At 39.9% G+C, this 106815-nt stretch overlaps 3 protein-coding genes and 1 long non-coding RNA gene across 31 annotated transcripts; 3 read left to right on the forward strand and 1 right to left on the reverse strand.

The window, feature by feature from the left end:
- Window positions 1-1282: 1282 nt before the first annotated feature.
- On the forward strand, window positions 1283-49316 carry FAM117B (family with sequence similarity 117 member B). 7 transcript variants are annotated; one of them, XR_008748646.1, is made up of 11 exons: window positions 1283-2076; window positions 9734-9885; window positions 14630-14722; window positions 15223-15336; window positions 19302-19445; window positions 20466-20691; window positions 21543-21663; window positions 29973-35761; window positions 36381-36942; window positions 37619-38846; window positions 40979-49316. XR_008748646.1 is itself a non-coding variant. In XM_055813254.1 (8 exons), the coding sequence occupies exons 1-8, from the start codon at window positions 1485-1487 to the stop codon at window positions 24231-24233; spliced, it is 1761 nt and encodes a 586-aa protein (XP_055669229.1). In that variant the 5' UTR covers window positions 1283-1484; the 3' UTR covers window positions 24234-29818. The 7 variants fall into 7 exon arrangements, 2 of the variants coding, with proteins under 2 accessions (XP_055669229.1, XP_055669231.1); XR_008748644.1 differs by having other exon boundaries at window positions 29973-30780; window positions 30952-35761; window positions 36381-38846; XR_008748643.1 differs by having other exon boundaries at window positions 29973-30137; window positions 30457-35761; window positions 36381-38846.
- A 3748-nt stretch (window positions 49317-53064) lies between these two features.
- On the reverse strand, window positions 53065-62114 carry WDR12 (WD repeat domain 12). The gene is made up of 13 exons (XM_055813257.1): window positions 61963-62114; window positions 61784-61878; window positions 60521-60615; window positions 59751-59857; window positions 58789-58904; window positions 58223-58377; window positions 57430-57475; window positions 56523-56608; window positions 56185-56325; window positions 55975-56080; window positions 55077-55209; window positions 54214-54286; window positions 53065-53502 (listed from the first exon to the last, which is right to left on the reverse strand). The coding sequence occupies exons 1-13, from the start codon at window positions 62001-62003 to the stop codon at window positions 53425-53427; spliced, it is 1272 nt and encodes a 423-aa protein (XP_055669232.1). The 5' UTR covers window positions 62004-62114; the 3' UTR covers window positions 53065-53424.
- LOC129785102 (uncharacterized) lies at window positions 54293-57976 on the forward strand. Its single transcript, XR_008748647.1, has 2 exons — window positions 54293-54695; window positions 57651-57976. It is a non-coding gene; the product is annotated as an uncharacterized LOC129785102 (long non-coding RNA).
- A 40-nt stretch (window positions 62115-62154) lies between the features above and the next one.
- CARF (calcium responsive transcription factor) lies at window positions 62155-103658 on the forward strand. 22 transcript variants are annotated; one of them, XR_008748634.1, is made up of 21 exons: window positions 62156-62325; window positions 67074-67195; window positions 68745-68966; window positions 69954-70074; window positions 71543-71672; window positions 73246-73330; window positions 77707-77896; window positions 80836-80956; window positions 81888-82031; window positions 82455-82688; window positions 83078-83240; window positions 84240-84315; window positions 87923-88053; window positions 89094-89460; window positions 96035-96166; window positions 96828-96858; window positions 98219-98286; window positions 98843-98890; window positions 100082-100245; window positions 100364-100564; window positions 103404-103658. XR_008748634.1 is itself a non-coding variant. In XM_055813242.1 (20 exons), the coding sequence occupies exons 2-19, from the start codon at window positions 67085-67087 to the stop codon at window positions 98885-98887; spliced, it is 2454 nt and encodes an 817-aa protein (XP_055669217.1). In that variant the 5' UTR covers window positions 62155-62325; window positions 67074-67084; the 3' UTR covers window positions 98888-98915; window positions 100082-100243. The 22 variants fall into 22 exon arrangements, 13 of the variants coding, with proteins under 13 accessions (XP_055669217.1, XP_055669215.1, XP_055669216.1 ...); XM_055813242.1 differs by lacking the exons at window positions 100364-100564; window positions 103404-103658 and adding an exon at window positions 98426-98503 and having other exon boundaries at window positions 62155-62325; window positions 98838-98915; window positions 100082-100243; XM_055813240.1 differs by lacking the exons at window positions 100364-100564; window positions 103404-103658 and adding an exon at window positions 98426-98503 and having other exon boundaries at window positions 62155-62325; window positions 98838-98890; window positions 100082-100243.
- Window positions 103659-106815: the final 3157 nt, after the last annotated feature.

Genomic DNA, 106815 nt, shown 5'->3' on the forward strand with positions numbered 1-106815 from the left:
TGTGGTCCATATTACTAGTATTTACAGTACCTGTTAAGCAAGCCTAACGTCCTTCAAAAGACATTTAATTAATCCAGAATGCAAAAACTAACTTCATTACAACCTCATCACTGGAGACGCGTCCATCCCGCTCTCTTTTGCCAGTCTGATTTCTCATAAAAAGCTCTTGACTCTGACAAGGGCTTTACCTTCCAAGCCTTTAGGTGGGCCAGTGCCTAGGCACCTTGCGGAAGGGCCTGTGCACGTCGTCTGACTTTTGGGGTTTGTGAAACTGGCCAGCCACAAGGATGGAGCTCGGGGCTTTTGAAGGGAAGCTGGCTTCAATCAGAAACAGCAAAGGAGACTGGGGGAAGAGGAAAAAAAGCCCCAAAGCCAAGCACAGCCAAGCTGAAGGAAAGAATGCTATGTGATTTCTTGCCACACCATTTGTAGCACAGCAGCGGTATGCAATTGCAACATGCAAGTTGCAGTGCAGCACAGAGAAGACTTTGGGCAAGTTGTGCTGGCCCACAACAGGCACCTGCAATAAAGACAGAGACGATTCCTTCACGTCTTGAAGGTGCTGAAGCACGTTTACCTTGCACCTACGTAACCCATATGTGAACTAAGGCCAGTTTTGTGCCGTGCTCACTGCTCTGGTGTGTGAACCAGGCTAAGCGGGTGTCGGCGCTCCAGCGGGCTATTTGAAGGATCGCGGCGGGGACGCTGCTAACCCAGGGGAGCGCAATGACAATCCTGGCGGTTACAGGGACACGGTGAGATCTGCCTGGATATTGCCCACGTCGCCGGCGCCACAGCGGCAGCGCCCAGCTGGTGGCCAGGCGATTGGGTGTCGCGCTGCTGAGCCCCCAGCCCCTCGCACCGTGCAGCCAGAGCTACGGGCGACCGGGGCGGGGGACCCGCTGCTCGCGCCCGGCCGTTCCGCGGGGCCAGGCCCCGGGAGCGGGGCGCCGCCATCCCGGCCGCGCTCCCCACGTGACGGGGGCAGCTCGCCAAGGCCCGGCGCTGCCGCAGGATGCCGAGGGGCGCTCTCCCGGCCCCCCGGCCACCGTCCCCCGCCCGCCTGACCGCCCGGGGCCCTGCGGGACCGGGGCCCCACAGCACGTGCGGCACCGCAGCGGCAGGGGCCGCGTGTTGCTTTAAGCGCCGCTCCCCCCCTCCCCGCGCAGGCTCGGCCAGTCCGGAGCGCGCTGCGCAGCCAATGGGCGCGCCGTATCTGCGCGAGCCGAGCGGCGGCGCGCCCAATGGGAGGGCGCGGGGGGCGGGGCGGGCGGCCGGGGCACTATTGTTGATGAGGCGCACGGAGGCTGCGGAGGCAGCGCGGGCAGCCCCGGGCCGGGGACGGCGGCCAGGGGGGGACGGGGCCGCCACCGGTGCTGCCGCCGCCGCCGCCGCCTGAGGCGTTGGATCCCCGCGAGGACCCGCCCGCGCCGCGCCTCCCCCGCCACCGACGGCCCTCCGCCAGCCCCGGCTCCCAACGGACAATGTCCCACCAGCGCGTGAGGCGCAGCGGCTCCCCGACCCCCGCCACCTCCCTCGGGGGAGGGGGCGCGGCGGCGGCGGCGGGGGGCGGCGGCGCGGGAGCGAGCAGCCGCCTGCAGCCCATGCGGGCCACGGTGCCCTTCCAGCTCAAGCAGCAGCAGCAGCAGCAGCAACATGGCAGCCCCACGAGGAGCGGCGGCGGCGGCGCGGGCGCCCTGGGCGGGGGGCTCCCACGCGCGGCGCCCGCCTCGCGCAGCGTCAGCCCCACGCGCGCGGCGCCCACCGGCAACGGCGCGCGCGGCGGCCCCGCCACGGCCACGCAGACGCCGGGGGGAGGGGGCAGCGCCGCCGCCGCCTCCTCCTCGCGGGGCAGCCCCACGCGTGCCGGCGGGGCGCGCGGCAGCCCCCCGCGCTCCCACCACCTGCCGCCGCCGCCGCCCCCGCCGCCGCCGGGCTGCGGACCCTCGCCCTGCTCCTCTCCGCTGCCGGAGGGCAGCGCCGCGGCGGCGGGCAGGGTCCGGCACCGGCGGCACTCGCCGGAGCAAGGCCGGAGCTCCCCGGAGAGGAAGAGCCCCAGCTCCCCCGTCTGCAAAGGTGAGCGCTCCCGGCGGCCCGCCCCGCCGCGCACCTGCCGCCAGCCCGGCCCTCACGGGGGCGCGGGGCAGCGGCGAAGGGCGCCCGCCGCCCGGGGGGCTGCGTGAGGCGGCGCGCCCAGCGCTCTGCGGGGCGGGGGGCGGCGGGGAGCCCGGCGCCGTGCCTCCGAGCGCGCCGTGCTGCGGCGGGGCCCGGGGCCGTGCCCGGGCTTGTGCCCCTCCGGTCCCGCCCCGGCTGGCAGCGGCGCGGCGGGCTCGCCGCCGTTGTTGCCGCTGGGCGGCTGCCTGGCCTTGGGAGGGGACGGGGCAGCCCGGCGGGCCGCCTGGGTGCTGCGGCGCCCGGTGTGCCGGGGAGACAGCCCGCGGTGGAGCTGCGCTCCGGGCGCACCGTACGGGCGAGCGCTGAGCTTGCTGTCGGAGGGCTGCTGCAAAGCCTGCGCGTCTTCTCGCCTTTCCGTGCATCTCCTGCCGGGCGCTGCGGGGTGTTCATCCGGTGTCCGCAAGCTTGCGATTGGAAAACTAGCTGGTGCTGTTGGCATTGCGCGTAGACGTAGGAAAAAAGTACTCACTCTCTCCCTTAGTAGTTACGTTCAGCACGAACCCTGCAGAAGGATGTGTGAACTTGAGAGTGATGACGAGCTCACTCTGCAGTACAGTGCAGATAGAAAATAGTGCGGGAACGGCGTGCATTTTGTAGCAAACTGCGTTTTAATGTTTCTGAAGAATTGAAACGTACTTACTGAGAACGGTGAAATGTAAGCAATATGTAACATCTGGTTGAGGATAATAGATGCTTACATATGTAAGTCCTTTTTCTTCTTAGGGTAAAAGTTTACTCAGAAATGCATGAGTGAGGCTTTGTGTTAATATCCTCAAATCTGGAAAAATCTGTGACTTGAGATCCTGAAGCTTACGGTTACGTTTTTATGGAGTTGCACGTGGTAATCTAAAGAGTAAAGCTGACTAATATGCAGAAATCTAGGATCAACATGATTCCCTGTAACACTGCTCCTTCTCCTGATGTTGCTCCCTCATTCTAAAACAATGATTATAACCAGACTGCTGTGTCGGTTTTTGTTTTGTTGTTTGGTTGTCTTTGGGGTTTTTTTATTATCCTGGCTTTGAGGAACGGTGCCGCCAAATGAGACAGCCATAACCAATTGGTGCAGTACTGAAGGTAATGTCTGTGTGACTTAATTTTTATTTTCTTTGTGGGGTAGTGTTTTTTGGGTGTGGGTTTTCTGTTGGTTTGTTTTTTTTTTTTTTTTTTAATTCAGACATGCCCCTTCAAGATTACCATATGGTTGCTTGTCTGTAGTGTAAGAAAGCAGTGCCACAAAGGCGGTTAGGTTCTGAATTAGATTTTTCTGCTTTCTAGGTCAATGTGGTGTTTTTTTTAAGTTTTATTTTCCAAGGCTTTGGATTGAGGAATGTGCATATTCTTCATTTGAGAGTCCTGTTAGTCGGTCATCTGAAAGACTTTATACACATCACAAAATACTGTCTTTTTCCTGTGAACTTTATAGAAACTCTTGCCCAAGATGCAGACTCCTGGCCTGGAGAACGAGGAACAGGATGACTTAGCCTTGAGATCCAGGTTCAAAAGCTGTTTGTGTAGGCATGCATCAGACCACTTTAGATGGAGAAGTTGCACCGTCTTCTGATCATTGCACAGAAACTTGTTGAAACCATGCTAACTTCTTTACTGGATCTAAGAACTAGCATATAGAAAGAAACAAGTCATTTGATTACTGTTCTGTGTTAACTTCACTAGCGTTTTACAAGATGTGTGAAAACAGAAGAGTAGCATCCATTTAATTGCTTCCGTGTGTTCACATTTCTGAACAGTACTTGTATTGGCCCAAAATTAAAAATTAAACCTGTTCTATATTGCTTAACTTTGTGTGGTGTAGTCCAGTGCTTGATAGAGACTGAGTTAACTTCAATTTTTTTCTTCAACTAAATGAGAAAACTTAGTGGTAGCTGAGAACATGGAAGTGGAGCTTCATTTTTGCTAATGAGGCTCTGGTTGTGAAGCCATGCAGGCCACTTCAGAGTATCAGTCAGAATCTATGACAGAATAACTTGGATTTTCCTATTTTTGGCTGATGATAGCTTTTGTTCATTACTACAGCTGCAGCCTTGGTTTTTTTTGTAGATTCAAGTGAACCTCAAGGTTAGACAAATGATAGCTTCTGATCTTTGATACTGGTTCAGTAAGTTGTATGCTTTAGACACAGCTTCATGTTTTTCAGATTTTCTTTTCTGGGAAGCAGTTGAATAGCTTTGAACATAATCTTCATGATCCTGCTATCCTGCTTAACATTTGAGAACCTCAAGTTGTGAATTTACAAATGTGACTTAATAGATTCTTTGGGTTTGTTTTTTTTGTTTGGGGTTTGGTGGGTTTTTTTTGTGTACTTGTGTGGTTTTTTTGTTGTGTGGTATTTGTTGGTTTTTTTCATCCCGGTTTTCTGAACCGAATTGCAGCTAAGTCTTGGAAATGCTAACTGAATTTTCTGTGATGATGAGATAATTATGAACTGAAGAGTCTATGGCATAATTAATTTCTAAATTTCTGTGCTTTTCTTGCTGCTGCTCTCCTAAATATATGACTCAAGACCCTAGATCTTCCAGCTACCTAGTTTTCATCTTTTACTTTCCCCCTCTGCAGTCTCTAGCACTTGCTTCACAGACTTCAGCTTCTACTTGCCTGTTAATGGGCTCTCTCCTTCCCATCACTGTTGGTGGCCTCACTTCTACACTACGAGGTCTGTCCTGCAATCTCCAATTTTGGTTCAGTTTTCACATATGTCTCTTTACCTGTCTGCAAACCACCCCTGCTAGAGGACATTATTTTCACCTAGCAGTAGACTCAGGTAGAGAAATGTGTATGCTTTGCCTTTATTGTTATTTTTATTATGGTTTATCTACTGAGCAAAGATCGAATGTGATCTTGTTGTTCGTGTTTTTATATAAAACATCTTCTCAGAAGGGTTTCATCTGTTCAGCTCCAAAAATACTATAATGCACCAGGCTGTGTAAACAAGAAGGTTGGGACTAGAGCCATAGCAGTTGTTTTCTGACCCTTTCAGGTGCCTTCAGATTGTCAAGAGATTTCTCTACTGGATGCTGAACTTTCGGGTATATTCCAGTCAACTTTATTGGACATTTAAACTCACTGTGAAAACTGAGGAATAATTGATTTGTTTTATCTGGAACTACATTGCCCTTTAATAGGTTAGAATACTATATGGAAGAGTAATCTTAAAGCCTGCTTGTGTGAAAGGAAATGATGAATACTGTGGTAACAGTATATTGCAAAGTCTTGAAGAGTTCAGATGTGAACACCTCCTTGGGTTAGGGAGAAGGGATGGAACTCCATTACACTCTTAAATTTCACTGTAGAATTTATTTTAAGAATTTGGTGAGTGACACAATAATAGCTATGGACCTGTCAACATTAATTACCAAGGTTTTGCAGCAGTTATAAAAGGTACCGCTGCATGGTAAGAGAGCGCAGAAGGCTTTGTGTACCATTACGTGCCTGCATGGCTTACATAAGCTGTTTAACAAATGCTAGATGTAAAGAAAGTGAATTCATTATTGCAGCATCATAATTTAGGTTTCTTGTGGCCCACACTTCAGGGGAGTTTATTTGGATTAAAAATGTTTTCATTCACTAGGATGAAGTAAGTTGAGCGTCTTGGGCTTTCTGAGGTTGGTTTTGTAAAACAACATTAGTTCAGTCATTCTCCTACCAAGGGATTGCTTTGAATTACTAGAGGAAAAAAAAATACAAGTAGTTCTTTTACATTTATGTAAAGACAATAGCCAAGATTGCCTTCCAAAAGGAATATACGCACTTCTGTAGTGTGTCTGTTCTTACTGCTGTCTGAATGTGTGGAATACTTTCAATGAAACATGAAAAGTAGGTGAAGCCCCTGCGATCAGTTGTGTGTGTTTGTTTTTTTGGGAAGAGACAAGTATGCATGGGGGAGATCCCATGAATGTCCTTTCTGAGGAAGAGGCTGACTAAAATGGAACAAAAAGGTCAGCTGTTATGCCTAGGTGCCAGAGAAGCTAGTTAGGTCTCGCTCTTTCTCACTGTTTTGGATGTTCTACCTGTATAAAAAGCTTCGGTTAGAACTCTTACCAGGGAATTTTGTGAGGTCAGTGGTGTTCTGTACTCTTCCAGCGGCGCTTTCTGTTGCTTCTTAGTTTTGTTTTGTTTTCTCTTCTCATGGTGTCTATTAGAAGATGTTTGTTGGGAGTTTTTATTTGCTTTTCTGAAAGCTTTAATTTCGGATACATAGAAAGATATCACAGGACTGTAAAATCAATCTGCAAGTTACACTTCAGCAGCAATCCTTATTTTACAGTTCTAGCAGCAGTTCGGAACTTTTCCTGAAAAAGGAAAAGATGACTTTTCAAAGTGTTTTTTCTCTTCGGACTTTCTTATGTGTAAGACCTTCCGTGGTTTTTTCTTTCCTCCTTCCTTTTATATATAGGAATTTTTTCCTGTGAGGTATCAGATTCCAAGTTACGTGTTCTCTCTCACACTGTAATTTCCTTTTTCAGTTATAATTGTAGTTGTAGGACTTCTATGTTAAGACTCCCCACCACAAGCCACTGCTCTCTTTCCTACCTTTCGTTTAGCTGTTGGTAAGCATCTACGTTTGTACAATTTTGCTCTTCAGTCACGTTGTTAAGACTGCCTTAGCTTAAATTGCCTTTGGAGGTGCCTGGCCTCACAGTTGCAATAATGTGTGTGATACTACTTTACCCGTAGCAATTTCAGTTGGTTGGTTGGACTGCAATGGCTTGTGAAGACGTGGTAACTTACTTGTTTTCCCACATTATGGACTTCTGGACTTGGTTGGTTTATATTATGTGTGTACTGTTTATGTTTTGTTCTATTATTTTACTTTGTTTGGTGCCAGATTGCAGAAAGACTTTGATTCTAAATAGATTTAGACTAGTGGTGGATGGATAGGAGGGTTGATACTTATCACAAATATTGGTTTAAAGAGATAATCAGGCCAATTAAGACTAGATCTAATATTTAAGAAGCGTCTATTTGATGAAACAGCTCCATTGTTTTACATCAGCCACAGCTGTTGTAACTGTTATCTCTATGGAGGCAAATCTCTTGTTATGTAGGTCACATCAAGGAAAAATAGCAGCTGAACACTTGCTTCAAGTATTGTAGAGGAAAGTGCAATGAAAACATTGTGTATGTTCCCATTGAAATGTTTGGAAACTGTAACAGGAATTGTGTGGTAGACTTTGGTAATTTGTATTAAGACATGTTGTGAAGGTGGAAAAGTAAGTAAAACCATATCCAAACATCCTTGCGTCATCTAAATAAAAGTAATTTGAAAACAGAATTCTTTGAAGGAATTGTTAAATTGGAGGAAAATAGGAGTACTTATAGGCTTTGTGCCTTGAAATGAGCAGCTTCCCTTGAACTTAAATAGTAAACAAGCTCTTCAGTTTTCATTCTCTCTGTTTGCCCAGAAAATATTCTTTCCACTTTTTTTGTGGGGGATGGGAGAGGGCAAGAGTTTCTGCTGCTTCAGTTTTGAAGCCGTCTGCTACAGTGGCTTTGCAGATGATGTGACTGACTACATACACTTCCTGATTTTTTGTGTTTTTTTCCCCTGCATCCTTTCTGTTTCCCCTTGGTAAAAAGAGACACTTCTTCAAGAGGAAGACTAATAATTCAGAAGAAAAATAAGGAGAGTATGGCAGCTGTTTCTGAGACAAATGATGTGTTTGATACAACTTTGGAAGCAAGTGTAATTTTTAAGGAATGACACATTGCATTAGCATGCCGCATTCTCCCATGGTACAAACAAAAGGAATCGTTTTGAAATCTTCTGACATAAACAGACCCTTCAGTGTGCTGTATGGTGGTAGCAGTAATAGTCAGAGAATTTCTTTGTATGGGGGTCAGTCTTAGGTGCATGGTACTCCAAAATTGAACTTTGCTGCTACTCCCTGAGAGCAGATCAGCTGTGAGCTCAGTACTAAGATTTTTATCATTGTTGGTACTAGTAGAAATAATAAATCAGAAGAGGTTTCTGGACTGCTTTATGTGAATGTGGCTGATTATAATGCTGGTAATTATTTCCTTACAGTCTAAATATCTTCCACATTTTTAATGTGTACATTTCTAATGCAAAATTTACATGAGGCTCTTTAGTACAGAATGTCACTAGACTTACATTGAAAGACTGCTGTTCTGTCAGACTAAGATGTTGCCCACACCACTGACAACTCTACGTAATGGGTTTTATTAGTATTTATGTATTTTCAGTAGATTGGAATGGCTTAGAAATTGAATTCTGGACTACTGATGGCAGTGTTCTCTATTTTCTGACTAGCAGTCAGACACTAATCAGGCAGTACTTCTTTTGCTAATAAACTTAGGTACAATACAAATTGCTATGCTATTTATACTTTTAGTGCAGAATTCATCCTAAGGCACAGTCAGGGAGGACACATGACTGAGTTTTTCCAGTGTCCTTGTTGTAAAACTTCCATCTGATCTCTCTATCTCATTTGCTGTCTTCTAGCGGTTTGTTTTTGGCCTTTGTGTTCATTACAGGTAAGATTAATACAATTCTTTTAGGTATGATTCTGTGGGGAATAGATGAATTGATGGTGAGCTTAGATCATTGTGATCTCTGGATTTGCATTTTACATCTAGAAGAGCTAGTAACAAATAATGCGTGAGCGTATATGTATATCTAAACACTGGGTCTTTTCTGCTTGTCAGTCTCTTTAACAAACCTCAGCTACTATTTTGAGGAACCTTTCTTCACAGTGTTTACATTTATTAGCTTGCAGCATTGTCTTTTGCTGCCACTTAAAAGTATCAGTGACAGATGGCATCGGTGCAAATTTTTGGTTTTAACAATATTAATCTTCCTCTACTTGTTATATTTAACCTATTACAGTAAGGGTTCCTGTTAGTATCTAAATTCTTCTGAAAAGTGATACTAGTATAAAACACAGTGAGAATGAGGTGTTGCAGGAGGTGTAGCGTCAGGCAATTATGAATGTAGTTACCAAGTGGCATGTAAAGAGAGGAGATGTTTTGATTATGTTGTAAAATGTAAATCATTACCCTTTAGTGGACTTCTGGATCTGAGGGTTAAACATAACGCTTTATGAATCTGCTGTATATTGTATGCTGGGTGGTTAATAAAAGATGTTCATAGTGTCCCTTGAATTAAAGTAGGTGAAGGGTAAAGGGCTGGTGGGGTGAACTCTAAACTCAGCATTAAATTGAAGAAGTTCAGCACAGATTTTCTTTGTTAGCCTTTATGTATGAGGAAATATAGCTATTTTGATTTCTTCCAAGCCATCATCATATAAGAATCCAATGACTGTTGTACCTTTGAGGGAATAAACGGTAGTATGGGAGTACCAATGTGACATAAGAATGTGTTTAAGGAAACCATAAAAACACATTTCATTGCTTATCAAGACTGAGTAGAGCCTGCAAAAGGAAACCTAATTCCTATATTAAAAGTATTTTGTTATTTACTTAATAACATAGTAGTTCTGATTTGATATGATTTCTTGTAGACAGTTAAAATAATTAAGTTCTGTCTTGCTTTCTTTCTAATCACATGTTCTTATTCTAGCTGACAAATCAAGACCACCTTCATCAAGCCCTTCCAGTATTATTCGCCGGACTTCCTCATTGGATACGCTTGCTGCTCCGTACCTTGCTGGACAGTGGCCTCGTGATAATCATGGACAAGCTGCTCCGTGTATGAGAGACAAAGCCACACAGGTAGGATAGATTTTTGTCTTCAGAGTATTTAAATGTGAAGACAGGATTTAGATGTAAGAAGCTTTTCCCTTGAAAATGTTCACTTTGGCTTTCTTGCTTGCAAGTTCCTATTCACTTTCAAATTGCAGGAATCTGATCTTTGCTATTACCTTGGCTATGCATGAATTATTTGCATTCTTTAAGAAAAGGCTGTGAACTGTCATATCTGTTAAGAATTCTACTCTCTTCTTGCCTCAGAAAGGCACTAGCGTATTGCACATCTGTTTTCTCATTGTTCTTAGTGTGCAGTACACTAGATTGCACTGGTGTTAAGTACTATTTAGTTTAAATTTATACAAGGGAACTTGGTGATTCCTTATGTGTCTGTCTTAAAACTGAATAAAAAGGCTTCTGCAGTGCCTGTATAAAAGTTATTGTAGCCTTTTCTATGATAGGCTGTTCATCTTCTGATTGTAAAAGACCTTTAATGTTTATCTGGGATCTATGCACCAAGTATAGAATTACATACATTGAAGAGCTGCCTCATTGAACCATGAATGATGTTGAAATTTAGCTCAACTGGAAAGTATTAAAGTACATGATTTGCCAATAAACTGCAACAACTTGACAATATTTCACAGGCTTTTAATGGCTCAGTCCTATGAGACCTGTAAGGATAGAACCAACAAATATTGAATGAAACTGGCATTACAAGAGTTACACACCTACCGTGACAGTTGTTTTATTGTTTCCCTTAAAGGTTGCTGTTGTTGTTACATGGTATCCTACTATATGCAGACGGGATTCAAGATGGATTTTTCCATAAAATATTGCAGTGTTTCATTTCTCCTTCTGTGGATGCAGTCTGGCAGTGGATTTCTCTAACTTGTGGGGTGAAAGAAACTGACAAACATACCAGATTTTAAATGGCTATTCCCAGAGCATGGTTTCAACAACAGGTCTCCACCAATTCCAAAGAACATAAGCAAAATGCAGTTGGAAGAGCAAGTGACAGCGTGTGGGATGTAGTTGATGAGTTTGAGCCTGCCTTAGGTTTGGTAACAATAACAAAAATGGGGCCAGGTTGGTTTCAGTGTGCTGTCTGCTCAAATGTGTAAGGTGTTGAACAGATGCTGTCTGCAGCATTGGTTGTTACTGTATGGCCTTCTCAAGATCTGCAATGTTTTGTAGAAAGGGCCGTAATTCGAAGAGCAGATAAGTAGAAAAAGGGAGGTGTTTTCTAGGGGAATATGCTGGTGTGGATAAGGTGGAAATGGAGGAAAGGAGAGCTGATGAACAAGCAAAATGGTTAGAAGATGGGGTGAGAGAGGTAAATCATAGTAAGAGGAGGAGGATGAAGGCAGGTGTATGATATACAATGAATTGCAGTTTATGCTTAGCTATTAAAAAGCATTAAACAGCAGAACTAAACCAGTGTGGGTGCCTTAGCTATTTTCATATTTGATTTATTAAGGTAATAATTTTTCAAAATAATTATATTTTTATACTGCTGCCAAAGTATTTGCTATATTCAGTTCATCTCTTTCAGTTTAGTTTCGGCTTAATCTGAGTCATGATTGGGCTTTTGTAATTTCTGTATTCTTCAGATAGATTAGAAATCATCCTTTTTGGCTTACATTTTTCATTTCTTTTTCTTCCAATTCTGACACATCTAGCTGCTGTGGTAGTGGGGCTTTCATATATAAGTGGGAACATATTTGCAAAGGTTAATGTGAAGACTGCAAAGGGCACTGGATATTTCTGCAGACTAAGTATATTTAGTGGTGATTGATGGTAGTGTACTTACTGCTAGGGAAACAGAATGATCCGTTGTACTTCTTAATTTAAAATCTATCAAACCAGTAGAAAATTATGGCATGCAGCCATACATCTGTATGTCCAAAGCTGTGTTGATATGACACTGATGAGACACTGTAGATTTTAATCTTTCTGATGTGCTTGAGGGCAACCATTTGAGGTAGGGACAAGTTTAAAATGTGATTCGTGGAAGTTAAGTTTCTCAGGATAGTATAGGCTCTCCATTTGTATTGTTTAGTGTTGAAAATGGGGTGTTTGGATGAAGTGTGACTCACAAGTTCTGGCTCCAGTGTGTAATGTCAGACTTATCACAAAGTCTGACATGAAATGGATGTATTCAGATTTCAGAAGTTTAGTGACGAGGAATTGAATCAAGATCTTAAGAAGTAGAAGACTTTTCAAGCTGAGTAAGCAGGGTATCTTGATTCTGCAGGTTTATGACAGAGAGAGTAGCGTCATTCAGGAAGCAGACTGGGAGGAGACAGCAATCAGTGACACATTTTGGCTTGCAGGCCTTTACAGAGATGCCTGTAGGTCATAGCTGAGAACTGTGTAAGAGATCCCAGGTCATGCAGAGACTATGTATCACACTCCTACTTTGACTTATTATTTTGATGAAACCTGTCTGTAAAACCAGACTGAATTATGTACATGCAGAATGTTTGTTGCCTGATGAATAAGTGTATTATTGAGTGTCCTAGGGTCTGGCTGGAATTCGTATGTACAGATAATTTTATGAAGTGCTTCTAAAACAAGTGTTTGTAACCTTGTGTCTTTTTCCTTTTGAATTAAACCTTTTTGGCTTTGCCTGTCATAGTTTGAAATACAGCTGTGTCAAAATACAACTTAAAATGAGACAACTGCTTTGTAGTTTTTAATTCTTGAAGAATAATTGATGGCAACTGCAAAGTTTTTGCCTCTAAGACTTTTTTTTTTCTCTTAAGTGTTCTGCTATCTGTGATAAACTTAGCCTTAAACTCATTTCTCTTTGTAATTCTAGAACAGGCAGAAGGATGTTGTGAATAGTAGCTGCTAATAAGGAAGTACTAGTACTTTAAGAACCGAGAGAAGTAAAGTCCCTTTTTGTCTATTGGTGGTTGGGCCTGTGTTTCTTGAAGTATTATAAACAAAATACAGAGAATGAGTAGGAGGAGACCTGCTAAAATAGTATTACATTTCTGCCTTGATGTAAAGGTTTCCTGTAATTTAATATCTTATACCTACTGTTGCTCTAAAAAGATTTCTAACTCTTTGTGTTGAGGATGAGCATAAAAGTCAGTGTTTAATCCTTATAAATGAATCTGATATTAATTTATGAAATAAGTCTTGAATATAAATCAAATGTGAAGACTAATTAGAGTGTTAATTAGGTGTTCTGGTAGGCAAGCACAATGGCTGTGCTGAGGTGAGAAGTTAGAATTAGTGGCTAAAACATTGTTCCAGGAGCTAGAGGATAGGATGAGATTCCAGATTGACATTTGAGAATTGGCTAGACAAACATTGGTACTTGGGAATGGGGGTTATCATTTAATCTATTTTACAATGAAGGTAAGCGAGTGCTTTTCTGGAAACATAGATTCTAATGGGTTCTAATTTTGCTATGAAAAAGGAATTTCAAAGCAATCCGACTAACTTCATTATTCAGATTTGTCCTTGTTAGTTTTTGATTTGGAATGATGATAGTGGAGGTTGCATTTATATGAAAGTTATATCTGTAACTGAAGCAGATGGGAGTTACAACCTGTATGTTCAGAGTTACACCTCCATTTTCCCTGCAAAATGAGATTAAATAACAGCACATTATTGAAGGCTCTGTGAGTTTCTGTCTTCTGAGTACAGATGGCCTGAGTAAGGTCAGCTTGTGGCTTTGCAAGCTGTGGGTCTCAAACGTAAGAACTGTTGCACGCTGTAGATATGAAGGCTTTGAGGCAGTCACAGCTCCTGTCTGCAGGAGAGAGACATCAATGACTCCTAAGGATGAGTTAGCTACATCGCTGCTGCGTGCTGAGCACTGCATTGTGGCAACAACAAATTTAATGGAATTCACTGCCTCTGCGTGTAAGCTGCTTCCAGAAATCCTTTCCCTTGCTTCATTAGGTATGTTTCTTGTGACTGCTGAATGATGATGAATGTTTTTACTCTTCTTCTTAGATCCTTTACAGTTCGTTGCTTTTGAAGGCTGTTCTGGACCTGGTTAGGTGGGAATAAACTGTCCTTAAAGCATGCAGTATCATCACAGGCTTGCCTGTGCATTTTGTTACCTTGCATTAATACACTTTATTTCAATGATACTTTGGAATTCTCAAAACTTTTTCACCGCAGTATGCTTGCAGGTTTCTTTAATAAATGTTAATGACACTGTTGGTTTAGCGAAACTGGCTTAGTATTATCTGTGTTGCTTTCTGCTTGGCCTGAGACAACTGTGAAACTGAAGCCCGTTGAGGTGTTAATAAATAAATTACCTGATTTGCAATAGCTCTAGTGGTGCTTATATGCCTTACCTTCATTTCTCTCATTCTTCTGAGCAAGAACATGGTTTTGAAGCTGTACCGGGGCAGGCTTTCACAATGTTTACACCAAGCTACCCTTGCTAATGTGTCAGAAATAACAAGGGCAGCATCTATCCAGGAAATAAAATACGCCATCAAATTCAGCACCATCATACTGGCTCTTCAGAGCCCTGTAGCAGCTTGTGGTACATCTGACTGTTAATACTGCCTTATGCTCAGTAATTTGGAAGGGAAACTAGCACATTCCTGTACTAGGGTAGGCCTGGAAGTTAGGGCTTGTGCTTTTTTTTTTCTTAAATTACATAGTTTCACTCCACTTTTTCAGTTTTGAGTGAAAAAATCGTAATACTGTTCTCTGTTCTAATTTGTGTCAAAATATTCTGCCAGAAAGTAGGAATTACCTTTTTTTAATAATTCCTATAATCTTCTTGCTGCAGACAGAAAGTGCCTGGGCTGAAGAATATTTAGAAAAGAAGAGAAGCTCGCACAAACGTTCAGCATCGTGGGGGAGCAATGATCAACTAAAAGAGGTCAGAAATGCTGTTATTTAGAGATACCTTTGGATTAAATTTTCTACTGGTATGCACTGTTACTGTGAGTTTTCAGGAAGGCATGAATGTTGTACTGCTTTTTTTTTTGCCGCTATACGGATTGTGAGTTTGGTAAAAAACCACCAAAACGTTAATTTGGTATTCTTTTTCGTTTAGTAATGCAAGACTATTAAAATTTTTAATCTGAGTATGTGGGAAAGTGTCAAATGCAGGTGACATTCTTTATTAAAAGAGGAAATACAGCAGTGACCAAACTACTTTCTAACTTTACGTACGTCAGGTTCTTTCATTAAACCTTCAGAGCTTCAGCTGAACTGGTAGCTAATATATTAGGTTTGCAAGAACTTGAGTCTGATTTAGTGCTGGCAATAATTATGAGCATTGTGGTAGTAAAGAATTTTAACTAAGTGATGGAATAATGAAACTATGTGTATCTGAATACATCTGGTGAAATCTAATGTGAATTTTTCCTTCATTAGATTGCAAAATTGCGTCAACAATTACAGAGAAGCAAACACAGCAGTAGGCATCATCGCGATAAAGAAAGACAGTCTCCATTTCATGGTAACCATGCAGCCATTAACCACAGTCAGGTAAGGGCATATTGGGTAGCTAATACTATTTTTAACTCCTTTCAAGGTTGTGATTTCTCTTAAAGGGAACTTGGAAGTATGACATACAGCTAAATATGTTGTAGCTAGGGGTGATTTCTATGAAATAGATTAATTTCATTTGACTTCCTTGAGTGTATGGGGTTCCAGAGCTTTTTATTACTTGACTGGGTTGGCTTTGAACTCCCACTTTCAAAGAATTTTAGATAATTAATCTTTCCTTAAAACAAGACTCATAAAGTGCATTCTGCAGACTGTACAAAAGGATGACAGACAAGTTTAATCTAAAATCATACATTATCTTTTTCATTACACGTTTGCATGTAGAATATGGCGTAGAGCAAACTGGTGGTATAAAGATACACTCAAAATTGTACTTTTTGCTGATCATGTTTTATGTCTTTACAATAGCAGTTGTCTAATTCTGTGATGGACTGATTTAGAGAGCTTACCTGACAAAAAACTATTCAGTGGGATTTTTACCTACTCTATTAAAAGTATACTCTTGATGGCTTCGATCAGCCTTTGTAAGATCATTTTTTTCCCCATCATTTATCATGTGTTGAGACTTAAGTAGTAATCACTTCACAAATTGTAATGTTTAGGCTACCGCATGTTCTGTGTGCAGTTTGTCTCAAGACTGGTAATGAGGTCAGGTTCACAGATAATAATTTTAACTTGATAGCAGGTTGAAAAAAATTACAGGCTTTTAGAGACGCATCCTTTTTCAAGTCTGTTTTGTCTTAGTAACTTTGACTAAACTTCCCTATTGGTTTTCTTAGTTTTTCAGAAGGGTTTTTTTTGCCCCTACTGATACCTTGTGAACCCATATTTGATACTCACACAAGTTTTTAACAGTTGCAAAAAGAACAAATCCCTCACAATTGTCATGCAGATCAGTGTAGTTGAAAGAAACTGTGGAACTGTCAGTGTTGTGAATTAGGGAAGTACTTCAGCTGTGAAGCTTCTCTGCAAATCTAATCATATTCCCAATTACTCCTGAAATGCAGTTAGCATTGTTCTATTAAATACCGTACACTTCTACCAGTTAATGAAAACTGTTTCCTTTCTGTTGTTCCATCCTTCTGGAAATAATTTAGGCCAGGGAGGGAAGCTGTTGTGACATCAGCATGTGTCCTGCTCTACAGGTACTTACTCATTCTGATAAAGGATCAAATAAAAAGTGGAAGGGAGAACCATACGTACAGTCCTGAGCAGTGGAGTGCATTTGTAGATGGAAGTCAGGTGTCTGAGTGAGTCTTTTATACTTCAAGACAGGAAATAAGAAAGTAGAACAGCACTGTGAATTTCTCCTGTACTGTTGCTCTTAACTCTACTGTATACAAATCGGTAGCATCTTTTTGTCTCAGACCCTAACTTATCCCTGCTGTAGTTCATTTAATTAGAAGTCATGAATTTTCAGGACATAAGTGCTTCCTGAATTCAGTTTGAATTCTGTGCTACTGAAGTACTGTATTCAATCTCGAAAGAGAAGCTGTTTCATCCATCTCCTCTTCTGTATAGCAGAAGAACAGTTTGAATTTGAAACAGGCTGCCTAGTACAAATTCCTGCATTTTGATCTGCTTTACTGAAGTACGGGTGCACTGTAGTGTGCTGCTGATAGTGACTGCTGTAGCTCAGGACAAAACAGTCCAAAATGATGAAAGAAGAAAGGTAAATAAGAGGTTTTTGAGAAAGCCTATGAAAATTGGTGAGACATGTTTAAAAAAAAACAAACCAACAAAACAGGTCAAAATACTTGGTGCAGGTTTTCCAAATTTGTAGAACTTGTTTGAAGATTTGTTCTGTACTTGTGGGCACTTGAGGCATTCCAAACAAACAAAAAAATGCAATGTACTGAGGAACTTTAGGTGTAGGCCTTTCAGTATGCTGGAGAATTACATGCAGTCTAACAGGTTTGGCTTGGTATTCTACAACCTGTAGGTTTCTGAATGCTAAGGTATTGTCGCTTTTACATTAGATAATCTTTGTGGGTTTGAATTGTGACAATGAACAGTGATGCTCCTACTCTGAAAAGTATCCCCCCAAAACTATGTGTATAATTTAAAAATCATAATTGCTTCATGCTCATGAAACTTTGTTGCTTGTATGGAGGCCTTTTGCGTTCTGCCAAATTTTAGATTACATGAATAAAATATTGCGCAACAGATAATTAGGTTTTGGGCTTGTGAAATGGACTATAAAATATAAACTGAGGCAAAGCAGCTTTTCCAGCATTGTGTTACAAAACAAACCATTGTTTTTCTTGGTAAATTTTGTGCCATCTGTGTCGAGCTACTTGCAAAGGGGGAAAGTTACAGAAGGCTTCAAAAAGAGTAAGTGAAGGTTTAGATTAATGGCATTTAGAGGCTGCTTTCTAAGTTGGAGTGAAAATCTGTAACTGTAGGCATCAAGGACAAAGTTCCTAGGCTTTTTCATTCCTTTAGGGAACTGCTAAACTAGAATTTCTGGCAGCAGCTCAGTTCCTTCAAGATTTGTGGGAAGGACTGTGTAGAAACACTTGCAGTTAGTGACGGGAGTATTTAGAAATTTTTTTTACATTCCCAACTTGAAGGAAAATTGCAGTTGTTGACTCTAGAGGGTCACACATGGATTTCTGAGCTCAAGTTGTTGGATTCCTGACAAGACAGAGAAAATGTGTTAGGAAATTGCCTTGGTAGTCCCTTCACAAGAGACCAGGTAAACTCTGTTTAACATTTTGGAAGTGGCTTACTTTTGTTGTTAAAACTAAAAGAAGCAATTCCACTGGATTTATTTCCTCTTTTCTTCCCTACTAATTAACACATAAGCTTTGCCACAATTCTTCGGCTTTACCCAATTTTTTACAGTGGTTATTACCACCTAAGCCTCCAACTGATTATTTAGTTGTGCTTCTTCTATGATTTTTGTTTGAAGAAAGAAATCCGCACTATCTCTGTGGAATAAGTTTGTTAGCTCTTCTTTCTCTCTACTTGGAATCAGGAAATAGTTGGCGAGTAACTTGATCAAACCCTTGCTGCTAGCTGCTTCCCCCCCCACCCCCCAGAGCAACTGAGTGGTGTTTGTTTGCTTGTTTTTTCATTAGGCCGGGAATGTTCCATTCTACCTCTCTTTACAGGAAGAGGGGTTTGGAGAAAGGGCATGGTCTCCTCAGGTGATCTCAGGATGCTTCTGAGAATGTTGCATTTTGAATTAATTGCATGGTACTGAATCTGTAAACAGGAGCCAAACCAGTGGAATCTTCCTTTGTTCTCGTTGTTAATGTAATGGAGAAACTAGAATGGAGACCAGAGCTGTAGTCAGATGGAAGAATAAATGGATAAGGTCTTTCAAAATACACCGGATTTTTAAAAAGTTAATCTTAGTTCTGAAGCAACTATGTATTAAAATTTGGGATTTTATTCTTTCTGTGGAAGTCGTCCTAAATTTTTTGTCAACCTTGTATTCTGGCTTAATATAGTTACTATGCTGGTCTTCATTTCAAACAGTGCAATCTTAAGTTTATGGAATAGGTAACAGCAGACGTTCATTATTATTGTATTATAATGAAATTAGAAGTGGTAAATCCAAAGGGAGTGAAATTGGGCTACAGCTGACTTCAGAAGGAACGCGAGTATGTTCTAAAGGCTTCAAAATTACTTTTAAATGTTTACTGTTAAATTTTCACTTTTAAAGTGATGTCAGGCTGGAGGCGGACCATATCAAGGGAGGCTTTGAGACTAGATTGTTGAAAGCTTTCTCTGCTAGAAATTGTTTTGCAACAAAATTCAGGATGTCCATGTCTTTGCTTAAGGCATCCATTGTAACAAATCCCTATAGTTTCATTTAAATCCTTGATATTGAGGTGTAGGTGTGTTCTGTTTCAAGGTTCACTTTTGGGTAGAAATCAGTAACTGTGTTTTTTAAGTAAATCTACATTGGTTTCTCACTGTTTCTGGTTCTTCAGGCTCCCATCCCAAAGAGTGCTCTTGTTCCTGTGATACCTATTACCAAATCAACAGGATCACGATTCCGAAACAGTGTAGAAGGACTGAATCAGGAGATTGAGATAATAATTAAGGAGACGGGAGACAAAGAGGAGCAGCTTGTTGTATGTATCTGCCACCATGACTGCATTCTATAATAATTTTTTTTGCCTTTGCCTTGAGGTTTCTTAAGTCATAAGCTTTATTTTCCACAGTTCTTGAATTAAATTTGTCTGGAGTTAACTCTGCTTTCTTTAACAAAGGTAGTTGAAAAGTCTTTTGGAAAGCAAAAAGAAGGAAAGAGTTAAAGCTTGAATCTGAACCTTTTCCTCTGTGATTACTGTGATACAAAATAAGAACTCTCAGTAAAACAGGGGAAAAGACAAAAGGTCTGTTCTCAGAGTTTTTGTAGTAGCTTTTTCTTTTGGCCCATGCTGAACTGTTCCTATCTCAGCTGAAGCATAACGTGCCCGTTTTTAACTTTCATTTTATTTGTAGTTATTTTTAGAGATAAATTTAATAATAAAGTATCAGGCCACGAAGATGATTAAGGGACTGGAACATCTTTCATATGAGATGAGGCTGAGAGCTGGGACTGTTCAGCCTTGAGAAGAGAAAGCCCAGGGGGGATGTTACCAATGTGTATAAATATCTGATGTGCAGGAATGAAGAGGAGGGAGCTGGGCTCTTCGCAGTAGTGCCCAGTGACAGGGCAAGAGGCAGTGGGCATAAATTAAAAAACATTAAATTCAATGTGAACACAAGAAAAAATAAAAAAAAAAAAGTGTGAGGGTGCTCAAAACGAGAGCAAGTTGCCCAGAGACGTTCCGGGGTCATAGTTTGTGGAGATACTAAAACCTGGCTGGACAGAGTCCTGGACAGACTGCTCTAGCTGACTCTTGTTTAGCAGGGGTGTTGGACTAGATGATCTCCAGGGGTCCCTTCCGCGCTCAGCCGTTCTGTGAAGTCTTGAAAAATGTTCTTAGTTTCTGAACCTGACTTATTTTCTGTTGGAATCTTGTGTAACAAATAATTTTCGACTTCAGGCAGTTTTATGGAACCTGAAAAAACCCTCAGCATTTCTGGACTTAAAGAAATTCCTAGCTAGACAAGAGCGCCTATCTGATAGCTTTTATTTTTAACAGCCTCAAGATGTTCCAGATGGGCACCGTGCACCACCTCCGTTAGTTCAGCGTAGTAGTAGTACTCGCAGCATTGATACCCAAACACCTGGTGGAGCAGACAGGGGTAGTAACAACAGCAGCCGCTCCCAGTCAGTATCTCCAATCTCATTTCTTACCATCTCTAACGAAGGCAGTGAAGAAAGTCCGTGTTCTGCAGATGATCTTCTTGCCGATTCCAGAGATAAAGGTACCATGTAACTTTAAAACTTCAACAATGCTAAAATGTAAGTCACTGCTATGTGCATAAACACATAGTAAAAGAGGGGGTTTGTTTCCCACATCCACGAAGAGATATTAGAATGAAGTTTTTTCTTTTGTAAGTGATCTGTTTTTTTCCAAATTGCACCAGATACTGTGTGCACACATCTGCTGCTCTGTAACTGAAGCTGGATAGATGTGACTGAGGAATGTCCTTCCCAAACAACTTTGTCTTTAAATAATGGATTCATCAAGTACATTAAGCAAGCTGAAGAGCGAGAGTGTGCAGTGACAGGTGGAACAGCAAAGTAGGCTAGTTCTGTTGTTTGTGTCAGGTATTTTTTGTAATCTCAGGCAAAATGGGCAACCTTCCAGCATTATAAATGTGCCCATAAAAGTAAAACTGTTTGGGGCTTTTTAATCACTTTTTTTTTTTTTTTTTTAACCAGAGGTCTTCTGAGATACACTAGGAGAGTTTTATAATTTAACATAAGCCTGTTGTGGTTTTTAAGGAATGTGGCTTTTGCCCATTTTGTTTGGCTAGATGGGACAGCACAGGACTGTATGTTCAGGTCTACAGTTGAAAACTGAAAGTTTCTAGGAAAGAACAGAGATTGCAGAGAAGTCTGAAAAAGTGATATGAGGAGAAATAGAAAGGAGGAAAGGGACTGAGATAAGAAAGCTTATTTGCAGATGAAGACTTGGAGGCAAATTAAAACGTTTCTTAGTTTTATAATGTTGGTAACAAAGTGGGTTTCAATTTGGGGGCATTTAAAGATAGTTATTGGGGTTTTTTTATAGTGTGACACATTTAAGTAATGAAATAATCTTTTCCTACAGAGAATGGGAATAATTCCCCTTTGCCAAAATATGCTACCTCACCAAAACCCAACAACAGCTATATGTTCAAGCGTGAACCTCCAGAGGGCTGTGAAAAGGTGAAAGTCTTTGAGGAGAGCTTGTAAGTTTGTTTGGTTTTTTTTCCTACATAAGAAATAATATTCAATATTCAGACTTACCCACTGGTTTATTGATTTTTTTTTCATTATTATTATTTTTTTGTCGGATCAAAACTATTAATCCAGTTACTAAAACCATGCTAACAGCCTGATCTCTCTTATTTTGTGTGACATATACTGGATATATGCATGTACTTTATTGCTGGAATTTTGTGTTAAGATAAAAATTTTGAGACTTGGATTTTTTTCAAACCAGCATAACTTGAGAGGACTCTCTCTGACCTGGCAGGTAGTGTGGGAGGAACTCCATCAGGTACAGAGAGATGTAATAATTAGCTGATGCTCCTGTATTACAGCTTCTATGTCACAGCTTGATGGGTGCATCCAGTAATTTGGACTCTGAATACCATATTCTTTCCAGCTACATCTACGTAATTGTGCAGCTTGTAGTGACAGAGGAGTGAATTTGACCCTGGGTATTTGATGCTTTGGTTATTTTGAAAAAGCAGACTTTTGTAATTGGAAATAGTCTGTGGGTTTTGTTATCATTTTCAGTGGAGTTTTTGTACCCTTATGTCACTTGTATGCAATAATCTTAACCTGTAGTTAAAAATTCCATTTCATCGCACAAGGAGTATAATTTGGTTATAATCCTCTTATGCCTGTATTATCTCAACAATGCTATCTAGTATAAGTAGTAATTAAAAAAATTATAGGTACCTTTGTGTATTTTCCATCTCTGATCTCTGCAAATGGGTTTTTAAGAGATCTGTATGGCCCCTCCATAGCAATGTGGAAAGGGTTACGCTAACTTAAGTTACCTGTTTCTATTTTTGGAGTGTATAAGGTATGTTGCCAACAGACAGATAGTCTTCACTTGTTTCAAGAACATGTTCTGCTGTGATTTGACTTGCATTTCCATTTTTTTGGATGTCCTTGCTCCATAGCTGTAGGACTGTTCTGTTGTGGAGTGAAACAGGCTTCTACAGTTGTTTTTACCTACCTATGGCAGTTCTTAAGACACTGCAGTCTCATGCAAAAATCTTTCACGTCTGGTACTTGCTTTTCACATGTATGTGGAATACATGAGCATAACTTTAAAGCTCAACCTTTGTTTAATGTTACTTCTATTTGAAGTTCACAGTATTTTCATTTTGGAAAAAAATTCATAAATGGGGCTGAATTTTCTGGATAATTGGAGAATCGGCTAACGTGACAATGTACCCTATGTACCCAATGAACAGAATTGCTTTTCAGAGTAGAGTACCTCCTACAAGAGTATGCTGAGAGATTGGCTTCTTTGGCCTAGTAGAATGAAGGTAGAAGTGCATACGGCTGTCATGGAAGAGAGGGGGAGGTTATAGGCTAAAGGACAGTGCTGGCAACAAGTAAAAATGAGTGTAAACCTGTGATGGTTATTTTCCAGCAGAGAGGAACAGATTCCCATAGTTTTGTCCTAAAGTAGAGTTAGACTAACTTAGCAGATTTACATTGCAGGGTTAGAGATAAACGCAGAAGGCATTCCAGTGCTGTCCACAATTTCCACCTGTGTCTTTCATAAATCATGTCTCAGAGTTGGCTGAATTATATGCTGAAATGGCAAAACTTCAAGGCAAGATTTAAATGTGTTCCATGCTTCCTTCCCAGGTTACAGGTACTTGATCATTAATGCCACTTTGGAAATAATACATTTTACTCTTTGCATAGAGTTTTTAAGTAAGATGGGCTCATCTTTTGCAGAGATTCAGGCCACAGTCAGGCAAACATGCAAAGGAGGCAAAAGTTTGGAAAAGGGCATCCCCCTGCGATCATGAACAGCTCCAAGATAAGCAGTATTAGGAATGCTGCCCTGGCAGCTTGCTTTCACGAGGCTTGCTGTATGGGCGGTGGCGGGGGCAGAACTTTTTGGGTTGTGAAAGTTTCTGGAGAACACGATTGAGAATACTTGGTATATCCAACATATGAGAAAGAAATGGACAGAGTTTGTTATCTACAGCATGAAGGTAGTGGCTTCCTTCTGTGTGGAGACAGCCTGCCCTAAGGACGTGTATCTTGTAGAATACATAAACAAGCAGTTTAAACTATCTTGCTGTTTGCTGCATGGTGCGAGTCACTAAGGCATTACTGAGTAGCTGAAATACTTCAAGCTTAAACCTCAACCTGTCTCTAGTGGTGTGTTCAGCCATACATACCTGCCATTGCCAAAATTTTATTGCTCAATGTCATTTTGAAACTATTGTATTTTATTTCTAGGCCAAAACCATTGCACGAGATTCCAGCCTTCTACTGCCCTGACAAGAACAAAGTGAATTTCATTCCTAAAAGTGGCTCTGCTTTCTGTCTTGTCAGCATCCTCAAGCCGCTTCTCCCCACACAGGATCTCACACTTAAGGGCACTGCACACAGCCTGTCTGTCTCTTCTGGCGTGACGCCCAGTTTGTTACAGCCCATTACTATGGCATCATTGTCTGCAAACACAGATCAGGACAGGATCTCTCGTGGAACAAGTACAATAATACCACAGACCTCTATACTCCAGCAATCAGGACATATTGAGGAAGCTGAAGGATAGATTTAGCTTGTCTTGACGTTTTTCTGGGCAACTACTGGGAAGAAATTGGAACCAGTTGACTGGACCTTTCTGATCATGCTATTTGCATTGTTTTAACAATTTATGGCACTGTCATAATTGAACTGTTTGTATATTTGACAGTTTGGTAGCACATTGAGAAGTTCAGGAGGATGCAGCAGCTGATACTATGTTGCACTTTCTGCTTATGAAGACTCCGGGTGTGTTTCTCTCCGACTTTTTTTTTTTTAAACACTGGTGAAAACAAAAGCTGTCGTAATCCTTTGCCATTTAAAGGACCAGTTGTTGTGATGCTGTGTGTCCTTTGACTTTTTCCCATTAAAACAATAATCTCAAGACCAACCAGCTGATCCCATTACCATTGTAATCTACAAAGGGAGAGGCAATAAGATGGTTTTGCAAGATGTCTTTTGTATGAAAATGTGTATTTTGTAACAAAAACTTGCCTTTTCTGGTGCATAGCAGATGGTGTTTAGAAGACACTTTCTCCCCCCCCCCCCCCCCCCCCTTTTTTTTTTTTTTTGTAGGGAAGGTTCTTTTTTTACTTGGCTGTTTTACAGCTACTGGGACCAAAGGATTGCTGAAGTATTTCAGCAGTCTCAAATTATGTGACCTTGCTGAACAGCCTCAGCCCTAAACAAAATAAGAAAAGTTAATATGTTTGAAACTTTCAAAACAGAAGAGTATTCAAAAAACAGTGTTAGTATATGGTGTACTTTTTTTTTTTTATATTGGAAGCTTGTGCTTCGGGTAAGTCACATTTTTAAAACTACTTCCTTCACAGAATCCCAGCAATGTTGGTTTATTGAGTGGAAAGTTGCATTTTAAAGCAGTTGCCCCAGTATTATTCTATTTGTCCATCGGATTTTTGTGCAGGGGTGGGGAAAAAACACGTTACCCGTTTACTCTGTATTCTTTGTTTCAGAAAATATGCCACTTGCCTCTTATAGGGTTGCTTGGCTGCTTAATGGAGTTAGTCAGCCTGAATCATTAATCACTCTTGGCACAAATTTGCTCTGATGTGACTCATCACTGTATTATAGACTTTGGCCACGTAATACTGAAATACCTGTGCATGGTTTCCTCCCTTTTGTCATAGTGGTGTTTTGTGTGTCCGTTGAAGGTGATTGTTTGTCAGGCATGGTATCTGTTACACAGAAGTTTACAGCAGCAGATACATTCTCCCTTTTTGACTAGCAATGTAGGCTGATGTGTAAAACAGAGGATCTTTTTTGATACCTGCTCTGTCCTGATATGCAACAGTTCATGGTTCCTTTGAAATTACAATAAAAGATGAAAATGAGGGGGAAGGGCAATTGCAAGCAGAAACTGTTCAGGAACCTCAGTGAGGTTTCTTGTGTGTTCCTGGAGTGCACTAATTGGGTTTGAGTAAATACAATATAGATATGCAAAAAACTGTAGTGACCTGCAATACCAGTGTTGTATCAACTTATACAACAAGCTGACCTTGTACCTCTTACTGAGTTAAATTCAGTAATGTCAAAGTAACTGAAAACCATGGACAGTCTCTGGGTCTGAATATTGGGTTGTTAACACATGAGCACTTCTTGCTGGCTTGCATATACGTCGTTTCCATGGAGCAGTTGCATACTCAGGTCCCCTCATAACTGCACCTATTCAAAGATGATACTGCAAATATAACAACTTTGTTCAGTGCTTAATATGCTAAATTTGGTTGCAGACATTTCACTTGGGAGAAAAAAACCAACCCTGCATACCTGTGCAAATAATAGTCATGGTTTTGGTGCACATTTACTGTTCCTTTAAATCCTACATAAATAACTATGATAGCAATGTACTTTGCTCAACAAGTAAGTGTAAATCACACTAGCATGTGCCATTCCTGTGTTCATAGGATAACAAACCCTTTTTAAAACATTATGCAAAAAGTTCAGCAAATGAAAAATGTACCAGGAAGTATTAAAATATTAGACCTGTTAAATTAGCAAACAAGCAGAACTTGGTTTGCTATCTTTCTTTCCATCAAAATAGACAGGATTGTGCAGATGGGACTGAAGAACTCTGTTCTGAAGTAACAGCTCTGATTTATGCTGAAGAAGTTGTTGAGGGACAGGGTTTTGAAATAATGTGGCTTTGTGCATCAAATTTATAGAATTTGGCCAGTTGATAATTCTTTTCTAGGTTTGTGTATGTTAATTAGTTTCTTCTGAAACAGTTACAGTGCAATTTGAAGTCTAAAAATTACTGCTTTAGATAGGTTTTCAGGTGAGGGAAGTGCTTGTAAGTCTGTTTTCTGTTTCTGTAACAGTAGCATGTAAAGATCTTCTCCATCAATGCCAAACTGCCTAGTGCTTTATCAGGAGATCTTAACTGAATGGTTAAGAACCAAAGGGCTAAAGTTAACAAATAGCCTTTATTACAGCCTTGAGACTTAACTGACTTCACCAAAACTGCATTCTGATGTTTTTCATCACAGTGACTCTCCCGAATAGCAGTGGGCTTTCTTACCCTGGGACTTTTTGCACCTGTTGTTGTAGTACTTGAGCATCTCTTTGGTAGTTTACATTGTATGTTATTGGACAGTGTACTGTACAAATTAGTGAGCTGCTCTGATAAAAACCAAATGTATATTTGTGAGGTTTTTTGCTTTTTATAAAAACAAACTGCATTCAGGACAATATTCAGTCTTTTTTATATGCAGGACAACTCTACTATTGCTGTGGCAGCTTTCCTTTATTACAAATCCATGCTAAAGACTCAGAATTAAGAAAATATGACAGCTCTTGTTCAGAGACAAGCTTTTACATGCGTGCATACAAAAATTAGCCTTAAAATTTTAATGTGCTGTCTTGTGCCATAGCAGAGCTGTTATATATTTAAATCAGTTTCAAAATAGCTTTGAGAGTACATGAACCTTTTTAAAAATTCTTTTATGTATGGAGTGGGGTATTCTGTTTTTCTGGGAGTTGACCCATGCATTACTCAAGCACAGTTTTACTGAAAGACTTCATGTTCTTTTGGCATACTTTAAATCCTAACTATGCATAGACCTAGTCAGTTCCTTGATTGCCTACTTTGTAGCTGAAGAAAATGAAAGGTCTGTTTTTATGCACAACTTGACACACTTGATATTCTAGTTTTCTTGGTATTTTACACTTTTAGCCACACTTAAAAGTCTGGTAGCAGTGTTCAGTAATACTGACAGTTGATTATGAGATATAGTAAATGGTGTTCCTCCAGTTAAAAATTCTACATAAGTCACAAGGATGGAGGTGGTTGTTCTTGTGATGAAGGTCTGTGGTGGCAGCTATGACTGTTGGAATTCTTGTTTTTTAAAAACTGAAGGCGCAAGGGAAGAGGACTTCTTTGTTAATGTTTGACCTGCTTCAACTGTTCTTTCCTTGTTTGGTGCTGTAATCCTGTAGCAACAAATTTAAGTACTTGGAAAAGTAGCAGATAATGCTTGAGTACATATGTCTTGGAAAGAAATTCTTGATTGCACACATATAACCCAAATGAGGAAAAAAGGGAGTGAAAATTAAATATTGTATACTGTGGAAGTAAATGATTACTGTGTTTGATTCACGTAAAGCAATAGCAGCTTTTAAAAAGTATGTTTGGTCTCAGGGCTATTTTTTTTGGTTGGTTGTAAAATAAAATTTACTGGAATTCAGAATCTGAGATTGCTTTGGAAAACACTGAAGCTGAGCCTTTTGGGAAGAAAAAAAAAAAGTCATATCCATTAACCCTTCTTCTGCCTCAGGCCTAACTCCCTGTTGCATAGAATTCAGTGATACAGCAATAATCCATTGCTGAAGTATTATCTGTTCTCTCCTGGCCTACTCTGAAATGCTAGCTGTCTTCATAGTAACTCACTGTCCATGTTTCCTTGCTGAATGTTTTCTTGCTGAGTACCTGACAGCTTCCCTTTGAAACTGAAAGGGCAAAGGAAAATCCACAGAAAGTCACCAGAGACTTGTAGTTACAAAGATCAGTGCTGCAGGGTGACTGCTTGGATATCTTGATTTCCATTTGACTCATCATGCACAGGCATGCGTATAGTCTGCATAGGTCTGCTGCTTTTATCTTTATGGTCTGAGGCAGGACTGGTATTTGTAAGAATCTTTTTTTTTTTTTTTTTTGTTTTCTTTATGGACAGATTTGCAGATCTGTTCTCATCTGGAACTGATGCACACTTACACGTATCTCAAGAGCAAAGCTTGTGTGTCACTCTTGTTCTCATGAAACGAATATAAGCTGCAAAAAAGACCCTTGACATAAAAACATCCAAACACTTGAAAATGTCAGGACTATGTTTTCTCCGTGTAATTCCATTGTTTAAGTGTGTGCCCTTCATCAAATGTCATAGCCTAGAGATGTCGTTATGGCTTAGACCCAAACCAGGTTGGCATGTATTAAAAGAAAAATGTTTGCTCTTAGAAAAGGTAACAGAAGGTACGCCCTTGCTAACCTAGGGAGGTGAAAAGCACTGTGGAAAAATTGGTTACATGGTGATCAAAGAGTTCTTCTGAAATTGTTTTTCTAAAGCTTGTGAGATGTACCTGTGTGTTTTCTTGACAAGAGTTTGCGTTCAACTCTGAAAATGGTTTCTGCTTTTATTTGGTTTATATAAAGAATGACCTAGATGCATTGTTTCAAAACTGTTACTTTGCGTGTCAAGTGGGGAGAGAATGTTAATTATTCACAAGTGTTTTGTGAAATTCCAGTCCTGTACCCCAACTGAACTGCAACGGTCCCTTTCTGAATACTCCAAATGTAAATGAAGTCCTGTTACTGCTTGCTTGATTTCATTGCATGGTATCAGTAAATACTTAAGGTATGGTCTTTGTTTAGTAGTTCTTCATTGGGATTTGTATTTGACTGCAGAGACTTCTGTAGTATTGACGACAGGTCTTATCTGAATTGCAGAAGAGGACTTGGCCTGGTAACACTGCAAGTTAACATTTCTTACACAAATTCCTTTTGAAACAATTATCTTCGGAAAATACAGCTAAAAAAAATAAATCAAAAACCTTTCTGGACACCTCATCCACCCTAATTGTCAATGTACTGATAGATAAAGAAGAATATTGCTTGGATATATTCTAAATTATTTCATTTATTGAAACATGCAGCTTTTGAAGGTAGCAGCAGGGGTGTCCAAAACGGCCATGAGATTTGCCTTTGTATGAAATCAGCTGATACGTTTTTCTGTGTTACGCTACGATAACTTGTGGAGGTGTTCTTGCATATGTGGTACTGATAGGTTACTCGTTGCACGTAAGGTGATTTTTATTAGCAAGAAGAAGGGATATTCTGCAAAAAGGGCCTATTCTGAGGTGATGTACACTGGTGTACAACTGGAGCAGCTCAACTAATTTCAGTGGAATTCTTGATTTACACTAGTCTCTTTGCTATGTGTAGTTATGCCAGTACTATTTTGCACAATATTATTTTGGATTTTGAGTTCTGATTTGTGAACTGTTTCTACTGAAAACAGTGAAGACTTTACAAACTGCAATAGTGGAATGTTTTTGGGATATTTTTTTTTTCCCCCTGAAATAAAAAGTCATCACTTTGAGCTACGGGCTAGTCTTGGATTTATTTTTAGTAACGAGGTGTTTTGTGTGCTCTGACAGCTTAAAGATTTGCCTGAGGATTTACCCTGAGGGTAGTCGGCATTTTTACTTCAAATATAATATGCATTTTTAACCTTTATCCCTATCCTTATTCCTCCAGTGCGTCCTCTGAGAGTAGTCCTGAGAATCTGCCTTTCCCCATCTTCATCTGCAGTAGGTTTGATCAGTTCCTGAGCACTTTACAATTCTGCTGTTAGAGGAAGATGCCACAAGCCCTGGATTTTGGGAACAGAGAGATTCAGCATGTGTTCTCCTGGGAATGAAGGTATGGGAACAGGACTGAGAAAAATGACCTGGATTCCTGCTGGTAGGTTCATAACACTGTTCAGTAGAACGCAGCTGCCGAAGCCTACCTGGGAAGGTACTTAAACTGTTCATTGAAATAGTCTCATATTCTGCATGTTTCTGTTCGCTCAAAACAAGCCTCTTCATGAGCAGAATTCGGGTCCCGGGCTCCTTTATGTTAGAAATAATGAGCTAGTTATGTATTTTGGGGTTTCTTGTATTAAATTTGTCTAATTCATCTGAAAGGCTTGGAGCAGTTCCTCTTCTGGAAAATGATTGTCGGCTATATTTCTTTCCAGAATGAAGAGAGAGGTAGAAGATTTCCCTGAATTTTGAGGAATTGCAGGATTTCCTGTGTATACTCCTCAAAGCAAGGCTGGCTTGTGCTTTTCCATCGGTGGAAAGGGTTGGGCCAATAAATGCAACAGCAGCAGGAAGTTTCACAGCCGGAGTCCACGGGTAAATTCGTGCCCAACTCAGACTACTTGGTTGAAATGTAAAAGAGGAATTCACAGCTGCTGAAGCCTGGAACCAACGCAAGAGTCTTTTCTGTATTTGATATTTTCTCACATTTTGTTCTTTTTCAGCTGTTCAGTTGTCTGTGGATATTTGTCTGTGTCCAGGTGAGCAAGACCTGATTCTTTACTAAACAGGCTGTTGACCACATTCTCTGCTAAACCATTTTTTCACCACTAATTACAAACCTGGTATTTAGGGTTTCAGGTATGTAAGGATGACTTTACTGTAAATACATCTGGTGTTTAAATTCTTTTTGCATCTTGTACTACATACAGGGAAATGGCAAGACACGTTAAGAAGCTTACAAAGATAATCTACGAAGACAAGGAGAACTGTAAGAGTAACTGTGTGGTGAGCGGTGACAGTCTTCCAGTTCTTGATTCACTGTTCTCGTTGTGAGCAGTTATGTTCCTCAGTTAGATAGCTGCTCATTTTGTTTCCTTGGATTGTTGGAGAGTGATCCAGGCAGGAGACTGGTTAGGAGAATTTCTCAGGTATCTCTCTTTTTTTTTTTTTTTTGAGAGGTCTAACTGCATACAAAATTGGTATAGAAATTGTATGCCAAGGCTGCATGTGTTTTATCCTACCCCCTTGTCCTTTTGGTGCTCTGGTCAGCATTTGGAAGTTGTGTAAGATGATTGTTCCACCCAGACTTTGAAACTTTTCAGATACTACTATCCTAAAATATTCCTCCTGTATACAGCATTTACAGAAGCGCTGTTCAGCTGCCAGACATGTACTGCAAGCAAAGTAGAACACTTGGTTAAATCCTGCGCTTAGGAGCAGGGGTACCGAACTGCTGTGGTGAGGCTGTTGATGAAGACGCTGTTTGTTACATGGTAGATTGTGGCTGCCTTTCCTAACTGTAGATGTGTAGCTGACCAGTGTAAGCAATGTTTCACTGTAAACACTTAATTTCCTTGTTGATGAAGATGGCTGCTGGGGAGGTTTCCCTGTTCCCTAGCAGTGGGTGCTCCACTACACGTTTGTGAACAGTGAGCACTGCCAGAATTTATCAGGCTGTGTGGGTCAGATAGGCAGGAGTTGAGAATTGTTCTGTTTGCACTCCATCTTTCAGAACCTATGAAGTTAATTACGAGTTAGAGCAGAACTTGACCTATGATGTTGGTACTGGGCAAATAACAAAAAGGCTACGTCCTGGCCTAGCCTAGATCTTTTGCATGGCTTTTGCAAATCCAAGATTTTAATCGTGACTTAAAAATATTATTCTGTATACAGAATTCATATAAGCACTGCTCAGCTGCAAGACATATTCAGGTGCTGTGTAGGGTAGATGAAGAGCTGCAGCACAATTTGGTGTACAATTTGCAGGTACAATTACCTGTAATTGCTGCAGTTAATGCAGTTAACGTCAGCTGGGAAACTACAAACAAAGCTGAACAGGCAGGTAATTATGAGTGAGTTCTCTCTTGAGATGAGGTTTTTGTTTCCATTTTCTTTTTAAATAGAGCAGTTTGTTCTTTTTTTTTTAAAAAAAAAACAACCACAAAACACACACACACACACACACACACACACCCAAAACAAACAACAAACTCTAGAGCATTCTCAACCTTCTGTGAGTTGTAGATACTTAATCCCTTGTTAAGAGGTTGCTTAACAGCATGTTCCTGTGCTGTGTGTGGAACAATTCCTTTTCCTCACACAAAGAATGAACTTTTCCTAATGACTTTTGAAGGAATTTGTAAGCCATGTCTTCAGCCCATAAAGTTGACCTTCAGGTTTCTGGGAGATGTTTGCTAAGTCTGAACAAATTTCTTCAAATAAAACTGCAAGGGGATGTCCTTGCCCCAGGAGTAGGATGGATGGCAGCATCTCCTGCAGGTGTGTAGCAGCTGCCGTCCCAAATCACTAATATCCATCCACACCAGGAGCTAAATACAGGGAAAGCGGCAGGTCACTTAGTTCAGGAGTCACAATACAGGGTGATTCTGATCTTAAACTGCAACCTCTGGACAGCATCAAACAGCTATTCAAAAACCATAGTTTCACAAACATGTCTTCAGCTGCATTGCTTGTTTGAAGCAGTATCACCTGCCTGCCTGTTCTTCTCTTCCACAGCATCTTCAGTTATGCCATACCTCTCTTTTTAGAGCCACAGCCCCAGTTAAAGTCCCCTTTACAACCCAGTGCTGTTCAGTCAGAGCTGATGGGATCTGAAATGGAAGAGCAACTAGCATAAACTAAAAGAAAAGTTCAGACTGTGTCCTGCAGTGTAATTCTCTATGGCCGAAGGCTTACTGGAACCCACAGAGGGTTGATGCTATTTTTTTATGCTGCAAGAAGTTAATTAGAAGTTAAGGCAGAGCTTGACCAATGTCATCTTGTACTAGGCAAATTCATAAAAGAGCTACATCCTGACCTAATCTGAATATTTTTTGTGTGTATTTCTTTGGCAATATCAAGATTTTAACTGTGGGATTCCCAAGTGCCCTCATCTTGGCACACTGGACCTATATTTCTAACTGTGGTAGAAACTGTGTAGAACCTATACTCAATCTCACTACTGTTGCCGATAGAGGTCCTGTGAAATTGCAGATAGTCAGCAGAACAGTTCTAAAGCTTTCAAAGTGCAGGTAAAAACGAAGTCATGGCTTCTTCAGAGTTGGGAAGTGATAGCATCATCCTATCTACCTTTGTCCTAAATACGGTTTTGCTGTCTCAGAGGTGTGAGTCCGAAGCATGTGATTTCCTTGAAGATAGAACAATTTTTAAAAGTCCATTGTATGCCCTGGAGTGTTTTCCTGGAACTAGTATTTGCCTGCTAACCCCAGGGATTTTATTTTTAGAAGGCCATGGGATAAAAGTAATTAGCTAGATCTAGTCCCATCCCGTCGTCCTTTTTTTTTTTTTTTTTTTTCTTCTCCTCTCTGTGATGCATCAGAAAACAAATCTTTTCTGCATTGAACTTCACCAACTTAATAGGCTTTCAAACAGCTACCAAATGTCCCAAACCCAGGGTGTTAGAAACTGATTTTTCTTTTAAAGCTCATTGTAGGATCCTTCAGTGTTGTTCTCCTTGGAACTTAAATGTCCACCACCATGCCAGATGATGGGTGTATGTTTGGAGCAGGATTTTAAGCATTCCTTGTAATGGTAAAATGAAATCAGTCTGTTTTGAAGACAACTGCAACGAAATACCATTAATACTTGCTCGTTGGGTAACTCTGTAAACGTTAAGCAGTTCATCTGCTGAATATCTGGTGGCATCTGGATTCAAAAGGAGATCCAGGTCTGCGAAAAGACTGAACCACATTGATGCAGCTTCAGTCACAGCCGCAGTCATACTCTGAACAGCTAGAAAAAAAAAAGATCCAAGTAATGTTTTTTTTAAAACTAGTAAGATTTTTTCTTAAAAAAAAAAATTAAATTTACCTCAGGATGTTTCCATAGGCAAACAAATAACAACTGAAGCTTTTTCTTGTCTCTCAGCGAACCAGAAACGCTGGCCTGACTTGCATTGATTGGTACGTGCAATGAAGTGGGAGACTGTTGCGTTCAACCAGTGAAACAGTTCAAAGTATGTTACAGATCAGCTGGAATTGAGGACTTAGTGAAGTAGAAACTGTTGGTGTTTCTTACCGAAAAATATTTTGTAACCCAAGATAGAACACAGTCTGCTTAAACCTTTTCTCCGTCCCTCAGCATGAGTTCCATAACGTGAGACTGAGTACAGCCAGTGTCAAATACTGTGTTTATGTTCCTTTTTTCTTTTCTTACTGGCACGTTTTCTGGCACTAGTGGAACTTAGAGTATGCAAAGTATAGAACAAATTCTCTCCCTGTGCCAAGAGCGTAGTGCTGCTGTCTTAACATTGTGTCATCTAGCGCTTTCACTTGGAAGTGTAAAACGTGGTTGACCTCTGAAAGAGAGAAAAAATGGATTTGTCGTAACTTCTCAAGTATAGTGGGAGCCTAAAAGGACTGTAGGACTAGAGGTCACATGCTGGGTGGTTTGTTTTTTCTCTGTTGGAAATTCAGATGATATCACTTCTGCTGATTAACTTTTTGAGAAATAATGATTTGGAGATCAACTACTGTGAAATAGTTACTAGATCCAGTACAAGACACAGGCTATGTGGTGGTGACTCATTTGCTATAAATTGGTACTTATTCCAGTTGTTTGGATTTTGTTTTTCCTTTGAGCAGCTTAAGGAAATAATGCCCAAGTAGACAGTATTAACTGCATCAGGTATTACCCTTTTCTGATTTTTGTGTAGTGCTGGACGCTACATATTTCATGCTTAAAAACATGCTTTATGATATGTACAGTTATTGTAGGAATTGGAGATTCTTGCTTTTGGCTGAAGTACCGATACAGATTTAAGGAACGCTAGATCTATATTTGTCACGTGCAAGACAGTCTCACCTAAATCTTAAAATCTGGGGTTTTTTTAGTAGATTTACTGGAAAATGTGCAAGAACTCAGTTTATTCTATGCAATCCAAGCCTATTTCTGACTCTATTTTCTTTTATAGTAGCCTAAAAAAAGCAAACCGGTTGAGTATTTTAAAATGTATGTTTGAAGAATGTGAATTCAAATTACAAAATTCTGAACCCAACAGATTTTTGAGAAGTGTTTCAGAAGATGCAGCCCTCTTCCTGGAGAAGAGGGTGGTCCACACACAGTTGCTTCCTGCCTGCGTTAGTCAGTAGTGGAATCAAAAGATGCCGAGGGTGCAGAGAGGTCCGTGCTTCTGTTCCTTGCGATGCCTGTGTCTCAGGTTATATGGTGGCTGAGTAGCTTCCCCATCTAGCAGCTGTATTTATCTCTGAATATTTTGACGTTGTTCTCAACATGCGCTTATGGTCTGAATGGTGCAAGCATTTCTGTGCCATATTGTGATTGCTTGGTAATCTAGACTTGCCCCTAATAACATTACAGTCATTTTAAACTGAATTATTTTGCTAGGAGAGCATTGCTGCTGTTTACAATGGAAGTAAGACCTAGTCTTTCCTACTGAAAATATTATGGACCTATGATTTTTTGCAGATTGCTTAATTTTGACATTTTCAGCGCTGTGAAGATAAGAAGCTGGAGGAACTGGCTGTGCTTTCTGATCAGGTAATTGACTCCTGAGATGGCTGCCTACCTTGAAGACTTAAAAATGTATTTTCACTTTGCTGGATGATCTCTCCAATACTGAAAGCAAAGGATCAAGATTCCTGGAGTATTATTAGGATATATTGAGTAATTGGCTCCTTGTCCTGTTCTTTCCATTTTCTAGTTGCTAATACATTACAGAATTTTACTTCTCTTCTGTTAGTTCTCTAGTTGTCTGCTCTCCTGCAAAACTTAAATGTGTAAAGTAGGACAGTGGGATGTAATGTCTTCATGTGTAAACTTACTCAGATAACCGTAGTATAACCTACTTTCAGGAAGAAAAATTAATTTCTATAAGTAACAAAGTCTTCATTTGGTTGGTACTGGATTTCAGGTGGCATTTCTTAAATGAGTGCATGTTCTCATTTGGAAGTCCAGGACCTTTAGAAACTTTTTCATGCTTTGGAGTAACAAATTCTCCAAGTGGCGTAGAACTGGTTGTTGGCCACTGTACAGAGGACAGAGCAAAGTTTTTGCTCTCTGTAGCTGTATTGGAACATTTTAAGCCATAATTGGCTTGATTCATCCTAATGTGGGGTGTGGCTGTAAGGCATTGGCCAGCTGTTCTCCTCTTTTGCAGAAGACTGTCACACGTGTGCCTCCGACTGGGAAGCATTTGAAAATGTATCCTAGCATCTCAGGTTGTGCAACTGATGGTCTGGCGGGCTGAAACACTCCCTCTTCCCCTTGCAGCACATTGTGTGGAAATACTAATGATGTTAACATGTTTCAGTACACAGCATTTGGGTTTTTTGAACCATCTGAGCTACAGCTGAGGAATAATGATTTATATGATACTTATTGTTGCTGTCTAAGCTTATGGTATTAAGGCTGATGGCATGGAAAAGCTGCTCCATCTGCTTTCTCTTCTGAAGAATATTACTAAGAAATGTCAAAGAGTAATTTCAAGCACAGGTGTTAAAGGCATTTTTGTTGAATTTTCTTTTTTCTGGTCTTAAAAGCTGAGAATCATCAGGGTTGCTTATCTGCGCATTGTTTCTTCATTGAACTTCTGTCTTCTGAACTTCTGGAGTAACTCCAGAAATAAAAATAGGCCTGAGCTGAAAAAACACTGCCAGAAGAGCTGAAAATTAAAGCCAGGAGGCCAGAAGAAATTCCCAAACAAATGTGTATGCATGGGGGTGATCAGTCCCATCATTATTTGTTAAAGAATTAATTATATAAAAGTTAGATGACAAAGTATTTGCAGTAGTATTGTTTAAAGGTTACATTATCCTTGCAATAATTGGGTGTTACATTTTGGAAAGTTCCTTTAAAAAGGATAAGGAGAGATTTGACTTTGAGTCTCCATTGTTTGTAATATCCTCTTTCAGCATGAAAACATTTTCCGTTCCCATCAGTTTTGTCTTTTTATTTGGCAAACATGAATATTTTTCCTGAACTTCAAGTAGAATGAAAAATTGTTATTTTTGTTGGCTTGCAGACATTGTAGCTTCCCCTCCAGTAAAACTGGCAGATTTATTTTTAGAGATGTTGTACCAGTATATACCTTTATTTAGTTGTTTAGTGAAAACTAATTAAACAAGCCTACAGAAAAGGTTTAGTTTAGGGCTTGCTTGCAAGATTTGAGTGAGCTGTACGTGACAGAGAATGTAGTTCTCTGTATCTGCGAATATGCAGTAAGTTTTACTCAATGGTTACGCAGCTATCTGCTTAGTGCTCTTGGCTGTCTCCACCTCCCTCTACTCTAGCTCCAAAGGGACTACTTCTGACATTCCAAACTGCTGAGCAGCTTTCCGACAGCTGCCATTGAAATCAGAATGAAAACAAAACTCTTTTCTTTGCCTTCTTCCCAAGTGTGGGTCAGGTGAAGCCAGAACTGGTTTCCTGCATGTGCCAGCTGTGCACTGCTGCTCCGTCGCTGGTGTTGGTGGTCACCTCTGGTGCGCAGCAGTCCCCTTACGGAGACAGCCAACGACCGAGAGCTGGAGTTGCACTTTGAGAATGAACAATACCATAGGCTTTGCAGTTCTAAGACTTGGGGATGTGAGCCTCTCTGCATAGAGGGAACTGCTTGGCATGTCTGGTGAGATGATCTGGGATACTTAGTGATTTACCACATCACTGTGGTGTTGGACCTTAACCTGTAGTATTCGCACATCTAGAAAAACTATCTTAGGTGTCTTTCAGATGTTTAATAAGTTTTAACTTACCCGTTGCTGGTAATTAAGTTAACCAGGTGAAAGATTAAGCACCCTTTGTGTTTTCTGAAAATTTTTTTAAAGAAAATACATTATAATAAAGCTGCTGGTCCTTTACCTGTTTGGATATTTCCATCCACTTGGTCTGCATTACAATAGATACAACAGTCTGGGCACACGTACAAAGATCTCGCTTGATAGCTTCTCTGTGCTCTGCCTGCTTCAGCAGCTTGGCCCGCAGTAGCCTGCAGGACTTCAGCACTATAGAGGACCTGCTGCTGCCCTTCCTGCTCTGCCTTGCTGGTGTGAAACTGGCTGGCTCCATGGAGCAGCTCTTTGCTCTGCACCAAAAAGTTGTAACTGACCCATGTGGATGTGTAGCTGATCACACGTGATAGCATTTCTTCCTCTGCTAATCTGCTGTGCTGCGTGAGGATGAAATTCGCTCTGAGAGCAAGTTCCTTCCTGTGTGGCTGCGTGGGTCCTGGCACGAGGGGACAAAGAGGGTTTAGGTCACTGGGGATGTGCACGATTGGGATGGATCGATACTGTCCAGTGCGCATTGTCTGTTAAGGTGACTGTTAATTGCTGAGCTAGCGTGTCAAGTTTCTTGAAAGAAAATTGCTATGCATTCATGTGTCCTACCTGTCCCACTTTCTGTTGTGACAGAAGTTTCTTTGAGGAGGTTAAGCTGAATGGAATAAGAATTAATTGATCAGAGAGTGGTCGTGATGCAGGTTGCACTGAAATTTTAGTTGCTCTACAGAGAAGGAGAGCCTGCCTCTCCCTTGCGCTGCTTTTGTATTTGGCCAACACCAGCTACTTCAGTGGAAATACCTCTGACTTTGTATTGACGTCAGGGAAAGGAGGTTATTGCTATAGAGGTATGTAACTTTTTTAAAATTTGGTAGATACAAATTAATGAACAGTCATCATTTACACATGGACATAATACTAACAGGAATGTGGAAATTGAAAACTGATGTAATGTGAAAGAAGACGTCAGCTATACTATTATAACTAAGGTGAAAAAGAAGAAAAATTAAAGACTGCAAGTTGAAGGAAAATACTAGAAATCAGCAAATAGTCCTTTTTTTTTTAAAAAAAAAAAAAAGAATTCTGGGAAGCAGCTATTTCTTTCCTAATAAAACATGCACAGAACGTTTGATTCTTCTGGACACCAGCTTATTTTTTGTGTTTACTTATTGATATTTCTGGAAATGTCATTTTTCTTCTTTCCACATTCTTCAGTGGGGCTGTTTAAGGAAGACTTCTGTAACGGCTAGGAGAAATATCTTTCTTAAGAAAGAACACATTGACCTATTGTTTCATCTCTCCAATTTACTGATTTTTGAAGTGCAAGATGTGTAATGATGATGTTCTCTCAATCCGCTTGTAACAATGGTTCAGTAATGTGTTTAGAAACTGTTACTGAAATTCTGGTTATACTTCATAACACCAGAACTGTTTATATTTCCTCAGGTAGGTGATGATATGTCAAAATTTTGGTCACGCTTAAGAAGATTCCATTTCTAAGTTTCAGTGCTGTATAGAAATTTATTAATTTCATAATTTTTTTTAATTCTATAAAAATAATCTTTTATAGACGGGATTTTAATATGCAATAAGGCCAAAGATTTAAAAGGGGGAAAAAGTGGTGGTGATGGGAGGATAAATATTTCATGCTTCAGTATAGATTGGCAAATGAGCATGAGGAATGACCTTGAACATGCTGAACACATTTTAACTGCTTAATTCTGGATTAAATGCTCTTTCTCCTGTTCTGAAACTTTGCATCTATAAGAAAGCCATTGTCTTAGTATGAAAGACATTTATGTCCTATGCAACAGAATGATGTGGATGGAAGTTCACAGGCTGTTCAAGGACTTTGGACGTGAGCTGAGCCATTTTGCAGAAACAAAGGTTAACAAGGGAGGCAAAGAAGTCACTGAGCAAATTTAAAGCTGGCTGCTAATTGCTGTGTTGTTGAACAGTCTGATTCTACAGTATGTGGATCTCTAACAATCGGCTTCCTGTTTGATTCACTTTAAAAAAAAAAAACCAGAACAACACACACACAAAAAAAAAAAACCAAACCAAAACTTGAAATACCTCAAGCTTGAAAAGCACAATCCAATCTTACAGCCATTGCTTTGTAAAACTTTGTATATTCTAAAATTGGAAGACTCACTACTGAACATGCAGTTCTCATGTCCAGGTAATAGCGCCTGTGATTTTTTTTATAGAAGGATAATTGGAAGACTCAAGGATGAATGAGCATGGAATATTTTACTTTCTTGGCAAAAGAGAAGGAATTAGGGCTCAGCCTTTCCTTAGTGTACTTTACAGAAGGCTCTGCAGAATTCTTCACACCTTCTTTTTTTAAGTTGAAATGAAATTCTTAAATACTTGGTTTTGCTCTACAGACCATAGAGTGGTCATTCCAGAAGACAAGACAAAGGCGGCAGGTCCCTAACTACCATGGTAGACTGGGGACGGCAGGTGAGCCAGAGTGATCTGGTGCTACAGCGGCTGCCTGATAGGCTGCCAGGGAATGGGACAACAGGTTACAGTGATTGTTTTAAAGCAGGCTCACCTTCTGGTAGATGCCCCTTCAGCTTCTCAAACTCAGACTTGGTAGCCCTTACTTCCATCTGTATCTAAACCCACGAACATAGGAAGATGCAACCGTAAAAGTTCTGCCTTTGACTATTACATGGTATACTACCTGCAACAGCTTCTGACTAGAGAATCTATAAATTCAAACCCTCTTAGGAATCTGTGGAACTGGCACATACTCTGTTACAAGGGGTTTTTCTTACATGCTTATATAGTAAAATGATTGTGTCTATCCTAAAGAAACTGACCATCTATTGGAGAAAAGTGTAGAAACAATGAATAGTAATTATAACCTCGTCATTTCCTGAAAGTGAAAACATACTGAAGATATGCAGGTAATGTACAGTTACCTAGTAGTAGATGTGTTATGTTGACTTTCAGTCATTTTATTTTACAGAACTTTTGTGCACTTTGCATGTAACTACAACGTCATCCTGGAGGTGAGTGTTTGGGGCAGAAAAGAGAGTTGAATTTTCCTTCACCTTCTTGTTTGCTCAGAAAAAGCACTGAAAAGTAGCTACTGGAGAGACAGAGACGGAGAGACTTCTAGAAGGCGAGTATCTACATGAGTAGGAAAGTTGTTGCACGGCTCCTTATGGTGACTTGTTTGTGGTGATAAGCACATTCTTCTGACAGTAGATATTTGTTCTCCAGGTGTGGAGGGGGTGTGTTTGGTTTGGTTTTGTTTGCTGAACCCACTCATGAGATACAATTGATATCAGTGGCTAAAAAATGTACGGAGATGACATGTCTTTGCCTCCACTTAAATCATGGTGAACTTGTTGGCAACCAGCACTTTCTGTAATGTAGACAGTACTTGTATGGATGAGTGAACGTTCACTTTTTGGAGTTCCCTGTTTTGCTTGCAGTTGTGAGGATACAGCTCCTGGATTCACCTTTCATCTGCAGTGATGCTCCTCTGTATTCCATGGAGGCTGGTCGTTCCTGAATGTTGGTAGTTCCTGCCCAAGGTGAGACAAGGGCCAATCTGAAGGTAAAGGAAGAAAGAATGGTAAAATAAAAGAGCCCAAGTGAGCAGAATGTTTTGGGGAAACATGGAAGAAGTGGGCTGAGTTTAACTACAGCAGAGTTAAAATAAAGACTTCAGCCTTCATGTTTTATCAGCATTCACACACAGGCTGGTCCTCATTGCCTTCTTAGCACATGGCAAGAACGATAATAAATGCTGAGCTAAAAGATGGTACGTGAAGTTGATTTTCTTCATTCTGTGCCCCAAAGTGTAAAAGTACTAGACATGCACGTTCCATAAATGCAACCCTGTATTTACAGCAGTAACAGGAACCTCTTTGCATGCTTGTGGCCAAAAATGCATCCAAACGCTGCGAATGCCCAACTTAGGTGATGCTTTTTTTAACTTTTATTTTCTAATTGGAATTCCTGGCACTCTGCATATAAATAGAATTCAAGTGTCATACGGTAATGGCGAGTCTTACACTTTCACCAACTCCCAGTAGACAAGTGGGTGAAGGATCTGGCTTTGATAGCAAGGTGTGTGTGTGTATCTACCCAGCAGCAGTATTGAACTCGCCTTCAATCTGTTGACTGAAAATGTCCAGCAATAGCTTGACTGACAGCAGCTATTGCTTATTGGTGCCTGGGCACTTCAGCAGTAAGATCCCTCCTGCAGAACTGCATAGGGCTCTGCCAAGTGTTAGCGTATCAGGCTGAAATTTTGGATTTGGTGTATCTCTGTGGGTGAGCTTATGTTACATTTGGTCTGAGGTGGCTGTGCAGCCCCATCTGAACAGCAGAAGGATGTATGGGGAAGAAATAGAACGGGCACGCAGTTTGAACTGTCTCAAATGATGGGGAAGAGAGGGGTGTGTGGAGCTCCCTTTTATCACCAGATCACCAACATGCACTAGCTTGTACTTTATATACCTCAGAGTTGAGGAAAGTGGTTTTCTCTTCAGGTACAAAATGGCTTTTACTTTTGACATGTCCCTCCAAATACCTTTGTACTGTATATATGCATATACTTGTCATATATGTACATATATGTTATCTGAATTGTACCTTCAACTGACGATAGCAGTGCATTGAACTGAGTGAACACGGTCTATTAAAAAAAAGTTGAAAACCTTCACTGGGCAGAAGAAGGGAAAATCCTTGACAACTATCCTTTTTCCAGTGTCACTTGCATTCTGCTCTGCCTGAAACATTAATAAGAGCCCTAGCTTCTTTTCTTCCTCAGATATGGCTATGAAAAGTAGTAATTGAAAAAATAAAACGTGGCAATTCCAATGTATTGACTATTTTTATCATGAGTACTCTGGGGGTGAAGGAACAAACGCATTGTTCAGACTGGTAAAATGCATAAAAAGACCTTCAGGTTGTGACAACATTTGCAGCTAGATGTGGCGTACGTGGGGCTGGGGGAGGAATTAATTAAAAAATGACTCACTAATGTCCATGTCAGCCATCATGTGGAACAATGGCAAAATGATGGGTGTTGGGAAGAAAAAAATGGCTAAGGGATATATAGGCATGCTGCAAAGGAAGATTAATATTTTACCGTACTATTAAATCTGGTATTTTTTGCTGGTTTTCTACTTAAATTGAGCTTTGGGGCTTAAGGCGGCACTCCTAGCAATGTGACATTTCAGGTAATTTTAAAAAGGGAAATTTTTCTGTTCTTTTTTTCGAGACTCACGAAAGTCTAGAAAAAATTATCTGTGATATTTACGTATTTTTACATATATATATATATATAAAATTCCCTAAATAACAAGGCAAAAAGTTTAAATGAGGGAGCATGTGCATATGTTTTTATGTATATATTCATGAACTTTTTGAAAGAATTCTCAGTGTGTAATACTTTTGAAATGCTCATTACAAACAGCAGACAGCACTTCGAAAGGCTATCTAGTTGTAATGTAGTTCTAAATATTAATTTCCAAACAATTTCCTATAAATATTCCTAACATCTGTAAAATACAGCTTTTTACTCTGTCCAAGGTGTTTGTGGGTTTTGTTTGGTGTGTGTGTTTTTTTGTTTATTTAAGGATTAAGCAGTAAAGGTGTAAGGGAGGGGGAACATTTCCATAAACTTCTTCCACCTTAGTAATCCTGATGTGTGTAGTATGCTGTGATTTATAATGAGTAGCATGCTTGCAATTACATACTATTATGCCAGCATTTAAATTTTTAATTGGAAAGATATAAAATCCTTTTTAATCCATAACATTTTTTAGTATAAGGTACCATTGAAGTTTTCAAGGATTATAAAGTTTTTCATTAAATCTTCACTAATAGGCCCTGTAAAGTTAAGTAGGTTGAATATTTAACAAAGGAATTTGTTTTCTTCTCTTTGTGAAAATGCAGCATTAATGTATTTTTTTCATAAAATCTTAGACCCAGTTTCTCAGAGGTCAATGTGCAGCAGTGATTGCCTCCAGAGACTGTAGATGTTTTAATGTATTGTGATGGTATAGACTATATAAATAGAGAAATTATTTATCTCTAATGTTACATATTCATTATTTATTTAAATAGTAAGAGCAACAAAAGGAAGAGCAGCCTCAAACCAGAATAAACTTCTCACTACATATGGTACTAAAAGTCCCTGTCAGTATTCCTCAGTATTCCACTGCTCAGTGGCAGAGATCTGTGCAGGCCATGTGAATGAAACAAAAAAACATTCAGAAGGAAATGTTGATTCATTTTTTTGTGAACAGAGTAAGTTATACTATAACATTAAATTATGTAAATATATAAAAAAATTGTGAGTTTTAAATGATAAAATTTAATTTGTAACAGCATTCTTTTTTCTCAGAGCAGTCAAGCTTTCCAGCAAGAAAAAGAAAACAAGCTGCAAGTCAAGTTGAACAGAATTCTTTTTCAGGGGTCATGGAGGTATTTCTGGTGAGAGGGTCTTGTGTCAGTATGGTGTTTCCCCGTGTCAGTATGGTGTTTCATGGGGTGGCAGTGCAGCAGAATCACGTCCAAGGACTAAGCCAGATTTCTACTTGATACAAACAGATGACGTCTCTGTTTGAAACAAGAGTCGAACTTGATTGCTGACAAGTGCTGAGTGTAAACATTTTGTAAACAATTCATGAAATACGATCAAGACAAAAGTTACACCCATAAAAAAGCAATGGTTCATGCTGTTTGGGCCTTTCATTGAAGGTAATGAGGACCGCAGGCACGGAGGGAGGATTAGCTTCTGGAGAATGGGTACTGGCTTAATTTACAGGGGTGCAGATACCAGACTGTGCCCGTAGACCATGGGTGATGCCTCTTCACGGAGCCCTGCTGTTTAGCGCAGGCGAGCTGTTAGCAACCAGCGCTGGTGCTTATCAGTTGAGCATCACCTGTGCTTCCTTCCACTGACTCCCTGTCCTTCAGGTGCTTGGTAGTTCTTCTGAAGGTGGGAAAAAAACTAATAGCAGAGACACTGGCAGAATAAATGTCAGTGATCAAAGGTGTGACAAAGGCTGATACTGCCTGCTGTAATGGCCCTAATGTTGTAATATAGTTGGTAATGTATGTGGGAGGAGAAATGCAGTGGCGATGCATTAGGCACCTGGAGTGCCTGCTCTCTCAGGACATGCTGGCCTGAAGGTCAAACCCAATATATTTAAATGGAGGGAGACTTTTGCCTCACTGATCTTGAAATGCCTGTGAGGAATAAGAAACTAGTAAGATACTTCAGTTCTAAAACATGGAGTGGGTGGCAAAATAAGGAGAATAAACAACAAGAAAAGACTACTGCAGCGGGAAATTAAAAAGCTTATGTTTCTCTGTAAATTTCTACAGTAGCAGCCCCGCAAACTGCTGTGTCAAAATTATAAAAAATAATTGTAGAAGGCCAGTAGGAAATGGTGAAAGCAATACTTGAGCCAGCTAAACAAAATTACTAGCTTCAAATGTGTCTGTCAAGGTATGAGAGATACAGTTCAGACATCCCAAAACTGAAAATATTTTTCAGTTGCTGCATTATACTGCAGCAAGCTGAGAAAAGATTAGAAATAGTGATTTCATTAATAAAAACAGAATTTTCTGGTACATAGTCTAATATTATCATCATCATTACAGTAGAATTATCATTATTCTATGATCTGGTCAGATAAAATTTTGTATCTCGTAATCCTCTGTTTACATCTAGCAGGCAATACTATAGATACTGCAGAGATTCAGAATGGTGTGTGGTGGGATGGTGCCTGGGTTGCAAACTGCTCTTCTGGCAAAAATGATGGCTTTTTAACAGGACGCTCTGGACTCGCGCATTCAAATTGCAGCAGCCTAGAGAATGGTAAAACTGAAATAGGAAAACAGTACTCTCTTCATCTTCTCATCTTTGGTGAGTTCATGCTGGATTCTGTGGTGCCAGTATCTCAGGCAGCATTTTTCATACTAAACATCTGTTGTTTTGATTCCTTTGTTTAAATAGATTGGATTAGAAGTGGAGAAAAACCATCATTTCCTCCCCCACGCCATTCTGCTCCAAGGCTTAGTTACTATGAAGACAAATCTTATTTATTTCCTTCCAGAAAGAGCTTCACTGACATGCAGTATTAGATTTTTTGGAAACTGGTTCTGACTCAATTTTCAGCTATGTCAATATACAAGATCTAATTATTGTAAATTACATTCAGATAAGGCTGCGTGTAAGCTCCTCTGTAAATCTATATTAAGTCCATTGATTCTGATAGGCTTCACTGTCTTAACTGACATGCTCTGGAATTACAGCAGGGTGACTGAAACCAAAATCTGCTTAGATCTGTGCTGTTGAGATCTAGGAAGCATTTTGTTTAGTGTTTTAACTGCAGGTGATAACTATTGGCCGTAGTGCAGTTTTCTGAGAAGCAACAGAGACTGTCCATTGAGGGTCTTTATATGGCCTTAAACCTAAAGGCAAAACCTTATTGTGAATTAATTTATTATTCTTTTAAATGCTGTGGATATATCAAAAGGACCACTTGCATGTTGATGCAAGACAGAAGAAAGTTCTTTTGTGTAACACAGAGAATATACTTGATCCCTGTTCCAAGTAATAAAAACCTACTGCCAGCAAATTCCAACATTTCATCCTGTGCATGAAGTCCACCAAAATAATGATCTCCTAATCCAAGAGATGTGCTGAAAGTTAAGGTCTCATTTGAAATTGAGAGTGGAAGAGTCAAACATCACTGTGATCTTAGCAGCACGCAGATGGATTCTGGGCCCTGATGGAACAGAGTGTAATTCTGTCAGATTTGGACTTTATAATTTTATTTTTTTTTTTAGGGACAAAAAGAGTTCCCAAACTTGCATGAACCTTCCAAGATTCAGGCTAAAGTTGATGCAGAACGTGAGAGGGAAAAGATAGGTGAGAGATTGAAATTTGTGCATTTTCAATTAGAAAGCAAATTACTGTATTTACTTTAACAGGGGACATTAGAGATGTTTGCTGTGAGTCCAAACCACGTTGTAGTATGATCAGCTCTTCCCACGAATGCACACACACGCCACACCTTCCAGACTCTGGTTCAAAGTACATGTTTTCAGCAGATGCCTCTGGGTGTCCACATTCGGTCAGCCACATACCTTCAGGCTTAGAATCACACAAGTGAGGGGTTTATGTCCCCCCAGTAGCCTTCAGTGCTGCAAGTACTTTAAAAAAGGAAAGTGTAGTTTGCCTGTTCTTGTCAACCTCCCGATCCCCAGACAAGCCCTGTGTGACAGAGTGTTCCCGATCTGGCCGGCAGACTCCATGGTAGCGCTTGGGTTAGTGCAGGAAACTCAGAAGTGCTGAGCGGTTCCACCAGACTTCCAGTGCACGCAGGGGTGTGTGCACAGACGTGGCAGTGACACCATTTAGAGAAAAATTTAAGAAAGTTCTCTTTGCTCAATAGGTTCAGAAAACTAATGCAATTCTAACACTAGATACCTTTTTCTTGGGCTTCTCAAATGATGGCTGAGACTGCCCTTTTGAAAGTAACCGGTGCTTGTTAGTGGCAGGAAAAATGATGCCATTTTCATGTGTTCTTATTCTGCCTATCAATTCATACTGACACTGTTCACAATCCTCAGGTTTAACTCTGATTTGGCACCCAGCTCTGCATCAGATGTCGCCAGGTATTCATCTTCATTCTTTGGTGGGCTTGTTTCAGTTTCCAGTATTTCTTCTGCATTTTTTCAACCACTGGCCAATCCTTTGACCTGTCTTGGGTGCAGAAATCCATGAGATAGCTCTGTGTGTGTGCATGTGTGACAGGCTCAAATGTTTTTCAGCTGGGACAGACGTAGAGTTAAAGGAGAGCAACTAAGTCAGTGAGCATTTCCTGAGTGTTCTTCCAAGTGATCTCAGCTACGGTTCACATGCAGTTTACAGCAGCTGTGGTCTGACCGAAGATCCCTCCTCTAAATTTATAGACCATAGACAATAGAAAGCATGATGAGAGGGACCCTTTTGGAGGAGCGATCTAGATTATTGGGATGGTTTGCTATAACTGGTATATCATATTTCCCCATGCAGCTTTTTGTGAATTCTGGTTTGCGTTCAGAGGTTGCAAACATTTAAAGAAAGGTCTTTGCTGAAATTATAAGCTGAAAGTCTCAGTAGCAATCACAGGGCATTTATGTTGATGTTTAGTTTTACAGACATCTAAACTCGTACTAAGATCCCCTGATGGTCACAGGCTACTAGTTGCCCAATGGAATAAATCGCAAAGATATGCAAAGTTGACATTTTGAAGTTTTGGATATGAATATTGCAACTGATACAGAAATTTACATTTTTGTGGTTTGAGTTAAGTTTTCAGCATTCCATACGGTGCATGCCTTGATTTGGATGGCTTGGTAGACTCATCCAGATGGAGCAGCTGTCTTTCCTCGACCAGGCTCAGCCAGCGTTTTGCTGGCAGCTGAAAAGCCACTCATTTCATGCTATTTACAGGACAATTTAAATTGGTTTTCATGACAATGAATTTTAACCCAAGTTTTGCCCCTAATTTGGGATCTCTGCCAATGTGCTTACATCAAACAAAACTGGTGACTTAACTCAGTTGGCCTTTTTTGGGGGTATGAATTGGGACATAAGCCAGTGTAACTGGTTGCTGTCAGACAGTGGTGTGTGCAGCGACTTGTGGCTGTGTCTCCCACCTGGGCTGCCCAGGCAGGTGCCAGCTGCCAGGAAGGCTGGGGCTCAGGCTGGCCTTGGTGCTAAACCAGTGAAATAGCCGTTCTGTTTGCTGGGATGTTGGGCTGGAAATCAAGGGTAGGTTGTAGTTCTGCCCATCAGAACAGGATCATCAGCTTTGCTGTCTGCAATGCTGTCATCTTAGCCACAACTCTCCCCCAGAGGTGCAGCAGGGATGGTGTGATGGGGCATCCTGCCACGGTTGTGCGTTCTCAAAGCACGTTAGGTAAAACCTACAGGCAAACAAAAACTAATCCTACCAAATGTGAGTACCTTTTTTTATTTTAAAATACTTAAAAAAAAAAAACAAAACAAAAAACCCCCAAGGAAACAAAAAGATGCAATAAAACAAATAAAAGCATTAAATGAAGCAGGATGATAATCCATAGTATCTTCTGCTGGGCTGGGGTACGTGGGGGCCAGCTTGGCAGCCCCGTTCTGACAAAAAGTAGAAATCAAAAGTCAGGTGTGTTGACCTAGTTCACATTAAGTATTTAATCTGATAATTTTCATCTTTCCTACAGCAGGGGAAAAGAGTACATGCTGAAATTTCAGTGAGGTCATGGAACAGATCTGCCCAAATCTGATGTTTCTTTTAAAAAAAAAAAAAAAGTTTAGAATCACACAATCCTGGAAATAACTTTGTAGCCTCCTTTAATTCAGTGATGAGAAAAACCATTAATTTCTGAAATTCATTAACTTTATATCCACGTTCAAGTAGGAAGTTGATAATTAACAAGATACAGATCAACTTAAGAGTGTGTGTATTTTTCCACTGGGGAATCTGCACATGCCTATCTAGCGCTTTCTGTTGTAGAAATGTCACAGAACATGCAGGAGAAAACCTCGTGTCAGGATTTTTCATTGAAGTGTGTTCCTTTTTCTGTGTAAGTCTTTCCTTCCAAACTCTGTGAAATATTTTTGTTTAAATTATAGAAGTCACTTTAAACACGTGTAGATCTATATCCTAATGTATGTGTGCTGAAGTCTGGGGGAGTGTTGAGCTTATACTGGACATTAATCAGCTTGTGCCAAAATGCAGTTAAACTTCATGTAAGTTTATTTTCATTTAGGAAAAACCTCACCACCAGGCTATGGGCTGTAGGTTGACAGGAACGGGAGGCACCACAGCACTGGCTGGAGATCTGCATCCTGGCCCCGAACTCATAAAAACTGCAGCCTGAGAAGCCCCTGTCAGCCTGTCCCCTCCTGTCACCTGTGCCTGCAGGGTGTGCGCTGGCTCCGGAGCAGCTCACACCCAGAGAGGGTCTGGGTCTGGCACCAAACCGTTTGACGGGGGAGCGAGCTGGTATTTTGCATCTGGGGGTCTCAAAGAGCGACTGGCTTGTGGGCTGAGGCTGCCCGCAGTGCTGCTGGTGAGCTGACGTGCTGTCCCTGGTGGTTATCTGTATGGCTTATGCAGAAGGCGCTTACCCTGCGGGTGGCACCACGGTGAGTGGCATTATCCACACATGCGGGTTTAGGTTGTATGTCACTTCCACTGGAATGCTTAAGTGTCCTTCCCTCCCCCCTTGATTTTAGTTCAGTCTCCTCATTGAGAGAAGGCTGAGAAATTAAAGATTAGAAAACTAAACAAAATGCCAACAAGAGAGAAAACACAGTGCTCTGCCAGGGCTGGCTGTGGGGGAGCGAGGGCGCTCATCCAGAAGCAAAGATTAAAGTCTCAAAGCAAGAAGCTGAAAGAACCAGCTGGGAAAAAGCAAACATTAACGGAAAATGCAAGTGTGACACTAAACAGAGGACTGGGCAGGTGAGCCCTTAAAGTCTTAAACTAACACTTTCAATGTGTGTCTTCAGTGCATGACATTGTTTGAACTGTCTTTAGAGGCAGGGCATGTGTGCTACTAAAGCTAACAGTTTCTGCCAGCTGTCAATGCAGAATTAAAAGTTGAAATATAACAATGTACTGCACAACTCTCAAAACCGAACCTACCTCCACCCCATTGATACAAAAAATAAGTTTGCAGTACTCGACTACTGTCTTTATTCCTCTCACTTGTAGTATCACTGATGTTTAAGGAAAGCTAGGAGTTAGTACATAAAATTTCATTCTGGTTCCATATTATGCTACCTGGGCACTGCAAATATGCAGAAAGGTGGGGGGGTTGTGTGGTTTTTTGTTTTGCTTTTGGGGTTTCTTTTGGGGGGTGTGTGTGTGGAAGTATTGTGAGTAATGTCGCCATCAGCACCTTGCTTCTGGACTGTGTTTCTGGCTCAGTTCTTCTGAGAAATTTTAAAATCAACTCGTGCTGGCTATTCTAATTTCACATTATTTTAAATGAAGGAGTGTGTTTGGAGAAATAAAGATATTCTTACTAAAATGTTTTAAGATGACAGATTATATAAAGAACTGTCACTCAGCCAAATCTAAAAAGTATTTTTGTAGGTTCTAGAATAACTTGTAGATGGTGATACAGATGCATTTCAAAAACGTTGTACTTACGCTGTATCACTTCATGTTAATATGTGCTACTTAGTTGGTTCTTTGTGTGTCTGACATTCTTCCCAGTAAGAGAACCCAAACTTAAGAGGGTGTGAAAACCCTCCCACTTCTGAACTGTGGTCTACCAAAACCTGCCTTTCTAGTTACTCTCTATATTTACTACAGGTGACAAGTGTAGTAGATCTCATGGATTCAGTGTTTGAAACTGAAATAATTCATGCCAACTGGGATTTCTTAAGTCTAAATAATAATAATCATAATCTCTCTCCATTAAGCTGACAGTCCAAGTGATGTGACCTTTTTAATAAGTATTTTTTAAAGCTGGGAAAGCAAGAAAACTGTATTAAGGTTAACTATCCTGCATTCACAGGTCTTTAGACATATGCATGTAAGAGCACCCACTTACTTTTATCAACTACTTAATTGGCTGGAGGTGCTCCACAGCTATCTGACTGCAAAATACAGCTACGCTCAAGCATAATTTACCTGAAAGAAAAACTGAAGAGACAGTAATAAAATTGGCATTTCTTATAATACACAAAATAGCTCAAGACTGTAAATTAAATGGTCACTGTGAGTCTTGAAATTAAAAACTTCACTTGGTTAAGACCTCCAAAAGTAAGGTGTACTGGATTAAGGATTAGCTAAAGAGGATATTACTCTTTTCTGTTTTCATACTAAAAAATTATTAGAAAGTTTTTCAAACTTTCATGAATATTAAGCTAATGATTGCTAAATTAAGACTGGCTAGCCACAAATGTGTATGTGAAATTAATCTGCGATAGTAGGGAGGAAGGAATGCTGCATGTTCCAGCACATACTAAATTCCTGCTCAAAAAATGCTTTGTATTTTTGGTAGGTTTACAAAACAAAACATTTATTCACACCATATTTACATGTTCCAGCTTGTGGAGTAAGTAGAAGGCAATGTTTTAAAGGAAAAAAAATAGAATTAGTTGCTATAATCAGGTATATTGCTTATAAAGGATAAAGCACATACTAAGAACGTGCACATGGATTAAGATGATGGCAAGACAACATATTCCTTGTAAGTAGCATTTGTAAATAAAGGTTGGTCTGTTAGTTGCAGTACATTACTTGCAGAGCCAAGGGATCAGAGCTCTTTCCCCTGTACTCTTGCTGTTTTCTCCATAGTTTTGCTGTTCTAGTTATTTCCTAAACAGCTTACTCAGAACTTGTCCATATTGTAAACCTGGAGGTCAGAGTTTTCACTCTAAACAAAAATTAACCTTGCAATTTAATCATTTGACTTGATTGTGCTGAACAGGTCTTACATTTATTGAAAGCTAAGACAGCAGTGAGGATATTCAATTTTGGTTTCCACATTGTGAAACTTATGTGCTGGTTTGGCGTCTTAATAAACTGCAGTGATAGCTTTTTCTTTTAAATATTGAATTAAAAGCAAGACCACCTGCAGAGAAAAGGAGCTTGTTTGGATAGTCCTTGCCCTATCTCAAACCAAAAGTTATTGCAACTTTTTATATCCATTCTTTCTACGGACAAACTAATTTTTCTTCTGCCTTGTCTGTGTGATCCTCCACTTGTTTCTGTACAGTATCACAGTTATTGTACTGCAACATAACACATACCGTAATACAAGGCAGGCACCTTCTTCTAAAGTAATTTACAGCCCTAATTTATGAGCAAAACCAAAACTGAGTATTTAATCTGCTAGTAAATCTGTCAAGTTCCTTTCCATCATACCACTTGTGCTGTAAACATACTAAGTCTTTATTCTAGAAAGCAGCCTGGGTTCCTCAAGTAAAGGCTTAATCAAAAAACTGCCAACAGCCATACTGAAAGGAGGGCTGAAGTCTGATTTTTAGCTGCAGTGAGGCACTAAACCAATGGCTGTAGACAACAGCTTTATTTTTTTTTTTTTTAAGAGAAAGCAGGTAAGCTCAAAAAGTAATTTAGTCCAGTGAGTAACTTTTCTGTATCAGGAACAGTTTACTCCTTATTAAAAGGGCTATACAAAGTCACTTAAAAGATGTTAATTCGAAACTGTCAAAAAGGGAGGAAACTCCCTTTGCTTTGTTTCACACTGATCACATTCCTAACTGCTTGTTGCTATTTTTCTGTGACAAATACCAATACAGGTTACCAATATAAAAACCAGGAACAACAGCTCTCTACACTAACAGAATGACTGCTGCAAAAAAAAACCCCTTTTTTTTTTTAATTTATTAAGAAGTCTTCTGGCTGTTAACCTTCATGCTCCAACATCAGAGGCTGTAGCTGGGTATCTGTAGCAATACAGTTTGTTGTCTGCACCTCCACTCAACAGCAACTGATAGAGGAAAATAAAATTGTGATTAATACCAGAACTAAACAAAATACCAAAACAAAAGTTGAAGACTGATTTTTTTTTTAAGACATAAAAAAAAGTAATGAATAATGAACTGCTACTGCATGACTAAAATCCAGAATCAAAGTGCAGAAGCAACCTTGTGTCTTACCCTCTTCCTCCTCAAAGCAGAAACAAAGTTTTTGCAGGATTACTTCTAAATTTACTGAGAACAGGAGCCACAGAGAATCCTGAACCTCTAACAAAATGGTTTTTTTCCATTTTATACATGTGTGTACCACTACAGTAGCAGAGCAGTTTGCTATAGATGATTATATAGTTTTCCCCTTCTACATGTACTGCCATGCCCCAGCTGTCAGTTCATGCTACTGCTTTAGTCTCCATGGCAGCAAATGGTGCTTTGGAATATGTATTTTCCCAGTGAGGTGTGCTGTTCTCATGTCTCCTTGTTTGGAGTATCGGTGTAACACCCACTTAATACTACAGAGCTTATACTCCCATCCTACTCCTTTGTACAGTAGCGTGGGCAAATGCTGCAGCACATATGACAGTAACACCTAGTTATCGATGACAGCACAACTAAAACTTCTTCTATCTTTAAGCATAACAGAAAAAATAGTCCATGACTGCTTTTAGCCCTCTTCCTAAACCACTATGTATATAAATTGAGTAACTTGCTCTTCAGATTCTTACCCCTGCTTCTGTCCAGTCCACGCACAAAACCTTGTCTTCATGTGCAGCCAAGTCATACAGAGGAGCTTTGCAACTGGGGAAACACACTTATTTATAGTGACACATTTGAAGTTAAGTGAGCAATCACAGAAAACAAAGTTGGTCCCAGGAAAAAGTACTATCATGATGCTATCAAACAGATGCGGTCTAGCAGTTATGAACACTTGTAGAGAGTACAGGTATCTACCATCTGTGACATTTTCACTACTTTCTCCAGAGCTGATTGCATCAGTGTTAACCTCTCCTGCATCCCCAAAGAGAAACACAGCAACATTTTTCACCTGCTGGCAAACTACCTTGAGACTGAAATTTAATCAATCTGCTGATTAGGAACAGTTTATTATATAGTTTCTTCCATGTGTAGATGCTGTGTGTTTTCCAGAAAAGACATTTATGTCTTCTGAATGCAAACCCTTTCATCGCTTGGAAATTTGTAATGAAAGGTATGAAAGAGTATGAAGTGAAACTTCCCGCTGTTAGGGTCATTCCGTAGAGGAACAGTAAGCAGACCACCTGCGGTCACTAATCCTAGTAGCAATGTTATGGGTGCTGCCTTCTGCATGTCAGCCAATAGTGCTGTTAATGCCAGGTAAGTGCCTTGTTGGAAAGCCATATAGCTCTTGCAGATATTAAGTCACAGGTCCTCTGATAGACTACAAGTATTTTTCTCCCTTTTGTTATACACTTTACTCCTAAGACCTGGAGAATTTTCACAAACACCACAGAAGTTTCCAGTGCCTGAAACTGCTTTTGCTGTTTCATTAGGTTAACTTGACTCTACAAGCTTACATGCTTTTGAACAGCAAAGAACACATTTATTTTACCTCCTTGTGTCCCAGAGTTTCACTATGTTGTCCAGAGAACCAGAGATCAGCTGAAGCTCGTGGGTAGGTGACCACTTCACAGATGTCACCCAGCCTGTGTGAGATGTGAGAGACAGGAGAACCAAGGAACCATCTGAACAGAAGAGAGAGAGGAGGCCGGGGGGGGGAGATATCAGTAATGCATACAAAATCCAGTGAGAAAAGCAGTCAGCAACGTATTTGTGTTCAAGGCAAGTGTTTCTGCCACCACTAATTCTAACTTCAAAAAAATCAAAGTGAACTTTAAAGAAAGCAAACAAAAATATAAGGCACAGAAGCTGGGGACACACACACACAAAAAAAACCCCAAAAGCCCAGAACTAAAAATCAATTTTCTTGCCACTAAACTCCGTTTTCAAAGATTTTTGAAACAAAGGATACAATACATGCTTTTATTATTAACATAAGAAGATAATGCTGTTAAACTCTGGATTAGATTTACAGAAGCTAAACAAGTAAACATGTCTATGAAAAATCTGGTGGCTCAATCATGTTATCCGCAATCCTGTCAGGTGGGGCACCACTCTGTCATAACAAAGTGACTACTGTTTCACTCTAATGATGGTCTGACCAACTTAAGTGTGAAGGTTAAAAAAAAAGTACAGGCCCGCAACTGCAAAGTTGAACATTCATTAGTAAGTTAAAAAAACCCACCAACCCTAAGCTGCGTTACTTTAAATTATTAGAAATTAAAAGAAGCCTTGCACCAGATTATGGAAAATCTTGGTATTTGATAAAAGCCCCCAAACGGCTTCTTTCAAGCAGAGGGACTAGGAAACAGTTTGTGAGGTGTCTCTCAACAGGGAAAAGTTTTGATTTTGGAAAAAATAACCTGGAGAACATTCAAGTTTTAGCTCACCTTTGCTGCGAGGATCCCATAGCCTAATGTGTCTGTCAGTGCTCCCAGATGCGAGGCGTCGACACAGTGGTGAGTAGGAGATGGAATTAAACACTTTGTTTCCTGTCTGTCAGAAAAGAAAATAATAACTCAGACTGGAGCTACTATTTTGCAGAATTTTTTTGAGCTGGACTTTAACTGAACCTACTGATAAAAGTATAATGATCTCACCAAAGTTGATTTGAGATCTCCAGTCTCAGCATCCCAGAGTTTAATAGTGTGGTCCCATGATGCACTGCAAATTTCTTCAGCATCTGACCACAGCACAGAGGAGATGGCTTCTGTGTGGCCAGAGAGGGTTGCAAGGGGAGTCTAGAATTTAGAGTGGAGAGGGGATTAGATTGAAAGAATACATTTTTTTAATGATATTCAACAAATAAGAATACCTGTCTGATCAGCCTGATACATACCACCAGAAGTTTTCCTATAGTCATTTTTAACAAAGGGAAATTATTTTGCGTGGCCACACTTCCAATATAAAATCCTGGACAAGCTGGAGTTCATCTTACCCTTGTTAGTCCCAGCTGTTCAGTTTTCTGCTTCTTCCGTGGTCTGTTAGCTGCTTCTTCCATTTCATCCTCTTCATCTGTAGGTACTGTGACAAAAGACAGTCAGACTTGACCCAGAGGTTTCTGAATTGCATTTCCGTAAAAGTAATTAAGCAAAACGCCATATTTACAGTACCTAACCCATCTATGATGCATGAATATTTTAACCCTATGCCTCTGACCAGACTAGTATTATATCCATTCTGAGAAAAGGAAAATGAATACAAATTAAGTGATGTTCTCTAGGTCACACAGTTTTAAAGTGAAGTCCCAAATAATTTTTAAGACCATCCTCGTTAACAGAAAATTCGAACAGTAATTCAGGTGTGTGACAAACACAATCTTTTATTTTTTTAGATACAGTACCTATATATATACTCCTAAACTGACTCATCAGGACTTGGAACAGTGAAAGAAAGCATTCAGCTCAAATGGGATTAGTCTACATTCCTAGAAGAGACCTGATCAACTTGCTGTCCTCCCTATTATGGTGTCAATAACAGAACAGGAAAATAACCCACAAACTTAATTTGTAAGAAGTCTACACTCCAATCTGCACACTTATATAAATCAATTAAAAATAAATGAAAGAAATAAAGTACTGTGTTCTGAATAAAATAAGCATCAGCACACAGTTGACAACCATATCTGAAATTGTGTTACCAACCAAAACAGTAACTTCATATAAAGATGTATATGGCCTTACAAAGCTTAGGGGAAAAACAAGTTCTAGATAGCTTTTACTATTACAGACTCAAATTTTCTTAATGAAAAAAACTATTCAGTATCCATCTTTTAGGTTGTTTTAAGTAGAGTTTTTGATTATTTTTTTGGAGAGCCAAGAATCCCAGCTTAACACTTATCTTACCTGCAGACCAGATCTTTAACATCTTATCCCAAGATCCACTGCAGAACTGTATGAACAGAAACATTGTTAATATTGATCCAGACAGACCTTGTAAGCCATACTAAATACACTTCTTGCTTGAAAAGTTAATCAATGGGTTATAACGCATGAAAACCAGTGCTGGGCTCCTCCAAAAAACCAATTTTGGCATAGATAAACTATTATTTTTCCTCCCTTTGCAGAAATATCTACAAAACAGAAATATTTCCCTCAACACCGAAAAGTTTTATTTTAACCTGTCTGATATTGAGTCAAGCTGGGAGCCATGACTCCACCTTTGGTGTGAGTGCTCTTTAAACTGTTGAATTCCTGGATGAAGAAGGACCTTTTCTACCACCTGCTTTTTCTGAGTACCACTCCGGAAAGTTTTTTTCCCCACCAAAACTGCTCTGAAAATTTAGGTCATGTTTTCAAATAGTTCCATTATAATACAAAATTCATGCGTGTTAGAAGTAAAATTTACTTTAAAATAAACGTTGAACTTCACTCACAGAAGTCAAGAGCAGCATTATAATCTCTTGTGCTATCTAAAGTCACCTTCACTTTCTGTGATACTAGAGGTTAAGTGCATCACTTCAACTAGTGTTGATACAGCACTCCTAATCCTCAGTAACCACCATTTATAACAGGACTGGAAACTTATCAGCATGTCCATCATAGTAACTAGTACCTATGCAGGGACAAAAAGATTATTTTTGAGATATGGGCTGCTAACATCTCAGAAGGCAACAGTTTCTTTCCCGGAGGCACTCACTTTAGTTCTTGTGCTATCAACAGCTACAGAGTCTACACTCCCAGCGTGTCCCCTGCAGCAGTGAAGGGCTTTCACTTTGTTTTTCTCCACATTCCATTCCCATAGCAGGACAGTTTGGTCCATAGAAGCACTGAGTAACAGGCATGATAAACTATCTGAGGAAGGGGAAAAAAAAAAAAAAAAAAAAAAAGTCATGCTTGCACCCAACTCTGCTTTCCAAAGTCTTTATAGTCTATATATAGTAATTTTAGTCAAGAAGTATCATAGACGAACTCATACACATCTCCATTTACATCATGTTACCCTGCAAGTATAATTAATGTAACTATACATACCAGTACTTGCTACAAAGACTACAAGGTGGTTAGACAATGTACATGTCAAACTAACCTGACTCATTACTGTTGAAGGCCTGCCTTACACCATGACTTCATTTCTAACACCAATGACAGAGATCAAAAACATTGTAGCATTTAAATAATTAAATATTCACGGTTGAGGAATGCTGACATTTCTCCAATAAATCTATTACTACTTGCCTAATATATACGTATATACACACTAACCTTGCTTCACCCATGCCACGTCCTTCACTACTTCTGTATGCCCAGCTATTGTCATGATGCATTTTCCTTCCAAAGACCAAATTCGAGCAGTCTGATCATAGCAGCCAGTTAATATCCTACAGGGTACAGAATTTGAAACATTGTTTTTAAAACCAGCAATGTTTTTATGAAAAAAAGCCTCAACCAGAAACTCGAAAAATATTAGCATAGTAACTGGTTAGCTGAAACAAATTCAAAATACAGCTAATTTGCGTGTTCAAAAAAACCCCTTTTTGTTACAGAGTAAAGCTTCATTAAAACCTACAATTGCAAGGCTAAGAGTACAGACCAAAAAGAAAAGCAATAAGAGTACTGCATATTCTGGTAGGTGAGACTTAAGATTGCTTATGTCATGTAAAATAAAAAGATAATTTGTTGTTCATGGTACGTTACTAGAGGATCTCAAAGCATTTTCCAACTCTTACCTAATATAGGAACACTTCCTAGTTGATTGGAAAATGAATGTGAAAATACAGCAGAAAAACACAATTATGTTTGTTTTTTTTAAAAAAGAAAAGCTCTGCAGAAAGGTACGCTATCATATTTGTTAATACCAAATGTCACATTTGAAGTCAAGGGTTTAAGCTAAAGAGACATAAGGAAATCTTGCTGTCCTTTAAGATAAATAATAAATAGTGTATTAGCCATTTGTATTAACAGCATCTCTTGTTCAGAGACTCTAGCTGTTTTCTATTTGTGTTAAAAGTCGCTATCAGCATAGAATACAGGTGTAAAACTGAATTGCTTATAAAAGCAAGTAGCTGACTGACTTGACAGGTTAAAAACAAACAAAAAAGAGCAAAGAGGGGAACCCCCCTCCCCAGATTATTAAAGACACAGAATACCACTCCATTTGACACCTCTGTGTCCTCTGCACACAACAGGAATAAGCAAGACAAACCAGAATTGGCTTAATGCAGTACCATTCTTCAGTGGCTCGAACAGAACTGATCCAGTCATCGTGGAAGATGCACTCCTCTGGCTGAGGGGCCATGTATTTCTCCACATACTCTATTTCCACCACTTCTTCCTGAGCTCACAGACAAAATACTTAGTATGGTTTTATTTTTTTAAAATCAGTAACGTTTAACTGTAGTGTGGTGCAAATATACAAGTTCATTGGGCAAAGATCTTGTTATCCAAGTCCTTTGCCACAGTAGCGGAATTCAAGTCTTCAGATAGAAAAAAAAAAAAAAAAGTGAATTCTATTGCTTTCCATACTTTTTATCATATTGCTCTTAGTAGCAAGCTGGAAGAAAAATCGAATAAAGTCACTCTTCCCAGGTTTCTCTTCTGTATTTACCCGTAAAAATCTGGTGTCTAAAATACTTCACAACATTTTCTAGAAGCAATACCAACCTCCCCTATTATTCCCCAATGTAACTAATGCAGTAGGAGACAAAAATGTATTAATGATGGACTGAGTAAGACAAGAATTTCCCCTCTGACCTGCATAGACAACAGACTGGATACCAATGCTCCTTGCATTGCTCAGTCCCATACTCTCTAATCACTGTGCAGTTTAGAATGGATTTAAAAATACAGGGCATTCTCTTGGGAAAGTCAGAAAAGAAATAAAAGCCAGCAAGGAAATCTACCTAGTCAGGATGACAGTGTAATACCTAAATCAGGTTGAACTAAACTGTCTGGCTGTTCTACTGTCCAAGATGCGGTGAAATCAAGTATGACTTACCGTGGAGATATTTTCCATTTCAATGTGCGTGCCCAGCGGCATACGCAAGAACTGGCCATTGATAAGGAAGTCAAATTCCACATACTTGTGATCCGCTGAAACAAATTAGGAAAAATGCATGCTCAGGTGTCACTGTTCATTTCATACCATCAAGAACAGCATCACTCTATGGCTGGTTCAGTAGAACAGAGCCAGCAAGAGGTTAGAAAAGACAAGAAAAACCCCACCCCACCCCCAACAAAACAGTATGTTTCATCTCCCAGTTTTAAGTGGGCAGCCCATGAATTCCATAGGATTATGTAAGAGTAAGGGTGATTTGCTGTTGGGGTTCAAAAGGTTGCCTCTCATTGTTAATATATTATTTTCTAAATCCTTTTCTCTGTAGCTACATTGAACCAAACCGCCATGATGCTTCATCACTGTTCTGTATGGAATTTGCCACTAGTAGCCCACATCTTTGCCATCACTACCTAAAGCCCTGTATTTGAAGCAACAGTAGGGAACTGAGATTTTTTGGTGTGTATTTCTCTCTCTGTACTGGCACAGTTGACAAAGGCCCCACATTTGACATGAGCACTGTGCCACGCACCGGTTTTCTATTCAAGGTCGCTTGCCATTTCACAGGTTCAAAGCGACTTGCAGGAGTCTCAGCAGGTTAAGATGCAATTAAGTCTCATTTCTTACAGAAAAAGGGATTTCTCGAAGACATTGCACAGGTGTCTTCCCCCGATAATCTTTCAGGGCAGGCCCATTTCAGCCTGAGAGCTGAGGGTTGAGCTCTTCTCAAAGGCTTTCAGGAAAAACAAACCTTCGGTGTCATGAGTTCTTTTGCCAGGTTTGGGGAACGCTGCCCTTCCCGCCCGCCGGGGCGGTGCAGTCAGGTGCTGGGCCCCTCGCCCAGCCTCGGGAGCGCGGCTGCTGGGCCTGCCCGCACCGGCACGGCGGCTGCCGGGGCGGAGGGGGCCCCGCTCTGCCCAGCCAGGCCGAGCCAGGGGCGGCGCGCGCCGGGGCCCGCCCCCCCGGGGGACCCCAGCCCCAGGGCACCTTCAAGCTCAACCGAGGCGCTGAGCTGCCGCGCCCGGGGCCCGTGGTCAGCGACCACCGGGGTGGGACCCGGCTCCCCAGCGGGGCGGCGCTGCAGGAAGGGCGAGGCGCGGGGCCAGCGCCCGCTCGGGGGGTCCCGTAGCTCCCGCCCGCTCCCCCCCGCTCCCCCCCCTCCTCCTCCTCCTCCTCTTCTCCCTCCTCCTCCTCCCCGGCACCTACCGTCGCCGGCCGCCAGCAGCTTGTTGATGAGGTGGCTGAGGTCAGCGGTCTCAGAGGCCGCGGGCACCGAGAAGGGCACATCCTCCACGGCGTACCTGCGGGCACACAGCGCCGTTACCAACCCCGGCGGCGCCCCCGCCCCAGGCGCGCCCCCGCAGCCCGCCCGGGCGCCCCCTCACCTGCGGTTCTCGGTGCGGAACCGCGCCGTGAGCTGCGCCATGCTGCCGCCGGCCACGTGCCGCGATGAGCCGCGCCCGCCCGCCGGGCACCGCCCCCCCGCTGCCGGTCGCGCCCCCGCCCCGGCCCGGCCCGGCCCGCCGCCGCGCCACGCGGCCCGCCGCCGCTGGGACCGCCCCGCCCAGCATGCCGCGCGCGCCCCGGCCCGCCAGCCGCGGCTCGCGCGAGGCCCCGCGCCGCCGCCTTCCCGGCGCCCCCCGCGCGCCCTCCCCCTGCCCGGCTCGGAGGGCGGGCGCGGCGGCGCGCGTGCGCCGGGGGGCGGCCTGCATGGCGGCGCCTGCGGGAGCCGAGGCGAGGTTGAGTAGGCACGTTCCGCATTCCCCTCCGCTCCCCGCGGGGCCGCCGGCGACTGCGCCGGGCTCTTCCCTCCGGGCGGCGGGCGGGACCCGCCCTTGTCCGTCCCGTCCCCCCCTTCCTCCACCGCGGGACTGTGGTTCGGAGGGGCGCGACCGGCGAGGGCGGGGCGGGGGGGTGAGGTGCGCGCGTGCCCCCTCAGGGCTGAGGCGCGGGAGGCGCTTTCCGCGGGGTGTTCGCGGGCACCTGCGGCCCGGCGGTGCCGTGCCGTGCCGTGCCGCCGGTGCGGGGCTCCGCGGGGCACCGGCTTTGTCCCCGGGGCGGTGAGTAGTTCCCGTGCGGGGCTGCGGCGCTGCTGGAGCCGGCGAGCTGCAGTGCGTGCCCGTTCGCCGCGGATGGCGGCGTCTTGGCGTTACCTGGGTTGTGTTTTCTTGCATGTATAAGTGGCACATCAACAATAAACTTCATACTAAAAGTAACAAACCCAAGACGCAGTAAGCTTTAAAAGAAGCTGTAAGTCAATTTGAATTTTTTGGCAAAAGGCTGCTTGTGTGAGTACCTGCTGAGTGCTTGGTTTATATATACATATAGATATAGATATAGATATTTTCTTCTCCCCTCCCGCCTTTTTGACAGTTATTTGTGGCCGGCCTCTCCGGGAAGAGTCGTGCTATCCCTGTGTGGCGACTCGGGGTGGGGCAACTTGGAGTGGGCAGGTGTCAAGTTGTGATGTTTTGTGAGACTCAGAAATCTCATCTGTTTTTTAAGTACACTTAAGAAATGCTTAAGATCTAACGTTGTCAATGTAACTGACACAGGTGCATTTTCCAGATACTTGTAACTACAGAAAAGTGAGTTGAGAAACCTTTTAAGTAGGAGTCCACAGATGGTCTGTGAATTCTTAACAGTATCTGCCTGCTCTTCTGTGAAAGAGAGAAAATAAATCTCAAACCTGTTGCACGTTAATGTAAAGCTAATTGTAGCTCATTTATTTGGGGGTATCGCTACACCCTAATTTCCTCGCTGTTACGTTTTACTGTAATTCGTGCCTTTCATAATGTTTTACTGTAATTTGCACCCTTCATAGTGGTGGTAGAGAAATGTCTTCAGAGAGAGCATTTAATTGTTGTAAGCTATGCAATTATCTTAAATCTTTTTATAAAATCTCTGAAAAGTTCCATGGAAAACACAAAAAAGATTGTTGGTGAGGCTTTCAACTGTATATTTCCTGTCAAGAAGTATAAATTAAAACCAGAATTGGGAATATTGCTGTCAGAAGTGCTGAAAACATGAACTTGCACTGTCAAACTTTGATTTACTTTTTTTCTTTTATGTTGTTGTTTTGTTTTTTGAAACTGGTATGCTTTGAAGACTTGAAGCTTGAAAAAATCTAAGACAACTCCCTCCTTCCTGCCCTGGCAGAGTATTCCTAGGCAGAATGTGCTTATTATCACAATGGACTTACCCGCTTTTTACAGTTTAGGTTTCTTATAACTAAAATCTTACAACATTGACTCAGTGTTAAAATAATGAGTTTGAAAGGCAGCATTTCCCTTTGGGATCTGGCTGCATGTTGCCTTCACAAGGAGGCCTTGTAATTGAAGGAAGGCAGAAGTAAGCATTTGTATGAGGCCTTAAAATTATGTCAGTCTAGAACTGGTGTGTTTTTAGGGACTGCTGTTTGTAGTTAATAGGTATAGCTATTACCATAGAATAAAGAATCAGAGGCAAGAAAATACAGAAATCTAATACCCTGTCTTAAGGCAAGGCAGAGGTGTGACTGGTCAATAATAGGATTTTAAAGTAATGCTCATTTGACTTTTCTGTTGGTGTCTTTAGAAGTTTACATATAAAGAATCAGTATGTGGGCTTCTGGATTAGAAAGGAGGTTGCAACCATTATGACAAAGGTTCACCTCGGTGAGCACTGAAATCCTGGTCTGGTTGGGAGTTCCTGATGTTACACAAGTTGTGTCTGTGAATGGCGATCAGAGAACCTAGTGTATGCAAAAGGTGCCCCTGGCTTTGACAGCTGCATTATCGTGGGAGTTCTTGATGGCTAAATAAATCAAGATCTGACAGGTTTTTGTGTTTTACTAAACAATCTTGAACTGTCAGTGTGTTTGTCTTTGGAATTGAACCACTGGTGGTAATGTAGGCTAGATTGTGGTGCATAATGTTTGCTCTCTTCAAGATACGGTCTGTAAGAACTTGCATGAAATGCTCATGATGGTTATCATGTTTACCTGTTCTAGCAGTTTCTGTGGCTGCTTCTTCTCTGTAGAGTTGAACCAAGGGTAGCAATGGCCATAGATTTCCCTTTATTTTGAACAAAGTGCTTTCCAAAGGGAGACAGAGCAAAGGAAGCAGTCCTATAGCGTTAAAATGTGCTAACCCTTGATTTGGAAACGGTCTTGGGAGCGGTGGGCTACGTGGAGGGCAGCCTGTGGAGTGGGTTGGGTAGAGCTGCATTAAGGCTAAAGCTGAGGCATGGAGAGCTGCCTGTTGTGTGGACAGGGGATGCAGCTGTTGATCCTGTTTTACGCCAACATTAAACTCCCACTTTTCTCCTTCAACCCATTGTTAAATGTGGGATACAGTGGTGTTACATTGGAAGTTTTTGTGGCACTGATGTAAAATGTTTATGAAAAGAAGGGATAATTGTATATTATTTACTCATTCATGATAAAATATCCATGCATGCATATGTATACAGGATTTAACTGTCTTGTTCGGGGAATTTGTTAGCAATATTTATACAACTATAAAGTTTATTAACTGTGTATGTACTTGTAAGTACCTGTAAAAACGTGTTTCTTTAAAATGAAAAATTTTTTGTTGTTGTTTGGGGTTGCACAGCACCTAGGTTAATGAAACCTGGGTAATTAAACCATGAGTTTTGTTGTCCAGGGTGATGTGTGCGCCAGTGCCTGGGTTAGAGCAGTGATCAGACAAAGTCACAGGGCAAAAACATACCACGGGGATTTTTTAAACACAAAGATAAAACTTTGGATATTTCTGGACTGTTTATAAGAGGAAGCTGGATAAATATCACTGTATATTTACCCTACTGCTGTAATTTTCCCCCTGAACTTTATTATTAACCAATGTTAGATACAGGGTATTGGGCTGCTCAGGCCATTGGTCTGTCCTGATAACAGTGATCCTTGTGTTATGTAGTCAGGTTCCAACACGCTCTGGGTACGTGCCATCAGTATCTCTGGAGCAAACTTCTTCAGTTTATCTCAAAGAGCTGAATGTGCTGCTTTGGCAAAACTGACGTATCTTTTTTACATCTTTTAACTGAGGGGAAATGGTTGACTGATGATGAAATCTGGTTTTCTCTCTGTTTTTTTCATTTACTGCCAACATGCTTCAGACATTTTAACTGAAACATCTCATAATTGTTCTCAGATCCAAAGCTACAAAATATTTGGTACACGTGAGGTAACTTCATTTGGAACTTGGTTTGGAGTGTCATCACTTGAAAGTTGTATGGAAAAATAAATCTGCTTTAGCTTAAAGTATTTAGTATATTGAGCATATGAGCAGCTTAACTTCACAATGTTGTTTGTATCAGCAGGATGCTTTAGTCAGCTTCAAAAGCCAAGGAGATGTGGATTTACTTTGCCCATTGTCCTTTATATCTTTGCAAAGCAAAATAAATTTGTGATCTCAGGGTTGCACGGTTCTTTTCAAGTCACTCTCAAGCCTTTTACATTCTCTTTACCAAAGCTGTGAACAGTTGAAATATCACAGCCAAGAAGGCCCATCTCAAGGAATTTACTGTGTAGTGTGAAGAAGATAAAGCTGGTAGGAGTCATGTGCTAATATAACGCTGCCTGCCTTTAAAATAATTACTGAAGGGAAAATCCTGAACACCTTTCCCCTTCCCTCACCCCAAACTGCAGGAATTAAGTTTTCTTCTATTCAGTTTGGCTATTATGTGCATAGTCTAGTATATATGTACTCTAGTAACACAGGGGCCAGGTTAGTAATTTTGGCTACTTGCTTATTTATGAATGTTTGGGATTGGTCACTGCTTTAAAAGGTGTACTGTGTGGGTGAGAGCATTATCTTGTGAATGTGGCAATTCACTGTCCAATATTCTCTGTTTGCTTGAAGGTTTATAGTGGGCAGCTGAGCTCCTTTAAGTCCTTTTCTTTAGGATAGGAGGTAGATCTCCAAAGTGCTGGGAGCTCTGTCTTTGTCTTTCATCACATGATTAATGCCAAATTCTGTTTGATATACCTGCTGGTTTTCCTGCCCTAAGCTTGCAGCTATAGACTAACAATAGTGATTTTATTTCATTTTTATGGTGCTAGAAAACAAATGTGATTTACTTTAAGATGGCTGCATGACAGAGTTGAGTAACGCAAATCCTATCGATTATGGAAGTAGATGACTAGTATTTTTGTAAAGCAGAGCTGGCATATCTGTAAATATCAAGTGTTCTTTAGATGTGTATGGTTGTTAGTTGAGTGCTTGTGGACATATTTAGATGAAAATCGTGTGAGTGTATATGTGTGCTTTGTATCTGTGTGTGCAATGACAAGTCAAGCAAGTTGTCTTATACAAGAGGCTAAACTATACTCCTGGAGCAGCACACTGACATTTTTTTGCGGGGAGTAATAAAGTGATAAAGAGGCAAAGACTTCTTGAGGGCTTTGCTGTTAGCTTGCAACAGTGTTAGATCTTGCAAGACTAAATGTGTAAGAGCAAAAAAACCCTGCAGGCTGAAATTTTTATAACTTTTTCAGGTCATCTTGTAATGGAAGAAGGTGGAGCTGACCATGATGTTGCTATGGAAGGATCTAATGATTTGTTCATAGACAACTGTAATGGCACAGAAGAGTCAGAAACGAATGATCGGGTTTTTCAGGTGAGATAAATGTCCTTTCTTTCTTGATGCTTTCTTCACATTGTTTTCTGATGAATTTACATGTGTTTTTTCTTGCCTTTATAGTAATACATTGTGTTTTATAAAAAAGTACAAAAGTTCCTGCCCTTGGGTTCTTGTGCCATTCAGTTTTGAACTGATGAATATCCAGATGTTATTTTTAATGACAGCCTTTAGTAACTGTATTAATAGATCCTGTTACAGTGCTGAAGAAATACGTGATTTGTTATGTTAACAATATTAGACAGTACTTGATGACACACTTTGGAGTAGGAGGGGTTCAGAACACTTGAAAATCAGGTCAAATTGCTTAGTGACCAAACGTGACAAATAAGAACCCAGGGACACAGGACATCTTTGTAGGTATTGGGGAAGGGGAGTCTTTAATGTCTTTGTTATCAAATATTGCCAGATATTCCTAGTCAGAGAGATTTCTGTGCATAAATGTTCTTCTGCAGATTACTTCAGCTAACGTAAAATATTCAGGTAGTGATTTAGTAGTGTGCTTATTGTCTCTGTGTAATGTCTTTAACACAACTAATGCCATTTATTTGTTGCTGGTTTTCTGATGTAGTTTACAGTAGACTGTTTCAGCACAGAAGATTTATACCTGCAGAATTTTTTAGAAGGTTATTTGACTTTAATATAAAATTTAAAAACATTTCCCCCACCCTTTGGATTTGTAGCTCACAAAGTTTTGTAGCAGAAACATCAGAATTGTTTGCGTGATTGCTACAAAAGATAAAACGAATTGCACTCCTGCTTGCATTGGCCAAATGACAGCCTGACATGATATTTTACACAAGGGCTGCCTATTTTCCATTATTTTCATGTTTAATATTTGTGTTCTCAGAGTTTCAACACGACAGATACTTGTGCTTAAATACTTTAATGAAAATGGGATGTGCTGTAAGACCTTGATTCTGCAAGCTTGATGAAAATAAGCTCTGATTACCTATTTTTTGAGACTTGCAAAATCTGAATCTTGATCTTATGCTGTATAATTCTTGGACTTGAATTGGAGGGTTTGTTGCTTATTTTTCTTCTGTGGTAAGGAATTAAGAAAATATATAGACACTTTTGCCTTCATAACTAAATACATGTATCTAAAGACCTAGTGGAATAATTTCTAGAATTTCTTTTGAAGTCAAATCAAGTTGGTGGGTGTTTTACAGTTCTGGTTTTGGTATAAGTTCTCTCAGTTTCTGAGTAGATTTGAGATGTTTTAAAATGATGAGTGGGTCTGGGGAACAGATTTTGGGCACAAGGGGGTTTCTTTCCCCATAGTAGAGAGGGTTGCTTCTAGGAAAGCAGAAATATGAATACACTTTCAGCATGGAAATGGAAAACAAAAATGGAGCTGCTAGTGTCAGCTAATAGCCTCTTTGTCATAAGGACAAGAGCTCCCTCCAAATATACAATACAGCACACTGGTTTTAAAAGTTCTTTTCTTTCTCCCTTTTTTTTTTTCCCTAAATAGAAATTGCTACTCAAGATTAAAGTACATTTTACTGTTTTTCCTCTGTGAAAGCAATTAACCTGCATGGATTCCAGGGATCCATTGTTCGGACAAAGTAACTCTCCTGCAGCCTTGCCCATCACAGTACGCCTCTCAGGAAGTTCTCCATCATCAGCTGTGCCTGTGCGGCCACCCCAGCTGCAGCCTCACTCTGCAGAGGAGTTTCACTTGGTAGACCAAACTGGGCAGCCTCTCTATGAACTGCAGCCCCTAGGAGGGCCCAGTGCACCGATGGTGAGTGTGTCTGAGAACAGGGCAGGTGGTGTATTCACAGATGAGGGAGCTCTTTGAAGAACTCTTTTACATGGTGCTTGCTTGTTGTAACAACAGCTGATTCAGACTTTATTTCTAGCAACAAGATGAAACTTTTCAGTGGTTCAGTTCATGCTCTAGTTGCCCTTCCTCAGGTAGGCCAGTCCTGTCTCCAGCCATTACTAAGTTTGTTAAACACCACCTTATGTCTTTTGTCTTTATCAAGCCCGGATGTTATTGTGTGATGAGATCTCATATTTCTATCACTGCTGCTTTCTCTACATTCCCTGGATGTAGAGAAATATTTTGGGGGAGGTTGGAACATGAGCAATAAGCTAACCCATTGTGTCTCTCCCAACCAATAATTTGCTTAAACTGTTGCTTTGTAATTCTTAACATTTATTTTGTAAAAAGGTAACTCACCCAGGGGGTTTGGTTGGCATGTGTTGTCACTAAAGAAACTTCACCCCCTTAAAGTGTAATAAATCAGAAATAAGATTCTATTTTGTATTATTCTAGGTTTTATAACGTTGTTGGGAACAAGTCCTTAGTAATTATGGGAAAATATGCCATAAAGAGTTGTTTAAGTTTTCCAGAATTCTAGGAGATTTAATTTTTTTGTTGTTTTTAAAGTTCTGGAGCTTTTTCTGTCCGCTTTTGCATAAAATGCTGCCTATAGAGGTCAGTTTCTTAATTGTAAAGGTTAAAATTTTTACATGTTTGTAATTAATTCTGCTAGTCCATGAAGAGTTTTGCAATGATTCCAACTATGAGTGTTTTTCAGGTTTTTGATAGCCTTAGTAAGTGTTGTAAGTTTCAAATAAAAGTGTCATTCATTGTAGAATCTTGTTAGTTTGGTGTGGTTTTTTCCTTTAATCAATTAAAGGGCTATTTTAAGAGGGGGAAAGTAATTTTGACGATCACCATACAAACTAGTTTCATTCATGCTTTTGTGTGATTGCCTTACAGATGATTGTTGCCAGCCAGTCAGAAAATGGACAGGTGCTGCATGTCATTCCTTCTGCCCAGCCAGGAATGGCCCAAGTGATTATTCCTCAAGGTCAGCTTCTGGATGTGACCAGCACGCAGGGTGAGTTTAACCTGTGGAACTTGAGGGTGTGTGTTCCTGTGGCTAACTATAGCCTTCATGATCTCATTCTAAGCACCTTGATTGTATGTGTTTCCTTCCTTTAGTCAGTTATAAGACAAAAATGCATATTTACTGAATCTCCTTTCTGATTATGAGTCTGGCACCCCACACACTATGTTTTCTGCTGGGCAAAAGCCTTATGAAATAAAAACTACTATGCTTACTTTAGATATGTGATGGATAGATTGAGACATCAAGCACAAAGCTGTTTCTTGTCTTCCTTACCTTTAATAAAGATATTCGTGCCAAGTCAGACAGCTGTATTATCAGCTTCAAATTTTCACTGTCTGTTTACTTCATTTTGAGTGAAGTAGTTTATTCATGTAACGCAATCAGAGGAATTAATGTTGTTCTGGTCTGCCAGAGATCACTGGTGATTATGCATTTTCATGAAGCCAGGAATGAAGGACCTAGGTAGAAATTCAGTTCCCAGTGAGGTTTTTTTCTGGAGACTTGCTGTGTAAAAGACTTTGTAGTTACTTGATCTTCAAAAGACAGTTAGGAAGACTTATCAGTAGTTTACTATGGACTGTCGGTCCCCAAGTTTCACTTGCTTGCACATGGTGATAATGCATGGAGTGGCACAGGCTTCAGAGAGATCATAGTGTTTTAAGGGCGTGTGTATGCTCCAAGCTTTGAGCCAGAGTGGTGTTACTCTGATGTGCACACCTGTAAATCTTCAGGCACAAGCTTTCTAGCGGAGTGATTTCTGTACTGTGTATCACTTTCTCTCAGAATGGGGGAAAAGCTTTCATAACTGAAGGGCAAAAATCCTGCATCTAAAGAGAGCTCCCTTTTTATGTTGAAACCAAAGTATCAAATGTCTGTTTTGACAGTTTTCCCTCATGTTTTCGTTTAACTTATACACACAGGCTTCAATCTAACAGTACTTTTTGGCTTATGAATGCTCCCTGTTACCAAGAAAGGCTAAAACATTTGTTCTAACTGCGTGTCAGATTCAATTACAGGAGGCTTTTTTTTCTTGTTTAGGTGTTCTTCTCTTAAGTACAAAGCAGTGTCTTAATCTCCTTTTCTCTTATTTTAAAAGCAAGCAGTGTGTGATTTGCAGCTGGACAAAATAATTGTGCAATCCTATATCAATTTGTGGAAATGTAAAGCAGAGTAATTTACAAGTTCTTTTGATTATTTGCTTTGCTGTGGAAGGATTCATTAGCAGTCGTGTGATTATCAAAGTCCTTGAGTACAAACAACCTTGTCAAGTGTATCTTCATGTGTGTGCCAAGAGTTTGAATGTTGATTCACAACTATTAAACTACTTTATAATCTACAAATCTTATTACATATGTCAAAATGCTTGCTTTTCCAACACACAAAATTTAATCATAGCTTGTCTTTTCCCCATTCTGACTTCAGTTATTAACCAGAAGACTGTTCTATTTTTGTAAAGATGTTGCGGAAGAGAAGTGTGGTGATGGGAACTTGCAGACTGTGGTGGTGGCTGCTATAGCAGACAGTGCAAGCAGTTACATTCTACATCCACAGGCATCTCTCACTGTATCGAAAAAACCAACCACCAGGTAGGTCAGGAGTTAAAAGGGTGAACAATCACTTTGATGTACTGTTAGTGCTGTCTTTTTTTCTTGCAGTTTGTTTTTGCATTCGTTCACACAAAATTACCATAGAGTGGAGGTTATGAACCCTTAGTATTAGTGAATGATGTGTAGTTAACTGCTTAAAGTTAGCTTTTGTATGTGCCAAAGCAGTGGAGAAAGCAATTAAAGCACCTGTATTTCAGAGAGAGTTGGATGTATTCTGACCAGAGCAATAGGTGGGCATTTAAAATAACACAGTGCAAATCACTGAAATTACTCCACATAAACACTGATACTGCCAACCAAGAATTCAAAGTGATCCAGTGAAGGAACTGCAGGGAAAGTTGAAATTTGAGGGAGCAGTTTCTTGTAAGAGTATATTAAAACCTATATAAACCATCCTCCCACAAGAAGAGTTGATTGAAGAGATTAATTTTTTAGATAGGAATTTTGGTAGTTAGCATTAACAGGGAGAGCCTAATCTGTGTTCTCTGGGTAACTTCTTCAGTTTCCTTTGATAAAATACGAGAAAGTAGCTGCTAACTATGTGCTTCAGTGGAACACAGAGGCAGATTGGTTAGCAAAGTTTCTAAGGTTAAAATAGTTTTTAGGTTTCTCTTCTCTCGATGTCCACCTAATTCTGTCCCCATGCTAAGCTTACTATTTTAATTCCTGAATACCCTGGAATTCTTCTCTGCTTAAAAAAAAACACCCAAAAATGCGAAACCAAACATAAAACAAGAACAAAAAAACCCAACCAAAAAAACAAATCAAAACCAAAACCCAAAGATGACATTTGCTCAGTGGACTGCAGGCTGGCTTTGCATTGGTTTATGCTCTTTTGAAATCAAGATGTGGAAGAGATTAATCTCACTACAGCACAAAATTATGTATATTCAAGAAACATTTAAAATTAAGAGAAACAGTTTGTGAATGGATTTTGTGAACACAGTCTGTACGTGTTAGAAAAATAAACCCAGAAAGGAGTGGACAAGAGTATGGACAGGAGATGATGCACTTGAGTTCTGGAATAATAAAGATTAAGTAAGCGTTGTTTCTGCCCCAGGATTTAGGGAATGGAGAAACTAGATAATTACTTAAAATAGTTATTGGAGCTGGTTTTCAGTAATTTAAAATATACTAAAATGTTTAGCATTTAACAAGTGTTTGATATTGGATTTAATCTTTAGCATTCTATGATCAGTCTTCACAGTAAAATTATTAAGACAATCAGCTGATCTATTTTACTGTGTTTTGTGTATTATCAAGCAGCGATATTGAGAATACTGAATGCTCAGAGGTCTTCCTGAATGTAGAAAACGGTGCTTTTTTAAAATACTTGTATTTGCTGTGAGTTATTTTAACAATGAAATAGAATATGAGGAAAATGAGCCCTAAGTTTTTAAGGCAAATTGATACAATATCTGTAGTTTGATCACATGCTGTAGGATTATACATAATGTGCTGATTTGATGTTACTTGTAGGTTAGACTAAATTATTGCTTTTCTGGATGTCTATATAGACTTCTGCTATTTATTTTTATTTTTATTTTTTCAGGGTAGTGGAAGATCCCTTTCCCATCCCTCTCCAGCCATTGCCACCAAATACACCTGCATGGGCACGCCGTCTCAGGAACTGTGAGGTGGGCTGCAAAGAATTCTGACTTGATGTTTAATCATTTTAGATCTAAGATGTTGATGCTATGCCATGGAAGGAATAATTCATAGTTGTAGAAGTTGTGTTCAAGCTTCGTGATATTAGGAAATACTACTGGTACTAGCTGGTACTCCTAGCACATTTAAACACATAAAATGCTATGGAATCCCTTCCTTTTTTGGAAATGCTAGAATAACTGACCATCAATAACTCCTGAAGCAAAAAATGTGGTTCTTAAATCTTGATGCCATACAGCAATGGGAGAAGCTGTTGTGTGCCATGTTAAGAGTTCACTCTGGAACTATAGTGCAAGCTCTGCTGTCTTCTGCTGAGCAGACTGTTTTTTGTTGTCCTTAGTGATTCATTGATTAAATAATAAAATTGCTCTTGTATGGCCTAAGTCTGCAACTGTTCATATTAGTTTGTGTTGCAGAAATCAAGATCCATGTGACTTGCCAGGGTCAAGTCTGGGACTTTGAGCACCTTAATGTAAATGTTTTACTAAGGATTTCTATTTGAGGTATTCTCACAGGGATGGGATTTTGTTGTTGGGTTGGGGGGGGGGGTATTTTTGGATTTTTTTTCTTTCTTTCTCTCTCTTTTTTTTTTTTTTTTTTTAATCATACCAACATGGTTACCTGTGCTTGTCTATTCCCTGGAATGGCTTTTGACCTAAACAGGTCTTTATTTGCGTATTGTTTGATGCCTGCAGAACTGTCCTGATGACTGGGATGATCTCAACAGCTAGAATGTATCATAAATCACTCAAAAGGAAGGGAGGGGAGATGGGAAGATTCTTGAGAGATCACCTACCCCTTCTTCCTGTTGCCCCTTCCTCATTTTACCAGACTTTTCCTGATAGATGTTTATTTTACTGTCTCTTGATACTGTTTTAAAGGAAAACTCATACTCTGTCTAGCTGGATCACCTCTTCAGATATCCGTACCATTTGAGGTTTTTCCTATTGACTTGGCCAGTGCTAACTGGAAATTGCAGTTGCAGTGACTTGGAAATTGAATTTCTTTATGTATCCCCTCAGAAATAATTTTTAAATTAAGTAAATATATGAATCTGTTCTTCTTTTTTATACGACTTATTTCGTACAAATAGTACTGTTCATTATTATATCCACTTAAACATTAAGAGGTCAGAAAACTAATAATGCTAATTCTTCTATGACGGAGATAGCATTTTCACATTCATTTAATTCAGTTGGCCAGTTAGTTGTTAAAGTCCAGTAAGATGTATAACCCTTATTACTGTGTTTTTAGCACTGTGTGGCACACACTTTCCTGTCTTGCTATCCATGTAGCTGATGTGAATAATCTATTTTTGGTTTCATTTTGTAGGAGGACTTGTATTATCTGCTTTATTTGTCTGAGTCTATTATGGGAAACTTCACCTGCTGTGTTTAAAATTCACAGCAGCAGCATTTATAGAAAAGGAAATCAAAATATTGTCTGTTTGAATGTGTTCTGAGGACATAAACATCTGCCTGTGCTGTTCAGCAATACTATTGCCTGTATGCATGAATCTTCCCTGCTCCTTTTTAAAAAAAAAAGATATACTTTTGCTGTTCTCCCCACAGAGTCAACCCATCCAAGGAGGAATAACCCAAATTCTCTTCCTCCTTGTGTGTTATCAGCTGAGTTGCTTTGCTGAGTTTGTCAGTTACACAATGTAAATCCACCAGAGACTGCTAAGATGCATGCGCCTTTTTGTGGGCACAGACTAGAGACAACAGGATTTTGAGGTGTCACTTACCTTTCAGGTGTGACTGTCTTGCAAAATGTTTTGTTACTCATAACAGGATTGAAGGGTCCAACTGGAATTTGGAGATCTAGTAGAGGTGCGGATAAATATTGCAACTCACAATTCCACTCTTTCAGTTGCTAGCTAGAATAGAAAAACTTAAAACATTGTTGAGGTCTGTGTGAATTTCACAGAAGATGCCAGCAGGTGAAGCCATGGCATAGCCTGGATACATACTGCCAATTGTATATCCCAGGAGGCTGGCCAGGAATGAGCTCTGAAGGGCAGTGACTCCTTTGGCAGTTAGTACTTGCAGGCAAACACAGAGCAGTAAAAGCTGCAGCTGTCCATAATTAGCATTAAGCTGTGTTTGGTGTCAATTCCCTGACTGCCTTGAAATGTTCAGCTTATGCTTGCTGTGCCTAGACAGTGTAATGCCTCTGGTATCCTGCTGCTGTTGGTTTACTCAAGGAAAACCGCAGTCTTGGTGCGTGTACCTCAGTGTAAGGTCTTACGTACCCTTGCTGAGATGAAGCTGCTGGGAGAAAAGGAATTGTGCCTTTTTTTGGCTTGAACCTTGGCTGGAATTAAAGGGTTGGAGGGTATCTGATTACTTCAAGGTTATTACATTGTTAATAAAAAGTGGATTTTAAAAAAATAGTTATTTTCTATAACCTACTTACTTTTCACTGGTCTGATCAGAATGCATTTCCAGCATGTATCAGAATACTGAAATAGTGTAATTTAAAACTGAATCAATCAACTGTACAAAGCTCAGCTTATCTATTTGTGTGGAGCAGATGGTCTCATTTGCCCATTTGTTCCTACTTGGTAACCTAGAGAGCAGAGAACCTATGTGCTGTATGATTTTCTTCTAATCCTCCTCTCCTTCCACCAGTTTTGGGAAAATTATTATCTTGTGAAGAAGTAAAGACAGAATAGGATCAGTGCCTTCACCGTTACTGATACTTTTCTGGCACAAAAGTTGTATCAGTCTTCTCATCTCCCTAAAATAAGGTCAATGACCTGTTTATAGTGAGAGGTATAAGTGGAAAGGAAAATGTTGGTTATGCAGGAGTGGTACTCTGTAATCCTTTTTGCGAAAGGTGGCACCCTGGGTTTCTGTGAAGAAGGTATTTGCTTTGCTTCTCCTGGATTTTTCGGATCAAGTTTTGGACAGAAATGTTGTTTATAATTTCTGGCTAAACAATTGCCAACTTCTCTTCCTCACTACAGCTGTGTGAGTGCAGCCTATATAGACTTAGCTGCTGGAGCACGTGCTTGCAGTGCAGAGAGCTGCTGAAGTGTATGCAATTGGTAACTTAGAATAACTCATGCAGCTGGTGCGTATGTAACCCTTTGCTTTTGGGCTTGCGCTGGCAGCAGCACTGTGCTGGTCCAGTTCATTCACCAGGTGTTCATTTGTTCTTTGTTGATTCTAGGTCTTGCTAACAACAGACATTCTGTTTTCCTTAGGTAGAGGCAGGTTTTATGCAGCTGTCACTAAAGTACATAATAATCTTGGAGAGACACTGTTGCTGGTTTTGTTGTCAGTATTATTTAAACATCTGGCTGCTCTGTCATTGAAGACAGCAAAATAGATCTGTCAGGCTTAAGTACTGATTCACCATGCGTTTGCCCCACAGATACACTCTGAGTTGGCAAACTACTCTGCATGTTACTTCCAGCTGCTTGGTCAGCCTGATCCTGAGCTGCATATGAACAGAAGTGAGCATGGCATGCTGAATTTGGCTGAAAAGCTCTTCTCTGTCCCAGGGCTTTTGCTGCTTGCTGGCTGGCCCTGGCAGACCAGCACTGAACCAACTGTGATGGCTCAGAGTAGCTGAACAGCTGTCACAGGGGATGTTGCAAAGTCAGCAAGTTGTTTGTGGTTTGGGGTTTTTTTTCCTTTTTTTTTTTTTTTTTTTTTTTTTTCAGGTTAGATGCAGTTTTTCTGGAGATGCCCAGAGCTTAGCAGAGTTCATTGAAACTATCATCAACTTGCACATGGCAAATCTGGTATATTATGTTTCTGTCTAACGTTGAGAATCAAGAGCATCTTGAAGACTGGGAGGGATGAAACATTCAATTCAAAGTCAGCGCACTAAGTGGGTGAGGCAGTTACTGGTGGTACAAGCAGGTGTATTCCACTCTGGCTCAGTGCAGCGTGTGTGTGTTGAAGTAGACACATAGACAGTTTTTTAGTGCTTCAGAGATTCTCTGTGGCAGTCAAGTGAAAATGTTTGCCTAAGACAAATTTATCTAGGAGGTGACTACAACTGAAGTCTGTAATGGGGGAAACAACAGGAGTAAAGTTGTCCTGTGGAAATCAGAGTTGGCAGTAACTGTAGTCTTCAGGGGTTCTTGGTGTACTTAGGGCCCTGGAGGGCTGACAAACTCCTGACCTCAGTGGGGACTGCTCTGGTGTTAGATCCTATGCTAAACCTATTTGTGAGGATACTAGTGTGGTGGAAAAAAACCCCACGAAACACCAAAAGTTTGGGCCTGTGTCCTCACCTGCCAGAGTGCCTGACTGCTTTTGTTTTCTTGTGTAATGTTCAGCAGTCAGCTAGGTGAATAATCCTATTATTTCACCTCCTTTCCATGCAGAAAATTGGGGACTCGTACCGCGGCTATTGTGTGAGCGAGACAGAATTAGAGAGTGTTCTAACGCTACACAAGCAGCAAACACAAAGCGTGTGGGGGACGCGCCAGTCTCCAAGCCCAGCCAAACCTGCCACACGATTGATGTGGAAATCTCAATATGTCCCATATGATGGGATCCCCTTTGTCAATGCAGGTAACTAACTTTTATTTTAATAACTACTTTCAAAATTTCAACATCAATTGCCAAGTAGGCATAAAGAAGGATCTTTATGATGTTCCTTAGTGTTGATAAAGTCAAGGCACAAATGTAAAAAAAAGAGCAGCTTGGGCACCTCCGTGTCACAGTCCGAAGGAGCTTATTTCCCTGAAACCACAAGCTTATGTTCTGTCGTAATCATTTTCTTTTGCTCTTTAGAAATAAGTTAGTTAAGTACTATTTGATAGGAGTTCTTGCAGCAAGATCTTTAGGTGGAAGTCCCATCTGCTCTATCAGGACGTGCAAGTTCTTACAAGGGTAAGAGCTTGTTCAAGTATCATTGCCTAACATGGAGATCCTTTGAAGAGTTTGTTCAACAGAGGCCAATAAACTATTCAAATGGCATCCTTTAAAAAAAATAAATAAACTAAAAAACCAAACTAAACATCAACATACCTCAGGAGATAGATTATTGTTTTTTAAAATTAATGTGCAGACTTCACAGGTTCGTAATAACATATTTAGCTCATGCAATGCCTGTGTGAAATTACTAAGAGTTCATTTGGGTAAGAAATTAACAGATTTTAATTGTTGCATAGAGATCATGGTTGACTGGAATGTAGGTTATGTGCTTGTATTCTTGGTTTTGTTTTGTTTTTTGAAAGTAACTGAAAAAGTGAAATGTTAGCACCAGTTTTAATGCTTCAGCCATAAACTGTAAGATACAATAAAGCTAAGAACAAAACCAAAACAACTTACACTTTATTTTTTCCCCAAAACACATCTGAGACCTCTTTAGTTTCCTGTTAAGATCTGTCTGATAAATGAGTTGCCGCACAGTAAGATAGATAGAGCAAAATCACACACGGATTTTTTTTTTCTTTAAATTGTTGTAGACTAATAGAGATTCAGGTTATTAAATTGTAAATTTTTTTTTCCTTTTCTCAGACTCCCAAACGGGTATTATCTATATTTCTAATGTGTTGCCTTTCCAATACATTTAGGTTTAGTTTATAACTCCTCTATGAAAAGCATTCATTAAAATCCTTTACACCTGTAGAGTAGAGGCTGTAAATATGATTTACTGAGCTGGAATTTAAATCCAGGGTAACTGAATTCTAAACCATGCAGGACAAAAGTGGTGTTCTCAAGGAATTTATCATTTCTATGTAAGTGGAACGAATCTGTAATACCTTCCGTGCTGTGCTTCACCTGTGGGGAAATACAGAAAAGCTGGTTAGCTCCCTGTAGCGTAAAACATCCACTAATCATCAAAATCTTGATCATGATTTTTAATAAGAGTTTTGGATAGTTGATACTCTTGTAAAAAAGCCCTACCAAATTGCTTTTGCGATTCATATTAGCAAGGACTAGTTCAAAACTCCTGAAGTCTTTTCAAGCCTAGAACTTTGGTTTTAAGTTTGTTTTTTAAAAATATACAAGATATCTGTTTGTTATACATAATTATCTTTTAAATTTCCTTTTCTTTATTTGCATTGATTTTATATTTTTTTCTTAATGTCACACTCTAAGGCAATAAATAGATCATTTGGTATCTTATGGAAACGCATTATGTTGCTGTTGTGATACTTAAAAAGGTTTTAGTTATATCACTTGTGGTATAGGCAGCTCCTTGCCTGCATATTGGAGTATATGAATTATAAATAAAAGGTAACACAACACAGAAGAAATTTGGAAGATCCTTTCTTGACCACTTCAATGCTATGCTTGTTACCCCTTTTGTTAGAGGTCTGACTGGAAAAAGTCACTTACTTCAAGTTTAGAGCTAAGCAATGTTTGTTTAAGCCTGTCTGGTTTTGTGTGGGTATGCCACAATGATACAATCTTATTTAACAGAGAAGATAGGTCAGACTTGCAATTAAGAATTTATGGGATGGCATGGTCTGAAGTATTGATTTAAGACAGGAGGCTGGACATAGCTGCTGACCTTTTGTCATGGTTTAACTCCAACTAGCAGCTAAGCACCACACAGACACTCGCTCGCTCCTCTGCAGTGGGATGGGGAAGAAAAACAAAGGGTAAAAATGAGAAAACTCATGGGCTGAGATAAAGACAGTTTAATAGGTAAAGCAAAAGCCGCGTGTGCAAGCAAAGTAAGGAATTCATTCACTTCTTCCCATCAGCAGGCAGGTGTTCAGCCACCTCCAGGAAAGCAGGGCTTCATCACGCATAACAGTTACTTTAGAAGACAAACCCTGCCTTCCCCCCTTCTTCTTCTTCCCGCTGCTTTATATGCTGAGCATGACATCATAGGGTATGGAATATCCCTTTGGTCAGTTTGGGTCAGCTGTCCTGGCTGTGCGCCCTCCCAACTTCCTGTGCACCCTCAGCTTCCTTGCTGGTGGGACAGTGTGAGAAGCAGAAAAGGAACAGGGCTCTGTGTGAGCACTGCTCAGCAGCAAACTAAAACATCCCTGTGTTATGGACACTGTTTTCAATACAAATCCAAAACATAGCACCATACCAGCTACTGTGAAGAAAATTAACTCTACCTTAGCCAAAACCAGCAGACCTTTGATTTCAGCTGTGGATTTTCTCAGTTATTTTGGGATTCTGCTTCCCTTATGTTTATTATTAGCATTGTGCTCCTTTGGTAACTTACAAGGCTGCTCCTCTTGTAAAGTGTTGGTGTTCACCAGGGCAGAATCCAATATCTTGCCTTCATATATGTTGCAGGAGTGTTGTGAGGTGTAGTAAGTTTGCGAAATGCTTTGAAAATGCTCTGTGTTCCTGTGGGAGAAGCATTTGCACTGTATTTGAATGCTTGCTACGCTGAAGTGTTTTGTCTTCTGAAGAGCCTGGTGGTACACAGGAATAACTGTTTTGGATCTTTCATCTTTTCTATAGTTACTGTTTTACTGTAATTATTTCAGTGGTTGCTTGAATAAATAGAGTACATTACTTTCTGTTCCCAGGAAGCAGAGCCATTGTAATGGAGTGCCAATACGGGCCAAGGAGGAAAGGGTTCCAGCCCAAAAAAGCGGGTGAGCAGGAAAGCGCCTCTGGCCATCTGTACAAAGCCACTTGTCCAGCAAGGTAAGAATTGTCTATAAAGCTGGAAGAGCAACTCAGCATACTAAGAAAACATTCTTTCTGTGAGCCTTGACGGCACTGTTTGGGGTGGTAGCTGATAGGCACTGTAGCTCTTAGCTTAGTGTCCTTGATAACTCGATGTTGATACTCATTTAGATGGGAGGAAGAAGTGCTGTCCTGTTAAACTGATTAAGGCTGAGATTTGATAGGTTGCCTGGATGCAAAGTAGCAGTACATCGGGATGTGAAATGCAGGTGGGAGTCATTCTCTACCTGAGCATTAGTTAGTTATCGTGGTGTCCTTTAGCAACCATTTTTAGCCCTGAAACTTTGTCATCTTATTTGTTGTTTTTCCTTCAGGCTTTTAATTACACTCATATCAGTCAATCATCCTAATTTAGCAGGTGTCCTATTTGCTGAAGGAGTTACAGTTCTTCCTGTTCACTGGGGACTTTCTCCTTATCCAACACTAATGTTTTTTTTTTCCTTGTCCTTGAGACATCCTCCTGGAGGGGTGCTTGTTCAGTTTTTACTGAGCTAAGAGTGTGTTTACCTGGACAGCTGCAGCAAGATACGTATGTGCTCAATTCTGGCTTCAAGCTGGGTAAACTGCAGCCTGTTCAGAAATGGTGGCGTGCTTTTACTATACTGAGGGACAGAGGTGTTTTGATGAGGTGCAAAATCACTCTGGCTGAGTGGTTTCTAGACCGGAACAGAAGTGTGTCTGTCTGTATCCATCTTCATTCTCTGTTGATGTGTCCTTAACAATTCTACATTTCGCTTAGAGGCTCCTTACCCCCTGCAACACTCTGCTTGAACTTCTTGTATACTACTGTCTACATTGATATGAAGTAGGTGGGGGTTTTGCCTTCCCCTCCCTGAGGGCAAAGTGTACTGAAGGAGAATTTTGGTTTTTTTTATCCCACCCTTGGAAGGATCTATATTAAAAAGGTTCAGAAGTTTCCGGAATACAGGGTTCCTACTGACCCTAAAATTGACAAGAAAATCATAAGAATGGAACAGGAGAAAGCATTCAACATGCTGAAGAAGAACTTGATAGATGCTGGCGGTGTCCTCAGGTGAAGCTTCCACTTCTTTCTTTATCTTGACAAATGAAGCAAAAAAGAGCAATAATTTGCTTGGTTTGCTTTATTTTTTACCTAATCAATTTATTAAGGCTCTTGCTTAATAGCAATAGTAAAAAATCCCAGTGTCAGCAAGACTTCTGTGGCTCTGGTGTATTAATTTGGTAAATGTGTTCAGCACCAAGCTGTGGAACTTCAGCAGATGTTTTCATGCAGGGAATAGACAGAGATAGTTGTATTATTTGGGGGGTTGAGCTGGTGTATTTTGCAATGAAAAGTGTGAGATGGCCCTGAGCTTTGAAAGGCAGTATCTTCCAGTTCAGGGGCTGTAAAAACTTAAGTTCTCTAACTAGGTTGTTTGTGATTGTCAGACTGTTCCCCCAAGAGACTCATTTTCTTGCCTTTCCTTCTTGCCAGGTGGTATGTACAGTTACCCACTCAGCAAGCCCACCAATATCATGAAATGGAAACTTCCTGCCTCCCTTCTTCACCTTCCCATTTTTCTGTGTCTTCTCCTGAGGAAGAGGAGGAAATTGTTAGAGATGAGAACTGTACTTTGCCCTCCCGACTTCATCCTCAAGTGGCAGACAAGATACGAGAACTGGTGTCTCAGGGAATAGAGCAAGTCTATGCAGTGAGGAAGCAACTAAGGTACATAACTGTCCGGCATGCTCTCAGTCTATATTTAGTGCTGTATTGACTTTTGCATTTGATTAATCTGGTTTACAACTAAATGTCGGTGCTGATGCATTACTGGATATATTTCCCATATGTCATGAGAATCTGTTTTTCCCAGCTTTTGTCTTTTCTTTCCATTTTGTTGTAGGTAGCCACTAAAAGCTGCTGTCCTCTTTAAAGTTAGTTTAATAAATGGGGATTTTTAATTCCAAACTCTGTAGCAGCACAGAGAACTGCGTCAGAAGATCACCTAACTTGCTCTTGTCATGCAACAAGGGGAGGGAGAACGTAGCAATGTCTATAACAGGGGGAAATAGCAGGATATGTTTTAACTATGCGTAATGTTCTTTAACATGTGACAGAAAGTTTGTGGAAAGAGAATTATTCAAGCCTGATGAAGTGCCAGAAAGACATAACCTGTCCTTCTTCCCCACTGTGAATGACATCAAGAACCACATTCATGAAGTGCAGAAGTCCCTGAGGAATGGCGAGATGGTGTATAATTCAGAAAGTATCCCAGCAACAGTACGTTGGCATTTGTGTTCCTTTTTGATTTTTGGAGTTAAATACTGGAAATCTTACTTTTAATTTTTACCTCTTAGCTGTATTTCATCCAAAATTCTCCATGACTTTCTATTTCCAGCAGCAATATTTTCAGTGGAATCCCTGGCTGAGCAGGATTGGATTAAATGTGAATAAAACTTTCTGACCTTCTTCAGTATTTATTCTCATCATCATTAGATCGGTATTAGTTGATTGACAAATTATACTATACTAGCACTTCATGATGACTGAATGAACTGGAAGACGTGGTCTAGAAAAACTGGCACGCATCAGGGAATTTTATTCATGACTTTGTCATTGTCTGTGTTTTGGAGAAGTTACTACTACTTTTCTATATCTGAAAAATGGGGGTGAAGTATGTCTCAGATGCACTCTAAATTAGGGCTTGCACAACATTTTGAATGTGTAAATATTAATAAGTGCACTTTATAGCAAGTTAAGTAAGCATGAAATAGATACTTCAGAATGCTCAGTAACTCTTAGGTGTTGTTCCTTGATTTTCTTCCACATATTGAATAATAAGTGATACACAGTGATCCTAATTTTTCCAGTTACGAGGCTCACTGCTAAGGAACTGCTGATTTAAAATCAGCTTTGACAAACTGTACTGTTAAATCATGCTGTGTCATCAGTCTTTTCCCTCTCCGTGCATTGCTCTTGGCCCAGGTGAGTGAGTGATACTTGTTAGTTAGCCAACTGGTTTCACTATTTTCTGTTTTAAAGTCTCTGAACTGTCATGAGCAGACTTTAGCTTTCCTAGGATAGTGCATATTAAAATCCTTTTACAGTTGTTTGTTTGGGGTTTTTTTGTAAACCAAGCACTCCCAAAATGCGTGATTATAAGAAAATAAGAAAATGTAGTTTTAGACACTGTTTTCCTACAGATCCTATATTGAGACTATGTTCCTGTAGTAGACAAATTTGCACCCTTTCCAAGAACTGAGATATTTTTCCTTTCAGCTGCAGTGGACCACAGACAGTGGGAATGTTCTCACAGAAACAGTGACTGTTACATTTGCATCACCACCTTCAGATGGTAGGACTGTATTAATAACTTAGCTGTCTCCTGATGTGATTTGTTTTACTAGCTATGTCACAGAAGTTTGGTTTCCTTCCAGAGAGGTGGCTGTCATGTTCTGTCACTCAGCTGAACTTAAGGATTATTTTGGTGTGTCTGGCATACTTTTTTTTTTTAACTATTTGACTGCATGTGTGGAAAAATAATTGTGATGGGATTGGCAGAAGTACAAGAATTATAAATTTGATTTTTATTTAGCATCCTCAAGCAACTGAAGATTTTAACAGGATGGTTATGGGGAAAGAACATTTTACCTTGGATGAAGGTGCTAATAACACCTGTGTAGAGAAAATTAAATACCTACTGAACAGATAAATCTGTCAGGGCACAGAATACCCAGGAGCCAACTAGGTACTTGTTCCTTGGTGGTTTGTGCTTCACACATGCTTAAACATCTTGCTAAAAAGGACTTGAATGCATATTGGGATTCCTGCTTCTCACAAAGTCATTGGCTTGATGAATTCCACTGCTAGGATCAGGCCCTGAACAACAAACACTGTATTTCTGTTGTCAGAACTGAGAGCACTCTTTTCCTTTTTCTCTAATGCTTAGAATAGAAATAGAAACACAGGTGTTTAGTGGCAGCAAGGCTGTGAGATATGTTTCTGCAGCTCTTCATGTGGTGTAACTTCTTTACTGATGCGTGAAACCATAGTATCTCTTCCCAGTGATTGCTGAGCCACCTAACAAAGCATTAAACTTCCTCCCACTCTGCTGCAAAACCAGTGTAGACAGTGTAGATTTCTGTAGAAACTTGATTTTATGCATTCATGGTCAAGGCTCTGGGTTTTTTTAAAGACTCTAGTTACTTTTTGTTGTTGTTGAAAGTGGTTCCTACTACTATTACTTGGACTTCAAAACATGTACTAAAACGAAATACAGGTGTGTTTAACTAGATCTACTTGCTACCCACATAGTTAAGATTACACATAGACTGAGATGCTCCACTCAATCATGGTTGCTGGTAAATTTAAAATTAGATTATTCTGTCCTTTTCCCCAGGTTTCAAGAATATTTTGTCTAGTGTGACACCAAAAGATCCTTTCTGCGTGTTTGTGGATGCTTTCCCCCTCCCTTATTTAATAGGTTTGATATGAAACTCAACAGAAAAGTGTTGGTTTTTAGCAGGGATATGATTGCAGCAAGGTAGAAGAGTTTCTATACTTTAAGATAATGCTGCAAACTTGTTAGATGTTTTTAATCTTAGTGACGCTGCCAGCTTCTTTTTTCCATTTAACTAGAACATAGTAGCAGGAAATACAAATCCCCAGAGATTTGGCTGACTGTGTGATTTCTCCTAAATGACTTGGTGAACCTGATTTACATGGAGCAGTTCCATGTACACCAGTGCATTTACAGCTAATAAGAAGGCCAATGTTGGACTTAAATGTTTTGTTTGGGGTTTTTTAAACTCTTATTTTAGCTGTTGCTGCTATGGATCACTTTGAACTGAAAAGCATCATGTATGCTTGGTGCTCTTAGGGTAAGAATTTCAGTGTTGACAACTGTCAGAGGACAAGAGGTAAATTTTTAGCCTCAGTTGGAATAGTGTCCCTCTCTTTTAAGGAAGTCTTGTTTTTTAGGAAAAAAAGGAATTTGCAATATGAGCGTCTAGACTTACTGCACTTAAGCTTGCATATCTGTACTTCCATTTCTGTGTTTTTAGGGAGAGACAGAGAATAGTTGTGCCAGCTGTGATAGAGCTCAGCAGGGATGACTTTTTGTATGAACTGTCTGAATGCTAGAGAAGGTTCAGGAGGACCAATTCTTCCTTTCTTTGTCATTCACAGATAATTTTCTAAGGCAAAGTAGCCTATCAAATGTAGAAACATCCATCCAGTGACATACTGAATTTTAAAGGAAGCTAGAGAACTGGATTTGTTTAGTTTTCCATCCATGTGCACCAATTCAGTAAATATAAGCAGATACTCTTAATTCCAACATGTCTTGTCTCCCCGTGTATGTGTGGGTATGTGTTTGTACACATTGCAAATTGTATTACGAGTCTAAGCTAAAAAAGAAGCCTGAGTTTGAAAAAAATCAGCTCTCAATGTATGTGAAGTGGTGGCAAGGAAAAATAACACTGACTTTTCAAACTACTGTTTGTATAATTTTTTTTATTTCAGCTTATGCCAAATGAGGACAAATTTACATTTAAGAAATCAAACAATAACAGAACTAAAGCCAGCTGTTTGTTTTCTTATTGTGCAGAACTCCATATCTCCATGTGATGCAGCTGTCATTGTTCTCTCCTAGGTTTAAGAATCAGTGTAACTATCAAACCTGTGCTCACTTTTATGTCTTTTATGAAGTATAATGACAAGTGAGATAAAGTACCTGTGTGTATATATATATATATATGTTTGGGGTTTTTTAACTTCCGGCATTCATACCGAACGCCCATGCAGTGTAAGGAGTGGGTAGATTGGGAGTTGAACTATTAGCTTTATTCTAGGCGTGTTGGTGTAGAATACAACCTGAGGAAAGAACTGCTATGAATATTCACATACGCACACAGGATCTCTGTATGGTATTAAAAAGACCCTAAATATTTGAAGTACTTGTGTTCAAGGAGATGTACAATGTGTATTTTATGCTCAGTTACAATAAAGAGTTAGAGTTTGCAAACCAGTAGATGTGTTGAAAGTGTTGCCACTCACTTAGATTGCTGGGAACTTTCATGTGATTTTCTGTTAGAAAGCTTTTTGCGATTGACCGTTCTCAATTTTTTTCCATTCACCAGGCTAATCTACACACACAAGACAAACTCTTTTATAGTTGTAGCAGTGAAACTGAAATAAGAGGCTAAGCATTGTCTGCTTGTGTCTGGATAAATCTTAACTAAAATGTTCTGGGTAGCTCAGACAGGAAATGGAATGATCCCGTGACAGGTTTTCTTGCAGAAATTGCTACAAGTGAATCTCGGGTTTTACAGGTCTTGAGGAAATTAAGTCCGTCATTCTTGCATTAAGTAAGAATGTTGAAGATATGGTGTAATCTGTAGGCTGGAAAGGTTGCCAGATATAAATGGACTTTTGGTGTGATAGTGCATAGAAATTATCTTAGTTCCACAAAGATGTTTGGAAGGGAGTGGTGAGACTTGAAGGATTTCTTGTGTAGATTTTTATTTTGGAAGACAACCCTTTCTTTTGATGCCTGTCTGTTATTGAGCCCTTACTGAGGTGTATGTATTGTCAAGTTATTTGACTGCTTTTTTGATAGAAATGTTCCATCTTTTGTGTTATAACTAGAAATTCAAAGGATAGTGTAGGGTGCAGTTACTTTGCTGTTCAAAACTGATTTATTGGTGGTGTTTTTTGTTTGTTTGTTTTTTTACTCTGAACTGGCACATACAGTCATTCTTTACAGTATTGTCTTTCTCTCATACCCAGCCTTTTTTGTTTTGCATCCAAGTTCTTCTGCAAAGAGAACAGCAAAGATGTATATACATGTCTTTATATGCCTGTATTGAGATTGAAGGGGGTTGTTCAGTTCACAGGGGAGGCTCTTAAATGGGAAGAAGAAATTTGTCATAACTATCTGCTTCCTCTCTGTGGCACTGTAGGGAGCTCAGCAGCAGAGTCAGTCATCAACAAAGCAGAATCCAACCAGAGCGGGGAGTCCTTGCTACCAGAAACAGCTCAGCTGTTGTCTTCACTCTCTTCACTTCAGCCCAAGATATTTGCACAACTTCAGGTACAGTCAAGTCGTTTACAGAACATCAGATGTTCTGCGATGGGAATGCTGAAGGTGAGCTGAGAACAGCAAGTTCCCTCTCAGCTAATTATCCCAAACACTGGCTTGGTAACATGGCCTTTGAAATAGCTGTCAGCTCTTACTTTGACCTGTCTTGCATGTCACATTTAGCATATAGCTGTAGTGCAGGGGATCCCACTACCATCTTTTGACACTTTGAAGTTAGGGTCTTTTGTGAAGGCAGAACCAGGAAGATGAATGTAGTGGGCTTCTGCCTCAAACCAAGTACCTATTCATTTTTGACATGGTCCAGTCATTTCATAATGAAAATGTTGCAAAACTGAGGGGAGATTGTCAGTCTTATTTATTTCCTTTAAATCCTCCTCCAGCCTCTTAAGAAAGTATGCCAGAATCCTAAAACTGCTCCCAGTTCAGATCTGTAAACTTCCAGGTTGAAAGGCTGAAGAGGGGGATAAGGGTATCATGCTAAAAGAACTTCTTCTAAAGTTCATCTCTGTTCAAAGCTGGCTCCGTTAGCCTTCTTCCCTAACTATGTCTTTGAAAAGCTACCTTCACGCTTCCTGAATCCCAATGAAATGAATGATCTCTTCCTTAGAAACACAGTCTGCAGTAAAATGCTGTTTTGCTTGCTGTTCCCCTTTCTTTCTGAAGACAACTTGGCTGCACCTCACACTCTCTCACTCTCTCTCTCTCTATTTTTTAAGCAGTACGCTTGGCTCTTAGTGCTCACCTCTTGTGTGAATGGGCAGGATTGAGGAATGATTGGAAACTGAATATCAATCCAAAACTAGAGCTTTACAGTCATAAGTAGTCTTCTAGATACTGCTGGATACCCATTGTTCTAATTGTTTTCTAATACAACTTTAGCCTCAGGTTGCTGGGATTGACTGTTCAAAAGAGATGATGTATAGGAAGTCAGAAGCTATCCAGTTCCAGCATTGCAAAATACGTGCCATTAAATGCAAATTACTCTTGCTGTAAATACTGGTATGTTAGTTCTTCTGCCTTCTCTTTCGCAGGGATTACAGCTGCAGTCAACTTGTACCTCCACAAATGGATCAACAGCCCTGATAGCTGTAAATAACCATTCCCCTCCCAGCCCTACAAGTCTCCTGGAATCCATAGGGAGTGCAATAACCAACCATTCTCTAGTACTTAGTCAGGGACACAGTCTGCAAGCAGGTGCTGGCCTAGCACAGCATAGCACCACTGCCTCTGCTTTTGAGACTTCACCTGGCTCTGATCAGAGTCTGGTCACCACAGGCCAGCTGGTAGCAGTTGGAGGGGTAGATGACTCCAGAAGCCTAGAAGGAGCAGTCCACCAGATTCTCTTAGGAGATGTACAGACTGTTCCAGTACGGATTGTGGACAGCCATCCAGCACTTAGTAAGTTGCAGTCTTCCCAATAATACGTAAATGGAAAATATGGTGGATTTTATTCTCTGTGTCTTGAAGAAAGGAGAGAAATGTGTTGATAAGGGGGAACTCCAGCACAGACTTCTTTCAGCTGATTCTAATTAGCTTTTACTGTGAAAACATGATGACTGTAAACCAAACCAAACCAAAAAAACCCACAACAAACCAAAACTTAGTTTTTAGTGTAAGAAGATGACTTCTTAGTTAAACTGCTTATCACTTTCTTTGACCAAATACCAATTTATTTGATGAACGCAATATTTTTGCCAAAAATCCTAATATCTAGCTAATATTATGATCGTCAAAATATTTTTTAAAGGAAAAATAAGAATAGAAAATAACCAATATTGAATCTAGTTAGAACTCTTTGGACAGAAATGTGGGGGTTTTGATGGCTTCTTTCTTTGCACCATCCCAGCAGATTTCTGAGTATTTTTTATAATTTTTACTAGAATCCTGTAGTCATCAATATGCTTTAGAAGTGTTCAGATCAAGTTGTATGTAATTGCTTGGAATTTCAAACTTCTGTTTGAAAATATTTTTAAAAAAAATGCATAATAAATGCCATAAATAACTTTCTCTCTATTGAAATAGAAGTCTCCTTAAAACTATTGTTATCAAATATAGATACAGTCTTTGAATTCTCAGCCATGGAACTGGATTGAGAATGAAAGCTTGCATTCTAAAAGAATGCTTTCTGATTCTTGGTGGAGAAAGTCAATTAGATATGGAGCATATATAGATCAGTGCAACATATCCGTTTGACTGTCCAGAGAGTCTGAAATGTTAGCTGTGCAATGCTTTATTATTTCTATATTATATTTTCTTGTCATCAGTGACTTCTAAAAAGATGACTTTTGAGTAGTTTTGCCAGAACATCTATGCAAGTATGTGCTGGATCATAGCCTACACCTTCATAATGCCATAGCAATAATTATCTCCATATGTCCTGATGACTTTTGCAGGTCAGCAAAACTTAATTTGTACTAAATTCTGTAATATTCTGAAAATGGAAATATAAAACTACATGAAGAAATAAAAAGGAAATTAAGGGTTCGTGAGGAAATATAACAAAATTTGTACATGTTAAAGTAATACTGGGATATTTTACTGTGGCAGTATTGTCAAAGTTAAATTGTGAAGGGATTTTCTGCCTACTGTACTGACATATTTTTGTAACTGGTTGTTTTCCCTTTTATAATTGAATTTGACTACTTTCCTGAGAAATTCTGATTTAATTCAGGGTAAAAGGATTTCAGAGAGGTTATCCAATGCACCTCTTCCATTCAGTCGTTTACTCCATTTGTTAAATCTAGATGTGAATGCCTCTCAAATATTTTTGTAAGTGATGAGTGTTGTAAGTCAATTTTTAAAGAACTACTGTTTTACAGAAAAAGAAATGTGGTCAAATATAAAAATATATAAATGCAAGGACTAAGTTTTTTGGGTTGCCTTTTTTTTTTTTTTTTTGCTGCTCAAGGTCTCAGTCTATCATCTCCAGACTGAATTTGGAAATTGTGAGAATATTGGTGCCAATCCTAAGTTATATGGAGGAGTTGCCTGTAAAATTAATAGATTTTTTTTTTTGCTTTTGTTTTTTCTTCTTTTTTTGTTTCAGAGACAGGTTCTTTGTCTAGAGAGCAGGGGGACAAAAAACAGTCTAGACCAAAGAGGAAATAATGTCACAGATTTTATGTAGAGGAAACACCATATACTTGAACTTAGCAGTTCAGTCAGTGTGTATTTCAAGATACTCTTTTCTTCTCTGTGTGCATACACTTACACAGTGCACTTGGTTAAAATTATCCTGTATGTTCTGGATTTTCTCTTTTCCAAGTGCTAACTTAAGAATAAGCTAATTCCTGCTGAAAATGTATGTGCAGTCATAGAGAAGCGGCCAGTTATGCCTGAAGTGTAAGTCATTCTCTAAATCAACATGCTTTAGAGTTAATTTTTTGATCGATAAGCACCTTTATTCCTCCTTTCCCCTAGAAAAGAAGAGAAAAAAATCCAGTAAAATGGGAGCTTTATTTTTCCATGGGGAAGACGAATGACATTTTGTGTGAGACTAATTTTCTATCTCCAAACATACTAATTTTTTTTATAAAATATTTTAAATATTCCTACTCAAGGGAGCCCTTACTGCAGTAAATTCATGTCAACTTGCAATGTCTTATACCACAGTAGATGACATAACTGTCTGTCAAACTAAACAGTAGTGACCTCCTGAGTTCCTGAAATATTTTTCTTTTAAATGCATACAGTTATTTGGGCTGAAGCATTGTCAGTGGAGTTTGAACTTCAATGTATGAATTTTGTTTTGTTTTTAAGCTGAAGAAAATACAGAGGGTGTTGTCTGTGTGAGCCAAGTTAAACAAGAGCCAAGAGAAAAGGCATTGTCTATGAAGCCAGATAAAATCAGAGACTGCCATAGTTCCTCACCTATTTAAATCTGTGAAGCCTGGAAGGATTTTTCAAATCGGAGAACTCTTAAGTGTCTTGGAAGCAAAGGCGGGTGCTCTCAAAGTAATGCCATTCTTTTAAAATTGTATTGTGACATTCAGACTAGGCATATTTTACACTAGTTCTGACAGCTCTTTTGATTTATGATGGATGTGGTTTAGTGCCAATTCCAGGTCATTCAGTTGCCCGGTGGAAGATCACCTCTCTTATATTTGAAGTTTTGAGTAACTTGGATGCTATCCGAATGGCCCATTTTGGTCAACATTTCTGAAGGTCTTCCACAATTTAATTCCTTAGCTTTAGAATGTGGATCACACTGGGTTTGCTTTTTTCCTTGAGACTCTCGACTGTTACAGCACTACAGACACCATAGAATCTGCCAGCTCCAAGACCACAGAATCTGACAGCAAAGTGTATCAGTACAGCAATGGTTTTGTGACAAAATGAAGGTCCAAGATGCTAAATTTCAAAGTGATGAAGGACATAGATGCTTAAGAAAATGCAGCTTTGACATGATCATAATGTTAACGGCATGAAGATCAAGGAGAGGAGAAAGGTGAGGTTGCCAGGTGAACGTAAGGTTGTATAATGAAGAAAAGTATGTGAATTGTAATTCTGAATGTTTTCAACTTTGACATCTTCTAACTTATGTTCTGGCTTTATAATGAGGTTCATTGCTGCATGCACCCTTTGCAGTGGTACTGTATTAGCAGTTGGTCGTAACAACTAAATGCAGGAGTCTTGTCTCACAGAAAATGATTGATGCTGCCATTTCAGCTTATCTACCTTTTGCTTTATGCACTTAAGCTATTAGCTCAGACAAATATGACTTACGCTGCTGCTGTTTGTGATGTAGGGCTTATGGATACATGACTAACGAAGAGAGGCTCAAGAAAACAAAGCAAGTGATACAAATCTAAGCAATATGTGCAGGTGTGCTATGACTATAACATTCAGAAAACAAATTGATCTTTTTCAATGGTGGCAGCTTCCAAGACTGAAGCGGTCTATATTACTTAGAATAATTACCAGGAATCTTAAAAACTGAATATGATAAAGAAATATCTTTTAGTAATATTTAAGCCAAATCCGTAAGTGACAAGCACTGAGTTACATAATCCGTGACAGACGTGTTTCTTTAAGAAAAGAAATATACTTACAAATAACCTGGAATCCATTTAAAGCAGTAAATGAAATTAAACCGATGCCAACGTAGACACCAAGTGAAATGATGATATCATTTGTTAGCTTCAGATGCTGAATTCTTAGAGCAGCATTCAGAGTATTTTGAATACGGGATTATCAGCAGTTCTGTTATTAGTTCCTACTAACTGGTTGAGAACTTGATCATAAAATTTGATTAATTTTTTTTCTGCATGAAGTACAAGAAAACAATCTGAGGACTTTCTCTTTTTCAGATTTAAAAGCAAACAAAAAAACCCAACCAAAGGCAGGAAAGAGATTGGTTCATTCATGTAGAGGAGAAAACGTTAGTAATATTATATGAACATAAAGATTAACATTTTAAAATTGTTAGATTTATTAACATACACTCAAGGCATTCACGAACATAGTCTAAATAGTGGCCATTTAAAATTAATTTTTAATTTTATTTTGAGTATTTAAAGCTAAAACTTTCGAAAGTCTCACATTGAACTTGGGTTCCTAATGCCTTTATATGCAGCATCTGTTAGGTAGGTGCTTCTAATCTTACCTTAACATAGATTAAGTTCTGTGAGGTTACTAACATTGCTAATGCTGTTCTTTTAAAGCTAATGTTTATGGGTTAGCTTAAATCAGAATTTTCCAACAGGATCATGCTATTATTAAGTAAGAGTCAGTATTTTATCATGCAAGTGCATAGAGAATCTCCAGTTCTTTGGAGTCTCTTGTATTTGGTTTCTGCACTGACTTGTTTTGTGGTATGCCTTACTCATTTCTGGTAGGTAAAATCCCACAAGGTTCACCCTTTTGGGCTTTTTTCTTGTTAATTGTGAGAATATGTTCAAAATAGATGTTCTCTGCTTCAGTCATAGTTCTGGAGCACACAGGCAGCAGTCACCTTTACTTTTCCAGCTTGGTAACTATATACCAGAATGGGTACCTCCTTTCATGCTGCTGTATTGAGTGATCACCTTTGTTTTTTCTTAGAGGTGAAACAAATGCATTCCCAAGTATATCACCTTTCTCAATATTACTCATTTTTTTTGAGAATAGTTCCTCATTTTTGAGAATGCTTGTTCTCAAAAGAATGAACTGCAGCTAAAGATTACCAGCAAGAGGTTATTTCAGTTTTAGTTCTCTTCAAAGCAGACCATACATTTGTGGTTGGAGTAAAAGTATGAGGAAAGAGATGTTACATTTCCATCACGTCTTGCTTAGTTCCCTCATTAACAGATCTTTCTTTAACAGCCACTGTTCTTCGCATCATGAGCTACAGTCTCATCCTGTGCTGAACAGTATTTCTGATGGTATTTCTATTTTGGGTTTAGTACTCACAGATGGAGGAAATACTCTTTTAGTCCATCTTGAATTGCAGACTGTGAAATGGATTTTATAATCAACCCTGATTTGCACAGTACCCTGAAAACAATAGAACAAAAAGTTGGGAGAAATTTAAAGAAGCAGTAAAGAATTAGTTGCTTTTAAAAGCTGGGGATGAGAGTTGGAACAGTACGGCTCATCGAAAAATTTTGAAATGCTTATCTAGCCAATACTCACACTTTTGTTTTCAGTTCCTTCATTTTCACAGAATTTCAGTTCTTTGTCTCCCAAATACATATTCCAGTTTATTAAATAGTGTTGGTTTTTTAATTTAGTGTAACCTTTCCTCTTTAAAGAGTATGTTTACATTTGTTCTGTACATGTTGTTAATGGAGGAACACGAACTCCTCACGCATATCCAGTCTATGTTCAGTTTAACATCTTTGTTCACTAATGTCCACCTAAATTTTACAGAAAAGGCTCTATTACAGATACGGAAAAAATCACAAGTAAACCACTTTCAATGCAGTCAAATTTGCTTGAATAGAATACTCAGCTTATTTTTCAGAGAAAGCTATATAGTTTGGTGCAAAGTAGTTGGTTATTACTTTGGAATAGTAGTAGTTTTTCTGATGTTTAGTTTGTTTTCTTGTGTTTATTAAGTTCAGGTGTTTATTTTGCAAACCTAGAAATCTTGAGCTTCAACGGTACTGTAAATGAACAACTTATTCTCCAATTTATGCTCGTTGTTGGTTACCGGTAACAGTGCTCAGTGGGCTTTACAAGAAGGGCTGTGCTTATGTATGTGCATGCAAAAATAACTTTTTGCTAAAATGTAGAGAAGACTTAAAAAGGCATGCATCCATAGCTGTCGTTCAAGGGTGGCAGCCTCTTGGATGGAAACGGTAGTGTTAATGAGTCCTTTTTGTGGTATAAAATTGTTGTAGTTTGTACAAAATTTAGAGACAAATGTCTGTATATGTATGTGTGTGTGTATATATATATATAGTAACTTAATGTATAATATTCCTATTCAAATGCACACTACTTTTAAAGTAATGGTCTGTGTTGTGGTTACGGGGGCTCATGGGGAGAAATGCAAGAGCTATTTCAGGGCAGTGCTTTCTGGGGATGAAGAACAAGTAGTACAGCTCCAGGGAGACCAGGTGGAAGAAGTTCCTGAAGGTGTGTGAAAAGCAAGGGTGCTGTGGGGAGGGCTGGAGCGGGGGCTGTGCTGGGGGGGCTCCAGGGCCCTGGAAGCAGGTAGCAAGCTCATCACAAAGGCAAGTGCAGCTCCTGAATGTGTGCCAGTAGTGGATGGGGTGAGCTCATGGCAGGAATTTAAAGGTTTGAAAGAAAAGGGAAGCCTATCCTGCCCTCAAAACCAACAAAGCTGCTTGAGTTTTGGTGAGTACCAGAGGCAGGTAGATGACTTCCCATAGTCTGAGATGCCCATTCTTCTAATATGAAGAAGCAGCTCCTCTTGGAGCTTTAATTTAGGAGCATAAAGTCTTTTCCTTTACATGTTACCAAGGTAAATATACCTTTTCTTCCCAACTGAATTAACTTGCTGTTCTCTTCGTCCCTCTGACTGCAGCTCTGTCTACCTCAAGCGTGCTCAGTATCCACACAGATGTGTCTTCCTTCACACTTAGGGCTTCCACCCACGTCCCATGCCCTCAGGCCCTCTGGTTCTCAGTGTTTCACTGTCATACTGTTGGAGCAGCTGGTGAGTTCACTGCATAAGTAAATAATGGTGAGATTTGCTTCCTGTCAGTTTTTCTTCCCATCTCCCCAGGATCCTAGGTCCCTATGCTCCTTATAATTGCATTAAGGTTTTTCCTGGCTTGCTTTTGGGCTTGTCATCCTTAGCTGGATCAGTATCGGGCAGCCACATTTCACAAGACGCTTGTTACATTCACAGCAACTGAGAAGATTTGAGAAAAGCATAGTTTCTGCCAGCTGTTAGGGCTATATATTGAGAAACTGACCTCTCATTTTATACTACTTGAGTTCCTGATTCTGGCTGTGGATAGTAGCTGGCTTTGACTTGTCTGGCTGTTGGCGAACTTACAGTTTGCTCCGTTAAGCCTATTCAAACAGATTTGTTCTCAGAAGATTAAGCAGGAAGAATCTGTTCCATTAGGGATAGCAAGCGTGATATAGCTGAGGATGGTGCTGTGAAAAGTTACTGCTTTTCATGGATCTCTGATGAGAAAATTCTTGATCTGCCCTTCCCTTCTGAACAAGGCTTCCATAAGAATAAACTTCAGAGCCTATCCCATCAGTAATGATTATTTTCTCCCAGCAACAGCGCACCTCATTAATGAATGAAACAAGCATTGTGTAAAACAGGCTGTGTTGATTTTTTTTTTTTTTTTTTTTTTTAGGTCAGAAACTATCCAGGAAGCAACAACTAAGGTATGATGTGGGGGGAGAAAGAGGGGAAGGCAAAAATCTTGTCACATGACAGTAGTGTATGTGCGTGCATTTGGAGGTTTTTTCCAGTGTAAGCTGTTACACCCTAGTATCTCATTCCATTTCTGACGCATATGACAAATGAAATGTTTATTTTCTGAAAGGATTTGATGTGTTTTCTGGAGAGTCTTCAAAGGAGTGATAATAAACAGTACCGCTGTTCTGTAGAAAATATTAGTGGGCATTTTTCGTCTAGGACCCCATCCTATTCCAGTACAGAAGGGGTTTTGAAAACATGGAAAGCTTTCTGAGGACAAGTACTGATTGTCCTTGTCCTAAGGAGTCTTCCCTGGACAGAAAAATAGGAGCACTGGATGCTGTGGGAATAGTTCTCATCAGTAGTCCGTTAGCCTCTGCTAGATAGAGGAAACCTTGCAAAAGGCATGGGTAAGTTAACCTCTTTATGGAAAAAGTTAACTTTGAATAGTTAACTTTGAATGCTTAATAGTTCTAAGTGATATATGCATAGAGGATTGTATGTATCAGGTGAGAGGGGAAGGAAAAAAGAAAATGGAGACATGAATATAGTGTTTGCATGTTAATTCTTTAATAGAGTTTTAATTATACCTTACTGTGGTTAAATGGTGCAGATATTTTAGGGCACATGTAATCAGATCTTTTAATGTGGATAATTGGAATTCCTGTTTTTACTACAACCATCCTTAGCTCTGCAGGGCAGCTCAGTTGGTCATTTGGCTTGTACTGGCCTTCTGTTAATGACAGTCTGCCTGTTTAAAACAAGAGCATGCTGTTGTAAGCAAATTAGATTTCTTGTTCTTCTTGATCTTTTTTTCTAATAGAGATTGATAAGGCTCACAGGAGGATGAAAATCTGTTTGTAGTACAGTGAGTTCATAAGAGTTGATTTCTGGGTCCTCAATATGCAGGAGCTAGAGAGCAAAAACTTACATACTATTGCCATTTGGTCATTTTTCTAATGTACTTGGATTTCTACAGTGGGGGACAGTGTCAATACAGCATAAATTACCACTAAAACACTGTTAAAATTTTAGCTCTAACCTTTGGTTAAATGTTGATAGTTCAGTGGCTCCAGGAGAGACCAGACACTTACTTCTGTTCTTTGTAGAATAGTCTTTGCCTCTAGGTACTATTTAAAATGTAATTGGGTATGGCAATTAAATGGCAGTAGGAATGCCATTTGAGAGAAAGATGTGTTTTGGCAGATCAATGGGAAAGGGAGAAGTTTAGTCCCAGCATCCTCATTCCAGACTGACATTCTCTGTGCTGGTCCTGAATGCACCCCTTGAGAAACAGTGATGATTTGTCTTTGTGTTCTGACATAGCTGTTCTTTCTGCTTCCCCACTCAAGAAGTTGCACAAGACTGGAAGGGACATGGAGATCATGAAGAAGGTAAGATCTTATGGGAGGACCTGCAGGAATGGAACAGAGGGGATTAAAGGCTGATGACATGACTTCTATAAAGCCCTCATTATTTGGTGGGAGGAAGAGGATTTTTCAATAGAGAATAAAAGTAATTCTTCCTTTTCAGAAGTATTAGAATCACTGTGTCTCTCTGTTCTGCTTGATGAGATGCCTACTGTTTGGACAGATCTCAATGTTTTTATGAGTATGTACCAAAATGTTAATGGATGCTTATCCATGCATTGCCGTCTTCACATGTCATACTGAAACTGTAGGCCAATAGTGCCTCTTGATCTTTATATTGTCTGTATACATTTTCTTAAAGTAAATGAAGCTTGTTTTATAAAGAAACAGTGGAGAGCTTTTGTCTGAAGTCCTTTCAGATGTATGTTTTTTACAGAGTAAGCTTTAACTTAAAGTGAATAATGTTGTATTTCTTAAGAAATTCCTTATGAGGAAATATTAGTGTATACTTCTAACCCTGTAATAACCTAAAACAACCAAACCCTTTTCCAATTTTTTTTCTTCTTTTTATCCAGAACAGAAAGCATTCAAACTGTCCTTCAAAAACACCATGTTCAGAGCCTGAAAGGTTTGGCACTTTTCTTCCTCTGAAGGTGATCTTCCACCTATGCTGCAAATCACTGTGTTCATCGTCTTCCACAAAAAAGAGCAGCAATTATAGAACCAAAATCATGCAGGGGAAGGAATGGGGTGGGAAACGGGGATGACATCAGAATTCTTTCTTACCACCTCTCCCATCATGAGGGCACTTCCTTTTCATGTGCATAATCTGACCTGGTCACTTGACAGCATGTCAGTAACAGTATCTGCAAACCACAGTTTGTTTATAAACATTTGTCACATCAAGACTAGGTGTGGCAAATTTTCTTTGTGCTTGGAATTTGCATTGGTTTAGTGAAACCACTGGTGGTATAAATAGTCAAGTCTCTAGAACTGACAGAGCTGTGAATTTGGTCTTAATCTGAGCTCTAACTGAGCTAGGACAAATTCTGAGGCTATGCCCATGTGTTCTGCAATACTTGTTGAGCAGAAGAAAAACCTGTTTCTTCCAGCTCCCAAGAAGAGCTGCATTTGTGTTTCTACCTGACACACAGCTGCTCATATTTATCTCTTCATGGCTTTTGGAATTCTGCTTTCCAGTTTAAGAGAAAATAGAGGTCTCCTGTATGAAAAATTGATGGACAGCGTAGATAGTCTGAGTTGGGAGTACCTAGAACTGTCACCCTCAAGTATGGTGTAATTTAGGAATGAGAGCTGGTAGAAGGAATAAGCAACTGCAGAATATCATGGTAAAAATGGTCATTCTTGCTCTTAACGTAGTACCCTCCTCACACAGTACCTTTTCTTAAACATCTTGAGAAACACTCTCAAACAGAGAGGTCAGCAGTGGAACTAAAATGAATCTCAGTTTCTTCCCTGCTCCCCCCAGCTTACAGTTCAACAGTGATTTTGCAAATTAGCCACAAGTTTGGCCTAAAACATATCTTCTATCCTAGATCTAAGCGTGGAGTGTTTAATTCCTAAAGGACCATGCTAAAAATTTAGTCATGCTTTTTCAGGTTGCAGTTCTTATAGACATAAATGTACCTTTTTCTCACAGATATTTCTCTTAAAAGTTAAAATTAAATGGGAGAGAGAATTGGAAATTGATTATTTATGTTTCTTATAGATGACACTTCAGTTTTCTGAAGTGTCCAGGTTTACCCCCTTGGCTTCTACTTTTAGCTCTTAGTTCACTATGTGTTGGATGTTTTCTCAGGACCACTTACCTCTGAGAGTACTCCACACAACCAGCAAGAGACCAGAACAGAGAACAGAAGAGGAAGTTAATTTTGTGAAAAGCTGCTTGCAGGAGTTAGAAAGCCCTTGAAGTTACAGCTCAAGATTGCAGTTTCTTCTGGTTGAAGTGGTTCACTTTAAATGGTAAATATTTTTTTTAATATACAACTTTTTTATTGTTGATTTTGGTGCTATTTATACTCTGAGCTCACATCTAATAAAAGCTGGAATGGTAATCATGTATATTTGCTTTTATCTTCAGTGCACTAGTCATCTTCTGAATGCGAACTGATGTAACAACTCCATGTTCTTGGCTGTTGACAAAGCTCTTATCGCATCTGAGGTGTTTCGTACATGGAATGGGATGGAGAAAGTGGGAACCTTCTTGACCTTCTACTGAGAACAGATGACCTGTGGAAAGAAAGCTTTACCAGTTTTAGATTGCTGTCTTCACAGTAATTTGGTGGGTGCACAGGTTTTTCATGTCAGGTTCTAGTGCATGTCTAACTTTGAACATAATACAAGCCATAAAATTACTTTCCCCTGGCCTCACCATTTGTTTTTGGGTTTTGTTTTGTTTTATTGTTGTTGGTTTTTTGTTTCCTACCACTGTACATACTCAGCACTTTTTGAGAATGGGGGAATTGTTTTAACATGTTCTCATCTACCACTTTTCTGCCATTCTCCCATTGCCTCTTTCTCCTAGCACAGAAACAAAACAGAGCAGCGCAGAAACAAAAAATTACTTCTTTAAATAACCTGCTCTATCAACCTTAGTTTCCCATGTTTGGGGATTAATTTCCTCTCTGCTTTATTGTGCTGGAGGTTGATTCCTTGCATGAATGAAATGTAAGATGCTGTTATCTTTTGCTTGACGAGGAGGAGATACTGGGCTGAGCTCCACTACCACCTTAACTCCAAAAGTTCTTGCAGGAAGCACTTGCTACAGGTTCTGCTCCTGCACCTGCATTTCCATGCAGGCCAGCACAACTGCAGGGCTGTGCTGATGTGAGCAGCATACTGCACTATGTGTAGCAGCAAATTATCAGTACAAATAACTGTCCTTTGCCCCCTTATATTGTTTTGAATCCAGATTAGTCTGTAGGCCTGGCCCATTGTGCACCCCACAAATGACAATTTGGGCAAAACTTGAAGGGGAGCACAGGAGAGGGTCAGGAAGTTCTTTAATGTCCAACTTTTAGGTTATGCTTCTGTATTGGGTGCAGGTGCCCAGATGTGGGTGGCCCTGTGCAAGACACAGCTGGTTCCAGCCAGCTCTGCATTGGACCCCACTGCAGGACACAGCTGAGCTCACCAGCAAAGCTGGTGGCACTTCTGTGGAAGCATGTTTAAGAAAGGGCAAAATGCTGCATGGCAGGGAGCAGTGAGGAAGAAAGTGAGAGAAACAGTTCTCTGAAAACCACGGTCCGAGAAGAAGGAAATGGAGGAATTCCTTCAGGTGCTGGAGCAGATTTCCCTGCAGCCCACAAAGGATCCCATTCTGGAGCAGGTGGAAATTTTCCTGAAGGAACTGCAGTCCACAGAGAGGAGCAGGCTTATGCTGAAGGACTGCAGCCTGTGGACATGACCTATGGTGGAGCAGGCGAAAAGCGCGAGGAGGATGGAGCAATGCAAAGGAGCTGTTACAGACTGACTGCAACCCCTCATTCCCCTTTGCCCTGTGCTGTTTCAGGTGTGGGGGAAAGCAGAGGAGTTGGGGGGTTTAAGGTTTGAAGTTGAGCCTGGGGAAAGAGAGGAGCGTGAGGGGAAGGTGATTTTTAATTTCTTTTTACTTTTCACTATTTTAATCTATTTGGCAATAAATTAATTTTCTTCACATTGAATCAAGTACTTGACATTTATATCTGGACTCAAACCACAATGGGAAATACTGAAATCATTTTTCTTTGATCAGTGCAATCCAATATTGCCTTTAATTTTTTAAGTAGGACACAAAATGGATCAGATTTTAGTTTTTAAGAAGTCCATCTGTGTGTAGAAAGGAGCGCACCTTGTTTGAATCAGGGAGTGCATTTTTGGATGTATTCTGGTTAGGCCTTTCAAGTTCTGCTCATTCACCTTTTCACTAGAGTAAATCTCAGCTGCACAGTCAACTCAGGAACAGGTCTAATCCATTGCATTTCTGCTGAAGAAGAATATCAGTCATATTTTTACAGGTTTGAGCATGAGAATCATTCAGAGGAGAGGATGCTGCAGCAGTAGAATCTACTTTATCTACTTTGGTAGTGGTGTTCTTGGAGATGTTCAGGATGCAGCATCTTCATGGCATTGTATCTAGCTGTGTTTCAGAGAGTAGCAAAGTTTGGGGTGAGTGACATCTTCGGTGAAAGTACTGTTAATCTTGGGAAAAGAAATAAAGAGTTTGGGAATGCGATTTTTATTCCTGTGGTAATTTCAGAGATTATTTTCCTGAATGAGAAGAGAACTTCCTTTAGAAGATAAGTTTTGTATGTGAGTTCTTACACCACCTACTAAAAATATCTGGCACTGGTCGCTGAGTGTACCTAGACAGAGTACTATGTGACATGACACACATGGTTTCTAATATAGGCACTGTTTGGAATACAGAACTGATGGATGGCTTCCTAGCATTAGCTAAATTAATTTCTTACCTTCTGTCCATGTCTTGCTATGAAAGGAAGACTGTAAAAAGGAACATGGTAAATTGTTAGTTGTCTGTATGGAGGACACAAAGCTATTTGTGGTGGATAAAGAAGTCTTTGGTAATGAATTAGGTGAGCTTCAGAAGGGATTGCACTGTCATTATGACTTCATCAAGTATTTGCTTCCAATGATATCACTCACTTTTATTTTCTTACTGCTGACTTATTGTATAATCTATTCCATAAGCTTTCCTGGCTATCTTAAGGCTGTAGAAGAAATGCATATAACAATTCTCTTTTCTCTTGAAGTTCTGTGAAAGGGAAAGGAATTCCCCTTTTTGCAGCTCTCGGGGACAGCCATGCCTGCTTGGCCACTAGCTGCTCTGGAGGAACACATGATAATCCATATTCCCTAGCTATCAGAACCTCTTTTGCACTGAAGTACTCCGTAAATCTATGAACTTGGATCAGGCAGAGTGAACTTGTCAATTATTTAAAAAAAAAAAAAAAAAAAAAAAAGCAGGCAAACTACCCTGGAACCAAATTTAGTACCTTCAGGAGTGTGGCCTAAGGTTTATCAGTAGCAATTGTAAAAAGATCATTGTTTTCATAGTGAAACGTGGTTTTATTTTGCCAGTTCAATCTATGAAAAAAGTGTCTCCATTCCTTTTATTTCAGACTTGTGAACTTCTGAGAGACCACTAGCAAGATTAGCTAATAACTGCAAAATGGAAAAGTTTCAGTGTGGACAGGTGGTAACAAAGATAGCATAAAGTCAGCCAGCATAATTATCATTAGTAAGGTAAGATCTTTCAGACACTAACCACAGGCTAATACTTCTGGTGGTATGCTGATACTTATTCTGATCTTACAAACAAAAACAGTGATTGTGAGCCATTGCAGAAAGAACCGGGAAATAAAGCACTTTTTAAAATACGGCTCTGTGGTGATTTTGGTTTCTGTTGGCTTTGTCATGCTTTCACTTAGCGTTCAGCTTCTTCACATACCCTGTGTAGGATCTGTTTTATCCCATCTCATGTAGAAAAAGTTAAAATAAGTTAATAGTTAATACATAGAGCATTATACACAAATTCTTCATGCAAGATATATGATATTTCCTATATTTTCTAACAGAAATAGTCAAAATCTTTTAATATTATTGGTAATTATGAGAAGAATTTGAGAGTAACTTCACGTTCTAGATTCACTCTTTTATCTGTGTTTCTCTTTTGGAATTGATGAATTCCCATTTCTTTAGGAGCAGTTTTTCGCAATGAAGTGACTGTTTTCAAATGAGCTATAGTTTCCTGACTGCAGCAGAAATGGCTTCAGGTAGGGAAACTGGAACTGTATTGAGTTTTGAGTGGACAGAATTTCTGAAGAGGCACTGGAGCCACCTCCACACTCACAAAAACATTAGCTTTTGTGTATAATGTTATAAAGGTTAACAAGGTTTCAAGAGAGGTTTGACAAAAACTAGCATTAACTGATACATCCTTCTTGAAAGTTTCACTTCTAAAGACAACTTCCTGAATTGCTTTAAAGCACACTAATAGGAAACATGAGGAAGTTTTTCTTGCTGTGTTCATTCTCAGAATGATAAAAGTACACACAACAGTGTGTGTACTACAAAGAAGATAAACTGACATTTCCTCCATTCCTTTTGAAAAAGAGACTTCGAATAAAAAAGTTAAAACAATGATTTAAAGTGGAGAAAAAGAGGTAATTCCTTCCAAATACATTGTTAATCTGCAAAGGATATGTCCACAAAGTAGTATTGAAGTGAAACATTATTTAGAATGACAATTTAGACTATCCATAGTTATGTTACTGGTTTATAAGCTGAAGCAATCGAAACCTTTAGCGTAGCGAGTACAAGCTAACCATGAACTGATGGGGATAAAAAATAATGGCATATTCTTTGAGGATCTGTGGAGGGTAACATCCTTTGCACTTCATCCTGAAGTAATCCAGTACTAGCAACTTTCCGTGACAGTTTGACTAAATGGGCTAGCAGTCTGATTCATTTGTGCCGGAAAGGAGTGTTAACATTGCCTTAAACCACTAGGATAAAAAGCATCATTCTTTTGGGGATTTTCATTTTTAATTTTCTCTCTTTATATTTACTTTATTTGGTGTTTTAGTATATTGTATGAGGAAAGAAAGCAAATTTGGGGGTTTTGGATGGTGCGTTCTCATTGCTAATTCACATCTTGAACTTCTAGTCTGCATTTATGACATTATCACTAATACGGGGACAAACAGTGTCAGGCAGGATTAGAGAATTAGCACAGAGTGAGGTATCAAAAACATTTCTGCTGGCTTTTATTTTTTATTTGGTTTGAGTGGCAGTAGATAACTGACAATAATTACAGGATCTATGCCGTATTGAAAATTTTTTGGCATCTACAGGGTCAAGCAAAAGAGACAGGCTGAAAGTGCTGCTGTTTGGAAAAATAGTTCAAGAGCTATTGAGCATTGGCAAGGGACACAACCCTTATCCCTATATCCGGCAGATGAGAGAACAAGGAAGGAAACAGAAGATGGATGCGAGCCCTGTTTTTGTTCTGGTTGTTCCTATATTAGATCAAAAGATTTCTAGGAGAAATTAGTGAGCAGCACTGCAACCGAAAACAGAGGTGAGAGCTTGGTGATGACAGCTAGTTGAACTCCTCTAGGTCATTCAGCTATTCCTGTAGCACTTGGAGTGAGAACGTACTTTCCCAGTCCTCCTTCAGGCTGTTTGAGAAGGTATGTTTTATCCCAGACTGTCCATTCTCTGGTTCTTGGCTTGCGGGGGCAATGACCGCTTAGTCCAACAGGTTATGAAAGGAGGTGGGTGTTGGATCAGTGCTCTCTGCTCAGACAACATCAGTAACAGTTCTAAATGTTGCTGGTTCTTCGTGCAGCAGGTTGCTCTGTCCGCATCAAGAGACAGCAAATTTAGGAAGTAGCTATACTTCTGGAGGCTGCAAAAAAAGGACATTTGTGTGTGTATGTGTAGCCTCACACAATGCATACACATATAATCATGTATATATTTTTATATCAGGCTCAGTCATTTGTTGATAATAACTTCCTATAAACAACTGTTGGCACAAAGCCATTTTCAGTCATCCTGTAAAAAGCAAATAGCTTGCGTTCATGTGACAGCTTGATGAGACAAGAACCTTAGAAACTGTTGATAGTATGTACAGCTGTTTTACAAAGGCAGTCATTTAAAAATACATATTTCCTGAAATGTTAGCTAACTTGTTTGTCTGTTGAAAGAATTTTAAACAGCATGGCTGTTAACTTGTATTCCTGCTTCTGTGCCAAGCAGTTGGTCATTCAAATCTACATTATAAATTAGTCACGTACTCGGCAATTTGGGGTTTTTTTTAATCTTTGAGTAGAGAATATAGAATTCAGTCTGTTTCAAGTCTGACATGCATTATAGAAGAATTAGATGTTTTGTTCTGATTAAATATTTGATTTTAAGAAATGTTGATAAAATTAGTAACAGCTGTGGTCAATGATAGTCTTACTACAGTGAATGTGAAGTCAGACCATAGGAAAGAGTCTGAATGGTTTGTGAATCATTGACTGCCGTTTTCTCCAGCCAACATCAAAAAGACGTTTTCAGCTTGTATCAGCTAGTATTTAGGCATTGCTTTGTTCTGCAAACAGGTCGAGAGGGATTGCAATGGGGTGGCCCATGCAGTCATAGACAAGAGATGAGGTGGTGCATCTAAGACATCACAAAAAGTAGCAATCAATGAAGGAGAGACAGCACCAAAGTTCTAAATGTAGATGAGCATTAAGAAATACCAACATTACTGGGCACCACTTCTTCTGGAGCATCTGCACTGCTGGACTTGTGCCTGGCCTGACCTGACCTGCGTCTCCGCATCAGCTGGTTTCCCTGCACTTCACCCTTTCTGTCTTTTTCCCTGCCTCGGCAAAAGGGAGGGGGAAGCAGGAGGACACTTGCTCCACTTCCAATCTCTCTGCTCAGCACCATTCTGTTCTTTTCCTAAGAATAGGCACAAGAGATTTTCCTTGTATGTGGGTCATTGGGACTCTGATCACAACACGAGTCCATGAAGAT

This window comes from Falco peregrinus, chromosome 8, assembly GCF_023634155.1.
Source record: "Falco peregrinus isolate bFalPer1 chromosome 8, bFalPer1.pri, whole genome shotgun sequence".
NCBI lineage: Eukaryota > Metazoa > Chordata > Aves > Falconiformes > Falconidae > Falco > Falco peregrinus.

Excerpts from the sequence above, each read along its gene's own strand:
- FAM117B (XM_055813254.1), top strand. The coding sequence starts at position 1,485 with ATGTCCCACCAGCGCGTGAGGCGCAGCGGCTCCCCGACCCCCGCCACC. Across the intron at positions 14,723-15,222 it reads GCAATGATCAACTAAAAGAG|ATTGCAAAATTGCGTCAACA; the intron begins GTCAGAAATGCT and ends TTCCTTCATTAG. Across the intron at positions 19,446-20,465 it reads ACAAAGAGGAGCAGCTTGTT|CCTCAAGATGTTCCAGATGG; the intron begins GTATGTATCTGC and ends TATTTTTAACAG.
- WDR12 (XM_055813257.1), bottom strand. The coding sequence starts at position 62,003 with ATGGCGCAGCTCACGGCGCGGTTCCGCACCGAGAACCGCAG. Across the intron at positions 61,879-61,962 it reads TTCCGCACCGAGAACCGCAG|GTACGCCGTGGAGGATGTGC; the intron begins GTGAGGGGGCGC and ends GTGTGCCCGCAG. Across the intron at positions 58,905-59,750 it reads GTTCGAGCCACTGAAGAATG|GATATTAACTGGCTGCTATG; the intron begins GTACTGCATTAA and ends TGTACCCTGTAG.
- CARF (XM_055813241.1), top strand. The coding sequence starts at position 67,085 with ATGGAAGAAGGTGGAGCTGACCATGATGTTGCTATGGAAGGATCTAAT. Across the intron at positions 82,032-82,454 it reads GATGCTGGCGGTGTCCTCAG|GTGGTATGTACAGTTACCCA; the intron begins GTGAAGCTTCCA and ends CCTTCTTGCCAG. Across the intron at positions 98,287-98,425 it reads ACATGGAGATCATGAAGAAG|AAGTATTAGAATCACTGTGT; the intron begins GTAAGATCTTAT and ends CTTCCTTTTCAG.